General features: G+C 35.1%; 11 protein-coding genes and 6 pseudogenes across 13 annotated transcripts; 7 read left to right on the top strand and 10 right to left on the bottom strand.

The window, feature by feature from the left end:
- LOC120150582 overlaps positions 1–4416 on the bottom strand; it is an 8587-nt pseudogene extending 4171 nt beyond the window's left edge.
- An 884-nt stretch (positions 4417–5300) lies between these two features.
- Positions 5301–10882, bottom strand: LOC120150537 (calcium-transporting ATPase 1, endoplasmic reticulum-type-like). Its single transcript, XM_039163212.1, has 9 exons — positions 10827–10882; positions 8628–10142; positions 8240–8303; positions 8020–8141; positions 7531–7812; positions 7073–7450; positions 6531–6640; positions 6070–6298; positions 5301–5980 (listed from the first exon to the last, which is right to left on the bottom strand). Exons 2-9 carry the CDS (start codon positions 10038–10040, stop codon positions 5396–5398), a joined length of 3183 nt encoding a protein of 1060 aa, XP_039019143.1. The 5' UTR covers positions 10041–10142; positions 10827–10882; the 3' UTR covers positions 5301–5395.
- Positions 10883–31862: 20980 nt separating this feature from the next.
- LOC120150539 (protein OCTOPUS-like) lies at positions 31863–33774 on the top strand. Its single transcript, XM_039163214.1, has one exon. It carries the CDS (start codon positions 31900–31902, stop codon positions 33622–33624), a length of 1725 nt encoding a protein of 574 aa, XP_039019145.1. The 5' UTR covers positions 31863–31899; the 3' UTR covers positions 33625–33774.
- Positions 33775–34522: 748 nt separating this feature from the next.
- LOC120150580 lies at positions 34523–36979 on the bottom strand. Its single transcript, XM_039163239.1, has one exon. The coding sequence runs from the start codon at positions 36977–36979 to the stop codon at positions 36368–36370; it is 612 nt and encodes a 203-aa protein (XP_039019170.1). The 3' UTR covers positions 34523–36367.
- A 4825-nt stretch (positions 36980–41804) lies between these two features.
- LOC120150546 (ras-related protein Rab11C-like) lies at positions 41805–45046 on the top strand. Its single transcript, XM_039163219.1, has 2 exons — positions 41805–41990; positions 44463–45046. The coding sequence occupies exons 1-2, from the start codon at positions 41826–41828 to the stop codon at positions 44949–44951; spliced, it is 654 nt and encodes a 217-aa protein (XP_039019150.1). The 5' UTR covers positions 41805–41825; the 3' UTR covers positions 44952–45046.
- A 6392-nt stretch (positions 45047–51438) lies between these two features.
- On the top strand, positions 51439–55358 carry LOC120150542 (serine/threonine-protein phosphatase PP1-like). Its single transcript, XM_039163215.1, has 4 exons — positions 51439–51847; positions 53577–54136; positions 54215–54433; positions 55171–55358. The coding sequence occupies exons 1-3, from the start codon at positions 51655–51657 to the stop codon at positions 54386–54388; spliced, it is 927 nt and encodes a 308-aa protein (XP_039019146.1). The 5' UTR covers positions 51439–51654; the 3' UTR covers positions 54389–54433; positions 55171–55358.
- Positions 55359–55577: 219 nt separating this feature from the next.
- Positions 55578–56205, bottom strand: LOC120150579 (annotated as a pseudogene).
- A 202-nt stretch (positions 56206–56407) lies between these two features.
- Positions 56408–75362, top strand: LOC120150544 (annotated as a pseudogene).
- LOC120150540 lies at positions 56458–58205 on the bottom strand (annotated as a pseudogene).
- Positions 59775–61931, bottom strand: LOC120150548. 2 transcript variants are annotated; one of them, XM_039163221.1, is made up of 2 exons: positions 61839–61931; positions 59775–60137 (listed from the first exon to the last, which is right to left on the bottom strand). In XM_039163221.1, the coding sequence occupies exon 2, from the start codon at positions 60116–60118 to the stop codon at positions 59882–59884; it is 237 nt and encodes a 78-aa protein (XP_039019152.1). In that variant the 5' UTR covers positions 60119–60137; positions 61839–61931; the 3' UTR covers positions 59775–59881. The 2 variants fall into 2 exon arrangements, with proteins under 2 accessions (XP_039019152.1, XP_039019153.1); XM_039163222.1 differs by having other exon boundaries at positions 59775–60129; positions 61839–61911.
- Positions 66931–68169, top strand: LOC120150541 (annotated as a pseudogene).
- On the bottom strand, positions 71042–75341 carry LOC120150538 (protein TOC75-3, chloroplastic-like). Its single transcript, XM_039163213.1, has 7 exons — positions 74141–75341; positions 73334–73555; positions 73102–73209; positions 72799–72990; positions 72462–72710; positions 71517–71771; positions 71042–71410 (listed from the first exon to the last, which is right to left on the bottom strand). The coding sequence occupies exons 1-7, from the start codon at positions 75278–75280 to the stop codon at positions 71171–71173; spliced, it is 2406 nt and encodes an 801-aa protein (XP_039019144.1). The 5' UTR covers positions 75281–75341; the 3' UTR covers positions 71042–71170.
- A 6128-nt stretch (positions 75363–81490) lies between the features above and the next one.
- LOC120150274 (mRNA-decapping enzyme-like protein) lies at positions 81491–84942 on the top strand. Its single transcript, XM_039162966.1, has 8 exons — positions 81491–81761; positions 81851–81891; positions 81992–82041; positions 82313–82457; positions 82947–83003; positions 83681–83807; positions 84241–84693; positions 84855–84942. The coding sequence occupies exons 1-8, from the start codon at positions 81612–81614 to the stop codon at positions 84909–84911; spliced, it is 1080 nt and encodes a 359-aa protein (XP_039018897.1). The 5' UTR covers positions 81491–81611; the 3' UTR covers positions 84912–84942.
- A 4653-nt stretch (positions 84943–89595) lies between these two features.
- LOC120150238 (uncharacterized protein At5g41620-like) lies at positions 89596–91918 on the top strand. 2 transcript variants are annotated; one of them, XM_039162926.1, is made up of 4 exons: positions 89598–90124; positions 90240–90345; positions 90501–91618; positions 91660–91916. In XM_039162926.1, exons 1-4 carry the CDS (start codon positions 90075–90077, stop codon positions 91667–91669), a joined length of 1284 nt encoding a protein of 427 aa, XP_039018857.1. In that variant the 5' UTR covers positions 89598–90074; the 3' UTR covers positions 91670–91916. The 2 variants fall into 2 exon arrangements, with proteins under 2 accessions (XP_039018856.1, XP_039018857.1); XM_039162925.1 differs by having other exon boundaries at positions 89596–90124; positions 90501–91918.
- A 3384-nt stretch (positions 91919–95302) lies between these two features.
- Positions 95303–98369, bottom strand: LOC120150234 (bifunctional nitrilase/nitrile hydratase NIT4A). The gene is made up of 4 exons (XM_039162921.1): positions 97961–98369; positions 97274–97567; positions 96302–96583; positions 95303–95583 (listed from the first exon to the last, which is right to left on the bottom strand). Exons 1-4 carry the CDS (start codon positions 98328–98330, stop codon positions 95426–95428), a joined length of 1104 nt encoding a protein of 367 aa, XP_039018852.1. The 5' UTR covers positions 98331–98369; the 3' UTR covers positions 95303–95425.
- A 2069-nt stretch (positions 98370–100438) lies between these two features.
- Positions 100439–104223, bottom strand: LOC120150240 (mitochondrial fission protein ELM1-like). The gene is made up of 10 exons (XM_039162928.1): positions 103905–104223; positions 103460–103683; positions 103076–103172; positions 102474–102623; positions 102225–102351; positions 101611–101723; positions 101452–101515; positions 101287–101380; positions 101077–101185; positions 100439–100850 (listed from the first exon to the last, which is right to left on the bottom strand). Exons 1-10 carry the CDS (start codon positions 104085–104087, stop codon positions 100749–100751), a joined length of 1263 nt encoding a protein of 420 aa, XP_039018859.1. The 5' UTR covers positions 104088–104223; the 3' UTR covers positions 100439–100748.
- A 1011-nt stretch (positions 104224–105234) lies between these two features.
- Positions 105235–118670, bottom strand: LOC120150578 (annotated as a pseudogene).
- Positions 118671–134081: the final 15411 nt, after the last annotated feature.

Below are 134081 nucleotides of genomic sequence, written 5' to 3'. Positions count from 1 at the left end.
AGCTGCAAACCTCTTACAAAGGATCCGAGCAAGTGAAGAAGGTTCGTCTCCAAACATTAAGAGGTGAATTCGAATCCTTACACATGAAAGCATCTGAGTCTATTTCAGATTATTTCTCAAGAGTAGTAGCTGTTTCTAATCAATTAAAAAGAAATGGTGAAAAGTTAGAAGATGTGAGGATAATAAAGAAGATACTCCGTTCGTTGGATCCCAAATTTGAGCACATCGTCGTGACGATTGAAGAAACTAAAGACTTGGAAGAAATGACGATTGAGCGACTCTAAGGATCATTGCAAGCATATGAAGAGAAGCACAAGAAGAAGCATGAGTTTACTGAGCAACTCCTCAAGCTGCAACTCAAGGATATGCATGAAAGCCAACACAATGATAGAAACCAACATGGCCAAGGCAGAGGTAGAGGCCATGGACGAGGTGGAAGTCGAGGTCATGGACGAGGCTGGAATTACAACAACAACAATTCCAACAACAACAATTCCAACAACAACTATGAGAAAGGAGAAAGCTCAACACGAGGCCGTGGAAGAATCAATCCGAACTCAAGGCATGACAAATCTCAAGTTCGATGTTATAATTGTCAAAAATTTGGGCATTATGCTTTAGAATGTAGAGCTCCCAACAACAAAATTGAGGAAAAGACTAACTACGTGGAGGAAAAGACAGATGTCAAAGAAACTCTTCTTCTAGTACGAAAGGAAAATGATGGTGGCCAAGCAAATTCCTGGTATCTTGACAGTGGTGAAAGCAATCACATGTGTGGAAGGAAAGACATGTTTGTGGAGCTAGACGAGTCAGTAAGCGAAAATGTTTCGTTTGGAGATGATTCCACAAAAGCAGTGAAAGGGAGAGGTAACATTCTTATCCGTTTGAAAGATGGGAGACATCAATTTATTTCAAATGTCTACTATGTGCCGAATATGAAAAATAACATCTTAAGTTTAGGGCAACTGGTAGAGAAAAGTTATGATATTCATATGAATAATTATAATCTTTCTATAAAAGATGATAAGAATAACGTCATTGCTAAAATGCCGATGTCAAAGAATATAATGTTCTTGATCAACATACAAAATGATGTTGCAAAGTGCCTGAAAGCTTGCTATAAAGATGCATCATGGCTTTAGCATCTTCGATTTGGGCATCTCAATTTTGGAGGTCTAGAGCTGCTATCTAAGAAGGAGATGGTGAAGGGACTACCTCGTATCAACCATCCTGACCAGCTTTGTGAAGGGTGTCTAGCTGGGAAACAATTCAGGAAAAGCTTTCCAAAGGAGTCAGAGACAAGAGCCAAGAAGCCACTCGAGCTCATCCATACCGATGCGTGTGGACCGATCAAGCCGAGCTCTCTCGGTAACAGTAACTATTTTCTTCTCTTCATTGATGATTTTTCAAGAAAAACCTGGGTATATTTCTTGAAACAGAAGTCAGAAGTTTTCGAAGTCTTCAAGAAGTTCAAAGCAGCAGTGGAAAGAGAAAGCGATAGAAAGATCAAAGCCATGAGATCCAACCGAGGTGGAGAATTTACTTCCAAGGAGTTTCAAGAGTTCTGTGAAGCAAATGGAATTCGTCGACCAATGATAGTTCCTAGATCCCCCCAGCAAAATGGTGTGGCAGAAAGAAAGAATAGAATAATCCTCGACATGGCACGAAGCATGCTCAAAAGCAAGAAACTACCCAAAGAATTTTGGGCGGAAGCAGTATCGTGTGCAGTCTACTTGTCAAACCGATCTCCAACAAGAAGTGTATGGGAAAAGACACCGCAAGAGGCAAGGAGTGGAAGAAAGCCTGGCATTTCCCACTTGAGAACCTTTGGAAGTATAGCCCATGTTCACGTACCAGACGAGAGAAGAACGAAGCTTGTTGATAAAAGTGAGAGTTTTATCTTCATCGGCTATGATGCTAATTCGAAGGGCTACAAGTTGTACAATCCAGACAATAAGAAGTTTGTGATTAGTCGAGATGTGGTCTTCAACGAAGAAGGAGAATGGGATTTTAACTCTCATACAGATGACTTCAATTTCTTTCCTCAGTTTGAAGAAGATGAGCAGACAATGAAGGAACAACTAGATGAATCTCAACAAGAGCTTGCAACTCCACCCACTTCACCAACATCAACCACTCAAGGAGACTCATCACATTCGTCATCGTCAAGTGGGAGTCAAAGTGAAAGAGTTGTACAACGCACAAGAAGCCTTAGAGATCTCTATGAGGTAACTAAACGACAAGATAATCTTACATTATTTTGTCTGTTTGCCGATTGTGAACCAGTGAGCTTTCAAGAAGCGATACAAGAAAATAAATGGAGAGATGCGATGGACAAAGAAATCAAGGCCATCGAGAAGAATGACACATGGGAAATTACCTCACTTCCCAAGGGACATAAGGCGATAGGTGTGAAATGGGTGTACAAAACAAAGCAAAACGCCAAATGAGAGATTGAAAGGCACAAGGCGAGGCTAGTTGCTAAAGGCTATAGACAAAAGGCTGGAATTGACTATGATGAGGTATTTGCTCCTGTTGCTCGATTGGAGACTATTAGACTAATCATTTCTTTGGCAGCTCAAAACAAGTGGAAGATACAGCAGATGGACGTAAAGTCTGCCTTCTTAAATGGAGTTCTTGAAGAGGAAGTTTACATTCAGCAACTATTAGGCTACGAAGTCAAAGGGCACGAAGACAAGGTGTTGAAGTTGAAAAAGGCTCCTTACGGGCTAAAACAAGCACCAAGAGCATGGAATAGTCGAATCGACAAGTACTTCCAAGATAATGGCTTCAATAAATGTCCCTACGAGCACGCTCTATATATCAAGATCAAAGATGGAGATATTTTGATCGTGTGCCTTTACGTGGATGATTTGATCTTCACCGGAAGCAACCCGAACATGTTTAAAGAATTCAAGGATGTGATGATGAAGGAATTCGAGATGACAGATATGAGACTCATGGCATACTACCTTGGCATTGAAGTTAAGCAACAAAAAGATGGAATTTTTATTTCACATGAAAGCTATGCAAATGAGATACTGAAGAAGTTCAAGATGGAGAACTGTAAGCAAATAAGCACACCGACAGAATACGGGATCAAGATGTCCAAACATGAAGAAGGCGAAAGTGTAGATCCAACATTCTTCAAAAGTTTGGTGTGAAGTCTACGCTATCTAACTTGCACGAGGCCCAATATTCTTCACGCAGTTGGATTGGTTAGTCGCTACATGGAATCTCCAACAACCACCCATTTTAAAGCTGCAAAGAGAATTCTTCGCTATCTGAAAGGTACAATTGACTTCGGCTTGTTCTATTCAGTTTCTAATGATTACAAGCTTGTTGGATATAGCGACAGTGATTGGGGTGGAGACATGGATAATCGAAGGAGCATTACTGGATTCGTATTTTTCATGGGAGATACTGCTTTCACATGGATGTCAAAGAAACAACCGATTTTCACATTGTCCACTTGTGAAGCGGAATATGTTGCTGCTACCTCATGCGTTTGTCATGCAATTTGGCTTAGAAATCTATTGAAGGAGATAGGTTTGATACAAGAAGAGCCTACCAAGGTTTGTGTGGACAACAAGTCAGTCATTGCCTTAGCAAAGAATCCAGTATTCCATGATCGAAGCAAGCACATCGACATTCGGTACCACTATATAAGGGAGTGTGTTGCGAGAAACGATGTGGAAGTTGAATACGTGAAGTCACAAGATCAAGTTGCCGATATTTTTACCAAGCCACTGAAAAGTGAAGACTTCATAAGATTAAGGAACTTACTAGGGGTCACAAGATCGAGTTTAAGGGGGGGTGTTGGATCATAAACTTGATCCATTATGGGAGCCTAAACCCAAACCCAAACTAAATTGATGTCATTGCTTACATCATTTAAGTAAAGATGTCATTGCTTACATCATTTAAGTAATGATGTCATTGTTACATCAATTTAGTTAGGTGAGAGTTAGGTATTTGTTGAATTTGTAATGGTTTAAATTAGTTTATTTGTGTAGTGTAGGATTGTTCTTGAATAGTATAAATACCCCTCCCCATTTTAGTTTTAAGCATCAAGAAAAATTAAGAGCTTCTAAGTGAGTGAAGAAGCAAAGTCTTATAAGAGTGAGTTGTAGTTCTTGTTTTTGAGTGAGAGTGCTCTTGTAATATTTGTTTGAGTTTCAATAAAAGTTGTTTGTGTGAGTGTTTTATTTCCAACACCATCATCTTGAGGAACGTCGGCATTTTATCGACAACAATGCTCTCAAGCATCCATTTCCTTGAATTCTCATAACATGTATCTCTGGATTCATTTCTTTCTCCCTTTGCCTTCATAATCGTTTCTCCTCTTATTATTCTACAACTGATAATGAATATCAGGAACCCGAAAATGAAATGATGGTGATAAGAGTGATTCGGAGTTGACAAAGAGACCTTAGACGAGTTCGTCATCTTCTTTTATCTGAAAATAAAGATTGTTAAAGAACCTGTTGAGACAGACTACGACAATATGTTACGATGGCTTGAAATTATTCTATCACCTGTAATTTTATTCTTTTTGTTAGCAAATAATAAACTATGAGCTCCAAACTTGAAACGTTCTTGTCCTTCTATGGTTTTCTTGTTATTGGTGATATGCACAATTTTTTTATTGATATAGGGCAATAAAAGTACAAAACAACACTTGCAATTAAATAATTTTTAATATTCAAACATGAGATCTCTAAGGATGACAATCATCTCTTTAACCACTGAAATAACTTGATTCATGCTTGATAAGTACTATTTTAGAAACCAACAATCTCTTCCATGAACATATTGATTGCTTAGGGTTTGCTCTCGAAATAACTTTATGAATGATCGAACCCCTATAAAATTATATTTTATAAAATATTTTTGGAAAATGCCTTTAAAAAGATGATTTTAAAATTCAGAGAAAAAAATTAAGTTAAAAAATTAATTAAGCATATAGAAGATTAAAACACTATCACGACACAATAAATAGAACTATAATAAAATCGTGAGAATATGTTATCATTGACATAAAGATGTCAAAATCAATATATAGGTATGCGTCAAACATATCAAACTGACCCATTACAAGTATGTTTCTTGGATCATTATGTGATAATCACAACATTAAGTAACTACTTAATCAAATATTAAGAGTACTTTTGAACATTATATCTTTGCCAACAGGACTTTGCATGAATTGGCAGTCAGAAATGATTTTTGGGGTCATCTGAATTGAAGATTTGAATGTAAAATTAACACTATGTAATAGAGGGAAAAGAAATCGAATTTATGGAAAATTTAGTGAAGTTCAAACAAAGCAACTTCAAGAATCTATGTTGATCCCTTAAAATGTTATTACAATTTTTTTGTATAATGATGATAATTAGTCGGCTTTCTGCTTAGACGGTCTTGATACAGCACGGTAGCGCAACCCAGTTGTACACCTTCCGATGAATTTGAGAAGCTCATCGATTACAATTACGGGTAAAGTGACAGCAATTACGAGCAGCCATTCATTGGTGCTGAGGGGAACAATTCCAAATACTCGTGCAAGGAAAGGCACGTACAGAATCAAGAAGTGAAGACCAAATGAGATGGACATGGCTAAAAGGAGCCATGGATTGACCCAAGGAGGCATTGTCAACAGGCTTCCATCTTCTGATAGAGCGTTAAGGGAATTGAACATTTCAATGGCTACCAAGACGGAGAGGGAAAGTGTTGAGGCTTTGATTTTCCCAGATTGAAAGTAATCACATGGGTCTAAATCAAATTTAAACACTTGGGAACCTGCTGTGAATGGCGACACCGAGAATCCTTCCCAAGAATTGCATTTATCCCAGTTGGCAAGTTGGGAGTAGGTAACAAGACTATGGCCATCTCCACTTAAATCAATACCCAGGAAACTGTGGTGGGTGTACCATATGATGAAGACCCCGACTGTGGCTAACCCGACATAGAGTCCGATCACCTGCACCAATGTAGGAATTAAGTTAGGTTTTCATCTTTGCTAAAGTACGCATTACTTGGCCAACAACGAGAAAAAGATGAATCGGCTACCAGGTAGCGGAATAAGATCCAAGCCGAGATTAGTGAGTCATCGCTTCGTCTGGGAGGCTTCTTCATTATATCTTTGTCAGGGGGATTGAACCCTAAAGCAGTTGCTGGAGGTCCATCAGTAACAAGATTAACCCACAGAAGCTGAACAGGGATCATGCCTTCCGGAATCCCCAATGCAGCAGTCATAAATATAGAAGCAACCTCACCGATGTTGGAGGATATCATGTACCTGCGGTAAAAACGTAGAAGAATGTCATTCAATGTTGTGATTTAAAAATTAACCAAATTGACCAAAACTTTTGGAAGAGGAGGACTCAAATTAACAATGAATGAATATGCTTCAAGAGTTGGAATCTAGTATGAACGGGTGCAGCTATCAAAGGCAGACTCGGTGCAATTTGTTAAATTCACAAACATTGCCAGTTCATTCTATAGTCATACATCTAAGTTACAAGACTAACCTTATAAAAGCCTTCATATTATTGTAAATGGATCTGCCCTCACCAACTGCAGCAACTATAGTGTTGAAGTTATCATCTGCTAACACCATGTCAGAGGCTTCCTTTGCAACCTAGAAAGAATCAAGCAACGATGAAGAGAGGATCAAATAAGAACGTTAAACATTCATGAATAATTTGAACTAACATACTAACTGCCTGGTAATAGGCAAGGGTAGTCAAGATTCCCAAGTAAAATAGAGATGAAATCGTACCAAATATTTAGAACTAGTTGACTCAATCAATACCCATAAAATGTCAGGAAATAGCGGTACAGCCATATAGCTGTTCCAACATATATTTTGAATAAACAGCAGGCACAACCATGCATGCTGCACATGCATTCAGTTGTGCATCTGAATCATCATTCAGATGCTATTTTACAAGGAGAGCTGACGATATACAAATAGAAAACAGAGCCCGCAAGCATATAATGAGATAGCATATTATAATATGCAAGTAACCATTAGGACACCATGGATGTAATAGGGAAGGACATTGAATACCTCAGTCCCAGCAATGCCCATTGCCACTCCAATATCAGCCAACTTCAAGGCAGGAGCATCATTAACTCCATCCCCAGTCATTGCAACCACTTCACCATCCTCCTTCAGCAACCTCACTATTTCTTGTTTGTGCCTTGGCTCAGCTCGAGAAAATAAAAGACCTCCACCCTGCCTCAGATGATTTTTCTGATAAGGATGATCCATAAAGTCCTTTCCGGTTAAGCTTCTTGAACTGATATCTTCAGAAGGTCCAAATACGCCAATTTCACGACAAATAGCTTCTGCCGTGTTCTTGTTGTCTCCTGTAATGACCATAACACGAATCCCAGCTGCTTTGCAGTCTTCAATTGCTTGACGAACCTCTTTCCGAGGAGGATCCTTAATAGGTTTGTTCAAGTGCTTCAGAAAAATAGTGGACAGAAGAAAACAAAAATACAAATAAACCAGAAGAAGCTTACCCTTAGCCCAACTAAACCAACAAAAATAAGTTTGCTCTCGATTAAGGAATAATTGGATGGATTAAGCAAAAGCTGATGAGCTGGATGATCTTCATCACCATTATATGTTGCAAACTCAAAAAGCTCTTCCTTATATGCGAAACCAAGGCAACGCAATGCATCTGTTGACATTTCCCGAAGACTCTCCAAAATAAGATCCTTCGAATATTGGTCTAGTTCTATAATAGAGCCATCGCGTAACTGCATAAAAGAGCTCCTGTCCAATAAATTCTCAACAGCACCCTGAGCCATTAAGCATGTACAATTAGAATGGCATGCAAGTAAACTGGAAACCAGCAGCAAGCAACATGATAAAATCTTACTAGGGTGATAAAATCTTACTAGGGTGTTTACTGGAACCAAAAAAGAAAAGGGTATTGAAAGAGAATAAATTAACATAAATCAACAAATAGTCAGTCCATGTTACGAGGGAAGGAGAGATAACTAAACCTTTACTAGCAATGCCTTTCGACCTCCACTGGAATTCACAATAACTCCCATGGACTTCCGATCACGGTCAAACTCAAGAGTTGCAATCCTTTGCTCCATTTTGTTCCACAGTTGACAACAGCCTAAGTAGCATAACAGAAGAAAAGAGAAAGCTAAGTAGGATATAAAAATCATCACCTAACAAACAACAAAATTAGAGGAAAGAAATCAGTTAACATACGTTGATGGTCCTCATGACCCAAAGACGAGCCATCCTCAGGTAATCCCATTTTCTCAACCAGAACCTGAAATCAAATGGAACAAAATAGGAATCTCAGCAAGGGGAAAATATGCAACATGGACCTTTAGTATAAGTTGAATGTTTACATGCTGCAAATCTAGAAAAAACATCACAAGTTTAATGGGCAAACAAGGCCGTGTTTATAATATGGGTAGCTAATGCTGAGATTTAGGTCTCCCTGTTATATCACTTTAAAAGAACATAATTAAAATTCAAAATATGATACAAGAAAAAAAGGTTCAAACTAAGGTTTTTGCTTTGGATGTATATAGACAGATGCAACAGGCAGAAACTTAAAGGATTCAATTTCAGAAATGGGGTTTGCAACCTTTAGTGCAGCCTCTGTAGGCATTCCGGTGGCAACATAATGATTCCCAGATTGTTCAATACCAGCATCATTGCAGACAGCAGAAATCTTTGCAATCATTTGAAGATTGACATCCATTTCACCAACTGACCAGCCTCGAATTTTCCCATCAAAAGGATTATATGTAGTCCCTTCCACATCAAACGCTCGCAGCGTACCAGGCCTTGAACCTATAGCAATAAGCTTTGAAACAGCCATCTGATTGGTAGTCAAAGTCCCTGTCTTATCAGAACAGATAACAGTTGTGCAACCCAGAGTCTCAACACTAGGCAGCTTACGGACAAGTGCGTTCTTTTGAGCCATCTTTCGGGTTCCCAGTGCCAGACATGTTGTAATAACTGCTGGTAAACCTTCTGGAATTGCAGCAACAGCCAATGCAACAGCAATTTCAAAGTAATATGTGCACTTCTCAAATGAGAACTTGAAGTTTGTTGGCCAACCATCAACATATTCCCAGGAAAGAAAATACTTCACGTTAATAAGCCAAACTAGTGCACAAATCACTCCGATTATCATTGTCAGAACCTCTCCAAACTCATTCAACTTCTTCTTTAATGGGGTATCTTCCTCACTAAGTGATGCTTCATGAATCTGTGAATGCACCTTCCCAATCTCTGTAGTCATGCCTATATGGGTGACTAAGCAAATACAGTTTCCATTGACCACAGTTGTTCCAGCAAAAACCATACATTTCTTCCCTTGAATATCTGAATTCTCAGGAACAACCTTCACGGTCTTGCTCACAGCTTCACTTTCTCCAGTCAATGACCCCTGTTCAACTCTTACAGTTGAGCTTACCAAATTCAAAACCCGCATATCGGCAGGGACCTTATCACCAACTCTCAACTCCACAATATCACCCGGGACAAGCTCCTTTGCAGGCAAATTTGAGATCTTCTTACCATCTCGAACTACATTTGCCTGCTCCGATTGAATTTCCTTCAGAGCCTCCAAGGCTTTTTCTGCATTGCTTTCTTGCCATATTCCAACAATGGCATTCACTATCAAGATCAAGAATATAACAATTGGCTCCACAAAAGCTGTTATCTCCATCTCCCCTCCTTCATCGCCATCATACCAAGCTAAAATAAACGATATAATGGCAGCAAGCAATAATATCCTAACTAAAGTGTCATTAAATTGCTCCAAAATTAGTTGAAATATTGATGTGCCCTCATGCTTCTCCAACTCATTCCATCCGTAAATCTCCCTCCTTTTTTCAACTTCAGCAGTTGATAAACCTAATTCTTGGTTTGTTTGGAACTTCTCTTCGCATTGTTTTACGTCCCTTGCCCAAGCAGGAAAATTTTCAGCCTTCGAAGAAGCAGCACTGACATTTTCTCTCTTCCCGTAGTCTTCCCCTCCTCTCCCCATTGAAATTCAATACCAAAGAAACAATTCTTCAAGTAATTGAAGAAATGTCAAAATAGCTGAAGAAAAAAGTTGAAACTTTATTTCCTGTCTTCAGAACTGGACCTGAAAGCAAAGAGATTTACTAAAATATCATGATCTAAAAAGCAAAGTAATAACAAACCATTAATACTTAAAAACTAACAATATGTTTTGAGTTTTCACCCAATATAATAAAAAAACAATAGAAAAGAAAATAAATGATGCCGTTTTTCTTCCATTATCCATCATATTTACACATTAGAAACCCAAAGTAAAAGCTGGACCCAGTTGGACCCTGACTTTTAGTTTTAGTTTAAAAATAATCCAGAAATTCAAAAAAAGAGAGAGAAATAAGGGAAAATCAGAAAAAAAATCCAAAGATATTAACATGATCAATAAACAGGTATTAGTTTCATTTTCAGAAAGACTTGACATCCAATATTGATGGAACATACCCTAAATAGAAAAACCGATGCACAGAACAATTCCTGCACCTAGGTTCATCAATATAATGACTCATACATGGAGAAGTTGTAGTCACATTTGTTCAAAAACTTGACAGGTAGAAAGTAACAAAAAAAAAAAGAAATCATTATATGTTTCAGGTTTAGCACTAAAACGAAAAGAAATTGTTATTGAAAGCTACTTCATTATCACCAGATCGACAGATACAGATCCATCGAAGCCAAGCCAAGCCAAGCCAAGCCAAGCCAAGCCAAGCCAAACAAGACTAAGAGAATTAAAAATAAAAACACTCAAAGATCTAACCTTAATCTGAATGAAGAACTGCAGAAGAGAGCCGACTCATCTGACGGAGTAGTTGGTCAGTTAAAGGAACGAAATAAAAAGGAAAAAAATGGAAATGAATTAAATGCCCTAAGGGTCCCATTTTGGGCCTCTCACTTAATAACCAATTGGGCTAAAAGTCCAAATATTTTTTTATTTTTTGATATAATGTCAAAAAAGTCATTGATGTTTGATTAAATAATCACTTTTGTCCCTTTTTTATTTTGACTCTTAACATTTCACTTTAGGTAAAAAAAACTCATCTATGAATAGAAAACGTTAGTTAAAAACGGTTAACACTTTAAAATAATATTTGTCGTTTTAATAAACGTTGAATACTAATTTTAGTATCATGTCATTTTTTTTACAATCTAAAATTTTGAAAGTTTATTTTATAATTCTGGAATAAATACAATACAATATTTATTTAAAGACTTTTAATCATTTAACAATAAATATTTATACCTTATATACATAATGTTCAAACTCAAAATTTCAAAAAATAATAATAATTCATTCATCTCGAGTTTTAAAAGTTAATCAACATAAGAGAGATCAGTGATTCAATGGTCTACATGTGTTCTTAGAAGAAGCTAGATTTCACATTGTCTTAACTAATAGAATATTACCACGTGTTCATACACCACGTAAAGTGATTGGCTTTCCCATGAGACAATCAAATATGATCTTTTTGTTTTAATTTTTGCGGCCTCCCACACTGAATCTCCACTTTTGTAAAGCTACAAACTTTTCTTCAAGTAGTATATTTAATTAAAATTTTATATCAATTTGGTTTACTTGAAAAAATATATATTTATTGTTTCATTAATGAATAATTTCATAATATAATGATTATTATTTAATATACTGATAGTGAAATAAAAATTATAAATAAATTGGGGATGTTGTAATGTGTTATTTTAATATATTAAAAAAATAAGAGAAAATTTTAAAGAATGATCATAATAATAAAGAAAATATTTTTTAGATGAACTGAATTTGAGTAATTTTATTTATACATGTGTGTATTTAACCAGCTTTAATAGCAAAATAATATTATCTTATAATCAATATATTTAAAAAAGAAAAGGGATATAAAAGCATCATGTGAGGATTTTTTCATTCACATGTATAAAGTAATTATCTATATTATAAACTCTTTACTTAATGCTCTAAGAAGCTCCCTATTACTTGCTACCAAAGAAACAGTAGAAAACTTTCCGACCATTTGGACATAAAGATATTGCTGCAATTGACTATATTTACAAAATGAAAAGGTTTTTCTTCGTCTTCTTCTTCCATATTCCAACTTTTCCGGTACTCCAAAACCATCATGAATTTTGTTGAACATATATCAAAACTTGACTACTTGAACAAGTCAAGTTCTCTTTAATTCTATTTTCTTTACCCTTCAAATGGCTTATTGAATAGCATTTATGAACCCACTAAATAGCCTTGATGTCCAACTGCATCTGCAAGGTGTATGTGCGTTGTCAATAGTTAAGAAAGATTATGATCAGATACTACTTTATAATTATTTAAGACTATTCAAAACAAATAATAATAATAATAATAAGATTAGCTTATATATAAAGAACAGTTCACTAATGATGTTTCTGTGGCTAATCCAAATTTTATGATAAAGCAAGAACAGATTGGCCATAAGAAAAGAATAATGACAGATTCTGGAGGGGGGACTACTACTGGTGTGATAAATGCCACCAGCTATGACCTTACTCCACAATTATTGAGGGAGAGGGTTCATGACTTTTTAATCGTATGGGAAGAATCAGAATGCATCCTGCTTTTTACTTTTCACCATATCCAAATGAAAATTCCTGGGAAATATCTGCATGCTAGAAATGTTGAATTTACTGGTGTTGCAGTTGACGGGGACTAAGAAAAGTCATAGTTGAAGCTTCACCTGAATTCCCCAAGCCAAAGGGAATCAATTTCTCCTTTAATTTAAACCAATCATCAACTGTAACCTTATCTACTGCTTCTTATTTCTTTCTCTCACTTTTCTTAAGAAACAAACAAGTTGCAGATGAGAAGTCTACATATTTTGCTGCAGGTCACTCACTATGGTCTAGGGAACTTTTTCCATGCATTTCAACTTTAATCAGTTACAAGGAAATTGCTTAATTGAAATGAAAATGGAATATTGGCTATTTGTCTTTGACTTCCATTATTCATCAAACTGAACTGTTATATGGAGGGGAATCTGAACAAGTGGGTTGGGAATTGTCATGTTATCTGGCCTATTGGAAACTTGTCAGATGTTACCAGATGGTTCATAATGGAAAACAAAGGCCGAGCCAACTACCTTTTCTACGGTCCCCTCCTCGAGGGTGGACTCTTATTTCTAGTCGTGGTGGTGCTGGATTGTTTTTTTAACGAGCATAACTTGAATAATGGATAGAGTTTTGGGCTTTACACTTTGTAACTTTTGGGCCAAATTGAAATGCCCACATTGGCTACCGTCCCTTTTGTGTTCTTTTCTTTTCTTTGATTTCTACGAGAGCGTGTGTGCTTTAACACCCTTTTCCTTGCCACATGATGATCCCTTATTTAATTCGATATTATTGTATCTCTTCTAGATTTCATTCGTAAGTCCCACCTCTACTGTAAATCGTTCGTTGATCAAAGTTTCTAAAATTTTATGTCCTCCAATCAATTATAATCTTTTGACATGATCACTGACAGATTCACATTATCTGTTGAAAGTAGAATTTATTGTCTGACAACAATATCTATTTATCCTGCCAGCTTACAGATAAGTATCGTGACCCTAGGTTTGAAACTAATACTAAGTGTTAGTATATAAGCCACTGTGCATAGCTAGAGAAGAGATCCTAAACTCTCTCTATCCCTCAAATGTCATTAACCATAGTTTTACCAATAATAATTGGTGCGGTAAGTGTAGAGTACTTTTCGACCGAAAGAAATAGTCAAAACGAACTTGTAAGAGCAAAAAACCAACCTAACTTTCTATCCTCTTCACTTCCTAAAATTATTATGATGTGTCCCATTTTTTTGGTTAATACCAGCAAGTCATGTACAACCCGACGTATTATTAGATCTATCATGGTACTTACAACCAAACCGATCAACAATATCACTGGTAGTGGTATCGATAGTTAGCATATTCCAATAACCAAAGCTTCATGCGAGTTAACAATTTACAGAACGAGATGCAAAGCTTGCATACGTAGTTTCAAACCTCTCATGTGGTCCAACCGCAGTTATAGCAGCAGAGCCAATACCAACAAGAGTTGATCTAGGAAATTGTTCAAGAGTTGTTGGTCTCTTAGTGTCAAGGATGAGAAGAGGTACCAACAAGGGTAGACGACTGCCCGTCTGAACACTATAGAGGACAAAGTTCCTCCCTAGAGCCTGACAATAAGGGACAACATGAAGTGTATGCCTCAACATGTCTTCCTCACTCTGCCAATATCGTTTGGACACATATTCGCTTTATCCTCTTCTATGAAGGCTTCTACACTCGCCGTCGAAAGGATTCTCATCTATATGCTCTATAAAATGTCTTTCGAAAGACGCGTCCAACATGACATCCTTTTTATATGACAAAAGTGTCATTTTCATGAATAATCTATAGATGATGCTAATTTATAAATAATTAAAAATAATATGTATGTATGTATGCATGTATGCATAGGATTTCAAATATTATCATTTAGAGAATAGAAGAAAAAGTAAAATATAAATGAAACTGAATATATTTAATTGTAATTAAATAATAATAAAACACAAAATAAAATAAAAAAAGAGTTAATTAGGACTTTTTATTTATTTCCTTAATATTTTTTCTCACAAGTTGATCTTCACTCTAGTATTTCTTTGTTTTATCATTTTTGGGTCTCTAAGTGTTGCTTTTTATTTATTCCTTTGCCTACCTATTACTACAACTCAACTACCATATCAGTTTAAGGAATTTGCGAGTCGTATCTCCAATAACGTCTCGTGAGCATCCAACACAACTCTCCAATCGCAACCCAAACTTAATCCACCTCCTCAACCTCCCAATTCCATCGATCTAAATCCTACTATAATAGTCATGACCCATTTTCTTTTATCACCTTTGAGCTTCAACGTAAATTTCGTATTGTAAGAGTTCATAATTATGTCCAAGATTTTTTGTCGTTGGTGACGAAGAAAAATCTCTAATAGTATCTTCTCTCCTTCAAATGTTGCATATTTTTAAGGTTTTAAAGTAGGAAAAGAAGAATGAGAGTTTAGGTGACATCTGAATGATCGTATGCTACGATAATCTAGGTTTGTATAATATATTCCTAGACCAACTATTGACATGGACAATATATATAAGATTGACATAAAAGAGAATACATATGTTGATTGGAGGATGGAGTACAATGATTGGTTAGTGATGCAGATGTACTCTTGATCATCAATTTATTTTGAGTAATGATATGTCAATTCCGATGGATTACATGTCATGGTTTATACAATACGAAAAGTTAAATCAATTGTTTTATGATAAACAAGTTACATATATTCATCAATACAAGAAAAAAGCATCCATCAATGTAACATCACCGTCCCCCAACTAATCAGGAAAGAGTAAACCATTATGATTTGTCATCATAAACACCGCCTAGACCAGCACAACATACACCTTCAATGACACCAATGTGTAACCAATTGACGAAGATGTAATATTCAACATATATTGTTCCACCTCTCTCGAGTTTAACATAAGGTTATTATATGCCTCTAATATCATACTGATTTTTTGCTTCAAATACCCTATTGTTGATGGGTGATTATCCTCCCCTAGTACCACCACCTCCAACCCAACCAACAATATCATATTCTAGATTCTTATAGTTTACCTTTAATGATAAGATTGTTAATTAGATATTTTCATAATTGTTATTCTTCATATATCATCTTTCATCACACGAATGAAACACGTCGATGAATGAACTCGTCTGATGAATAGACATTGTTATCAATAGTGTTAGAGATATTATCGAAAATGTTGGAGCAAGTGGCAATGGTGATACTATTAAAAAGTGTTAATATATATAAATCATATGGGTAATTAACGATCACCACACTATAAAACTAGTTCACGTAGAAATTATCAATGATAAGATATTTTTAATTTTTATGAGAATATCAATTGCAATACCTAAATTTATAACTATTTATTGTTATGTTTAGGTTAGAAAGGATTAAGAATTTAGAAGAAGAAGGAAAAGGAATTCATAATTTTCATTAGATATTTTTCAAGATTTCCAGTACATTCCTTCTGTTTTTATGCTATACATTGTACTGTTGCCGTTACTCCTAACTGAATTAGATTTGCTTACCAACCCATCAGCCTTAATTACTTTAGTGGATCATCTTGCTGTGAGCCCATTTCCTCAACACCAATTCCACTGTCATTTTGAGTCTTTAATTTTGAAACCGGTTTCTTAATTCCCAATTCTTCAATTTCTACCTCCTTTAGCCCTAATTTCATCATGCTCAATCCCAATTCCCCTTTTATCTTCTATGTCTCTCTCCCAACCATGACATTACCCTCCCCAGCAGTAGATCCTTGACCCCAAGGATCGAAATCAGGAAATTGAGATTTCAAGGCAGAATAATCCTCCCAAGTGGCATTCTCCGGTGACAAATTCAACCATTGAATCAGCAGCTGAGTAACTGGTCGATTTTGACGTTTCACACTCCGTTTGGCAAGAACAATAGCCGGGTAAATCTTCAGTTGTCCATCATCTCCAACCTTCGGAGGATCGAGCGAGGTAAATACACTAGACCCGATTTTTTTCTTTAACAGACTCACGTTAAAAACTGGATGAATTTTGGATTGTGGTGGCAAACGAAGCCTGTAGGCTACTAATCCAATTCTTTCTATGACTTTGTAAGGACCAAAATACTTGGCCGAAAGCTTCAAGTTCTTCCTCAGGCCTAACGAAGTATGCCGATACGGTTGTAATTTCAGGTAAACATCATCTCCCACATTGAATTCTCGTTCAGTACGATGTCTTTCTGCATGTTGTTTCATCCGATTCTGAGCTAGTAGTAAATTCTCCTTTAAAATTTGATTCAATTCTGTTATATGCTGCATAATCTCCTGAACTGAGTGCACTTGAGTATTGGTCTGCTGTTGTAATAATGGGGCTTCATAGCCATATAAAGCTTGAAACGGTGTTGTTCCAATGGCAGTGTGGAAATTGGTGTTGTACCACTACTCTGCCTGAGGTAGCTACTTCGCCCATTCTTTCGGCTTTAAAAAACATAGGCTGCGTAGGTACTGCTCCAAGCACTGATTAACTCTTTCTATTTGGACATCTGTTTCTGGGTGGAAAGCAATACTGAATAGGGTAGATGTCCCTAATTGTTTAGAAATTCATTTCAAAATAAACTTGTAAAGATTTTGTCCTTGTCTGAAATTATAATTTGGGGTTGACCATGAAGTCGATAAATGTTATCTAGAAATTTTTGAGCCATGTCCACAGCATTATATGGATGTGAAAGTGGTATAAAGTGATTGTACTTAGTGAATTTATCAACAACCACTAGAATCGTATTGAACTTAGATGAAGTAGGAAGCCCTTCAATAAAATCCATAGTAATAACAGTCCAAGCATGAGTAGGAATAGGGAGAGGTTGCAACAGACCCGGTGGAGAAATATGCTCACTCTTCGTTCGTTGGCAGATATCACATTGTTGCACATAAGTAAGAATCATAGATTTAATCCCATGCTAATAAAAATAATTTTTGATACGATGGTAAGTAGCTTGACCCCCCGAATGTCCACCCAAAGGAGAATCATGAAAACTTCTAAGTAGTTCTTGCCTCAATGTACCAGCAGACCCAACATATATTTTCCCACAAAACCGGAGCACTCCTCGAACATATGACCATTGTTGAGGTCCTATAGTTCGTATTGACAAGTTTGTAATAACCGTGTTACCCAAAGTATCATCAACATATGTAGCTTCAATTTCATGCACCCAAGCAGGCGTAATTATAGTGGCAGTGAGAGTATTTAGTTCAGATTCCTCGTCATAACATCTCGATAAAGCATCAGCCACCTTGTTTGAACTTTCTTTCCTAAATTTAATTGTATAATCGAGTCTAAGCAGTTTAGTAAGACCTCGTTTCTGGATAGTTGTTGTCAATTTATGTTCCAATAAATGTTTGAGTGGCTCATGATCAGTTTTGATAATAAATGGTCGAGCTTCCAAATAATGTCTCCATTTTGTAACAACCATCAAGCCAAATATTCTTTCTCATAAATGGACATATCTACATGTCGAACTCCTAGTGTTTTACTTAGATAAGCTATAGGACGACCTTCCTCAGATAAAACCGTGCCAATACCATGAGAACTCGCGTCAGTTTCCAAACAAAAACTCTTTGAAAAATCTGGCAAAGCTAAGACAGGGGCTTTGCACATCGCATCCTTCAATAACTCAAAAGCTTCCTTAGTAACTGCAGACCATTTAAAACTGTCCTTTTTAAGCATATTGGTGAGAGGTCGACTCAGCTTACCATAGTTCTTAATAAATTTTCTGTAGTAGCCAGTCAGCCCCAAAAATCCACGCAAGGCTTTTAAATTTTTAGGAATCTGCCAATTTCTCATTGCCTCCACTTTAGAGGGATCTGTAGCAACTCCATTTGCAGAAATAATATGCCCCAAGTATTTAATCTGTTGTTGTCCAAAAAAAACATTTCTCCCTTCTTGCAAAAAGATGATTAGTTGTAAGAATTTGCAGAACCAATTCCAAATGATGTACATGGTCCTCCAACGAAGGACTATAAATCAAAATATTGTCAAAAAACACCAAAACGAATTTTCGCAAGTATTGTCCAAATATATCATTCATTAATGATGGAAATGTGGCTGGTGCATTTGTTAGACCGAATGGCATTACCTTAAACTCAAAGTGGTCGTGATGAGTCTGAAATGCTGTCTTGTGGACGTCATCCTTTATAATAAGAATCTGCCAATATCCCGACCGTAAATCAATTTTTGAAAAAAAAAATTGATCCTGCCAACTCATCCAAAAGATCCTCAACAATAGGAATTGGAAATTTATTCTTGACTGTCCATTGGTTGAGCTATCGGTAATCAACACAAAACCTCCAAGTACCATCCTTCTTCTTAACCAGCAAACATGGAGAAGCAAACGGACTCGTACTGGTCTAGATAATGGAAGCAGCCAAAAGTTCCCTAACCTGTTTTTCAACCTCAGATTTCTGCTGATAAGGGAAACGATACGATCTCAAATTAATTGGTGGAACATCAGCTTTAAGAACAATAGCATGATCATGGTTTCGAACCGGAGGTAGTCCTTTTGGTTCATCAAAGACGTACTGATAGGCTGCAAGTAAAGGCTTAAGTATTGATGGAACTTCCTGAGAAACAACTTCGGCACTTAACCAATAGAGTTTGCCAATGACCTCGTTTTGTTTTGAGGTCAGGTCAATTTTTGCAGCTTGTCTCCTGAAATCATTTTTACATAAGGAATCTGAATACCACCTTGAAATGCCATAAGATTTTCATCCTTCTTGAAAGTCAATGTCATTTCATTGAAATCCAAGGTAATAGGGTTACATTTCTTCATCCAATCAACCCCCAAAACCATATCACTTCCCCCCATTTGTAGTACTCTGAAATCATGAACAAAGCCATATCATTGCATATTACATTTAAATTTATTGCTCCTTGTTGTACTGTGAAGTCGTTCCCCACTAGCAATAGTGATGACTAAAGGATTAGTTTGTACTGCTTACATTCCTTCTTTTGCCCATCATGGAGTAATAAAGCTATGAGTACTCCCACTATCAACCAAGATATTTAATATTTTACTATTAACATTACCTTGAATTCTAATAGTGTTGTGACCAGCAGTACTATTTAAAGCATTAATGGAGATTTCTAAAGCTCCATCATGTTCACTCTCTTCTAATAGTTGTTGTTGTATGTGATTGTCCTGATTTAAAGGAGTAACATCAGAATCATGGACTTCCTCCTCTTCCATCATGTTAAATTTCTTCTGTTTACACTGGTGCCCAGGGCCAAACTTCTCTCCACATTTAAAACAGAGTCCATTAGTTCTTCGATATTCTACCAACTGTTATTTATCAGTGGTTTGAGGTTGAAAAAGCTGAGGGTTCGTTGTCGAAGGAACCCCTGGAACTCTCGTAGGTGGAAGAACAATAGTCGATTTAAAAACATGTCGCCCTTTTCTATTTTCAACTTCCATGGATAACTCATATATCTTAGCCTTTCTACCAGCTTCAGCCACTGATTTAGGCTCAAGAACTTTAACTTTGTGTTTGAGTTTCTCTTTTAACCCACTCAAAAAGCAGGAAACAAAGTACTCCTCCCCCAATCCATGATTAATTTAAAGAATAAAAGGTTGAAGTTCTTCAAACTTATCCTCATACTTTTCCACTGAAGACGTTTGAGTTAATTTTCATCTATAACATCAATATACCCTTTATCATAGAACCTGTGGGTAATGTCTGCCACAAATTCATGCCAAGAGACTCTGTTTTTCTTCATAATATAGCCATCAAACCAAGACTCATCCCTACATGTTAGATACATAGCAACCAATTCCAGTTTCTGACTGTCCGGTATAGAAAATATAGAAAATACTTTTCACACTTCCTCACCCAACTCCTTGGTTTACTGCCATAAAAAATGGAAGTTCTATTTTTAGTCTAGGAGTAAACATACCCATATTGTTGTTTGTAGGGCTTTTGTCCATTAAGTCAGAATATTTGAGGACATATGGATCCCCAAGTTTTTTTGGATTTCCCCCTAATTTCAATTTATGCACAGTAGAAGGTACCTTGGAGTGTTCTGCAGGAAATACAGGTTTTGAAGCTAAAATTCCAGGTACCGACGGTTGAAATGAGTATTTCTCCCAGTCATCAATAACGGTGACTTGTAAATGTGTCTTTCTGAGTCCTTGTGTCTGAGTTGTTTTCATATTGTTTTGATTTGTTGCAGGTGAAGATTGACCCGATTCATCTCCAGATTTCTGCATTAGACTCAAGAGTTGCTGCAAATAACCTTTAGTCTCATTCATTGTTTTCTCCAAAGATTGGAATCGCTGCTCCCATTCAAGCTTTTGATTGACCCACAAAACCGGAACTTCTGCATTGAGAGAGCCTTCAGGATCATCCATGGTATCTTTGGTTTGCTCGTTCTGTCCCATCTTCTGCGTCTTCTTAGTCTTTCCCAGCTTGAAAAAAAAATTGGATCAATTTTAGCTTAGCTCTGAATACCAATTGTTATGTTTAGGTTAGAAATGATTAAGAATTTAAAAGAAGAATGAAAATAAATTCAAAATTTTCATTAGATATTGTTGAGTTAATCGATTGACGGAATCGACCAAGAGGGGGGTGAATTGGCAATTAAAATTTTGGTGGAAGCTTTTGCAGAAAATTGAAAGTAATTACATAGCGATTTAGAGTGGTTCGACTTTCTCAACCAAAGTTTACGTCCACTACCTTAGCTATCCACACTAAGGATTTTCCACAAATTCACTAATTTGTGTTTCTTTTGAGGACAAAGAGTAACCTTACAAACCCTCAAGAATTATATCCCAAATTCTTGAGAAAACTCTCCCCCAAAGAGAACAATACAAATTTGCAAACTTACAAGGAAATCCTCACAAGGTAGATTGTTTGCACAATTCTAGAACAAAGAAAAGAACACTAAAAATGAATACAATTGAGCACAATAAGTGTTCTTGAAAGCAAAATGAATATTGAATGAAAAATAGGCTTGAAATGCTCAAACTTGAGGTTTGATACTTTCTCTTTGATTATCTCTTGATTCTAGTTGCTTGATGTTTCTTGTTATTGATCAATGGCTCCTAAACTTGCTTAAATACACCTTGAATCACTTCTGAACATTGGGGATGATTAGTGAAGATAATATAGCTGTTTTAGTGTGAAATCAATTAATAAAACAGCTTGGAGCGTGGGGGGATCGGTACCCCTCTTAGGGAATCGATTCCCTAAGTGTAAAATTCAAATATTTCGACCGTTACACAGGGGGAATCGATACCCCTGGGGGGGAATCGGTTCCCTCCGAGCACTCTGGAAATCTCGGAGCCAAACCATTCAGGGGGGAATCGATACCCCCTTGGGGGGAATCGGTTCCCTCTGGACAAACTGTAATTTTTTGCTTTGAAATGGTTCGAAATACTTTGTAAAATTATTTTGAAATTGTTTTAAGATTAAAACTTAATTTTACACTTGAGTAAGGATTAAAAATGATTTTTGAAAGATTTGAAGTAATGATTTGATATTCGAATAAATATATCGAATATACTTAAAAAATCATTTGGGAAATCTTAAAATCCATTTATCTTAATTTGTTATATCGAAATATCAAAATGTATTCAACAATCTCCCCCTTTTTGATATAACAAAACATTTTAGTAATTTTAAGATTTTTTTAAGATTTTAAAAACAAGTTTTGAATTACTCCCCCTTACTTTAACATTTCTCCCCTTTTAAAACATTTAACACTAAAACATTTAACTTCTCTCCCTTTTTGTTAAATCAAAAAGACTCGTAAAAGATTTTAAGGTTTTGAAATCATTTAGCCAATTGAATATAGTTTAAGCTGCTAAGATCGCAATCAAGAGAAACATTAGCCATTAGTTTCATAATCAATATTCATAAGTAATGTGACATGGCAAAATTGGTCATATTGCTAAAATGATGTAAATGATGCAATAAATTTAACTAAACCAAATATATAAATTCAAACATCCAAACAAATCCAAAGTCTAACAATCCTCAAAAGCAAACATTCCAAAATGTTGAAACAATAATCGTTTAGTTCAAAGTTTTAAACATAAGCACAGAATCAAATATCCGGATCGGGAGGAGGAAAACGAGCTCGCATAGCGGCCATCTCATGTGAGAGTGCATCAATACGTTCATTCATCGAAGCATTGTTTGTACGCATCTCTCGGAGAATTTCTAATTGTTGAGCTCCCATTGTGGATAAGTGGGACTCTATAGAAGTAAAGCGCGAATCCATGGTGGCATATCGGAAATCGAATGTCTCCATAAAGGATTGAAAATATGGAGGCATTTGATGCGTTTGTTGTGCTTGCTCCTCGGGCTGCTCAGGCTCATCTTCAGCTTCATCGATGTCTCGCATTAATTGTTCAAGCTTGGGATCGTCGTCAGCTTCTGGTTGTGCTCGTGAAGAACTAGCTCCCGGAGTATTTTCAGAAGATCGAACCCATTCACCGGTTTTCTTATCCTTTATCCATCCCGCTCTCGTTAAGGAAAGAAGATTAATTTGTTTCTTTAGAGGAAAGGAGGCATCTAGACCAACTCTAAGCCCAGCTTTAGAAAAAAGATTACTCAAAATGCAACCGTAAACTAGAGATGAACAGGGTTTCTTGTTTGGAACAAGATTTACGGTTTCAACAATTTTAGCAAAAATGATCTGAGGTAGGTTTATTTTAATATTGTTTTCAAAACAATGTAACCACTAAAGATCCAAGGCTCTAAGAGTAGAATAACGACCTCCGGATGGTCGAAACCACCAAGAAATCATTAGATGAAGAAAACGTTCATGAATGTCTAAGACACTTGCACTATCCCTTCTTTTATAACGAGAACCTAAGATTTTTTTTTTCATTTGAAATACCATCATTATCTAATCCGAATGCATTGGCTATGTAAGCCGAGTTAATATATAAAAATTATCCTAGGAGGTAGGAACGAACTCCTGTGGTTTCGGTTTCAGTTTAGTTTTTAACACAAACGGCATTAGAATAGAAGATACGAACAAGTTGATGGTAGACAATGGGTTCAAGTTCAAAGAGTTTGTCAAATTTCCACTCTTGTAAAAGAGGAAGATATTTAAAATTAATATCTAACATAGCTTGATGAGAAGGGATACGTTCTTCTCTAATTTTGTAAGAGTCAAAATATTGATAATACAAAAAACGATGATTTCTAGGACCAGGATGATTGAAGCATGAATTTTGGATAGTTATATTGGGATCAGGATTAGGAATTGGATTTTCAGGAATAGGAGGAGGATTTGGAGGTAGATTTGGTTGACGGTGTGAGCGACTAGATGATGACCTAGCACGTTTAAGATTGGACATGGTTTAGGAAATCGGAATAGAATGAATAACCTGCAATATAGAAAACAAATGTATGCAATTCAATCAATCCCAAAACTCAATTGAGTCCTCAATATTTCAAGGTTCTCTAAATTAATCCTAATGGGCAAAGTTTTTGAAAACTATTGAAAAATAAGGTTTTGAAAAACAATATATGTATAGTTTTCATAACAACAACATAATTCAATCAAAACACAATAATTTGAAAAACAAATTTTTTTTATTTCGAAAATTTCAAAATTTTTGAAAAATTCTTGTGTTTTTTATGAAATTAGTTGTAATATCTAGTTTCTAATCACTTAAACAATCAATACCCAATCACTATTTCTATCTAGAACTAATTAAAACTAGTCCTATGTTCAAAATCAATGAAATAGAGAGTTTAGAAAAATTTACCTTGAAAGATGAGTTTGAGTGGATTTTGATGTTGTTTGCACGATTTTAATGATGCTAGCAGGTTTAGAAGATGATATTTGAAGTGAATTCTGATTAAAACCGTTGATTTGAGGCAAAAATGGAGATTTGAGATAGTAGAGGGGAAGAACGACGGTAATGAGAGAAAGAAGAGGGTTCTAGGATTTTTGGGTGTTCTGCCCGATAAAACTAGAACCCCAGTGGGTATCGATTCCCCTGTGGGGGGGAATCGGTTCCCTCATGGGGGTATCGATTCCCTCTGCACCAAAATGCTAAAATCTGATTTTAAACACACAAAATGCTAAATTAATTTTCTCTAGTGGTATTGGTAACTCATATATTGAAAATTAATCATGTTCAAACAATCAAATTAATATTTAAACGATATTTGAACATAAAATTAATTTTTCATCAAGAATCATAAATTCTCCCTAACTAATAGCAAAGAATGTAATAAAAAATTAGCATTTTTCATTTAGTCTTAAAAAGTGCTAAAATTATTTTAAACACTAAGTGAAGATAGGTTGGTCAAACCTAATTCTCTCCTAAGTGTCCAAAATCTTTCCTTGTCTAAAGGTTTTGTAAAGATATCCGCTAATTGGTGCAAAGTATCAATAAATTCTAGAACTACATCTTCCTTAGTGACATGGTCTCTAATGAAGTGATGTCTTATTTCAATGTGCTTAGTTCTAGAGTGTTGGATGGGATTTTTAGTGAGACAAATAACACTAGTATTGTCACACTTTATAGGAATGGTACCAACTTCAATTCCATAATCAAAAAGTTGTTGTTTCATCCATAAAACTTGTGCACAACAACTACCAGCTGAAATATATTCGGCTTCAGTGGTAGATAATGCAACACAATTTTGTTTCTTTGAAAACCAAGAAATCAACATATTTCCAAGGAATTGGCAAGTACCGGAGGTGCTTTTCCTAACTAATTTGCATCCTCCATAATCCGCATCAGAAAAAGCATGCAAGCTAAAGCTAGAGTCTCTAGAATACTAAAGTCCTAAACTAGGAGTGTCCTTAAGGTATCTAAAGATTCTCTTAACAGCTAGTAAATGTGATTCCTTAGGACATGATTGAAATCTAGCACATAAGCAAACACTAAACATAATGTCCGGTCTACTTGCAGTTAGATAAAGCAAAGAGCCAATCATTGACCTATATAATTTAACATCTACACATTTACCTCCTTCATCTAAGTCAATCTTTATTGAAGAGCTCATTGGAGTGTCATGAGGTTTTCTATTTTCCAGTCCAAACTTCTTGAGCATATCTTTGACGTATTTAGCTTGATTGATGAAGATGTCATCTTTTCTTTGCTTGATTTGGAGTCCCAAGAAAAATGAGAGCTCCCACATCATGCTCATCTCAAACTCACTTTGCATTAGCTTAGAAAATTCTTGGCAAAAAACATCATTAGTAGAACCAAATATTATATCATCAACATAAATTTGAAATACTAATAAATATTTACCTTTATGCTTTAAAAACAATGTAGTGTCAACCTTCCCTTTTGAAAAACCTTTTTCAATTAAAAAATTTGACAATCTTTCATACCAAGCTCTATGAGCTTGTTTTAAACCATAAAGAGCTTTTGTCAATTTAAGAACATGATCCGGAAATTTTCAATCTTCAAAACCTGGAGGTTATTCCACATACACTTCTTCCTTTATAAAACCATTTAAAAATGTATTTTTTACATCCATTTGATATAATTTAAATTCATGAAAACATGCAAATGCTAATAACATTCTAATTGCTTCCATCCTAGCTACGGGAGCGTATGTTTCATCATAGTCTATGCCCTCTTCTTGAGTATACCCTTGAGCAACAAGTCTAGCCTTGTTTCTCACTATATTACCACTCTCATCAAGCTTATTCCTAAATACCCATCTAGTACCTACAGTAAATTTATTACTAAGCCTTTCAACTAATGCCCATACTTTACTTCTTTCAAATTGATTTAATTCTTCTTGCATAGCCATAATCCAATGTTCATCATTTAATGCTTCTTTAATATTCTTAGGCTCTATGCATGAAATAAATGCAACATAATTACAAATATTTCTAAGAGAAGATCGAGTTGTTACCCCTTTGGATGGATCACCTATAATCTCACCATCCTTGACATAGTTGTACTCTCTTGGATAAGATACTTCCCTTTCTTCAATGGTTAGATTCTCAAGAGGATCATGAGTTTCCTCATTTTTCATTTCTTTCTTTGATAATGGTTCTCCAACGTCATGTCTAACGTCATTTGTATTTATAACACCTACATCATCATTCACACAAGAGACCTTCCTCGGAAGGGGATTATCATCGAAAACAACATGTATAGATTCTTCTACAACTAAATTTCTTTTATTAAATACTCGATAAGCTTTAGAATTTAAGGAATAACCCAGAAAAATTCCTTCATCACTTTTAGCATCAAATTTGCCAAGGTTTTCTTTACCGTTGTTTAAAACAAAACATTTACATCCAAAAGGATGAAAATAGCTAATGTTAGGCTTTTTATTTTTGAAAAATTCATATGGAGTTTTCTTTAAAATTGGCCTAATCATTACTCGGTTTACAACATAACAAGCGGTATTTGTAGCTTCCGCCCAAAAATATTTTGGCAAATTATTTTCATAAAGCATGGTTCTAGCCATTTCTTCTAAAGTTCTATTTTTCCTCTCAACAACTCCATTTTATTGAGGGGTTCTAGGTGCTGAAAAATTATGGCTAATACCATTAGAATTACAAAACTCAATAAATCCAAGATTTTCAAATTCAGTGTCATGATCACTCCTAACACTAGTTATAGAGTAACCTTTTTCATTTTGGATTATTTTTGAAAATGTGATGAAATGTTCTAATGCTTCATCTTTAGTACTTAAAAATAGAACCCAAGTATATCTAGAATAGTCATCTACCAAGACAAATGCATATTGTTTTCCACCCAAGCTAGTAGTCCTAGTTGGCCCAAAAAGATATATATGGATCAATTGTAATACTCTACTAGTTGATACGTCATTAATGGATTTAAAAGAAACTCGCTTTTGTTTTCCTTTAGCACAAGCATCACAGATTTTATCATTATCAAATTTAAGCTTAGGCAACCCTTGAACTAAATCACCTTGAATTAGCCGTTGCAAAACACTCATACTAGCATGTCCTAGTCTCCTATGCCATAACCAACTATCATGTTCATCCTTAGCAACTAGGCACAAATTAGTCATATCAATAGAATCTAAATGCACCATGTATATGTTTCCTATTCTATGACCAACAAGCATAATCTGATTAGATGCAATGTCAATGACTTTACAACCATTAATATCAAACATGACATTGAATCCCTTATCACAAAATTGACTAATACTTAATAGATTATGCTTTAATCCATTCATATATAAACCATTCTTAATTTGTATGGAAGAGATATTACCAATAGTACCAATACCTTCAATGTGACCTTTTGAATCATCACCAAAAGTCACTTCTCCTCCATTTTTGGTGTTAAGCTTAATGAACCGGCTTTTGTCTCCGGTCATGTGTCTTGAGCATCCACTATCAAGGTACCATGAGTTTGAATTTGTTTCCCGTACCTTGTAGCAATGCTCCTTTTCCTACAAATATAGATTAATTTCTAATTTTTGGTACCCAAATTCTTTTGGGTCCATATTCATTAGTTTCCAAAATCCTAGTCCCCTTAGGTTTTCATTTGTGTAGGATATCCTTATCTTTAGTAGTAATGAGCTCTTTAGGAACCCATATACTTCTAACGATTTTTCCATTAGAGGTTCTTTGGGGACCTCTATGATTGTAGTTTTTAAAACTTTTTCTAACAAAGTTGGATTTTGAATTTTCTCCATTTTCAAAACGTTTTGTTCCAACTTTATCAAAAGAAGCTTTGAGATCATCAATTTTCTTTTGATGATCATCATTGACCTTTGAAAGTAAATTTTGCAAATCTAAATTTTTATTTTCAAACTCTTCTAGTTTGATTTGTAAATCTTTGGTTTTACTTTCAAGATCGTTGTTGGTTTTGGATATGAGTTTATTTTCATTTTTCAATTTTGAAACATCATTTTTATATTTTAAAAACAATTTCTCATAATCCGAAGCCAACCCATTATATTCCTCTAATAGCTCATCATAGGATAAATCATCAAAATTAGATGAGCTAGAAGTTACCTTAGAATCTTCCCCGAATGCCATCAAGCACAAGTTTGCTACTTCTTGTTCCTCTTCATCGGAACCTTCTTCATCGCTCCATGTAGCCACATGAGCCTTGTGTTTATTCTTCGATTGACCCTTCCTCTTCAATTGTGGGCAATCATATTTGACATGCCTTGGCTTTTTTCATTCATAGCAAATGATCGGGTCCTTATCTTTTGGTTCATTTTTTAGGCCTTCATTTCGTTTGAATTTTCTTCCTCGGTAAGGTCTCATCATTTTTCTGAACTGTTTGGCAAACAATGACATTTCCTCGTCATCGTCATCTTCATCCGAATCACTCTCATCTTTTGTGGATTTGAGAGCAACTCCAATATTTTTCTTTTTCTTCTTCTCCTTCTCCTTTGGTGTCTCTTCAATTTTATCAAGGTCCACCTCATCTTCAAGCATCATTTCATGAGTGAGAAGTGAACCGATTAGCTCTTCAAGAGTTAAGGACGTTAGGTCCTTAGACTCAATGCTTGTTGTCTTCTTTGATTGCCACAATTTTGGGAGGGAGTAGACTAACTTCCTCACAAGATTTTCATTTGAAATGATCTCTCCATATGATTTGAGACCATTGACAATCGTTGAAAATCTATCTGTCATAGCTTTGATATCTTCATTTGGTTTCATCCTGAAATTTTCATAGCTATGCGTTAGAATATTAATTTTAGATTTTTTTACCTCATCGATACCTTCATGAGTGACTTGAAGTTTGTCCCATATTTCTTTGGCAGTTGTACAAGATGAAACTCTCCCGTATTCATATGGTCGAAGAGCAAAAAATATGATATGGATGGCTTTGGAGTTGAGCTGGAACATTTTTGTATCTCCTTCACTCCACAATCTTGGATGAGTGAGAGGCTTGATGTATCCTTCTACTACGACATTCCATGCTCCCATGTCACTTGCTTGAATGAAGTACATCATTCTATTCTTCTAATAGGCATAGTTAGCTCCATTGAAGAAAGGAGGCTTGTTGACGGGCATCGAATCGAGACCGGAGTCGAAGTTTGAAGCGGAGGCCATTGATGACTTTGATTATCGATATAACTCTTCCCGAATCGACTCAAGAGGCGATTAAACCTTCAAATGAGTTAGGCTCTGATATCAATTGTTGAGTTAATCGATTGACGGAATCGCCCAAGAGGGGGTGAATTGGCAATTAAAATTTTGGTGGAAGCTTTTGCAGAAAATTGAAAGTAATTGCATAGCGATTTAGAGTGGTTCGACTTTCTCAACCAAAGTTTACGTCCACTATCTTAGCTATCCACACTAAGGATTTTCTACAAATTCACTAATTTGTCTTTCTTTTGAGGACAAAGAGTAACCTTATAAACCCTCAAGAATTATATCCCAAATTCTTGAGAAAACTCTCTCCCAAAGAGAACAATACAAATTTGCAAACTTACAAGGAAATCCTTACAAGGTAGATTGTTTGCACAATTCTAGAACAAAGAAAAGAACACTAAAAAATGAATACAATTGAGCACAATAAGTGTTCTTGAAAGCAAAATGAATATTGAATGAAAAATAGGCTTGAAATGCTCAAACTTGAGGTTTGATGCTTTCTCTTTGATTCTCTCTTGATTCTAGTTGCTTGATGTTTCTTGTTATTGATCAATGGCTCCTAAGCTTGCTTAAATACACCTTGAATCACTTCTGAACGTTGGGGATGATTAGTGAAGATAATATAGTCGTTTTAGTGTGAAATCAATTAATAAAACAGCTTGGAGCGTGGGGGGAATCGGTACCCCTCTTAGGGAATCGATTCCCTAAGTGTAAAATTCAAATATTTCGACCGTTACATAGGGGGAATCGATACCCCTGGGGGGGAATCGGTTCCCTCCGAGCATTCTGGAAATCTCGGAGCCAAACCATTCAGGGGGGAATCAGTACCCCCTTGGGGGAGAATCGGTTCCCTCTGGACAAACTGTAATTTTTGGCTTTGAAATGGTTCGAAATACTTTGTAAAATTATTTTGAAATTGTTTTAAGATTAAAACTTAATTTTACACTTGAGTAAGGATTAAAAATGATTTTTGAAAGATTTGAAGTAATGATTTGATATTCGAATAAATATATCGAATATACTTAAAAAATCATTTGGGAAATCTTAAAATCCATTTATCTCAATTTGTTATATCGAAATATCAAAATGTATTCAACATATATTTTTCAAGATTTCCAGTACATTCCTTCTGTTTTTATGTTGTACACTGTACTGTTGCCGTTACTCCTAACTGAATTAGATTTGCTTACCAACCCATCAGCCTTAATTACTTTAGTAGATCATCTTGTTGTGAGCCCACTTCCTCAACACCAATTCCACTGTCGTTTTGAGTCTCTAATTTTGAAACCGATTTCTTACTTCCCAAATCTTCAATTTCTACCTCCTTTAGCCCTAATTTCATCGCGCTTAACCCCAATTCCCCTTTTATCTTCGATGTCTCTCTCCCAACCATGACATATTTGTAATATCATTTACATCTAAAATATTATTATACTTTTTCATTCAACTTAAATAATTATTTGACATTTTTAAAGTTTAAAATTTTCAAAAATTTATACATAAAAAGACATGATGATTTTTTATGAATATTATAATAAAATTTTAATTCTTTAATATTTAGATGATTTAATTTAAAGTCTACATTTTTCATCGTAGTTAGATGGGATTTTAGGGGCGGAGAAAGGTAAAAGGTGGCTTATAAAGGATGGGCAGGGGTGGACAAAAAAGTGTGTTTCATCTTTAAATTCAAAATTAAAATTCTTAAATGATACGTTTAGTCAATCACATCTTTCATTTAAATTAAGATATATATTAATAAGGATGTCACATTAAACAAAAATATATTCTATAAAATACGAACGTATTTAACAAGATATACTTTTATTTTACATGATAAAAATATATATAATTTTCATAAATATGTTTAGAAAGATGTTATTTTCAATAATAATAGAAGAAAATACATATTATATGCAAAATAAAACCGATTTTGTAAGCATAGGATTCCAAATATTGTCATTTAAAAAAACCCGTAAATATTGTCATTTGGGGAGTAGAAGAAAAAGTGAAACAGATACATATTTAATTGTAATTAGACAACAATAAAACACAAAATAGAAGGGGTTAAGCAGGGTTTTTCGTTACTTTTTTTTAATATTTTCTCTCACATATTATCTTCAATCCAGTATTTTATTTTCTTCTTGTAGTCTCTGAGCACTGCCTCTCGTCTATCCATGACTTTGCAGCCCTACCATCACCGGCGTCGGAGTCGTCGTCCGTCTACCTGCCACCGCCACCGCCACCCACCTACCACACCCGTTACAGGCTTCTGTGCGTCATGTCTCCGGGAACGCCTCGCGGGCATCCAACACGACTCTCCTACCACAACCCCAACTTCCTCCACCTCCTCAATCTCCCAGCTCCGCCGATCTAAATCCTGCTCCGGCGGCCATTACCCATCTTCCTCTGCCGCATCCGAGCTTCGCCGTAAGTCTTGTGACGTAAGACCTCATAATACTCTCCACGATCTTTTCGCCGTCGACGACGAAATACAAATCCTCAATGTCGACCTCCCTCCTTCAAATGTTGCATCTTTTCAAGGCTTTGAAGGGGGAGAAGAAGAAGGAGAGTTAAAAACGATGAAGGAATTCATAGATCTCGAATGTGGAAGGAAAAAAGCCTCGGGGAAATCTTTATGGGAAGCAGCTTCCCTTTTTAGCAAGAAATTGAGGAAATGGAAGAGAAACCAGAGCAAAAAGGAAAAAAACGATGGTTTGGTTCATGAGAAGGCAAGCGGAAGGGGATTAAGGGAGACCCAATCGGAGATCGGGGAATATGGGTTGTTTGGGAGAAGATCTTGTGATACTGATCCTAGATTATCAGTTGATTTTGGGCTTTTCTCTGTTGATGATTCAAGGTTTTCCATTGACGAGCCTAGGGCTTCTTGGGACGGTTGTTTGATTGGGAAACAGAACCCAAAGGTTAACGAGGAACCCAGTGTTGGGGAAGAGAGATTGAGTGTTGTAAAAGAGGAAGAAAGGGTTAGCCCTGGTGGGTCAGCTCAAACAAGAGATTATTATGCGGATTCTTTGACTCGGAGGAGAAGTTTTGACCGTTCATTGCGGAGTAGGAAGATAAGTTTAGGAGAAGCCGAGGATTTTAAGTCTTCGATTTCGAATGCTAAAGTGTCACCCGAGACTGTTGGGTTGTTTCATGGGGCGAAACTGTTGGTTACCGAGAAGGAATTGAGGGATTCGAATTGGTATTCTAATGTGGAATCTTGTTATAAGGATGTTGAACTTGCTACTAAAGGAGTGGTTGGTCAAAAAACGCTTAATTCGAGAAAGGCAAGGGGTTGGAAGAATGTATGGAGTATCTGGGGTTTGTTACAGAGGCGAAAACAAAGCGAATTTGGAGATGAAGTTAAGAATTTTGGAGGAGACGTAGGGAATGGGAGGCTAGCGGAGTCGGTGCAGAAGCTTAGAAGGGTGGTTAATGGAGATGAAGATAGAGGTATTGGAGGAAATGCAGGTGAAGGGACACATGTGGATTCATTGCAAAAGCTTAGGAGGTTTGCCGATGGAGGTCAAAGTAAAGCTATAGGAGGAAATGTGGATGGGACACTAGCGGAGTCGTTGCAGAAGTTAAGAAGAGTGGCCAATGGAGTTGAAAATGGTAATGTTGTAAGGGAGAAGCTTCTGCGGAGTTATAGTGTTAGTGCTCGGAATTCAGTTGATGGTTCGTCTTTCTATAGGATGAGTATGACCGATGCTAAAGGCAATGGTCCAAAGAGAAGGGATAATCATACGTTGCAGCCAAATAGGAGTGTGAGGTATTCTCCTAACAACCTTGATAATGGCCTATTGCGGTTCTACTTGACTCCATTGAGGACTTGCAGGAGAAGCAAATCTGGAAGTAGGCTAAGAAACTTGAACTCTATAGGTGGCAGTATACTTTAGTGGCGCTTAAATTTATTACCATAAGATTCCGTGTTGTAAAAATATTTGTGTTTCTCCATGTTCTATAGATAAAAAAGCAAATCGAATGGTAATCTTTGTTGTACTAAGAATTTGTTTTTTTCTAATAATGCAGCAATGGAAAATATGGAACAGTATCTTGATATTGTGTTAGTATGGTTAGAATTGTTGCTGAATTGGCTTAACTTTAACAAGAAATGAAACCACTTTGCTCAGAATTTCTGTTTTCCCCTTATTTGTGAAACTTTTAATCAAGTTGACTATGAGCGGACCCTGAATGTGTTAAAATTAGGATTTGTTTCTACAATGACATTGAGGTCTTTTGTGTTGTCTTGGGCTTGCAGTTGTTTAGTTATGCATCCTTTAGTCTACTTTTCTTTTGCTTTCCTATACTGGTCTGTGCTAGCGGAGCTGTCATACTTAACTATAGCAAAAAGATGGAGTTACTGTAGTATGTTTATCATGACTTGATATCATTTGGAAATAGTTTGTGATCAGTAGTTTCTTGAACAAGTTTTGAGACTTGTCTTTTTAAACTTTATTTGATGGAGTGCTGATTCATCTTCTGTAAAGAATTCTAGAAGTAGATCCTCTAAAATGGAACTTGTTAATCTCCTCTATCAGGCCAAAGACATCTTGAATAGTGTATCTATCTCTTAATCTGGAAAAACTAAGCAATCATATCATCTTAAACAAACTACGGCAATATATAGATATGGTTAGTATCCATCTCTTATAGTCTTGAAAAACTAAGAATTCTAAGAATCTTGTTCCTCATATATATACTTTCATACGAGAAATTCTGATATCTGCAATATTCTTCTTTTGATATGCAGAGAAATTCTTTCCTATGAAGCTGCCATTTTGGTGGCGCTGAACAATTGCAACCCTCTTTTTCTTTTTTTGTAAAGAAGGTATGATTAATTCGGAAATTATACACGGGAAGGGTTATATGTATCTCGTTAAAAACTTTCCTAACCTAATAGGAGGAAAAGAGTACACACATACCGCTTAAAGAAACAAAACAATACAACCAATAAGAGAAATCAACAATCAAACATAAACACCTTATACTACTGTACCCGACTCATCATAATAAAGTAATGACTCAACACCGGCAGGCGGAACCTCCAAATAGTGCACCTCAAAATCCTCCCCAGTAGACATTTTAGTCACAAAATCGGCCACTCGGTTACCTGCCCGAGAAACATGCATAAAATGAACCATCCAATTCCTTTGTACAAGAACATCAATGTGGAGAAGGATGGACAGCGTCCCTTGAGGCGGGTGGCTTGAAGAAGCCGGTACGCTTGGTGACAGTCAGTTTCTACTTCAACGTGCCAATATCCTCGCTCCCACCAATAATGATCTCCCATAACTCAATTTCCACTATCGAGCAAACACCGATAAATTTAAGAAACCCCAACAACCAATGCCCATAGCTGTCTCGCAGAACCCCACCACACGTGGCATTACCATTGGCTGAGTTTCTACCGCCATTCGTATTTATTTTAACTCAACCACTCCGAGGGCGCTGCCATGGGGTTCGATCAGCACCAACAATATTTCCAGCCGGCCGCGTAGATGAGACACACCTCACTTCCATTCCAGCTTCACAACAAATCTGCTGCAACCTCCTACTTTTGGCCAAAATAGATTCTGAGTTATCCATCGAAGTCGAAAACACCCTTCTTTTCAGAATGTCTTTATCTAGCACAAGAACCATCAACAGCAACAACAACAATAACATCCTTTTCAGAATTTGTTGTTTTCCATAAATATTTGCTTTCAGTGCTTTGAAAATGAAGGCGTTCCCTTTGTCTTTTACTAACCTTCCTGCCAATCCTAGAATCAAGGAGTTACCTTTTGAGATGTCAAACTTCCTTTTTAAAATATTTTCCATGAGAGAAATCAAGTTTTCAAATCTCTTCATCTACTTCTTTGAGAACATTGTGGACTCGCTTGTAGCAACATGGTAAGGATATCTAGGGGGAAAAAACATAAGCATCTTTACCTCTTCATCAACTTCAATAGCTCTATCATTCGGCACATGGGCCTGTTGTGCTTCAGGAGTCAGCAGAAGCTCTTGAAAGGTTATTGATAATGCGCACATACCCTGCAACACTACTCGAATTCAGGTCTTCTAAAAAAGCAACATTTCCTTTTACCATTAGAGGCCACTTAATGGGTTCGATATATTGAAAAGGTTGAATTTGAAGAAAGGGGGGAAATGTGAAGTTCATGGCCTCTTTTATCAAGGGTCGAGGTGTTGACTCAAGGCATGTTATTTAAGTGCATCTGCATGAAATTTATGAATCCATTGAAATGGATTCAATGGTAAACAAGAATATTATTCTCTTTAAATGACTCGGGTTCGAACAGTCTGTCTATAATGTACGTGGGCTTGAAGAGGAGGACTGAACAAAAAGAGAAGCTGGAAACTCCTACATTGCATTTGGTATAGGAAAACCAAGTGAACAATATCCCAATTGCAGCAGTAAGAATATTTAAAATTGAAAATCTACCAAACTATGCATCTAAAGTAAACCACTAGATCATCTCAAGATTTGTGCACTATGAAATAAATTAGTACTAGGATACCTATCAGACACCTTTTAGTTTAGAATAAAACTGAGGTAAATGAATTCCCTTTTTCAATTACATATCTAAATTTAGAAGTGTAATGCTTGATAAGTCAAATAAAGAGCAAAAAATTCTATATTTTCTAACGAGTGAAGGCATAAAGAACAATAAGTCTATAGAAAACAAGAGCGGAAGGGACCAAAACTACCAGAGGACCAATGGCAAAAAAACTGTAAAGACTCCCACAACTCAAAGTCCCCAGCTTAATCTGAACCAGAGCCACCAAAGCCATCATCAAAAACCCACATCCGAAAACCGAACCAACACCTGAAACCAACATCCCGACCCTCAAAGCCATCAAGTTCACATCTACAAGACCGGCGCCAACTCCACGAGCTGCCGAGTCATTGCTATCTTTTCTTATCTTGATGGCTTGTTTGATGGCTGATGCAATTAGGCTAGAGAAGAGGAAAGAGCTGAAGGAGTAGACGTGGCATGCGATGAGGTTCTCGGCAAGGTCGGATCGGGCGGCACAGGAGGCAGAGGAGTTGGCGTCTATGAGGGTGGGAGTAGGGTACCATGCAATGCCAAGGAATAAGGCGAAGGTGAAGAGCGAGTTGACGTTCACTATACCGTCTAGTGCCATTACATGGATGGTGGTGACGCTAATCTTGCGGCTGAGGCGGACGGTGGATGTGGACGGAGATGGGGCAGAGGAAGGTGGAGGAGAAAAGAGAGATTTCAGGGTATACATTATATTGGTTTAGGAATTGAAGGTTGCTTTGGTGATTCAAATAAGAACTGAAAGAAAAGTGAAGGAAACTTTTGGGACTTGTTTTGCGTGGATTTCCCTCCACGTCAAGAGTTGGTTGGAAAATAAAGAGGCATAATGATAAAATTAACCATTAGGTTGCATTTGGTTCACGAAATGTAAGATTACCAGTGAGAATGTAAGATTACCAGTGAGAATGTAAGATTATCAGTGGGAATGTAAGATTACCAGGGAATAGGATTACTGGGAATGTTGTATTTTGTGTTTGGTTGGTTTAGCAGGAATGTAAGATTACCGTGTTTGATTAAAGGAATAAAAGATTATTGGAATGTATATTTGACCAAATTGTCCTTATTATATATTTGTTTTTTAACAAGTTGAAAAATATTTATATATTTTCTTTAAAAATTTAAATTCATAAATTATATATATATATATATATATATATATATATATATATATATATATATTTTATAAAATTGAAAATATAAAAAGGTTTAATCTAAGGGTAAAATTTTATTTTAACCCATAAACTTTATATAAAATTTTAATTATAGATTTTTTTGTAAATCTAAAATAGTTTAAAGATAAATTTATAATTTAACATTCGTAGAATTTTTATCATTCAATGACATAATAATGATATTTTTGAAAAAAAAAATTAAGGGCATTTTAGTCCAAAACGTCGGTAATCCAACAATACCTTAGGAAAGGGAGGTAATGACATTCTCGGTAATATACCCCAAAAAATCTACTATTGGTAATATAAGATTACCGGGAATGACATTCCCGACTAACCAAACGAGGGAATGTGGATTTTATTCCCATGGAAATCACACGTTCTCCCAACCAAACACACCCTTAATGTTTGAGAAATAATTATTTTGATTTTTTAAGTATATTAATCTCTAATGTTTCATTTTATGACAAAATATCTCATAGTTTAATAAAAGCTATTAATTGACTAATAATCTACGTTGATATGATATGTTCACATAAACAGGAATGCTAGCATGGTATGTTCAATTTAATTTATATTATAATTAATATGTTTTCATAAATATATAATTAATTTACTCTAAATATATATGTGGGTCAAAATATAACAAGTAAATTGTCTTGGTGATTAGGCATTAAACCTTCCCCCACTACGTTAGGGATCAATTGATTATTATTAATTTAATAAAAAATAATTAATTAATTTAAATTATTTTTTACTAATATCACATGTCATATCAATTTCTAATCAACGTCAACATGTCACATTAACAGAAAACGTTGATTATTAATCAATAAAATGTTTTCATCCAACTAGAAGATATTTTATCTCAAAATAAAATATTGAAGATCAAAACACTTTTAAAATATAGATGTTACAGTGGCTATTTTATTAAACATTAGTGCTAATTTTATTATTATACAAAATAAATATATAAGAAAATAAACAATATCCTTGGAAGAGAAACGACTTCATTACCAGATAAATACCCATAACCCTCCTGACTCGAAGCTTAGAATTTGGTAAGGTAATAAGGTATCACCACGGTATAATTGCAATAAAATATATATTACTATTTTTCAGAAATTTATTATAATTTTGAGTGAAATTTAGTGAATGCTATGCAAGATGTTTGCATCAATGATTTCCACCAATGGGTTGAATTCAAATTCATCATAGGCACCGTTAGTAGTTGTGTATGACGTCCATGCTGGTTTAAGAATACAAAGAAAGAATGTAATAAAGTTGAAATAAGAGATGGTAAATATATGAAACTTTAAATTCAAATAAATATTGATTTCACAGTATACGAGGTCTTCAAATTTTTCTTAAAAAATCAATGTATTATTAAACTATTATTTCTCAACCTGATCTTCAAATTCAAGATAATATAATTTTAATATTTAAAAATAAATTAAAAATCATTAAATAATATTACATTTTTAATAATTTACGTCTTCAAAATTTTAAGGGCTAAATTTATAAAACATTAAACCTAAAAAAACTTTAGAAAATTACGTAACATTTTTTCTATAACTGCTCAATCAATAAATAATAATAAAATAAATAAAAATTAATAAAGATATTAAAATATTCAACTAAAGATAATATTAAAATTTAAAATATCGAATAATACAAAATTACAAACTTATTTTCTTGTACGAAAAGAGTATTACATAATTAAAAATAAACAAGCATCAAGGGACATGAATAAACTATGAGCTAATTGCATTATATATCCTTAAATTATAAATTTTATTTTAAATTAGTCTTTAAACTTTTGAATATTTTAATTTTATCCTCAATTTATGACTCTCATTTTAAATTAGTCCTTAAACTTTTAAACATTGTAATTTCATCCATAAACTATCAACCTATTTCTAATTTGGTCCCCAAACTTTTGAAACTTCCAATTTCATCCTCAAATTAACCCACATATGTAATTAGTTTCAACCCTAGTTTAACATAAAATTTGTTCCTTTTTTCAAAATATAATGATATAACTTGACATAACAATTTTATTAACAAGAGATGTGATTAATATTTATGTATAGTTTGAGATAAAATAAGAATATTCAAAAAGTCTAAGAACTAATATAGATTAAGGTTATAGTTTCAGGATGAAATTGAAATGTCTAAAAATTTAAAGACTAATTTAAAATGATATTAACAATTTAGGAAAAAATTGATACATTTAAAAGTTTAAAAATTAATTTAAAATAAAAATTATATTTTATAGACATATAATACAATTATCTCGTAAATTATCAATCGGACAATACTTGTACCAAAAAATTACCTGCAGAAACATTGGGAACTATAGTGTGCACCGCACGGGATTGAACCTCGAGAAAAGAAAAATGCAGGGACGATATATAGGCTATTTGTCCAAACTGACACGGTTTCCCTTAATATTTACTTTTTTAGCACCGTTTGATATATATTTTCCGAAGTGGCACCCTTTCGGCTGAGCTGGCGAAAGGCGCATCCCCGGAGATGCGTTTTACCCGGGTTTTCGTTGAGTTGGATGTCACGTGTGGAAGGCGCATCCCCGGGGACGCGCCTTCACGGGATTCTGAGGACTCGACTGCCACGTGTAACCGAAATGCCATGTCCGTTGCAAGAGATTGAAGCTAACTCTTTCAGAGTTAATCTGCAAGAGAGGTGATGCGATTGTGGTTTCTTTCAAGCACTCAAATATACATGCTCTCATGTCATTGCAGCTTGCTCACATTCGCAATTGGACTACAAAAATTATGTTGATCCCGTATATCAACTTTCACAAGTATTCAAGGTATATGAATTTGAGTTTCTGCCCATAGGAAACGAAAGAGACCCAAATGAGATTCAAACTTGGCTTACAATTGTACCAGATCCATTGCTATTGAGGGACTCATGTCGTTCAAAATCTACTAGAATACATTGTGATATGGATATTCGGGAGAAGTCAACAGAACAAAAACGATGTGGGCATTGTAGAAACATCGGGCACAATAGAAAAAATTGTTCAGCTCTTTTATCATCATATAACCGTTAACTCTTATGTAATTAATATTTTATTTAAATGAATGTTTTTGTTTCTAATAATTTAATGTTATTGCATTTTATATAATTTCTCAATGTATGTACACCTAAATATTTTTTTTTAATTTTTAAATACATAAATATTTTCAATATATTTATTTAATATAATAATTAATATATTTATTCAATATATTTTCATGTTCTGATTGGAGGATTAAATTTATTAAATTAAATTTTCAATAAGACTAAAATCATTTAATATGTAAGTCTTGAATATTAAATGTGTAATTATACTAATTTATTAACTTATGCATCAATATTTTCGTTAAATATTGATAAGAGATTACTAGATTGATAACATTTAAATATTTAACTCATAAAATTAATAGATCAATAATCAAAAAAAAAAATAATAATACAAACATATGTGTAATAGTATAATTTCATACATTTTTCCTATAACTACAATAAAATCAAAACTGGTTTTCATATATTATTCTATCATATTAATGTAGATAATTCACTCCACCTTTAACACACACTAACAAAATACATTTGATAATTCTTACATTATAATCGAAACACTTTACATAATATATTACTAATTTATAATAATAATAATAAAAATAAAATATTTATTTATATTTATTATTAAACAAAATACCAGCGTGGCAGCCGAGTCATCAGAACCCCGTGAAGGCGCGTCCCACACGTGGCATCCAACTCAGCGAAAACCCAGGTAAAGCGCGTTCCCAGGGATGCACATTTCGCCAGCTCAACCGAAAGAGTGCCACTTCAAGAAATATATATCAAACGGTGCTAAAAAGATAAATATTAAAGAAAATCGTGTCAGTTTGATCAAATAACCCGATATATATATACCCCTCTGTCACTGAAAATAAAATCACTCTGCCAGCTTGCTCTTATTCATCTTTGACCCACCGTATGCTCTTTAAATATTCATTCCCTCATAAAAATTAAAAAGGGACGAAAACTGTAATAAAAATAATAATATTCTTTTCAAAAATCAAAATAAAAGCCAGACTCCAGTCGTCCGTTTTTCGTTTCATCTCATTCTGCAATTCTTCTTTTTCTTACCTAAAAATTTTCAGTGTAGTTTTTCTGAACTTATCATATTTTCACTTTGAGAAAATTTTCTCCGCCATCTATCCATTTCTGGTAAGTTCAAATGGGTTTAGATCTCTCGCTTTATTTATTTTTTGGTTTAATGTTTTTTTGGGTGATCTTGCAGGTTTGAGAGAGAAGATACGGTAGAGAGAAACAGAGAGTGAGTAAAGAGTGTAAATGGCGCATAGAGTAGATTCCGAGTATGATTACCTTTACAAGATCGTGTTAATTGGCGACTCCGGAGTTGGAAAATCAAATATTCTCTCCAGATTCACCAGAAATGAGTTTTGTTTGGATTCTAAATCAACTATTGGCGTCGAGTTCGCCACCAGAACTCTCCAGGTGTTTGATTCATCTTCATATATGATTTTCTTTTTCTGGTTGGCAATCATTAGTTCTTTAAGTTTCTAAATTTTGACATTGTAATTCCTCTTGCCTTTGATAGCTTGAAGTGTGTTTGACATTTCATCTGATTTAGTTTTTGAAAAATTTACATGAAGGATCAGAACGCATCCTCTCTCTATATATATTGTAAAAAAATTTAAAATTTATTCAGATTTCGATGTGTGAAAATTGATTTCAATAATTAATTTGAACTCAATGATCCTAAATATGTATAGAATTAAAAAAAATTACATTATATAATTGGATTTTGTAGGGGTGGATGTTCAATCTAGTTGAGTTAAATTTGTTTGAATTATTCGAATTGACGATTTCTATTTTATAACTTAAACTTGATTTTAAAAAAATCGAGTCGAGTTTATAAAATTCAAGTCTAGTTGAGTTTTTGAGTTTTTTTTAAATTTAATTGTTAATATTTATAAAATTATAATATTATGTTATTCAAATTTAAATAGTTTTTTATAATCATATATATATATATATATATCTTCATATTTTTCTCATATGTGATATACATATACCATACAGAGTTGAAGGACTCGATTCTAATATTATGATATTATGTGATTCCAATTTAAATGATTTTTTATAATCATATACAATATATATACATTTCTTCATATTTTTCTCATATGTGATATACATATACCATACAGAGTTCAAGGATTCAATTTAAACTTGAAAATCAATCCACTAATTAGTAAAAACTTTGAGTTATTTGAGTTACTATTTGAGTTGTATTGTATAACTCAACTTACTCAATGATCCTAAATATGTATAGAATTAAAAAAAATTACATTATATAATTGGATTTTGTAGGGGTGGATGTTCAATCTAGTTGAGTTAAATTTTTTTGAATTATTCGAATTGACGATTTCTATTTTATAACTTAAACTTGATTTTAAAAAAATCGAGTCGAGTTTATAAAATTCAAGTCTAGTTGAGTTTTCGAGTTTTTTTTAAAATTTAATTGTTAATATTTATAAAATTATAATATTATGTTATTCAAATTTAAATAGTTTTTTATAATCATATATATATATATATATATTTCTTCATATTTTTCTCATATGTGATATACATATACCATACAGAGTTGAATGACTCGATTATAATATTATGATATTATGTGATTCCAATTTAAATGATTTTTTATAATCATATACAATATATATACATTTCTTCATATTTTTCTCATATGTGATATACATATACCATACAGAGTTCAAGGACTCAATTTAAACTTGAAAATCAATCCACTAATTAGTAAAAACTTTGAGTTATTTGAGTTACTATTTGAGTTGTATTGTATAACTCAACTTAAACTATTAATTTTTTTGAGTCGTGTCGAGTTTATGAAATTACAACACGAAATTAATTCGAGTCGAAAAAATCGATTTTTGGAATCGGGTTTTGCTTACGTGTAAGAAATGTTGAGGAGTGCGTTATTTCAAAGTTGTTTTTTTTTCTCTTTTGATGTCTATTTTATTTATTAAAGTACTAAAAGTTGGAAAGACTAGAGGGGTTCTTTGTTAGTGAGGACATGTCTGTTTTCATTTTCTCTCTGTGTTTCCATGTTATTTTATTAAATTGAGAATTAAAATTTCTCTCTGAAAATGAAAATTAAGTTATTAAATTAATCCTAGCTGTTATTATGCTGTTTTATTCCCATTTTCAGTATTGGAGAGTATATTGTTGTATTTTATTGGCCCATGACTTAGTGATAGCTGTACATTTGATTCTGATAAAGACAATCAATTTCTTGTATTGGTAAGCCTGTCATCTTGGATTTTTTAAAACATTCTTTTGATTCTCTGTTAATTGTTTATGTTGTTCAGATTCTCTGATTTTCTTAAACATCCATGTTTGATATTTATATTTGGCACATATTTGAATATGGTTAATAGTGTTATGGAGGTAGGAGAATATACAAAATTTTCAAAAAGTTAAGCATACTAAAAAGTTTGACATCCGCTCAAATTTAGATAACCTAGAACAATGGAATGAAATTTGGTTATTTTCTAGGGTGGGTATATATATATACCTATAACATAAATTTTTCGTATAAGGTGAACACAAATAAAATTTTAGGGATATCTTTAGTAAAATGAATAACTAACTAAAAGAAATTCGGATTGTGCGCACCTTAAAATTCACTTACATCCGTCACTAAGTTTCATAGATTAATGGTAATTCAGGGATTAATGGTGCTAGGTATGTTGTTGCATTGCTGGGAATTCAAATCCATGTATAGTTTATGTATTTTTTTATATGTTTTATTGATGACTTAATTTCGTTCATTTGAAATTTTTAGTATAACTTTTTAAATTTATATCTCTGACATAAATTTATTGGTCTGTCTCTGAATGGTATGTAATTTGCGGTTAACTTATGGTTTTTTTTTTAATATAGGTGGAGGGGAAGATTGTGAAGGCACAGATTTGGGATACGGCAGGTCAGGAGAGATATCGAGCCATTACTAGTGCTTACTATAGAGGAGCTGTTGGTGCACTTCTTGTCTACGACATAACCAAGAGGCAAACCTTTGATAATGTTCAAAGGTGGCTGCGTGAATTGAGGGACCATGCTGATTCCAACATCGTTGTCATGATGGCTGGAAATAAATCCGACTTGAATCATCTCCGAGCGGTTTCTGAGGACGATGGTCATGCTTTGGCAGAGAAGGAAGGTCTTTCGTTTCTCGAGACCTCAGCACTTGAAGCAACCAACGTTGAAAAGGCATTCCAAACTATATTGAATGAGATCTACCATGTTACAAGAAAAAAAGCATTGGCTGCCAAGGATGCAGTCGCGGCTAACGCCACAGTTCCCGGCCAAGGAACCACCATTAGTATCGCTGGTGCATCAGGAAACACCAAGAAAGGATGCTGTTCCACATAAAAGGATGATTGGATATATTTGTTGGCAAGCATGCCTACCCTTTTCTTTATTATTTATTTCTTTTCCCCTGTTTTTTATTCTTTATTTATCCTTTTTCCAAATGTTTAGTTGAGAGAGCCATTTAGAATAATTATTTGTATGAATTTGGTTTCATTTTTTTTTCACAAGTCGCTAGCTTGTAATAAAAGTGTCTCCTAGACTTGCTCTCCCTATATTTAGGTTTGTGGTTGTGAGAATTGAACGGCTCAAATATTAGACCATGTCTGAATTCAGCAGCTTCTATTATATACTTGTATAAAACAATCCGTAGTTGGTGGCCGTTTGACCAGTACAGAAAAGGGCAGATGGTATTGAATGCACTGCCCGTTAGAGTGAGCTGTCGATCTAATTAAATTAAACCAAATTAAAAGATTTTGAGTTATTTGAGTTATCGTATTCTATTTTTTTTTATTTTGCTAAAACAGTAAAGTAATAGAAAAAGATTAACTAGATCTTAGCAGGTCTTTCTGCAGAATATCATGCATCTCCCTTGGTGGCTCCAGAAACTCCATAACTCCAATAGCTTTTCCACGGCTCCATCTGGCTAAATAATCTGCAGCAGCATTTTGTTCCCGGAAAACATACCGACACTCCGTAATCCAATCGCCATCTCGAAGCTCATTGATAGCATCCACCAAAGCACTCCCCAATAACGCCTCGGAATTACAGTGCCAAATTTTTGTAGCTTCCATATTATCCGTTTCCAACTCCCTCGCCGCTGCCATACTATCATTTGTTCGAACAGCCCCATCGGAATTTGCTTTAACCCATCCAGTCTTGGGCAAAGTCCACAATAAATTGTTTCGAAGTAGTCTGGATTCCACCCTAACATTCGGGACAATGGCCGAGGAAAACTCATGCGCTAGCCGGTTGCAGTGAGTGAGAAAATCTTCTCTTTGAACGTAGTTGGGGTCCATAATCAAACTACATCTAAGCTGCCAACAGATGACAGCAAATTTAATGTTCCAATTCTCCTCATTTCCAATGAACGACCCAGGCGAATAAAGGTTAAGCTCAAACCATTTCACGTATGGCAGTGATAAAAAATCCTGCAGTCTATCCGGACGAACCACTCTGAACCAAACACACCTTGCCATACTGCAGTATCTCAGAACATGGTCGACATTTTCAGGTTCTCTACAGCAGACAGGAAACTCCGTTGTATTTGAAAAATGACGACGTGAACGTTTAACATTTATTAGCAAACGGTCTTGGATCGATAGCCACAGGAAAACTTTAACTCTCTGTGGAACCTTCAGACGCCATAGCCGTCTCCAATTTATAGCAGTATCCTCTCCTCTTGTTGCACAAGGAAACTGTATGCTGACTTGGTTGAGAATCGTCTGTCGGATTCCCATCGCCAGCCAGGGGAGTCAGGGCCTAAGCGAGCCTGAGGCGGTTGCATAGCCGCAATGCGTTCAACCAAATGTGTCGGAAGCATCGTCTAAATTTTCTCCCAATCCCAAGAACCTGATGGTAATGTCATCGCACAAACAGGCATAGGAGGAGGAGACTCAGATCCTATGTAGGAGAAGACAAGTCGACTTTCGGTATCTAACCAAGATCATACCAAAAGTCAGTATCTCTACCATCCCAAATATTCCAAGAAATGCTCTCGAGAGGCTCATCCCAAATACATCGCATCCCTTTCCACAACCGGGAACCATTCTTATTACTAAGCATGAATGGAAATGGGTCCTCCCAATTATATTTGCCTCGGACAGCTGGAACCCAAAGTTTGTTAGGTTGCGATTTGAGTTGAAATCCAACCTTTAACATGAAAGCCTTATTCTGTTGGTATAAGTTACGTAAACCCAATCCTCCTCTATCCATAGGTTTCTGCAAAATATCCCATTTGACAAGGGGAATTCCAGTTTTTCCATTGTTCGCTCCCCACACAAATCTCCGAATAATTTTCTCCATTTCCTCACAAATTCCTTTTGAGAGCCAAGTCGATTGCATAACATACGTCGGGATGGTCTGTAGAACCGCCTTAGCAAGCGTAATACGGCCGGCCAAAGAAAAAGTTCTCGCTGTCCACCCTGAGAGACGCTGGTTCATTCTCTCCAAAAGATAGCAATAAGTGGCCTTAGTGATTCTTCCATGTAACAAGTGAACACCAAGATATCTCCCTAAATCGTTAACCTCCTCAAAACCGAAACTCCGTGCAATTTGATTCCTTTTATCCGCCAGACAGTTCTTTGAAAAATAAATTTTCGTTTTAGCCATACTAATGCGGTGCCCAGACTCCATACAAAATCGATCAAGCACATCTTTAACAATACCCACTTGGTCCATAGTTGCTTCGGAAAATAAAACAAGATCATCCGCGAAAAAGAGAGAGGATAAATCTGGGCCATTTCGAGAAAGACGAACCTGCTACCAATCACCCGAGACAACCTTATTCTCAATCGCCTGAGATAATCTCTCCATACAAAGAACGAAAAAATAAGGTAATAATGGATCTCTTTGACGAATTCCCCTCGTGGGTTTAAATGTATCCGTCAACTCACCATTCCAAAGCACCTGAGTGGACACTGATCTTACACACTGCATTACGCGAGCAATGAATCTTTCTGGTAAACCAGCAGCGTCTAACGTATCCGCAATGTAATTCCACTCCAATCGATTGTATATCTTTTCCAAGCCTACATTAATGGCCATCCATCCCTTCGTCCAGATTTTTTAACCATCGTGTGTATCACCTCCTGAGCTAAGATGATATTGTCTGTAATTTGTTGCCCAGGGACGAAACTTGCTCGAGTCTGTGCCACCCATTTCGAAAGGAACGGTTTTGACCGATTGACAAGCAGCTTAGTAATAAATTTATACAAGACATTACATAAGCTAATTGGCCGGAATTGACAAATTGAAGTTGGGTTGCTTATTTTTAGGAATCAGAACCAACAAGGTACCGTCATCAAAGAATTGTTTCACAAAGTTAAATACCTAGCTCCCCACAAGATTCCAATTCTTCTGGTAAAAAGCCACATGAAGACCATCAATATCCGGTGTTTTTAATGGTGCCATTCTAAACACTACAATACGAACTTCCTCCATTGTGATATCAGATAAAGTGTTTTATTTTATAATTCAAATCTTATTTGAAATTTATTTGAGTTGAAATTCTGTTTAAAATTAATTATAAATATTTATAATATTATGATATTATTTGATTTCAATTTAAATGATTTTTTATAATTATATACAATATATATATATATATACTTTTATATTTTTTTCCATATGTGATATACATATATCATAAAGAGCAAGAGTTTTGACTCATTTAAAAATCAATTTATTAAGTATTAAAATTTTGAGTTATTCGAGTTACTATTTGAATTTTATTTTATAATTCGATTCAAAATTTAAATTTTTTTTGAGTCAAATTGTATTTATGAAATTATAATTAGATCAAGTAGAAGAAATCAATTTTTTTATTCGACTTTTATTCTCTTTACTGTCCATTGCCCTTGACAGTTGGGGTACTGAGGAATAAAACCAAAGCCGCTAATAAGTGATAACCACGCACATCATGTTAGACAATAATTATCGTCAACGGACTTGGACAAAGACACATAATTTGCGGCGACCAGTTTCAAGAAACTACACAAGCAGTGATTTAGTTAGAACATTAGCTGCTTAATATTCGACTGGAACGTAGTTAACTTGTAACAGCTTAGATAGTAGATACTCTCGAACAAAATAAAAGCCAAAATCAACAGACTTGGTCTTTGCATTTTAGCTGATATGGGAGTAAAACTTGATGATATTTCCAAAATATGGTGGGATAACACCTCCACATTACATGCATCAGCCAAGCTTCTATGTTTTGCTTCGACTGTAGAGCGTGAAACTGCCTCGAGCTCCAGGATAACAGGTGTTCTCCATAGAAAACACAGTAGCTAGAAACTGATCGACGGTCATCAAGATCTCCATCCCAGTCTGCACCGGAGACGGATACAAGTCAAACCGAGACTGCCCATCGGAGCTGATGTAGCACTCAACTTTGGTACAAGAACTTGTGTGACTCTGGAAGCTGGTATACAAGATAGTAGAGGGAGTGAAGGTGACTCAAAAGAAGGATTATTTGGTAATGACAGCAAAAGGGGAAATCTGCTCATAAAAAAGGTGTCGTGACACAAACACGCATCCATCGGTTGCAACTGATAACCATGGTGAGAGGGTAAATATCCTATAAAGTCACACGACTGAGAATGATAATCTAGCTTGTGTTTGATGTAAGGACGAAGATAATGATAGCACCGACTCTCGAATACCCTGAAAAAAAATCATAAACACTTTTTCTTCCATATAGTTTTTGGAACGTTTCGTAGGTAGGATGTTAATGATATTTATAGCACTCAATACAGCGTACGACTAGTACTACTTCATAGGCATAGAGGACCGCACAAGCAACGTGAGAGTAGTCTCGATAATTTGACGGTGTCTGCCTTCAACAACATCGTTCTACTGAGGTGTGTGGGCATGTTAAACGGTGTCGGATACCACTTAGTGCAAGCTTTTGTTTGAGGGCTAGGAAATTACCTATCCATCTGTTTGGCTGTCCCTTGTTCCCATATGTTTCCAAGGAGATATACCCCGAAGTATTCCGTTATACAGAAACAAGCATCGACATTGGCTTGTTGATTCGCCGGTTGTTTGAACTGATGTGATGAGAAAGAGCCTTTAAAAATTCTGGTCGAAACGATGACGACTTGCCATGTCACTGCTGCGAACAAGTCACAAATTTCCATTACTTGCACATGCTTCTTTGTCTGATTTGAATATCAATAATTGCAAAATATTAATACTTAAAAGGAAGTTAAAAATACGCGAGAATTTATGAAAAAACTGAGTTTTCAAATTGAAGGAGATTTTTGGGATGTTGTTGTCGAGTTCACAAGGCTAGATGGATATTAGGTTATAGGGCTCGATTATGGGACGACCACTTATAAGATGTTTTGAAGGTAACTTTAATATTGATTGGTATTGAAATATCTAGATATTATATTTTGTCGGAGATGTAAGAACCAATATATAAAATATGGTAGTATGGGTAATTGCGAGATATTAAGCGAGACTTGTGTATTTTGTGTTTGTTTGATTCTAGTTTAGGAGATGTTCCGTAAAATGTAAGGGTTTATAGTTAGGGATGGGCATGAGTCCGGTTTCGGTTAACTGATTCGATCCGAAAATATATATTCTCCACCCGACCCGAATCTGACCCGAATTTTTGAGATAAAATCCGAACCTGATCCGGTCCAACCTGAAATAATAATAAAAATATTATTTTTATTCAATAAAAACAATGATTTAATGGGAAAAATAATATATAGAGGGATATTATTGTAATTATTCCTAAATATATAAGATAAAATTATATTTTTTTCGGGTTAGATATTTTTCACCCTAAACCCGAATCCGACCCGAACATCACCTTTAAAAATATTCGACCCAACCATACCCAAACATAAAATTTAATAAAACCCCGATCTGATCCGATCGAAATCCATCGGGTCGGCTTCCATACCCATCCCTATTTATAGCTGTGCTTTAGTAAGGAGAGTTTTTAGAATTGTTTTTGATCCGTAGTTTAGGATACGTTCAATAAAATGTTACTGTTTAGTTAAGAATGTGGATTTTTAAATAAGATAAAATATTTCCTATGTAAAAAAAAAAGACAGAACAGATCATTTAGCTATTCGAAGTCGATTCAGTTAATATTCAGTTAACACTCAAAATAAAGGATATGAATCGAGTTATTAACAAATCGAAGCGAGTTACTTGATCTCAAGTCAAAAAACTCGAAAGCAACTCGAAAAAAATAATATATTAAATTTTAATTTTAAAATTAAATTATTAATATTGTAAACATTTATATGTTATTTTTTTAAAATACAATATAATATTTTCATGTACGGTTGAGGTTTGAGTTCAAGTTTAAGCTTCAATCAAGTTAAGTCTGAGAATATTTCGAGTTCAGAATTTTTTAAGCACAGTCAAACTTTAATTTTTCATTTTAAGTTGATCTTTAATTTTTTATTTCAAATATGAGTTGACAATTTTAAACTCACAAACTTTAAAATCGAGTCAAACTCATTTTAAATTTTTTTTTAAACCGAGTCACAATCAGTGACACTTGACAAAAAATCCATCTGCGCTGCAATGGGAAAAAATTAAGGATTTAATATCTAGTAGAGAGAGATAACAAAAAATACTGGTCGTACTAGAAATAAAAAAGGGGGGAGAGAGAGGGGGGGTGTTTTCGAACTTTTATCACAAAACAAATGGCGTTTGCAAAGCCTTCATATAAAAACAACGAAAAAGAGCGTATTTATCGGCCGGAGAATTTTGCTTTCATAGATATAGAAGAATAGGTTTCTCCGTCACATCGGAGTTGCAGCCACCATTAGCCACCGTCTTGATTTTAAAAAAATATATTTTTATTTTTTATATATTGAAATGTTATTTTTATCCCACACAGGAAAATATTAATTAATTAAAAGTAAAGAAAAGAAAAGTCAGGCCACATTGTTCTCCGCGTCTTTTCTTTTCAAAATATCCCCCAAGGAAGACTCAGTTCAAAAAGCTGAGAAGAGAAAAAGCAAAGAATTAGGCTTTCTTTGTTAGAGAGATTATTCTTTAAATTGCTCATTTTATGGGATCTGCTTCGATTGACCCTGCTCTTTTGGATGATATCATATGCCGTTTATTGGAGTTTAAGCTTGCGAGGCCAGGGAAGCAAGTCCAGCTGATGGAAGGTGAGATCCGTCAGCTTTGCACCGTTGCAAGAGAAATCTTTCTTCAACAGCCTAATCTTCTTGAACTTGAAGCTCCCATCAAGATATGTGGTACGATTTTGTTACATTTTTTTGTTTTCGAATTGAATGATGATCGAAATTCATGTTTTAGGTCTTTTGATATTTAGTTTTTGGCTTCACGTGTTTGAATTTTGATTGTATGAAATAAATTTGAAAATTTGAAGAATCCTTCCCCCGTTTTTAGAAAATTGATTGGGTAATGGAAACGGTGAAATTTTTTAACCATTGGAGCTGCTGCATTGAAGGTTTTTGCCTACATTTCATTAATTTAAAATTAATTTTTATGTCTTCGTTCTTGGTATGATTAGTTTCTAATCCTGTTTTCCTGTTTGAATTTTTTTTTGTCTGGAATAGATTGCAAATGAGGTTGAATATGTACTTTATCAGCTATGGATTACCTCTGCCATGCATATATCCTTAGTTAGATGAGATTGATTGTCCATGTGAAAATTTACCGTCTCGATGAATTGCTTCTTTTAGATTTTATAGCGTATTAATGCTTGAGGGGGAGGGCTAGGGCTACAATCTAGATAAAACGATGCCTTATATGGGTTTGCTGCTTTTCTTCGTCTTACTTGATGATGTGCCGGCTGGAAAGTCCTCTAGTTGGAGAAAAGTCAGCTAATGTAAACGATGGATGGGGAAAACATGATATATATGTTAACCATCACGGACTACTCAATGGATTGCGGGAAACCATTTCTTGGTGGCTTTTTCCATGATGAGCTAAGGGAATATTGAATAAATGATAGAGCCACATGATTAGTAAGGAGCCATAGCATTAAGGAAGTGTTCACTATAAATAAAGCAAGCAAAAGAATCGCATTATGTAGAAATTCTTTATCTTAGACTTAGACAATCATAATGTATAAGAAAAGAAAATGAGGTAAAAGTTATGTTATCATTGCTGGAATCTATGGAGGGTTTGAGAAAATCGTTGCAAAAAACTCTTCAACAAACATGATAAAATTGATGATATCAGGTTGTCCTTTTTAGGAGGATAGAATTAGAACGGATTGATCATCAACATATGCCCTTTAAATGAGTTAAAATAACTACATGGAAATAAACATCTTAGGTTATCACCTTTCTATTTTTTGGAGATTGCAACTTGCAAGTCTATGCAATGATAGGAACCTTTTGCTCACAAGCTTTAGATTTTTCTGCTTTGGTCTATTGCATTTCATTTCTCTATGATATATCCATGGGGTTTTTCTGATGGCTTCTACAGGAAACTAATGTTGGTGCCTGATTGACCAAACTCAAAGTTCTTATATATTGTGTCATAACCATTTTTTTTAAATCAATGGTAATGAATCATTTACACCATTGTGACATATTCCCTAATAAGTACATATAGGACAAAATGATTGCTCGTCTTTTTTATTTCAATAGTAACTTTTGAAGGATAGTACCAAAAGCAGATGAAATAATACTTGTTTGGTTTTACTTGGTGATTCCATCATGAAGAGATATGGCCAAGTAGCTTAAAGAAGTATAAGAAATATGCTGCCTATTAGTTCCACAATTTAGAGTTGTTATTTGAACTAACTTCACTTTCAATTTATGTGAAGGTGGCATCAATTTCAAAATGTTAGAAGTAAAGAAACTAGAACGCAAGCTTAATATTTGACATGCTACTTTGAACATCAGTTCTGGAATTATATCTTCCTAATTCTGATAATTTGTGTTAACTTCTTAATAGAAATTTTAACTCTGTTTTTTTTTTCTTTTCTAAAAAAACAATTCCTTCTTTCAGGGGACATTCATGGGCAGTATGCTGATCTTCTGCGGCTTTTTGAATATGGGGGTTTTCCTCCAAATGCTAATTATTTATTCCTCGGAGACTATGTTGATCGTGGAAAGCAGAGTCTAGAAACAATATGCCTTTTGCTAGCCTATAAGATTAAATATCCCGAGAACTTCTTTCTTTTGAGAGGGAATCATGAATGTGCCTCTATTAATCGGATTTATGGATTTTACGATGAATGCAAACGAAGGTTCAACGTGAGACTTTGGAAAACCTTTACTGATTCTTTTAACTGTCTTCCAGTGGCTGCTGTAATAGATGATAAAATATTGTGCATGCATGGTGGTCTTTCCCCTGATCTAACAAACTTAGATCAAATTAGGAGTATAACCCGACCAATTGATGTTCCCGATTCTGGTTTGCTTTGTGATTTACTTTGGTCAGATCCTGGTAGGGATATCAAAGGCTGGGGTATGAATGATAGAGGAGTCTCGTTCACGTATGGTGCAGATAGAGTCTCCGACTTCTTAATGAAAAATGATATGGACCTTGTTTGCCGTGCCCATCAGGTTAGGGTGTTTACTCTTTACTTCATTATTTGTGCAACTGAGTGTAAGCTAAGTAGCTGATCCTATTTCTTCGTTCAGGTTGTTGAAGATGGATACGAGTTCTTTGCTGACAGGCAGCTTGTTACTATATTTTCCGCTCCCAACTATTGCGGAGAATTTGATAATGCTGGTGCGATGATGAGTGTTGATGAAAGCCTAATGTGTTCATTTCAAATTCTTAAGCCTGTGGATAAAAGGTCCAGGTTCATTTGAGGGACATAACGACTGCTGTCTCTGTTCCTACGAAGAATAGCTGATGTAAGTTAATTTTTTTATTACAAAATCCTGGTTATCGTATTGTGGCAGTGATTATAAAAATCCTTGAAGTTAATGTTCTATTTTCTAGATTTTAAAAGTTATTTTCTTATGTTTGTGTTTGCTGCTTGTCAGTGTTTGTAGCAAGTCATCTCTGTTTTATTTAATTTTGGTCTCTTTGCTCCAATTTTTAAGAAGCAATCTGTTGGGTTATACAACAAATCTTAGGAGAACTGTTAACATGCTGATTTGGTTTAGAATAATTTATTATATTATTGACATGCTCGGAGCTCTCAAGACTAATTATATCTGCTCATCTTGTTGTTTAGTAAGTGAATTCTATCTTCATTTAGGTAATTTGTTAATTATGTATGTGATTCCTACTCAAATAGAACTTGTCAGTAGTCACATAGCTATTGTGTATTTTGATTTGTTGTTATTAGCTATAATTTCTTGTGTTCTATATACATGTTCCCCCCCCCCCCGGGAATTCTTATGGAATTCTATACATATCCATGTTTTAACAAGCATGGAATGTTTAGGGGTCCGTTTGAAAACACATTCCGGAAAATGATTTTCTTAAAATGAATTACACTTTCTGGAAATAATTTTACAGTGTTGAACTAATCCAATTACATATATGAGTGGTTTGAAAGATTGCTTGCAAACGTTTCATTGTCTTTTTAGTTTGTGAACCTAATTTATAATTTAGTTTGCTGATATGGTCATATTTGTTGCAGTCTCACATGTGATTTAAGAAGAAATCTTCAAAGAATAGGTCATGTTGGTGTTGGAGATGCTTGAAGATCTGACCATTTCCTCTCCCATGTCAAAGGGTACAGCTTATCTGTTCAAACTATTTATAACCATATGAAATCAAAAGACAAGGCATGATTGACATATGGCATTTGTTTTCCTTCTCCCCTTCTATCAGACGTGAAATCTATTGCCAGTGCCATGGAGATTCCCTCTGTCGGTTTGTTTTTAACAAAAATGGTGCCAATTGTCCGTTTAGCGTCACCACATGAAACCTCTTAACAAAAGTGTTACATGATAATTAAAAAAAAATCACGTGTCTCCTCCTCCTCATCTTCCATTAACATGTATGGGTTATGTTTCAACTATTTTTTTGGTTTTGTTTTTATTCCTATTTTACTTGTTTAGCCGATCTACAAGCCTTATCAGACAGAGAATCTCATAGTAGGACACCGAGTAATTCAGCGCCAGTCCCAGCCTGATCGGGTGCTCTGGAGCTAGATCCAAAGTTTTCGACTTCAAAAAGTATTGAATTTAATCAAAACACTAATTCCAAATCAACATCCAAAATTCTACTCAAGCATTCAAGTGTTTAGTCAAAGCCAGACTCCATTATAAAAAGTTATAGATGTCGTGTAAGACAACATAGTATCCTCAGCAGCGGCTTTCCTCTCGTCATCGACCTTAAACTCTGCTAAATACCGCTGATAATCCCCTTTCATCTTCAAATAGAAAACCTTGGACAAACTGGCCGCAACAGTCGAGATCAGATTTGAGTCCAACAAAGTCAAGATACTAGCGCAAACATATGACAAGTCACCTTCCATCTTCGATCTATACTCCTTAACCAGCACAACATGTTCCTCGTTCTTACCACCTTTCTGCTCAATGGAAGAAATAATTCTCCACGCGGTGCGTAGCCGATCACATTTTTGTAGGCGACAGAGAGAAGATTTCACGGTGAGTTGGGTTGCAGGAGTTGAACCGGAGCAAGAAGAAGAAGAAGAAGAAGGCAACATGTGGTTTTTTTTTTAGTTGTCATGAAATACCTTCATTGAAGAAGAAGAGGCAACACGTAGATTTTTTTTTAATTGTCACGAAACATTTTTATTAAAAAGTTATTAAAGATTTAAGTGTCATGAGAGTGAAACCCCAAAGTTCTATATTATATTATATTTAACCGATAAGTGGAGAAAACAATGAATATTTTTTGTTAAAAAGATACTGTATATGGGAGTAAATAAAATTAAAAATATTGAAACTCGAAATGTCTACGTGGCTGTCCTTAAATCCACCACGACTACAATCACATTGTCGGTACTATGCCTGGCCAAGGCCAGCTTTGTGAGCAACATGAGGCGTCATTGCACGCCTTGTCCCAGATCCCTCCTCCTCCCATCGACTGAGACTTCAAACACATGCGAGCCACGCTGCATGCTGTATCATTTGACACCCATCCCATAAGCCGTCACTCGCTAGTATCAAGCATTCATCCTCCGCCCGTCCGATCCATGATCGTAACCTCCGGCTCACAGCTCACATAAGGTTTCAAGTAGTTATCCCCTGTCACACAATCTTTTTAAGTAACGCTGATATCATGTTAGAAAATTAATAAATTATGTATCTAATCACTCATTTATTTTTATAATTTCGTTTTAATTGTTTTACTACTTTTTAAGTTATACTTTAAATTATATTTTGATCATTTATCATTAAATAATATATAGAATAAACTAAAATATGGATATGATATTTTTTTTAATAATAATATAATATTATTTTATAGCACATATTAATATTATCGTTAATTTTGTAATTATAGATAATTACAACGAAACCAAAATTTAATATTAAATTTAACTTTAAACAAAATTGAGGGTTTAAAATAAAATTAAGAAGATAGACGGGTGACTAAAAAAAATACTAATTTAGTCTAAAAAAGTTTAGTGCAGATAGGATTGTTTATTTACCTATGCCTCTGGACGTTACGAGGACTCCAAGAACCCGAGGACCGTCCCAGCAAATAACCCGACCCCCGGCTTCTTGTATCCGGTTCAGCTCATCCGGACGATCAGGCTGTTAACTATTTCTTTTTGTTAACGGAATTTTCTCGGAAACCAAACAGAAACGGGCGATAACCAAATTTTTTGCTTTAAAAAGGGAGACTCAGAGAGTGAGAGCTAACTACAAAATGCTTACCTTGTGATCGGACGTTAAAACAACCGGCATGCCGTTACGACACAAAACAGCTCTGGAATCGCCGCAGTTAGAAACAACGATCTTATCAGGCGTTATCACGGTAACAACGGCGGTAGATCCGACGGCATCACTATCCGGAGACTGTAACTCGCATCGGCAGTTAGCTCCAACCGTATTCTTATTCAACTTGATCACTTCCCTATCCATGCGCGTGAAACTACGCTCCATCGCACCTTTCCACTCTTCGTCTTCATTCTCCAACTCTTCCTTCATTAGTTCATGTAAACGCTCTCTGCACCGCATCGCCACCTAATAAGCAATAACCGAAATGGCAAAAAAAAATCAATATCTTTAAGTCAAAGAAAACAAAGCTTATTTTCAATTTTAAAAAGTTTGAGATCCATACGTGAGAGCAACCGTGGCCATCGTAGACGCCAAAGTAGTGGAAGCTAATGGCGGCCGAGTCCTGCCCTTTGCAGTGAAACGACGGATGACTCTGAATCGATTGTGATTGCAGGCATTAAAGGCGATGGACGTGTGTGACTTTTAACTACCGTTCCTTTGGTTTTTGATCTTCCGTTTTTCTTGTCTATGTCCGAGATGGAAGAATTATCTCCAACTTTTTCACGATCTAGAGCACATGCGGCTGCGTAAGCTTGGAGCTTGCGGAGTTTCCGGCGATTCTCAGCCTCTATGGAGCGAAACCAACGAATTTAAACAGTTTAAATGTCATTCTACGTCTCCTAGCTTGACGAGAACTCGGTTGGCACGGTGCTGATTCTTCGCTTTCGCTCATCACTCCGCAGCAGATCTCAGCCATAACAACAACAACAACAACAACTAAACCCACCGAGCTATTAACATGTAAAGTTCCGGGTAACAAATCCTTCAATATCTTCCAACACGTATAGGTCAGCTTTGACAAAAAGTCAATACAACATGGAATTGCAAACCAAACAGAGGCACGAGGCAGTGGAGTCAAGTGTGGAAAAGTAACAAATCCTTCAATATCTTCCATATATTTGTTGTATTTTTTATAGATTATGAGTTTGAGTTCTAGGAGCTAAAATGAATTAGTGATTTTTACTTCACTGAAACATGCGTGCTGATTAGGGATGGGCATGGGATCCGAATCGGATGGGTTCCGATCCGACCCGACTTGATCTGATTGGATTTTTTTTAAAAAATCTGGTCGGGTTTTTTTAAGTGTGTTATTCGGGTTCGGGTTTAAGGTGAAAAATACTCGACCCGAAAAAAATATATAATTTTACCTTATATATTTATGAATAATTACAATAATAACCCCTCTATATACAATTTTTTTCAATTAAGTCAATGTTTTTATTGAATAAAAATATTTTTTTATTATTTCAGGTCGGGGTCGAGTCAGGTGAAACATTGTTTTGGTCGGATCGGGTCTCGGGTGGAGGATCCCTTGTTCTCGGGTCGGATGGACCAAAAACTCGACCCATGCCCACCTCAAGTGCTAATTACATTAGGACACGTGTCACTATACATGTTATCGTTAGAAAATAAAAAAAAAGTAATAAAATGATAACAATACTCGATTAAATGATAAGTTGATAATGATAGATAAACGATTAAAATAAAATATTTTAAAATTTAAAACAAATTTAAAATGAGATTATAGTTTATGACCTTCTTTACGTGTAAAATATTTAATTTATTTAAAAATATTTTTATCATTTACATCCAACCAGACCCTTAATGCAAAAAAGAGCAATCCACTTAGAGCCTTGATATAAAATAGAATAATCCAATAAACCTTTTCATTAAAATATTCATAATATTAATAATAGTATAGGATGCTATAAAATAAAATAATCAAATTAGAGTAATCAAGTAATAGGACAATGGAATATGGCTCAATAGCTTAATTTGTTTTTTTTAATAGTATAAGATGATTATAAGATACTATTTGTTCATAATCTTTTTTAATCATTGAGAACACACATACTCCGCATACGTAACTATTCGAATCCAAAACTTAAAAAAAAAATATTATTTTTAATCGTTGAGACCTATTGAACCGCTCAATAGGTTCAGTTGTTAAAACTAGACAATAACTATACAAATTCAGTCTTTTCCCAAACTAAAACCAAATAACTTACATGCACACCTATCTCGTTCACACCCCTATAACTAGCTTCTAAAAAAATTTAAAAAAGAACAGTTTAATTTCAATATATCAATACTCTCTACATTTTTTTGAATGTGTGAGAGTGTGTTTCCGCCATTAATTTTTGTCTCTTTCAATATTTCTCATAAAAAAGAAACAAAAAGTGGATTTGCTGAAGAACCAATCCAACAAATTAAAAGAAAAACATGAAATCGTCACTGCATAAACGATGAAAGAACATTCATGATCTTGTCCATCTTGCAAAACAGAAAGCTGTTTCAAGCATTTACAACAGTAACATAGTTCAACATACCTTCCAATTCCACGCTCAATTCATAACCTTTTATGACAAAAGTTTACTTTAACAAATGGACCAAATCCGGATCATCCAAGTCTACATCTAACCCACCATTCAAACGCATGTACTCAATGTAGTGATCTGGGGGTTTTACTGCTCGAGGGTTTCTCGGAGTAAAACCGTGTATCCTCTCTATATCCCGAGCAAGCCATCGAACATAGGCTTGGTCCAATGGTGGTACAATTTTCAAGATGATCTCTTCTCGTCGTTCTTGCTTTGCAGGCTTGTTTCCCATGATAAAAGAACCTTGCCAGCTTCAAACAGAAATCAGCCAGAACAAACTCGAACGTAAATTAGTAATTTAGTACAAAATGTGTTTGTGTTAACCTATTTGCCTCATATTTGTTAAACAGTATCGAACACAGAATGAATGCATGTCTTCATATCTACACTCTACAGCTCTACAGTGATACTAGAATAACAAGAGATTTCTTTATAGCTGAATGAATGACTGAAACTTGGGGGAAAAACAAGACAAAGCATATCAATGAATTACAAAGATAAGGTAATGCATTAATGTGGTAATTTTATATATTTGGAATAATAAATTAGTGCTCAGACCACAGAATAATCGGTTGATTATTACAAAAGCATGCTAGTCATATCATTAACCTCGATGGGGGGTAAATTTTTTAGATCCTTTCATACTGAAGTTCAGAGTGAAGATATCAATCGACATACAGGGAATTTGAAAGCAATTCAACTAACTACAAGGATTTGCACATAACTCTTCTCTCAGAGCATTCATGCAAAGAAACCATGTTGCCACTATTCCTTCTGTTGCATTAAAACAGCAGAAGTATAAGTCTTTTTTACACACAATCGGTAGAGTTTCTATACTCCAAAAATACCCTACAGGGTTATGAGCAACACGGTTAATCTATTCATAGAAATTAATCACTAATTCTGAACTAGCTGAGCTAGAATAACTTCCTAAAGGATCCTTTAACGCATTCATTCCCCCATTCTAATAAACCGATAGCTAGACTAGAACACATCAGAACTGATCAAAAAGCATTCAACTGCAGCTCTCCTTACAAGAAATGTTGAACATAAAAGCTTATGCTCTTACTTGATGACATACCGTACCTATCTGGCAAATCAGTCACCAAAAAGTTCCCAGTGTTTGCAATAAGGAAAGGCATGTAAGTTCAGTTGCAAAAGTTAGAAGTTTACTTCCCAAACTAACTGTGAGGATCAGAAGATGGAATGTGTCGATGACTGCATCGAAATTCTAGACTCTTAATATAGAACAGATTAAACAACATCTACCGATAGGAAACGTAAACATAGCTAGCAAAAGATACATGATAGAATCTCGCATATTACCCTATAGGCCAAATACAAATGTTCCTCGAACAAGAGCTAGTTTCAGTCTTTTAGAAACGGATGAATGATGGATATGCATCCCAACATGGGTATATTGAAATTTAATATGTCAAACACATGTGTTAGGTCATACATGTTTTAGTGAAGATTGAAGAATCCAAGTAACATAGCCAATACAATCCTTTGTTATTTAAACTGGGTGAACAACTAAGCAGTGATGCACTGAGGGGGGCCGGGGTTGTTACCCCTGAAAATTTCAAATTCCATACTTTCTGTATATCTTCTATAGATAATATGTTTTCGCCCCTAAAACTAATAATTTCGCCCCTTAACATAAGCAACTAAGAACATGCATGGATTCATCTTCATCATTCAAAGTCCAATAAATATTAACACCGTGCTCGGTAGAATACAATGCCCATCACTTGTCTTCCAGATTCTAGTGAAACCCCTCTCAATTACAAATGATAATAACATCAGAAGTGAAAGGATCAACAAGCAAAAATTTTGGACTGTTCTCAATAAACCCAACAATAAATCGATTACGGTGCAGAAGATGAAATGAGATGAGATGAAATGAAATGAAATGCTGAGTTTTGATCATTCGAGGAGATAAGATGACTTACCAATGGAGTTTCTATAATCTCAGTTGCAGCCACCTGTGGAATGAGATAAGGCGGAGATGAGGGCCGACATCGATGTGCACAAAATAAAAAAAAAAAATATCCTTTCGAAACGGCACCGTTTTGTTGTACAAAAGAATATTTGAGAAGCACGAATTTCAACTTCTCAATTATAAATGAACGGTTATTATTTCTTAAAGTTTTATAATGAGTATTAGAAATATTAAAAATACGAATATTTAATGTCAAATATCCCCTACAAGTAGTCATTAATGCCCATTAATATTAGGCTAATTTTACTTATATTTCTTATTATATGATCTTATAACAAAAAATAATATTATAATTGTAGATAAAAATAGTGACCAACTTTATTGTTAATATTAACAAGTATCTAGAGATAGTATTATATAGAGTAACGTCAATAAAGTGCTAATCATTAATAAATTCCTTTTTATGCCAAATTGATTGAAAAAAAATTAATTAAATAAAATTATTTATTTTAATAATTTATTTTTTAAATATATTTGATAAATGTTAATTGAAAAAAATTGAAAAATAGAAAGTAAATAGAAACATTCTAATCCTTTAATGAATAATTTTAAAATATTTTATTTTAATCATATTTCTTTTAAATATAATATTCTTTAAGTAAAACGTCAACTTAATTCTATAATTTAATATTTAATTAAAAACCTTTTTTCATTAATTTAAAAAATCTATTTTTCTATTAATTTAAAAACCCTTTAATGGCATTTGGTTGGCATGAATCCCTTAGAATTGGTGGGAATTGGAATCCAATTTCATCACTTTCTCATGTTTGGTTCAAGTTTTCCAATGGAATTGGAATCCCTCATTGCTTCAACTTTCCATCAAATGAGGGAAAGTGAATTTCATCCAAGAATGGATAGAATTCAATTCCCTTGTTGGAGGGAATTGAAATTTGACCATACTACCCTCATCAATCTTTTGGTAACTTATTCGAATAAAAATATTTTTTATTATTTCGGGTCGGGTTTCTAATTTATATATTCGGGTCGGGTGAAATTTTATTTTGGTCGGTCCGGGTCGGTTTTTTTAAGTGTGATATTCGGGTCGGGTCGAGTTCGGGTTTAGGGTGAAAAATACCCGACCCGAAAATATATATAATTTTACCTTATATATTTAGGAATAATTACAATAACACCCCTCTATATATAATTTTTTTCAATTAAGTCATTGTTTTTATTGAATAAAAATATTTTTTTATTATTTAGGGTCGGGTCGGATTTCTAATTCATATTTTTGGGTCGTGTCGGGTGAAACTTTATTTTTGTTCGGGTCGGGTCGGGTTTTTTAAGTGTGATATTCGGGTCGAGTCGGGTCATGTTTTTTTAAGTGTGATATTCGAGTCGGTTGGGTTTTTTAAGTGTGATATTCTGGTCGGGTCGGGTTTGGGTTTAGGGTGAAAAAATCGGACCCGACCCGAAAAAATATATATAATTTAACTTATATATTTATGAATAATTACAATAATACCCCTCTATATATAATTTTTTAAAATTAAGTCAATGTTTTTATTTAATAAAAATAATTTTTTTATTATTTTGTATCGTGTCGGGTCGAGTTTCTAATTCATATATTGAATAAAAATAGTTTTTGGTATATTTTTTTGGTAACTAATTAACATACTCCGATTGGAATGTATCGAAATATTGATCTATCTTTTGGTAACTTATTAATATATTTTGATTGCGATGATTTTAACTTATGATGTTTATTAGCATGATTTTTATAATTTATTGAAATGAATAATCAATCAATAAAATGAAATTTTAATATTTTTTTAATTTTTTATAATATATTACTACATGTAAATTGTAAAACAAACTAAAATAAAGCAAAAAAACAAGAAGGACAATTCTGTCATTTTATATTATTAAAATCAAATTCATCTGACATGTATGCGAACCAAACAAAATATGGAATTGTATTCCAATTCCTAACAGATTCCAATTCCTTCACAGATTCCAATTATCTCAGAAACATTCTAGCGAACCAAACGCCACCTTTCACCTTTGAGTACAAGGAAATTCACTGTGTAAAAAAATTTAAAGATTGCAATTGGCCAACGCTTGGATATAAAGATCTGGCCAAGGAATCGTATCAATTTTTTTCCCTGAAAAGATGAAGAAGTACGGTTTACAGCTTAGGGTTCCGTCGACCCAACAGAAAAAGCCGGAGACAAGACCACCGCTACCTCCTCCTCGCAGCTTCCAAGAAGACGACGACGACGACGTGGAGAGAGAGATTTCCCGCCAAGCTCACAAGAACAAAGCTCTCAAGGAAGTAAGATTCACATTAATTTCCTTTATTCCCTTCTTTCGAGGCTTTTTTTTTAAAAAAAATTAATTGGAATTTACCTTTTTTTTTTCGAAGGTAGAGGAGCAACATAAGAAAGCTTTAGAGGAAGATTCTTCGGTGTTTGATTACGATGGAGTTTACGACGAGATGAAAGAGAAGGTTGTTCGCCCCCGTGTTCAAGATCGCAAAAAGCGAAATGTATACTTTTTCTAATATATTTTAGGGTTTTCTTTTTATAGTTCCTAGGATTATTTGCTTGCTATTAGTTTAATTATTCCCCTTTGTTTGTCCACCCTCCCCCCCCCCCCCCAAACAAAAAAAAAATCAAAATAAATAAATATGTGTATACAATGCAGCAGGTATAAATTCACTTAACAACTGCTCAAAACTAACCTGGAATTAATCATCAATTTGACTGGTGATAATGTTGACTGTTTTGAGCAGCCAAAATATATTCATAATTTAATGAAAAAAGCGGAGCAACGGAAATGGGAACAGGAGATAGTATACGAGAGGAAGCTTGTGAAAGAGAGAAGTAAAGAGGATCACCTTTATGCGGACAAGGATAAGTTTGTGACTAGTGCCTACAAGAAAAAGCTTGCTGAGCAGACAAAATGGATGGAGGAAGAACGCATACGACAACTTCGAGAGGAGAAAGAGGATGTAAGTGTAGCTTTTTCTGTTGTTTGCTTTCCACTTCTTTGTTTATGGGTTTGGTTTTTACTTTTATTGTATGTTACAACATTTATGATCGAATGAATTGCTATTGATTCCGAGGGTGGTTAGCATGCTGTTGTTAATCTAAATATGTTGATTCGAGTGTCCCAAATAAACAAATTGATTTTTTCTTTGTCTGCTGGGACTGGAAATTTTGAAGCATTGTTTGAAAGTGAATTATATTGAAAAAACACAAGTGCAGATAGCATTAATGGTATCAAGAATCAAGATTATCATTTCGACTTGAAGTTCATATTGAAAAAAGACTGTTCACGTGTATCTATCAGTTGGGTTGCTTATCTTTTATGGGATTATAAATTTACATGTTATTAGAATTAGCTAAATGCAAGAAAATGAATTTGGGATACATAATCTACATTTAAAGTTTATTTGTTAAGTGGGAATAAATAGGGTGTTCTTTTTCGGTATTTAATTCCCCAATTTTCTTTCTGTCTCCTGTCTGTATGTGATTGGTTTACTTTAACTCTTAAATTTCCAATTCTGTTGTAATTTATCTGGTTGATGACCATTTTTTTAAAGGTTACCAAGAAGAGTGACTTGAGTGATTTTTACTTCAACCTTGGTAAAAATGTTGCGTATGGGGCAAATGAATCAAAATCAAGAAAGCTTGAATTAGGGAAACTTGAGGAGAGCGAGAAAGATGCATCCAATAGAGATCAGCCGTTGCCTGAACCAACTGCTCCCGAGTCTTCTGCTATGACTGACCAGACTCGAGATGAAACAGGTTCTCGAGAAATATTTGAGTCTCGAGATTCGAAGCCAATAACCAAAGATATACTTCCAGACACTACAATACAGGAGAACACTTCAGAGAAACAAGTCTGTTGATGAACCAAAAAGCAACCATCATAAAAGAGGTGAAGACGCAGTTGCAGCAGCTAGAGAACGTTTTCTGGCACGCAAAAGGGCAAAGGAGCAATGATATGCTACCTCTCTCTGACAACGGATTTACGATGTGTTATAATTATTTACGATGTTGCAAATTCTAGACTCAAGTTTTTGGGAAATTACTTTGCTGTCAGAACCCATGTTGATCATGAATTCACCATGCCAGGAGAAGCCACTGTTATGATATATACATTTTAGAAAACAATCATGTATTCGGAAGTTGGCATCTGATATCAATGTCCAAATATATGTTTGAAAACGGTTAACATAAGTTTTAAGTGAAAATGTAGATGTTAGATATAGATTTGTATCTGTATTCTTTGTCCATTTCCTCTTCTCCTGACCCTACCGCATTGCTACGTTTGGCGGTGGCCATGGTCTTCCTTTGCCATCTCAACTTGAGCTCAATCAATTCCCACAGCCAAATTTACCTCTACATAGGTTTATTCAAGGAAGGATAAAAGTAGGGTGTAATATTAGATTCTAATATAAGATCAGTGTTCGATTCAATAATATTATTTACAAGTTGTAAATTTACATTATAAACATGGTGTTGATCAAAGTGCGGGATTATTTTTAGGGTGCTTAAATGGGTTAAAATGATTATTTTATTAAGCTAAAAAGAAACAGTAATATATGACATTCCATGTCAGATAAGCTAACGGAACCTTACTGAAAACGTAACCTTACTGAAAATGAAGTAAAATTTTGGTGATTGTATTACAAATTTTAAAAATTGGGTGAACAAAATTTAAGAAACTTAAAAATTAGGTGATCATTTATGTAGTTTACCCTAAAATTAATCACAATATATTATAAAATCTAGTAGATAGAATATTTTAACGAAATACTACCGGCGAGGATCCAGCACGACCGGTTCCATCCAGACGACACACATTTGACTTACGTGTCAAAATATAAATGGAGAAATGTGGAGGGAGAGAGAGATTTAGCGGATCAAAAATATCTGGTTAAGTCGTCGAAATTGGCCCCATCGCTACTCCTATCTGGAATCAGATATTCCACTTTTCCTTTCTCTTTTTCTTCCATCCGAAAAGGAATTTTCTTTTTTCTTTCCTCCCAAACAGCCCTCACTTTCACGTTGTTATTTGGAAAATCTCTACAGTTTTTACTGTTTTCTTTCCAATCTCTGAAAAATCATTCAATTTTTAAATTTTAATTTCAAGGCCAAAAGAAATAAACATGGGTGAAGAAGTGAGGATGATCGACTTTGAAGCTAGCGCCGGAGACGATGAAGAAGCAACCACCAACGCCGTCACCACCTTCCTTGATAAAGATGACGATGTTGACGAAAGAGTCCTGGAATGGGAGATGGGATTACCTAACTGCAATGATTTAACTCCCTTAACTCGACCCTTAATCCCGCAGGAACTTGCCTCTGCTTTCAGTATCTCGCCGGAACCTCGCCGGACCGATGTTGATGTCAACCGCGCTTCTCAGAATACACTTTTTTCCCTCCGCTCTACCGGGTCCCACTCCTCAACCACCAATAATACTAACAGCAACTCCCCTTGTTTTAATGACACAATAATAGTCGAACCGGAAGGATACGGCTCGGGGTCGGGTTCCGGATCGGACCCGAAGAAGATGAGGAACGTGGTAATTGCAGAGGAAGCGGATTCAGCGGTTAGGACGACGGAGAATTCGGACGATCCATCGGGGAGAACCCTGAAACGGCCGCGTTTAGTGTGGACGCCGCAACTGCACAAGAGATTCGTTGATGTGGTGGCTCATTTAGGGATAAAATACGCGGTTCCCAAAACGATCATGCAGTTAATGAACGTCTAAGGTTTAACCCGCGAGAACGTCGCCAGTCATTTGCAAAAATATCGGCTATATTTGAAGAGAATGCAAGGCTTAAGCAACGAAGGCCCATCGGCTTCCGATCAGCTCTTTGCATCAACGCCAGTACCACAGAGTCTTCACGAGAGTGGAAGTGGCGGCGGCAGTGGTGGAGGAGGAAGTGATGGTGTTGGTGGGGGTAGTGTCAATGTTAATGGGCATTTGGGTATGGCTATACCGATGCCTTATGGGACACCAATGATGCCGGTACCGATGCCAATGTATGGACATATGGGGATGCATCAAGGATTGTATCATCATCAACCACAACAGCATCACCAGAATGGGTACGAAGCGAACTCCTATGGGATGATGCAGCAGAGAGATTGGTCTGGTGGGAATAAATATGGGTCAGTACTGCCGTATCCCCATCACATGGCTCCCGATGATAAATTAAATTAGTCAGATTTTTGTACTAAGGTCAGTCCTTTTCCTTCTTTTATAGTAATTTTTATAATGAGAATTTCCAGCTTTACTGATTTGTTTACTCATGACTGTTATCTACAATCTTTCCTTATTGTTTTTTGTGTTAAATGGTCTGAATTTTTGTTTCTGAAAATTGAACCGCAGCAAGATAAACTTGTATTGAGATATAAAGTGATGGAGCTTAGATTATTTTAGTATACCTGAATTGGATGTGAAAATATGATTTAAACAGGGTTATGAGGCAATAGTTTCATATTTGCACTCGTGAAAAGGAATCACTTCTGTTTTTAGGCTAATGACGTATATTTTACTTGATATGATTGTTGCCTTTTGTGCAATCTGCATATAATCGTGTTCAGTTTATTGTCTTAGGGATAGCACTGACTTGGTTGGTAAGCAATTCGTTTCCACAAGAATAGACGTTTTACTAGATAGTTTTGTCTGTAATGGAGCTTGTGAACGTAATAGTTTATGTAGGAGGTGTGAACTTAAGAAATTATATTAGAAATTTGGGGTATGAAATTACACAATTTCAGGAATGCAAAAATTAGATAATCAATAAAAAAAATATATACTAGAATTTGAAATTTCATACCCTAGCGCTCTCTCAGTCCATGTGACTCTATGCTACTACATTTGTATGTACTTTTGAACTCAACTGTCTGCTTCATGTGCCTACTGGCTACTGCATTGCATCACCAACAATGGCTTTAGATCTCAGATGAAGCAGTTTTCCTCTTTATTGTTCCTCATTATGATGGCGATAAAACTATGCATTTTCCAGTTATTTTTTTCTCAATGTTTTAAGGGCTTTGATTTGATATTTCACATGCTTGTTATTGTTATTATTGAATTTTAAGAAATTCAATTCTTGTCTTGTAGATTCAGAAAATCTTTATCAACTTGTGTCTGAAATAGAAGGGTTGTCATGATTTTGCAGAGAGACTTGAATGAACATGGGAAAGAGATAAACAAACCTCTCATTGGATTTCTTTCCTAGAAGTTGATTCCAAATCTCCATTCTTGTTATTTAATGAATAGTTACCACTAACTTGTGTATTATTATCGACTATATCAAAGTTGTTTTCTTTTCGGCTAAGAAACTAAAAGCTAAGCCAAAGTTCATCACTTATCATCAATCTCGCTTGTTATTGGATGGCTTATACTGAACTTTTTTGTTCTTTTTCCATTGGCTTCAACATTAGCAGCCATTTCAAAAAAAAAAAAAAAAAAAAAAAAACCTGACCTTTCTTTAAGGGCAATGGCCATATCAAGTTCTCGTGATAAGCCAAATATTGAAAATTTTAGGTTAAAAGCACGAAATTAGAAAGAAAAAAACTTAGGGTATATTATAGTTATATGTTTAGTACTTAAAATATAATTTTTGTTCTATTTTGTTACCCAAATTTTATTTTTCAAAAGTATATCTAATGTTTAGTTTAAGTTTTAATTTGATAATTCATTGTTAAAAAATTAATAGAATTGTTGACGTGATATTTTTCTTTATTTTTTTCAATAATAATGTGATGTTATCTTATGATGAAACGTTAATATCACCGTTAAAATTCTGATAGTGGAATATCAAAATGAAATTTAACAGTGATACTGACGTGTCACCATAAAATAATGCAACGTCATCATAGAAAAAAGAAAGTAAAAAAATGTTACGTCAACTGTTATGTTAAAATTTTAACGGTGTGTGATCAAAATGAAACAAAACATAACATTAGACATATATATTTTTAAAATATATAGATAACCAAAACAGAACAAATGTGATAATTGAGATACTAAATGTGTAATTTACCTTTTTTTCATTTGGTTACCAAGTCTCAACCTTGTCAAACTAAGTAATACAGCGCACCTAATCATTGAGGACAACAGAAGAGTCGGTAAAAAGAAAAAAAAAAAAGCAAGGTTTGATGACAAGGAAATGCAGTTTTGTTGTACCCTCGCATGTAGGGGTGTTATTTTTTTTGTTTTAACCGAATTAATCGAATTAGTACGGTTAATTTGGTCGGTCATCAAATTAGTTAGGTCGGAGACCGAATTAATTCAGTCGAGAAACGATTAACATTTTTTTCAATATTCGATTAACGGTTAATTCAGTCCGAAATCGATTAATTAATCGAATTAACTTAAATTATTAAATATGAAATATATTATATATATTAAATACATATTTTAAGCTCAAACTCATTAAGAATTAAGACTCATGTAGGGGTGTTATTTTTTGGTTTTAACCGAATTAATCGATCGAATCGAATTAATTTAGTTAATTCGATCGGGGAACGGTTAACATTTTTTCAATATTTGGTTAACGGTTAATTCGGTTTGAAATCGATTAATTAACCGAATTAACTGAAATTATTAAATATGAAATATATTATATATATTAAATACATATTTTAAGCTCAAACTCATTAAGAATTAAGACTCAATTATTTTTTAACCATACTAAACTCATTAAATTATCAATACCTAATTAAAATTTTAACCCAAATAAAAAAAATATTGTTATCATATTCAAATTAATCTAATTAAATAAATTATAAAAAAATCGGTTAATTCGGTTAACCGACCGAAATAACCGAACTTTGTTCGATTCGATTGATATTTTCAAAAAAAAAATTCGGTTAAATTAACGGTTAAAGAAAAAAATTCGATTAATTCGGTTAATGAAAATTCGGTTCGGTCGATGGTCAAATTAACCGTTTGAGCACCCCTACTCGCATGGCATCTCATACCAAGAAATGACAAGTTCATATTGATCTTGTGGTCATATACTAAGAAGATATAGATTTGGGATAGCAGAACAAATACTGCTTAGCCCGCTTTCATTAAACACCGACTGTTTCCCCGTGATCCTTCAATTTGCACATAATAGGATGAAGCTGGTACGCAAAATAATACAAAAAAAAAAACTATTTATTTGAAATAAGAAAAGCTTATTAAATAGTGTGCCTAATTCCATTTATCTCAAAATCTCTGGCAATATTCAGAACAGCTCCAACAATTACTAGAAACAGAAATGACTACCCTGTATTAAGCAGCAGCATTCGTCCCTAAATCACATTTTAGTATCTTTCACCAAATCGGAAGAAGACTGCACCAGTTCCGGTGTTATGATCAACAGCATACTCGGCTCTCACCAGACCAAGTTTGACACCGACCCCATACGATGAGCCGTGACCCATGCGCCTGTAGACCTCTGTCGGGTTGCCCTTCACATCTTTTGAACTTCCTAGATCATTCCCATGCTCTGCAAATGCATAAACATGTGTATTTCTCACTGGTATCCTAATCTCTGCTCCAAGCTGTAGGCAACATCAGAAAACAGATTTCAGATAAATAAATCATTTCATTAAATGTAAACTCTCCTACATTAAGAGATAAACAAAAGATCAATAGGTATATTCTAACCTCAACAATGTTTCTGGCTGCACCTAACTCACCCATGTTATAACCTCTCACAGAATAGGGACCTCCAAGCGTAAAAGCATCATAACTTGGAAGGTCACCCACACAACCTCCATAGTGGCCATGAAGGACTAGAACAGGTGGTGGGGGTTTGTCAGCACCTTCTTCTACTTGACTTAATTGGAGAAATCGTGTAAGCGTCAGTTGATGGCGGTTAAAGAATGGAAACTTGCTCCCGATACCAAGTCCTTGGTCCACCTGCGTTGCATGAAAAAAAAAATGCAAGCAATTAGCTAGGAAATAAATTGTCAAGTAGAGCTCTACAATAAACGCACTTATTAGTAAGCTTAAATTTATGTATTTGAACTATTTCAATGATGCACAAAACAAAATATTTCAATATCCAAAAGCCAGAATTTTTTTTTTTTGATAGGAATAGAAGGTCTCATTAAAAACCTCCTTCTTAATGGTCCTTTACCATAAGGCAAGAACCGACTAGCGGAAGGAGGAAAATAGTACCTCAATATATTGATTATAAATGCATTACATAATACTTAAAAACACTCCTAAAAGATACATAAAACTTGAACACACTCTGTAGAGACCCGTGCTGAAAAACCACTACCCAATTCCCTCCTTTGCTAGTTTATCAGCTTCACAATTACAGCTTCTCGGAATCCACCTCACAATGACCTCATTCTCAGAAACAATAGACACAATATCCAAAAGCCAGAATAATGCGGCTCTTATTCTGAATCTGATACATCTGCCTTCTTATTCCACAAGGAAGGCTAAAACTTTAAAAGGATAACTACAATGGCGTTGGCACCTCTATTAGAATAAATTACAAACATGTTGGCAAATCTTTCACCAACAATGCTATCATTTCTTTCCTGATTAGAACAGTATCAGCAAAGACAGATTCACAATGTAAATATATGGGCTAACCTGAAACACATTCCTCTCACCAACTATAGCACCATTTATAAACTTGGTATTATCACGTGTGATGTTTGCCTGTAGAAATGTCATTCGATCAACACCGGTACCGCTGAGAGTCGTAGGAGGTCCATCTGCACTGATGCCTCCACTCGGTAGCACCCTATGACCATTTGCAGAGATATGACTGCTTTCATCACGTGTGGTTATCTCTTCCATCACAAGTCCATATGTGAATTTACTTTGACGGGTGAAATTCTGCCACAAACATATTGATCACAATAGATTTGATGGTACATAGAGTCCTAATGTCACTTCCTGAATTTTTCTAAACATAGCAGAATACCTCTGTGATGTTCGCTTTAACACCAGCTCGGTCAACCCATATTGGCGGGACTTCATCGACTCCTGGTCCACCAGTGAAAACTGGACTCAGTTTCCGGCTGTTGAAGCAGCTTGCACGAAAAGTTCGATTGCGAGGATTATTGACACCATCTAAATATGGGTGCACATATTCTAGTTTGAAAGCCAGATCATCCTAACGAAAAGAAAAATATGAATATCTTACGATGCAAATGTACACTTACCACTAGAGAAAAGTTACTGCAAGAACTATGAGAGAGCAACATGTATATTTAGGAAAAAGCACCTGAGGATTAAAATAGTTACTAGTGGTCAATGAACCAAGAATAGATCTATTAAGCCCTTTGAGATTCCGATGCTCAAAAGAGACAGTTCCACCAGGTTGAATTGATGCCTGAACAGAAAAAAATAGCACAATATACAAACAATATAAATCACGACTTTTAAGTTTAAGCTGCAATCTGTCATGTAATCTAAAGAATAATTGCAAGGTATAATATATAATTAGATTTGCATACCAATGTGGGACGTCCCCCGCGTCCAGGTACAATACTCCACTCCGTACTAACTTCAGCTGATTTCTGATCCAGTTCTTTGAGCTTTATCTCAACAATGATGCCTCCCTCATTCTTCTCATCAGGTCGTGGGTTCACTTCGATATTTGAAAACAAAGCAAGTGAGTTTATGTTCCTCAGAGCTTGTTTCCCAGCTTCAATATTAAAAACATTGCCTTGTCGAAGCTGTAAATTAAATGCGGACATAATTCAACAACCAATCATCATCAATACTGAATAAATAGGCATAATTAGCAACTCTACAGCTAAAGGTACTAACAATCAGCCATTCATTGGAGACTGAAACCAGACATTAAAAGCAATCATTACACGTAGAATTGAAGACAAAAAAATTATTTTATCAGCTAATCCATAGCTCATGAAAGCTTATTCAAAAGCAGTAAAGTCAATGCTTTACTTGAACTTCACACAATAGTTCTTCTCACTTCTACACATGATCTGAATCTGGATTATTCAAAGCTATTTCAGAATATAGAAAACAACCAAATAGAGCTTCAAGAATTTCATAATTGTAGTTGTACCAAAGATCAAATCACGCTTACTACCATCTAAGGTAAAAAAACATAACAGCAGATATCAGAATTTACAATGTGGTTCTTTCCTAACTATCAAGTTAACTTATCATATAGTACACTTCCCTAACCAGCATTGAAGGTCACAAACTATAACAACAACAACAAGAATCTGCAATATCTAAAAAATAACAATAAACATTCTCAACAGGGGGAAAGAAAGCCATCAATTGTATACCTGTCTAGGCAACTCTCTCCTCACTACAGGAAGCCGGGTATTCCCTTCAACAACATTTCCAAGCTTATCCTGGAACTGAATTGAAAGCTGTGTAATATCACCTTCCACTACTTCACAAACGACTTCCTTAGTATTCAAGTTACCAAAATTGACAACCTGAGCACAAGCATACCCTTCATCATGGTACCATTTTTGAACCCTATCCCTTATCTTTTGCAATAACCTAGCACTCACTTTCCCTTGATCCCTCAACATCTGCAGCACTTCCCTATGTACTTGCATTGGCAACAAACAAGGCCTAGCTCTCTCGATCCTCCTCTTATAATCCTTCTCTTGGCTCATATAGTACTCCAATTTTTCCTTATCTGTCATATCAGGGTCCATTTCAATAGGCTTGGATTGAGTCATTAGCCCAACATTTATACACCTAAACCTATCAGCTGACTGCCAAGTACTTTCTGTAAACGAAATGGTTAATCCCAAAGTTCCATCTGGGTTAGTTTTGCCCTCCATATCAACTTTCTCAAACATTCCACATGTCGCTAAAGTTTCAAGCTCCTTCTGCAACTGGGTTTTGGTGTAGATCCCTCCTGGCCTCAACGAAACCATTTCAAAGAATGAATCTTCAGTCCCTACAGTGGTCCACCGCCGTCGGTCAAAGAATAAAATCTCCGAAAGCTTGTACTTTTTGAATCCACTTAGCTTGCTGAGTTGAACTACAATGTTGGCTGGTAATCCGTGAGAATCCCATTCTTGATTTTGGTCGTTATCATCCGCAATTGCTGGCGAAGGCGAAAAGAACTTCTCCCAGAAGTTACCGCTGCTTCCATCACCACCGTTGGAACTCCCACCTCCGCTCCCACCGCCACCCGAGAAGCCGCCGCTGTTGTCTCCGCCGCCTCCAGGGAGACTGTTGGAAATGGGGGAGATGGTGATGAAGAGAGTGGCAGCAGAAGCGGAGGCAAGAACAAGGGGCTTGGAGAGGGAGTGGAGGAGGGGAGTGCGCTTTTGGGGTTTGGGGTTCTGGGAAGGCAGGTTGAATTTGGTGGTGGAACGTGGGGAAGCACGTGAGGAAGAAGGGAGCAGTTGCCGGTGGGCGGAGGAGGGGAGCAGGTGGGGTGGGGCAGCCAAAGACTGCATTGTTTTGATCTCCTTTTGGGGAGAGGATAAGGGAACACTAATTTTGATAATTCTTGGGGATTACAGCTCGAGTGAGAGATTGGGGTTTATAAGGAGTTTAGGTTAAGGGGTACTTCTTCAAATGTAAAAAGAGTTTATTGCATTGACGTCTTTAGAGTTTAATTTTCATTTTAAAGCAGTCCTTCATCTTTTGAATATTTCAATTTTATCTCTAAATTATCAATATATATGAATTGTGTCCTTCTTTTAACAAAATCATTAAAATATTATATATCTGTTAAATTTCATATAAGCATTAATGGAATGTATAGTTAGTTATATGACACGTCATAAATTATCATTAAAGTGGAAAATAAAATTATAATTACAATTTTCATTTATAAAATAATAATTAATCTTAAAACATGAAAGTTTTAAAAACTCCAACACCCTATCAAAATGCGATATGTTGTTGAATAATTAATGTAAATGTTTTAATAGATGCATATTAGATATGAGAGACAACTTAATCTTTACTATGATTAAAAACATCAAATGCAAATTGATGAATAGATTCTATGTAAAAAAAGAAATGATGCAAATACGTTTTTCAGTCTATTATATCTAAGATTCAAAAAATTTGATAAGAACAAAGAATTTTAAGGACGCTATTAGTCGTAGCGGTCAACATTAAGAAAAAAATTATATGCCCATTAACCAATCTAAGATGTCATATTGGGCTTTCGAAGTGACCCAAAATAAAAATTCGAGAAAAATAATTTTTTGTAAAACAAATTCAAAAATCATAAAAACAAAATAAAAATATAAGTTCAGAAATCAATCAAACATTAAGACATAATTCAAAAGTAGACATTATAAAAAAAATAAGTTACATACTCTGGCATAACCTACATGTCCCCTAATTACATGCGTACCGTACTCCATAAGCAAAGTCGAAGGAACTCTCATTATTGAGGTTGATAACTATATCATGATCCATCATTTTTAACTGATATAATGAGTTTTGAGAAAAGTTCAGTAATCCAAACTACCAAATGGTGCTAAAGGTCGCGTGCATGGATTTGGCAAAACATAAAATTTTAATCGTGATCTAGACATCTACATGTTCCAATTATAGTTTGAGATTTTATTGATTGATCCTTCAAGTATCAATCCAGAAGAATCTTCGAGAGAGACAGATTAAGAAAATTAAAATGGAGACTTTAGTGTGTTTTAACATATACAGAGAGGAGTGTACGTATAGTTTAAAACAATACTAATTTATTTCACTAAAATCAATTTTAAAGAGACAATAAAGTTTAGTTTAAAAATCACATAATTATCCTAATTATCCTCCAACTGTCCATCGATACGCAGTTCCTAAAAATTACATTCATAAAAACTTATCCCAAGTCCATTGAGCGTATGAACCAACCTAAGGGAATAACTTATGTTCATAAGGACTTACCTTAGTCAAAGTGTAGGAGCCAACATAAAAAGGAGCATATTGGGTTCATAAGGACTTACCCTAGCCGAAACGTAAGAGTCTACCTAAGGGGGTGTCTTAGGTCCATAAGCACTTACCCTAAATTCATTGGGCGTAGGAATCTACCTAAGAAGTACCTTGGGTCCATAACGACTTATCCTAGGTCCATTAGGCATAGGAGCTTACCTAAGGGTTGCTTTAGGTCCATAAAAATTTATCAATTTAATCGGAACTGAAGCTACATAGATTTTATATTACATCACGGATAATATCCTAATAAAAATCAGTTTTAACAATAAACAGTAATAATAAAATTCATGAATCATATATACTATTATATTAGAAAACATAAACCATATATCGTGTTTTCGGAATATAAAGTAAACATTTTTTATTCTTCTTGTTTTTTTTAACAAATATTGTTTTTGGGGAAAAAATGACAGCAAATCTTGTTTCAAGTTCTAGTTAAAATAATCTAATATGTATATATATATAGGTTAGGTTTGACTTTGACTTAGCTAACATTTCAACGAAAATTTATCTGTTTCCTTTTGATTCTATTCCTCTACCAGTTAAACCATCAGCCTTTTCTGACGCGGTTGTGGCTGTCTCAGATTTCCAGTTTCATAAAATCTATGATGTAATGAATCTGTCAGTTCTAAAACAATAGTTTGGTTAGGTTATAGGACTATTTCGAAAAACATTAGCCTCACAAATAATTCAAGCCCTCAGTAATTTGCTGTAAGTGATCGTTGCCTATAGCTGTCGTTGATAACTACTTTTTAACCAACTGATAACCTCCATTTTTTTGGTTTCCAAAACAAGGCATTCATTCCCTTTCATGTCCTTTTTATGTCTGGAATTTCCATGCTTGTAGAGAGAAAGCGAAGGAGAAAATCGGTTTGGCAATGATTTCAACAATGGAGGGGTGTGGGAACATATTTGAGAAACGATTCATTGGGATAAGCAAAACCAAAGTAGGTAAGCCACCCACCAGGCTACAAAAACATGCCCCAGAATTTCTTAAGCTTGATCAAATGAAAGCCTCCGTTGCCATGACCGGTCCTTCCGAAGCGATTCCGCTACTCACACCGCTTGCTTTATCGCCTATTCCGTTCCCCGATACACATGAGTTCATGTTCCCCATACCAAAGGATATGAATGCTCCAACACCTACACCATTTGGGGTAGAGGCTTCAACTTTCTTAGCACCGTTTCAGAACAAATGTGTGCTTCTCAATGATGCAAAATGATGGACTTGTTCTTATGCGTTGTACAATCATATAAATGTTTATGTCTCGGTTCATGGTGCCTTTTTTCTCCCTTGTATACTTCTTTCCCACGAGGACAAAAGCTTCTAGGTTATTTTATTTTCATGTTCATTTGTCTAACCTCAGTTATGGGATTCTTTAATTTCCTACAATAACAAATTGTTTACTTGGCAAAGTCAATTATTCCCCAATTATGTGATTTTCAACCAAACTGTCTTCAAGTATAAATGAAATTACATAATCCATTGCACAAGTTTTTAAAAACTGCATGAAGCAGTCGATCCATTTTAAGGCCGAAAAAGCTCTTCCTTTATGTACAACACAAGGTGCTTAGGTAACATGCAATCCTCAGTTCATCCACCGATTAAAGTTACCATTTGGAGCCATTGTAGTCTCTATCCAGGAAATTACTACCCTGAGTTTAGTAGCATGTAATTAAAATGGGTGTATAACACATTACAAATTCAAATACTCCAACATAAACTCTGGTGCAAACTTGCTCTTTTGGTTTAATTATATAGAAAAAGTTCTCCTAATCTTCTTCTTAAAAGAAAAAAAATCCTCATAAATATTCATCAAATTATAACTCAGAGACGCGAATCAAGCTACCTCGGTGGTTAAATGGATAGTTGTAATCCCTAGGAGTCCCAAATTCGAGCACCAGAGACTACATGGGTGTTTTAAGCTTTCATTGTCAAATGATTGAGAATTTCTAAGACATATATTACCTTGTAATTACCCTAAATTAATGTATGACATTCACTATTTATTTGCAACTAATTCACTTTTTCTACTAAAACATCAAAGTTCCAACATTTTTTTTCCTAAATTGAAAAAAAAACCTTTTAAGTCAAACCCATTTTACTCCATATACAAATGTCAGCGTTCGAATCCTCAACCTTGCTTAATAAATTTTAACGTTGACCGTTAGATGGTTATGAAAAGGATTTTCAACTTAAATGACAACACATCAAATTTTAAAAATAAATAATAAAAAATCTTTAGAGGCATGTTGTTAAAAGCTCTCTCACTTTAGTCTCCTTCCTTCCCTGAATTATGGGTTCAATACTCATTTGGAGTAAAATTTTTTTTTCCTCCTAAATAGAAATTGATAAAAAAAATAATAGAATTATTAAACATAATATATGACATTTAATTATGTCAATGTCTATTAAAAAAATCAATATCTTTTTTATATTTATAACATTTAAAATCAGAGTATATTATATATTTGACCACTCATTTATTCATAATATTCTATTATGTTCATCCAACATTTTTTTAAAGTCATTCTTAATATTATGTTTTGGTAATTAATCGTTAAAAAAAATTAACAAACATGGTGCTGTGTACTAATATTATAAAAATTTTAGTTATAAAACTCACGCATTTTATCAAATGAGTTTTAATTCAAAATAACTCATCAAAATTTTTGATCAAATTCTAAAATTTTCATCTTCCTTCTCCCTCCGCAACAATTCTTCTCTTTCTCCCATCTCTTAGTTGATTTTTCATCTCCTCTATTAAATCCAGAAAAAAATATTTAGTTTAAGCTTGATTTTTAACCACGCTTGTAACAATTTATGATTCACCTAAAGATATAAAATATAAAATATTTTTTCTCTTCTAAATAAAAATAAAATTTAATTTAATGTGTTTTAAGATTTTTTATTTGTATTATCCAACAATAATTATAATAAAATATTGGAAACCGATAATATATTATTGTAAACCGTAATAAATGGAGTTATTACGATAAATTATAACAAATGCAATAGTATAAAATATTAAATTCAATATATTTTAATAATTATAAGATTTAAAAAATATAATATATTATTGTATTTCATAATAGGTTGGGAATATTTACTTTAAAACTTATCAAATTTAAACAAAGTTCACATTTACATTTCAATATAATATATTATAGGGTAAATTACATGGTTAGTACTTAAACTATCAGTTTTGATCTGTTTTAGCACCTAAACTTTCAATTTTTTTAAAACCATACCTAACATTTAGTTTTTGTTTCATTTTAATATCCGTCGTTAAAAACTTAACGCGTTTAGTACTTAAACTATCAATTTTGGTCCGTTTTAGCTCCTAAACTTTTCATTTTTTTCCAAAGCTTAAGTATAGTTTAGGTACTAAACGTGTTTTGACACCTAAACTTTTAATTGTTTCAACATTTAAGTTTTATTACTAAAAATGAAATAAAAACTAAACTTTAGGTATGATTTTGAAAAAAATTGAAAGTTTAAGTATTAAAACGGATCAAAACTGATAGTTTAAATACTAAATGCATAATTTACCTTATATTATACTAATTACGATAATAAACTATAAATATGATAATATTACGTGGATGTGTGTGAGTTGTCAATAATTAATAAATATTCTAAACAAATAATATCTTATAATCACTTTAGATTTTTTAAAAATGATAATATAAAACAATAAATTTAATATGTTATAATAACTATTATAATATATTAAACATAATAATATATATTATAAGAATTGAGTAACATTATTTAATAAAGGGTAAAATATATAAATAGTCTCTGAACTTTTAAGGCGCTTGTATTTTGATCACCCAACTTTTGAAACTTGCAGTGCAATCATCTAACTTTTAGGGGCGCTTGCATTTTTGTTACCCAACTTTTAATCGTTTGCAGTAAGGAGGTCCCTATCCCTGTCGTAACCATTTGCTGATGTGACACTTAACTGTCGTTAACCCCTCCCCCTAACTTCTTCTTTGTTTTCTTCTTCTCCCGTTCACCCCACCTCTAGTCAGCGGTGGGTCACATCGCCATCACTTTTATCACCGATGTCGTCTCCAGACCACACATCGACCCTTGATTTATACTCACTGTCCACTCTTTATCCCAAATCGTGAGAAAACTATTCGAACACCCATCTATGATCTCCATCGTCAGTCGTTGGTGATTGTCATCATCGGTACCAATAAGAGCGCCTCCCCATTTCGACCAAATTCTCTCTAGCCACTTGCTGGGACTTACCTTCGTTCGCTGTGGATAAGGCCTCAAATCTCGTTAAAAACCCTAAATCCTCTTTTCTATTTTGATCGATTTCTAGCCTATAAGGTTGTTCGTTCGCTACACCGCCACCACTGTTGAAGTCCTCACACCATTCCGAATAAAATCCAGTTGGTCGTGGCTCCTCATCGTCGCCCTTCCTCCGTATAAGCGAAGAAGAAGAAGACAGATGAAGAGGATGAAAAGAAGGAGAAATATAATGGGGTTAACGGGGTTGATGGTAATTAAGTGTCACGTCAACAAAATCTAATGGGGGAGTAATCTTACTGAAAAAGATTAAAAGGTCGATGGTTGTATTACAAATTTTAAAAGTTAAATGATCAAAATGTAATTACCCTAAAAGTTTGGGGGCTATTTATATACTTTACCCTTTAATAAATTATAAATTTAATGTTTACATTGTACACCCTCTCAACAACCGGAGTTTAGCTTCTCGATCATTCCCATTTCCTAAAACCTAAAGGATCAGAATTTGTGCAACTGTAGGCTTAGGTTTAGGGTTTTCTCCGTTCCAATTGAATTATTGAAAGAAGAAAATGTCGAAATTATTGCCTAATCTAGACCAGCAAAGCACCAAGCTACTCAATCTAACGGTCCTCCGTCGCATCGACCCTTTCATCGAGGAAATTCTCTTCACCGCTGCTCATGTCGCCTTCTACGACTTCAACATCGACCTTAGCCAATGGGTTCTTTCCTTTTTCTATGCTTTTCGTTTTTCTTCCTATTTTCTTCTTCTTTTCATTTACTTCTTTTTGGTTTGTTTCCCTTTTTGTAGAGCCGTAAGGACGTCGAAGGATCTCTTTTTGTTGTCAAGAGGTAACTTTGAAAGTTTTATTTTATTTTATTTCAATTTCATGCGAATTTTTTTTGTTTGAAAATTATAAATGTAAAGTATTACTTTCGATTCATAATTCAGGAATACGCAGCCTAGGTTTCAATTTATTGTGATGAATAGATGCAACACTGGTTAGTGCCACGCCATCCCTGTTTTTTTTCCATTTGTCAATATTTTTTTTACATTTGTCTTCTTGTAACAAGTCCCAAAAATGCTTGGTTTACTTATGCAATTTCAATTTTATTCTGACATTTTTGATGTTTTGATTCGCCTTTTGAGTTCTGCAGTAATGTTAGAGTTGTTTTGCTTTGGTAGGAGGGGAAATTAAGCTAAAAATTAGAATATCATAAGATGACTTTGTTCATTTAGTACTAAAAAACCGCAATGCACCTCTTTAAACAGATAATTTGGTGGAAAATCTCTTGGGAGATTTTGAGTATGAAGTTCAGGACAAATATCTACTTTACCGCAATGCTTCTCAGGAAATAAATGGTATTTGGTTCTATGATGCCCGTGAACTTGAAGAAGTTGCAAACCTTTTTGGTAGGTACAACTAATTTTTGTCTTTTGTTTTTCTTTTGGCTAGCAGACACTTCATATATGAGTATTCTGTCTTTGCCAAGTTCCCAATCATGGGTCATTTGATACTTGGCTGGTGTGCCTTTAGGCTGTGATAGTAATAAGAAGGGTTTTCTCTCCCTCTGTATTTGCATGTTTTACCACTTATAAACATTTTCGTAGGTACCATTTTGCATTACATATGATTATTTTGAATTTGAACCATGAGGGTTAATTTTTGTGACTTCCCCCCCTTCGGTGAATCTGCCTAATAAATTGTTTACTTCTCATTTCCTATTTTGAGTTATTAATAACCATTAGGCCACCCTTTGTTTAAGACTTTACATTACTGAAAGGCAGTGTATGGGAGTGCCATGGAATGTATAATCAGCATGGTTTGGCCCTTGTATTTTGAGTGAAACCATAAGGTTTGGCTTGCCATGTGCCTTGAGCTTTTATGTGCGTTTGGCATCTTCAGGATTCTTTCGGCATACTCAAAGGTTCCTCAGAAGTCAAAGGCAACAACGACAAAAAGGTAAGCATTATATTCCTCATTTCTTAACGTTGATGCATATGTTTCCTCATAAACTTGGAATTAGCATTTCGTTCTAAGATCAGCATATTCACATTACACCATCGAGTTGAATTTGCTCTTGATTTCTAGTATTCTAGGGTTTTTGTCTTCGATTTTTCCAATCAAGATTACAGTTTGCAAACACTATAAAAGTCCTTCAAAACTAAATAACCATCTTTTGTCTTATATGTTTCTGTAAGATATGTCAGTGTTTCCCTATGTTATGTTTCTGTAAATTGAGTTCCTGAGAGTATTATCATATTGGACTTTGTAATCCTTTTTTAATCTGCCAAAATAGGTGTATTATTGTGCTTTTGTTTCAGCCACCAGTATGCTGTGATAAAATAGTAGCAATATTTTTGTGATCCTGCCCAATTTTTACTATTTTCTGGTGTATTTTTTAGAGGAGATTTTTACTTTGAAATGTAGATTCAGTTGTAAAAATTTTAACTGATATGAATTATGAAATCAACAATTTTGATGCCGTTCTGTTTAATTTGTAAATTCCCAAGATATTTGAAATTTTCTTACTTTTCATCACCATTACTGGTAATACCTTGTGACTTTCCTATAAATATTTAAGGAAGTTTCCTCTTCTTTTGCAATTTTCGAAGTAATGACACTAACTACAAATGCAGTGAGTTTGAAGAACTGGAGGCTGCTCCAACAGTGGCAATTATGGACCGTCCTTTGGAGCCATCATTATCAACTGTATCCAATGCTGCTGATGCCTCTGATGATCATGCCTTTGTGAATTTCTTCAGTGTATGCAGTCTTTTCTAAACACTGTACCTTAATGAATTAATTTTCAATCCTATCTGAAGGCTCATTGTGCAGCTCTACAATGATAGATTGTCTTGAATTAATGATCAGAATTGTGATTTTACTTTCACAGCCAATACTTGGACGTTCTTATGCATTGTGGGATAGCACTTCGAATCTAATTGTTTGGTGAAGCATGTTTAGTATTAAGAAGAGGGGATGCATCAAATCGAGTTTATAATTTATAACTAACTCTTTAGTCCATTTTCTAATCTATATCTCTTTCTGCCATGTCCTAAGTTCTAAAAATTACATGTAAAAGATAGAAAAAATCAACATTTTAGGGCTATGTGGCAATATTATTGTTGAACAGTCAGATGTCAATGTGTTCAGCATTGGGACGATATTTCCTAAATCCTTTCTTATGTGGTTGCGGACAGTTAAGAGTGTTGGAAGTGGTTCGAATGTAGCAGTTTCTGGACAATCATACCAATCTTCTGTGGCTATGCCTGCCGCACTTTCTAACCCTGCCGTTGTTGCCTCCCCCACACAATCAGCCTTGCAACTATTGTCTCTATCATCTTCTACTACGTCGAAACCACTAAATACTCCTGAATGCAACAGCAATTATACAAATCTTGTAAAGCCCTCAACATTCTTTGGGCCTCCTTCCTCTTCTGCACAGATTTTGACACATGTCTCTGCATCTTTGCCTACTTCTCTACTTAACCCTCCTCCGAGTTTGCAACGTCCTTATGGTGCTCCGTTGCTCCAACCCTTTCCACCACCCACACCATCACCATCTCTTACTCCTGCTCTTCCCCTTCAGAACTATGGTCTGATTGTCAACAAAGAGAAAGTTCGAGATACACTTTTTGCTCTGGTTCAGGTTAGTTTTTTTTCTGCACATCAGCATTGTTTCGAGCTAAACACTAGGCTGATTTGAAAGATATGCTGATTACAAAAATTATTTTTCCTTAGACTAGAAATTGGTTATTGTTTTTAACTGTTATTTTGCCATGAATTTGACCAGCATTGTATCTATAACAGGACGATCAATTCATTGATATGGTCCACGGAGCACTGCTAAATGCACACATCTCTTAACCACCACATTCAAAGTACGGGTTTTATTCCTTTTCCTGTACTTCTTTTTGGGTCTTGTTTTGAATAGGCCTGTAAACGAACCGAACGCACACGAACGGAGGTATGTTCATGTTCGTTCATTTAATAAATAAATGAACATAAACGAACACGAACATAAACGAACAAAATATTTTTTGTTCATGTTCGTTTATTAAGGAATATAACTTGTTCATGTTCGTTCATTTAATAAATAAACGAACATAAACGAACACGAACATAAACAAACACAAACATAAATGAACACGAACATAAACGAACATAAACGTTGGAGACCCTACCCTAGGGGTATAAACGAGCCGAGTCGAGCTCGAGTATTGCTGAGCTCGACTCGAACTCGAAAACTTTCAAAGTCAGCTCGACTCGACTCGAAAACTCGCGAGCTTAAAATTATCAAGCTCAACTCGAACTCGAAATATAATATTGAAACTCGACTCGAACTCAAAAAAAATTTAAGATCTTGATTCAAGCTCGATTCTGAGCTCGATTTAAGCTCAATTCTGAGCTCGATTCAAGCTCGATTCCGAGCTCGACATTGCCCCAAGCGCAAAGATGCTTAAACCTATTCTCCCCCATCTTCTTTTATATAAGTTACCAATCCCGAGCTGCTTGTTTGCTACTGATGTCGGATTGCATAACGTTCCTCCACTTTCTTTCTTCTTATCTCCTTCAACAACAGTCGAGATGAACACAGATTGTGTTTCATGTGATTGCCGACCTTAATCCATAGGGATCAAACAAACATGTCATTAGCTTTGTGCTATGTAGAAGTTGAAAATTGGGAGATGAGAGAAGTATGTTGGTTTATTGTTCACACCAACTCATACATCAAAAACCATTCTTTCTCGGCTGGCTAAACTTTCATATCCGGATGGTGCACAAAATTTGTTTGATGAAGCGCGTTAAAGAACTTCTCAACCTATGTAATAAGGCCTCACCATTATTGGGTTCTTGAGTTCAAAGTAAGCTGACTTGAGTTGCTGGTTGATCACTATTTACTTGTAAATTCGAATACTCCATTATATATGAAAGAAAATAAGATTATTTGAGTAGAAGAAATGGTGCTTAATACTTAACATCCCTTCCAGAATCCATCACCTTTGGACTTGGTTTCGAAAGCAACCGGTTTCTGGGACTCCTCTTTGCTCATCGGATAACCAGCTGGTGGTGCAGTCACATAGGGTTCCGGCGCAGTAGATGTTGACGGTGCTGGGTATGCAACTTATGGATCGTTCAAAAAGAACTAAACCGTGTTAATATTGTTGGATTTTCCAAATAAAATTGGGTTAATTATGGAATTGGTCATCAGAATATCAGATTAATTAATATTTTTAAGATACTTACAAATTGGTCACCAAAATTGATTTAAGAAGATTGGGTTAAACATAAATGAATGAACATAACCGAACGAACATAAACGAACATAACCGAACAAACATAACCGAACGTTCACGAACGTAAATGAACGAACGAGACTTATGTTCATGTTCGTTCATTTAATTAAACGAACACAAAATCTTGTTCATGTTCGTTCATTTATTAAATAAACGCACATAAACGAACTTCTCGCCGCACGGTTCATGAACGGTTCGCTGAACGTTCAGTTCATTTACAGGCCTAGTTTTGAATGTCATTTTGGGCTGCTCCCTTTTGTTATTTTCTTTAGGTTTAATATAAAAATAAGAGTCTAAATTATATCCAAAGTTAACTTTAGGTGTCTAATGTTTTCTCCGTTACACTTTTAGGAACTGTAACGGTCGTTAAAAAAGATTTAATGACGTGTCACATTTATTTAGTTTTTTGAAATTTTTATTAAAAATCTTAAGAATATTATTAATTCTAAAAAATCATTTTTTTCCTGAAATTACAGGAAAAATCCCAAAATCTTTCATTCCAACCCCATTATCAGCCATCACCGGCCATTTTTACCATCATTGAATGATTATCGACCTGTCATCGGACCTCAATTGCTGATTATCCCTCCTGCCGTCATCCCAATTTGGACGAGGAGGGGAAATCATTGCGCATGGACGTGGGGAGGGGAGGAAATTTGGCGCATGAATTGGGGGATGGGGAGGGGGTTGCCATGAACAACGATGGGGTTGTGTGGGGGGGGGGGGTGAGTGGGGTTGCCATGAACGACGATGGGGGTGGAGGAATGAGGGTATTATTATTTAAAAAAAATCTTAAAAAATAATATTTTTTAAACAATAGAAATTTTAAAAAATATAAGTCTGACGTGTCATTTAATATTTTTTTCAACGGATGATATAGTGCAAGCATATAAAAGTGTAACGTCTGAAACGTACATTTATTTTTAACAAAAAAAATTTTAGACACCTAAAGTTAAATTTAGGTATATTTATTTTTAAATTAAGTCTTTTCTTTACTAAAAGGTAAAAAAAAACTGAATCTGTTTAGTATTTTGTCTTCCGCAATGGATTATACTATTAATAAATAGATAGTGTAATTGTGGTTTTCCCCTTGCAATGCGTTTGAGTACGTATAAGATATATTGAGTTGGTATAATAATATGCATGTTATTGTGAAAATTCATTTTATGTGTATGCATTATAGGGTGTAAATATAGGACTTACTCTTTGTTTGAAATCAACAATCCAGGTAAGTTTGGTAAGGGTCGGTGGTTTCAGATACTTGGATATTTGATTTCATCCGATAATTTTTATTTTGATTTGGACTTTTGGGACTTTCAAGATGAACTAAAATTTCTGCATATTATATGTGTATTTGATTCAGGGTCTCAATTTTCGAATTGGGTTTTTGGTTTGAAGATTGAAAGTTGAAGACTGTAAGTTTCGGAATTAATGCAATCGGATTTGGTTTATTTTTTTTTTTGTCAAAGATTGAGTAGTGGATCAATAATATTTTATTTGAAGCATACAAGCATCCGTTTCAACGATAATGGCCTTATTACCTGTTTCTCAAGCCCTTGATAAATTTCCTATAGCTTTGCGTCCAACACCAAACATCCTATTGACTTAGTAAATCTCGTAATCCAATTTCCGTTGGTGTTTAGTTTACACCACCCTACTGGTGGGGGATCTACCTGTAGGTCACACATAGACAACTACACGGTTGGTTGTCTTGGTCGTATGCAGTTCATAAGCATATCTGGCTTTGAAGACAAATATGCGGCTGCAATCAAGCACAATTTCAGCTTCCCTCTTCAAACATCCCTGCGATTCCATAAGCACGGACCAAACAATGAACCCCAATCGTCAGTCGTCACTATTAAATCTAGTCTCCATCCAATCCAGTGCAAAAAATTCATTAGTAAATTCTGATTTAATTATTTCTGACCACGCCAGGCGGGCAAGCATGCTTGCATTCTACGTTACCTACAATTCATATTTGCTTCAATTGCATGTATAGTATTTGGAAAATCTATATAAATGGAAAAAAAGAAGAAGAAATAACCAGCTTTTTCTAATGAATCTACCTGCACAAAATCTTTGTTTTCAGTTTGTCATTTTGCTTCGACCGGGGACGAGCTTGAAGTTAAAATATCGGAGAAGGTGGAACACTATAGTTACCCGGGACGAGATCTTACTCATTTCTTGAGGTGAGACGACAGAACACTTGATCTGTTCTAGTGTCATTTCTGTAAATAACGAACTAAATCTGATATAATTTTGTAACCTATTATAATTAGTTATATTTTCTTTTTATTCATAAAATTAGTTAGTATTATTAATTTAAAAAATTATATAACATTTGATATGTTTGATATTTATTTTTAATTATTTAGATGAAAATTAAATTATCCTTTGGAGTAGGTGATTAAAAGCTCTCAGCTAATACCTCCCTCTTTCCTAGGTTGTGGATTTAATATTCATTAGGAGCAAAATTTTCCTTCCTTTTCTCTTAAGTAGGAATTGTTCAAAAAAAAATATCATTTGGAGAAATTAAATATGTTCATGGATAATGTCGAGTTTTTGGTCTATCCGAATCAAATCTAAAAATTAAACTCTTTCACTCGTATTTGATCGTATCGGATTTAAGAGGGGTTCACCTGACCTGATGTATATATTTATATATATTACGTAAAATAATGATCTAATCAAAAAACAACATAGAAAGAGGTAATGTTGTAATTAACTCTAAATATATATAAAAGTAATTATAATATTATATAAGTCGGATTTTTTCACCATAAACTTGAACTTGACATGCTTTGCAAACACAAATACATCAACATGAACCTAAATTTTCAAAATAAAAAAATCAATTCAATTGAATTTAGTCAAATCAAAATTTATCATATTCGAATGAAATGCATATTTCTAAGAAGGATTGTCACCAAATTAGGAGGTTGTTATTCTTAAAACTTAGATTTAAGCACAACATCTACAAGAAAATTTAAATATTCATTACTATATAATTAAAAATCTTACTAACAAATGCAAAATTGTAATCAAGTTAATAAAAACAAATAAAACCATTATATACATATGGAGACGATAAGATAGAATCATAAACAACACTTGAAAAACAAACAGCTCTGATCATTCCCTTTTCTCTGATCTTTCCTTTTCCTTGTATTTATTTTTTACTGTTTTTTTCTTTCCTTCTTTCTGTAAAATCCTGAAGAAGAAGAAGAAGAAGAAGAAGAAGAAGAAGAAGAAGAAGAAGAAGAAGAAGAAGAAGAAGAAGAAGAAGAATCTTTGATTTGATTGACACTTTCTTTGATGAATTCAAGGCAACAAGTTCGGGAGAAAAGATGCCTACTCTTTAATCTGTCTTCTTCTTCCTCCTGAGATATTTCATATAACTTCCCATTCCTTGATACAATAAAAGAGATCTTCGAAAATCATTATTATCTTTCTCTCCAATCTTCAATGAGATATCGAATGATATCGGAAGCACATCAAAATTTTGAAATCTACAATGTCATGGCAACAACACCATGATAAGATAAAAAAACGAGATTGTTCGTCATCTCTGATCCAAAACTACAGATTGAAGCGTGCAGTCTTAGTCACCAAAGAGTGTTTCACAATCCAAAGAAGACTCCGTTTCTGCTAGAAAACTCGCTGCCACAAGGTAAGGAAGTATTGGAGAAGAAAGATAAGAGGAGAAAAGCGCCTAGAGTTCCAAAAATGCCTCATGCTTTGCCGCAAAATTTGCCTGATCCGTCTTGTAGTCCCTTTTCAGAGGTGGGGGTTTTAGTTATTCTCTTATGCTTTGCATCAGTTTGAAGTTCTGGAAAACATTTCTAGTGGAAATCTCATTTGTAGTTTTCTTTTCATTTTTTTCTGTTGAATTTCATAGAAAATGGATCGAGGCAGAGTCAAATCTCACAGGAGAAGAAGAGCTTCAAGTTACTGGCTATAAGTTTGGAAGCATGGACGCTGCTTGTAATGGTAGTTTCATGGAGGTGATAAAGAAATTTTCCAAAAACTATTTTGATTCTTGATTGTGTTGAGAATTTACTGCAATAAATTTTGGGGCTGAACCCTTATTTTACAGAAAAATGGAGGGGGGGGGGAATAAGTAAAAGATATTGATACTGATGTTATGCCATGAATGCAGATTGAAGCTCATTCTAGAGGTAAAAGTCATGGCGGATGCATAATTGGAATTAGAACTCGTTTAAAGGATGTCAGAAATGGCTTAGCTATTTCTAAAGAACTCGTTAATGTCTTGGATCGAGTTTGTGATTTCGAAGACCGACACTCGTCGATCATGTCATTAGTCTCGGCGTTACATGATGAACTTAACCGAGCTCGAATCAATGTTGATCGATTGATTCGAGATCAACGATCTAATCGCAATGGAATCGAGTATCTCATGAGGCATTTCGCCAAAGAAAAGGATGCATGGAAGAAGAGAGAGCGTGAGAGAATCCGCAATGCCATAGCGTGCATCGCGGAAGAGCTCGAAGTGGAGAAGAAACTCAGGAGGCAAACTGAGAGATTGAACAAGAAGCTCGGAAAGGAATTGGCTGATACAGCTGCATCACTATCCAAGGCAATGAAGGAGCTCGAAAGGGAGAAGAGAGCAAAACAGATTTTAGAGCAATTATGCGAAGAGTTGGCTCGAGGTATCGGAGAAGATCGAGCTACAATCGAAGAACTGAAACGAGAGTCGGCTGAAGAAAAGGAAGAAATGGAGAAGGAAAGGGAAATGCTTCGGTTTGCCGATGTGTTACGCGAGGAACGAGTCCAGATGAAGCTCTCCGAAGCTAAATATCATTTCGAGGAGAAGAATGCAGTCGTCGAAAAGTTGAGGAATGAACTTGAGACCTACCTAGGAACCAAACTTGACGAAGAAAATGGTGATGGTTCACTGAATATGCAGAGGATCAAACAGCTCGAAGTTTATTTGAAGAAGATCGATTTCGGTTCCGGTCAAATGGTTGAGAAAGTTGCCGATAAAGTCGATGTTATCGGTAGAGAAGAGTGCGAAGCAGATGATTCAGGTGATAATGATCTTCACTCCATTGAATTAAACATGGACGACAATGACATGAGCTACAAATGGAGTTATGTTAGCGGAAATTATGTTGAAGGTGGATCAAAGAAGATTCCAATTGAAAAGGAAAATAAGAGGAAATCACTTTCTGAGATGATTTCATGGGGAAGTATTTGCTTAGAAAAAGGAAGTTCAAACTCTAAAGATCTGGATTTTGGCCTTGAAACCCCAGAAAAGTTTGACCAACAAATACACCAACACGAACACGGTAACGAAGAGATCAGTAAAGAGTCTTAGAGATCACATATTATCTAGTAATAGGATAGCTCCCATCCAAAGCTTTCCAAGTCTGACCCGCCAACGGAGCCGGTCCATGCATTCCGAGGAGCCTAAGTTCGTTGGCAAAATAAGTGAAGGCCGAAGCTAAGAGAGAAGAGAACATGTTTATTTGTTTTTTCTTTTACCTCTCTTGAGTATTGCTATGTTGCATTTTCTTGAATTTGAGGGCTGTTCTTTTTGCTTACGTTTGAATCAATCGGCCAACTCCGAATTGTTGATAGGCTGACACTGTAAATTGAAGTTATGACTTTTGGATACAACGGAAGATGTTGTAATTAATGCATTTGAAGAATCCCATAACTTATAAAACATCAAAATAATTTTATTGTGTTTCTATCAAAGGTATTTTGCTTATTAGTTGCTAAAAATTATGATTTTTTAATATGATATCTTACATATTATTAAAATAAAATCTGTTGTCAATTGATCATATCACATAGTTTGTTAATTTATAGATAATCACAATAATCCTACTATCGATACTAATTTCAAGAGTTACTATAATATCTTTCGGTCAAGATTAAGAGAAGAGATAAAATCATCTCAATTTCATTCATCTCTTTCTACCTTCTTCTTATGAAGACAATATATTTTAATATCGACTAATAATCGTTCAATAATCGATTATAATTGTTTCTACATATTGAAAAAGATGAATTACCTACAATAATCAAAACTATTTTCTTTTCTACCAATATATTTCTAGATCGTGTAATAGTGTAACTGCATTGTTCTTAAATTCAAATCTAAGTGCCTTTCCATTTCAAAGGATATTGTTATACAATCACATACGCATAATTTTATGTTAAGGATAAACCTTTAAAATCTTAGAATATACAAATTTATAAAATTTCAGAAGATGAGAATAGATATTCAATGAAAAATACATAGAAAAAAATTTAAAATATATGATAATTTTAAATTTTCAAAGGGACGACTACTCTCACCCCATTCGCTCTATTTCTATTGTTAATAACACATCTAACAGACGTAGCTGCTTGAACCCATAACCTTTAGAGAAACAATATTCTTTTTACTATTAAATTTACTTGAGTTTTATATTTTATTTTAGGTTGTATAATATTTTGGATTTGTTATATTTTTGTTCAAATTATGACAACCGAAGTCTAACAATGATGACTGACCACAACTCAATTATGCAGTATAATAAAGACTTCAAAGGCAGAATAAGGGGGATGTTTCAAACCAGGATTAAGACTAACCATTTATATATGTATGAAATAAAAATTAATTAAATAACAATCCATTTTTTTATTTCTGAATTATTTCCGACATGTTACTTGGTATCTTATGTATTTGTTTTTATTATAAAGTCACCATCATCCATGTGACATTATCCTACCAAATTGTGTAAGAATGGAAATTCTCTCGAGAACATACATTTGACAAAACTCCAAACACATCACATGGCCTTGTAATTTGTATTATAAATTAGAGTAAACTACGTATTTAGTCACCCATCTATTCATGTGATTTCGTTTTGGTCACCTAACTATTCTTTTTCAAATCATACCTAACTTTACAATTTGGTCACTTGCCATTAAAAAGTTATCAAGGATACTGACATGTCACCATAATATAATGTCACATCAATATTAAAAAATTAAAAATTTCACGTCAGCAATTATGTTTATTTTTTTACGGTATGTGACTAAAACAGAATAACATGAATATGCGGTTAACTAAATACATAGTTTATCCTATTAACTAACAACAGCTCTTATCTATCGTTCTCCACCCCAGGTTCCAAGGGTCTTCTTGTTTTGAGTCTCGTCTTGAATTATTTGAACCATACAAGAATTTGCTATATTCACTCTCATCATTGAACTCATATTCAATTGACAGTTTTTTTCCTCTTTGTCTAAAATGTTATATATTTTTTAATTTTTGTAAATTTTAAATTATTCAAAATTGTGATTGATTATTTGCATTATAAATGATTTTAACAGTTAGTATAGTTATGACTTTAATTTTATGTTTGAGCTGAAAATTTAGAAAATGCATGTTAATCATAAAATTAATTAAAATGATTCGATTTAATCCCTATAATATTATGTGTATAATTGGAATTTGAAATGGTGTTCGTTTGAGCTGAGATTTCTCATGTTATCTCTCAGGATGATTAATTGTAATCTTTAGCATGTTTTGGTATGATGTATGTAAAAAAAGACAAAAATACTCTTAAAACATGTAACTTGATTTAGTGAATCTTTTTGCATGATCAAGTTTACTCTCGGTTAAGAATGTTGGTGTGGTCTTCCATTGTATGTTATGTGAAATAATTGGGTTGTATTCATGCATGGAATACATTTTTTAGTAATAAATTTGTATCAATCGTTTCAGTGACTAATGTGACATCCGGTATTCGAATCAAATTATCTCGATTAGGTATCGACCGACAACTGATATTTGATTGAACTCATCCATTCAAGTAAGGTAAATATTATGGCCCGTGCACTCGGTTGTAAAACTTTTGCTAGTAAGTGTCAAACTCCTTTCATGAATCCATTTTGAGACCCTAAAATCCTGCTTAAATCAAATGACCTTTGAATTGTAGCCTTTAAAGTCTCTAAATACACATCTACAACTCTGGAGTAATGTAAGCAGATTGGTTGAAATCATCAACCTTTATTCAACATACATGGGCTTTATAATAAACACGACTAATGACCATTGGGGATTATATTAATACTAATGTCGATTCTGATGATTGTCTCTGTCTCTAAAATTCCAAAATTGACATACTATGGGAAGATCACAACGGTTGTTTTGTTATGTTGAAATTCATTGCAAGATGAACGAACCCAAGTTAATCTGAGTATTGCACTCTACACTCAAACTAAAAAACAATCTGAAAAAGTTATTGTGAATGGAACAAAACCAATAATTCTAATAATGCCAATCTCATTGTATATTCTCAAAGGAATACTTGAAGAAGCTTTGCATCACTTGTTGTACACCACACTGTTGATTCGTAACAAAAACAAATTGACTTCTTAATTTATCAGTCCTTGTAAAATTCCTGAACGAATTGATCTCATAGCTTGTAGACTCTTTCTACCACCTAAACTAAAGTCGATGACTTCCGCATGTCGATGCTTCAACAGTACTGATTGGATCCTTTCTATGTGATTCCATTAGAATCTATTAAAATCTTACTTGATAAAGCTACAAGGAAGAATATGTCCAAACTTAGGCTTGTGAAGCAACAGAGCTATGAAATAAAAACACCCCATGGTAAAGCTTATTTGACGAAATCATTAGTATATATATATGGGAATTATTTTAATAATTAGGATTCAAACCCTAATGTTTTTTTATCGAACAAATGTTGCACTAGTCTTTTTGAGAATTGAATTGATAAATGTATACCACGAAAGTTATTGAGCAAGTGAATTAGTGCTAGAGTATGGTCCTTAAATGGTAAGTAATCTAAAGTTGGGGTACCGTAATAGCTAATGAATCACAGCATGAAACTTCCAATCCAAGAACATTGAAAAGAAAATGGAGTGAAATTCACAGGATGAAAGCTTTATACCATTACAGGGGATGAACATGATCACAGAGTAAGGGATCATCCGTTGAAAGTGATTCAATAGATACCAAGAAATTAATACAGTCATCAGACGGCTTTACAAATTGGATTCATCTGATTGTAAGGGACCAATGCATATACCTTATGATCACGAGGATTTATGAGTGTCTTCAGCTTTTTCAGATGCTGAAGCAAAAGTAACTGGCTTTGCTGGATGGTCCCTGACAATCAAGCTAAGCACTTCTGGTCTTGAATAATGACCTACCACATCGAAATCGAATTTTGCCCGTGCTATTTCTCCCATATCTGCAAGTCATTTGATCGTACATATATCATTCATTTCAGTCGGTAATCAATAAAGAAAGTTAATATCAAAGTTTACACCCAATCGAAACCTGTGGAGACGAAACATGTAAAGGAAGTATCATCGGAAACAGTTATCCCCTGCCTACAAGAACTTGGGCAGGCAAACAAAGAGAAAGAGACAAACACATGAAGACACAAAGATGGTATGTTTACTTGAATCCTGGGTCAAACTTCTTAGTTTCATGGTTTCCTTCTAGGACCATGACAAATGTTACAATTCACACCAACTTGCAACGTATTGTTTAGTTCGGCTCATTGAACCTTATGGATTTGTCCACAAAGGCACTTCACTAAACGCTGATATTCCCAATCAAACTCTAATGAACAATCAATCACATTTTATCTTAAAATACAGACAATGCATACAGGGCTGAATGGGAAATACGGCATCTCAAAATACACCTGACAGCCCATTCTCAACATTGTTTTGAAGGTCACATCCCAATGGACCCTCTGACACAGGAACAAGTGTCTCGAGAATTTTAAAGAAACATGGGATCATCCATAGTTCAAGTCCAAGAGAAAGAAAAGAGCATCTTGAACTATTAAGACATTTCTCGAATACATTGTCCTGAAACAACCAATTGAATGCAATCCAGCAATGTTGGCCAAGTTAGAAAAGTTGAGTAGATATTAAACCATGGATTACTGTACATACCTAGATCTGCCGATATAAGTGCCTCCCCATCATAATTGGGTCCTGCCAAAATAGCTCCAGATGGTGATATAATGACACTTCCACCGCCACAGACGATGGAATCTGGAGTGAGTTCCACTTCTGTCCCGGAAAACATATATTCTGGAGGAGGTGGGTAGTCTTTCCTCCGACAGAATTGATTGGCTGACAAAACAAAACACCCGCCTTCAAGAGCGATATGGGTCATAGATGCTTGCCACAGATCCCTGGAATCAGCAGTTGGTGCGCAATATATTTCAATACCTGCAGCAATCCAATGCAAACATTCAAAACCTAAAAAAAAGAGTTAAATAGCATTAAAACTTTGCAGGTTGACAATTCTTCGGTGCTGAATAAGACTGATTATAGGCTAACTTAGGCGTAACATGATCGAGTATTTACTATCCTCAAACTGGCACTCATGCATTCAGCAAGTGATATGCCTACTTACATTGATAATATTAGTATATCAAACATGATTTAAGTCATACAACCAACATGGCATAAACTCGTGAATACCACAAAATCTGTATAATACTAATTATTAGTATATCAAAATTTATAAAAGTAAACAACTTAACGACAACATACAAAATTTTTTCTATTGCTAGCATTAGCATAAACGGTGATTTAAGACATAGAATAAGCATACAAGAAGTTTTTGGCCCCAATGGTGTTCCACAATTTCAAGTTTAATCGGACTAGTATCACTTCTCATTCTAGCCTGTTTTGAACAACTGTTCATTTAATAAAAAGTTTATTCAAATTCAATTATGAAATATAAAACATTTTTCAAAAAAATTTAAACAATGAAATGTATTTCCAAGCCAAATAATAATAATTGTTTTTTCTAGTCTAACTTGGTCCCTGCTTGCAATCAAAATCAAAATAACATATGTAATGCCATAAGTACTTTCAGCATTAAAATGTAAGTGAAGGGTCCAAAAGTCCAACCTTTTGCATACATTGCTGTTCTAAGAAGTGGCATTTTATTTTCCCAGCAAATGGCTGCGCCAATCTTCCCAATCGGAGTATCGAAAACTGGAATTGTGGATCCATCACCGAACCCCCAAATTATACGCTCCAATGCAGTCGGCATAATCTTCCGGTGCTTCCCCAAGAACCGGCCCTGGGAATCGAAAAACACGACAGTACAATATAGAGTATATCCATCTCTCTCTATCACACCCATCACCAAGTAAACCTTGTACTTTCCAGCCATGACCGCCAAACGCTCGATTTCAGGACCTGCAACAATTAGCACAAACCATTAATGTGAAACAAGACTAATAACATCAACTTTGGATCATAAATAATAAGTTTCAGACAGAATTGATCAGCTAAAATAGTATTCATAACAATCAAACTTTACTCTCATTTTTTGGCATAATATCAAAAAATAAACTTTACTCCAGTGTTTCATTTTAGGAGAAAAAAGTACCGAATTTTGACTAAATAGTCAATTTAACCTTTTTTTATAGCATTTTAGCCTCAACATTTCATTTTAAGATAAAAAGATTAAAAAAAAACATTAGAGGTTTTTTTTTAAGAATGAAAACTTTACCCGAAATTAATTATCATCCAGTATCTGAAAAAATTATCAGAAAGAAAATTTTTAAAAGTGTTTGATGAGATTCATACCAGGAACATCAACGGCAGAAGCGTGGTATTTCCGGAACTCTTCCTTCCCTTTAGTAGTGCGGTTCCCGATCGTAACGCCGAAATTGGAGCCGCGAGGATATCCGCCGATAAAAGCTTCAGGAAACACCACTAGCTGAGACCCATAGCCGGCGGCTTCAGCCAACAACCTCTCGGCTTTGTCTAAAGTAGCAGGGGTGTCATAGAAAACGGTTGAGGCTTGGACCACGGTTGCTCGGACGGTGGGGGCGGAGGCGTCGCCACTCATGTCGACCTCGGCGAAGAGAGGTCCGTTGGGTTGTGGAGAGGGGACTAGTGACATATTGAGATTTGAGATGTCGTTCTGAATGTCTGCCACTGGAGAAGTTTGCATACGGACAGTGCAAGTGTTTTAACTGATGGAATGAACTGAGTTTTGGGTTACCAGAGATTTCTAGATTAGCAATTTTTTTTATTATTTTCAAATAATCTTCGGGTAAATTACACAAATTATCACCAAACTTTATTTTCTCTAATATTTTAGTCACTTAAATTTATATTTTTTTTCAATTTATTCACTGAACTTTTAAAATTGATTTTTTATCACTCCCCAATTATCTCTCAAACATTGTGATGATACGTCATTTTTATTAATTTTTAAGTTGTCACCTAGATTTCTAATTAATATTTTTTAATATAATTTTTAATATATTCTCGTTAAATTTGACATTCCACCGGTCACCCTCTATCACTTGTCATCTCTATCCATTTTATCACATTTTGTTTCAAAACAAATCTCTCAACCCACAACCAACATCACTAAATCAAGAATAACTCAATTGAACTTCACCACCACAAACCACCATTTCATTATTCTCACCCTCTCGACCACCTCCAATTCACTATCATTGAACCCCTTACACACTCGAGTATCATTTTAATCCCTTAAGAATCCCTCACTATCAAACTAAACACAAATCTTAACGTTATTCTACCATCATTAATAACAATAAAGAGAACTAAATAAAGCCGAGAATCAACTACAACTTTATCCTATCAAATCAAATTGTGAACCATTTTAATACCCCCAATGAGTTAATATATATCGCCTAAACTAAGATTCAACCCAAATCTTGAACTAAACATAATATTGTAGCCATCAATAACAGTAAAAGAGGAAAAATGAAGAAAAAAGAAAAAGAGATGGACAACAATGAGAATATCACCATAGCATGCTTTGACGTTAATTTAACGATGAAAGAAGACGTACGGAAACAAAGAAAGCTGAAGAGTTTCGACATAAATTCATCAACTTTGGGGTATTTTTTTGGGTTAAAAGAACATCTGATTTGTGTTCGGAAGGTGAAAGCTAGTTTATATAAAAAATTTGGGGTTAAATGGTCACCATCAACGATTGTAGACGATGATTGGGTATGAAAAATGATGTGATGGTCGATGGTGGCAACCGATCACATTATGTACAAATTACAAAGAAAACTAGAGGAATGAAAAAGAAAAGGATTTTATAGAGAATTCAAAATGATGTCGTTTTTGTGTGGATTTGAGTTTTTCAAAATGCAATCGTTTTGATGCTTGTGTCATGCATAACACCGTTAAACAGTTAACGACAGAATGACTAGAATACGAGTAAATCGAAAGTTCAGTGAATAGATAAGAAAAAATAAATTTTAGTGACCAAAATAGGAGAAAAAGAAAATTTAGTAATGATTTATGAAATTTACCCATATTTTTCTGATGCGAATGAAGGTTGCCTGATAAACATCAAAACCCAAATTGTAATTTTAGTGGTCATAAAATTCTTTCAAAAAAAAAAGGAAAAATTTGTCATAAAAAGTGGTTTAAAATTGCCCCCCAACAACTCAACCTTATCCCAATTCGAATCACCGTTTTAAAAAGAAACGGTTATAAAAAATAATATTTTATATTAAAAATAAGGGTAAATTACACGTTTAGCATCTAAATTATCAATTTTATTTCATTTTAATACCTAAATTTTTATTTTTTTTCAAAAACATACCTAACATTTATTTTTATTTTTTTGTTAAAAACTTAACGAACTACTACATGTGGTATTTTTATAGATAAATTATATTATTCATCACTTAACTATCTTCTCACTCCTATTTTAGTCACTAAAGTTTAAAAATATTCAATTTAACTACTCAACTTTCAAATTATTTATATTTTATTCGTCACTAATATTTTCAATATTATAATAATATATACACAATTGTATAATAATAATAATATATGATATTTTATTTTAATAATATATAATAAAATGTTAATATAATTAATATTATTTATTATTTTCAATAAAATAATATATAATAAGTTAAATTTAATGATCTACAATGCAAATTAAAGGATGGCCCTACCATTGCTTCATAGTTAATCTGTATAGCATCCATTCCTGTGATAAGAAGGCTGTTCCAAGGGCAAAAGCCAAAACAGAAATGGCACAAGGAAGAAGACAAATGAATAACAAAAGGGAGGGATGTTGTCAAATTTTTATTTCATCAGATCTGTTTTTCAGGTGTATAAATCAAACAATCCCATAAAAAAAAAACAAGGTAAATTTATGCTTGCCCCTCTCTTCATGCTTTACAATCCGGCCCTAAATAGCTAACACTTTCGTTCTACATGTAATGCATCTAAACATCCCTGATGGAGAAGAATAAATTTGAAGGTGGTACTTGTATATGCGATTCAACAAACCCAAATTTCATGGCTTCACAAGTTTCAATACTACGGAAATCAACAGTGTTTACAACAACTATCAATACCTTCATTATGATCTAACCCTCCACCCTCGCTCGGCAAGTGCTTCACGCACCTGACTTGCTGCTTCTGCTGTGTCGTTGAGAGGAGGATAGCTCCAACTTTCTGCAATCTAAAAGACATCCAAGGAAATAGTTCATATAATTAATCCCAAAGGATTTTCATTAGTTGATATACTCTAGTTATAATGGCGTAAAAATGGCAAATAGGTTAGGAATTAGGTTCAATTCAGTCTGGTGGTCATGTGTAAATGTAACTTTATCCGATCTTACGAGACTGTGGACAGTAACAGGATGGAATAAATGGAAATGAAAAGATGCCATTGACTATTTACTCACATCTTCAGAACCTGTAAATGGCCTAACCATTCCTCGCTCCCTCAAAGATTTATGGAAGTCCGATAGTTTCCTCTTACAACGCTCTCCCCCCATAATGTAAACAGGTTTCCTGCATGGAACCAAATGTGAAAGATACAGTTTTCCACTGAATAGAATGTACAGTCCAAAGGGTTCGACATGTTCTAAAATACAAGTAAAGGAAGATCATACCCCGTACTGCAAGCCTCACTTATCAGACTGACTGAATCTGCTGTGATGACAAAAGCATCCGCCCAAGCTAAATGCCCCATATGTGGATTTGGTTCTGAAAGTCATATAAAAACTCAGTAAAGATTATCCACATTTTAATTTTAAATTACATTTAACTGAACATACCTTGACCGTCCCAGATGTAAACTTTTGGATTATCAGCAAGTTCTTTCACAATGACTTTTGATACCTGTAGGCCAAATTGAAGGTCAAAACTACGTAGTATCTTAAATCATCACAGAAGAAAGTAAGAGAAATTATGAGTGAATTGTCATTTATTAAAACCTTTTCAGGTGTCCTACTGCAGAAAGATATTCGGACTGTCCCACAGCTTGAAAGGATACCAAGAAGATAGACAGTTAACTGCTTTGCAAGATCTGCATCATATCGACAGTGGCCTGTAAAGATGGCAGACAAAACATACATATCAATATTTATGCATAAGGTTAAAAGAAAGGAAGAGTGAACAAAGAATAAAAAAAATTTATTCTAGTTTCTAATAGCAAGAGATTAAGAGAAAAGGAGACCATGCATCAAATATTTTTTTTCTTTCTCAAGATCATAAAACAAAAACTACATCCTAATCCAAGTTCATGAAGTAAAAATGTTCAGCATCATGTAGTTATGCATATATAGAAAAGCAAAAAAAAAAGTAAAAATGAGGATGAAAAGACTAAGTTTGAATATTATTGTGAAGTAAATCACAAAAAAAAAACCTAACCCAGATCAAGATCAGTCTATATAATGTGCATCAGCTATAATCGGGCAAATACATTGTCCACATCCCTAAGAGAAAATAGCAGCTCCAAGCATAGTGGCATCAGAGCGAACGTCTACAATAAAGTGTAAATTCTACTGGGACATGAAAACATCAGTCTCAAAGCACAACGAAAAATTACGTGTAGGCCAGCCGACGTTAACCACCAGTAAGGGTTTTGGAAGAGGTGCAAACTCATCATGCCACGCTGCAGCTGTGTTGCGGAGTGTAGCAGAATCAATTTGATGAAGAGCTCCCAAAGTGAGTATCTGATGTAAAAAGTTGAAAATAAACCTACCTTTAGCAGTAGACACAAACTAATAATTTAAGCAAAGATAGGGTTCCCAATACTAAGCAAATAAAATTCCATAATATAGACTGAAATACATACCACATGCCTATCAGGAGGTTCACGAGGAGTAATCCACCTGTGAAGAAACCGAGGAACCTGTGCTTTTCCTTCAGGAGTTAAAGGATAGAAGTCATGCCGAGGGGTGATCACCAAATCAAACCTATTCAATTGTGACCTAGGATGTTGTATCTGCATTATAAAGGAATTGCAAAAAAAATGATACTTAGACATGCAACCACATAATGTTATCATACGCTGGAAACATGACAAATGAGTTAAATGACAACATGCAACAAAAGATCTTTCTTTAGGCTATAAGATTGAAAGAAGCTAACGATGGCACAAGAACAAGGAGAGTAGCATAGATAGTAGATACTACATATATACAAGATTAAAAGATAGCTTGGCAAATAAAAACTTCAAATGTGGCTTTTTCAACAAAGAAAAAAAAACATAGGGCAGAAGTTTCTAAAACACTATTCTTTTCAGTAATGCGATTTCCAATCTTCATTACTTCTAGTCAACTCATTCTATGTTCATCCTATAAAGCCTAGGAAGGTATAAACATAAAAGGAATATAATGGTGCACCACATGATTGTTAGGATAAAAAGTTGAAACAAAGTTAACGCCCATTACAAACCTGAACGACAAAAACATTCTCTGAGGCCAAACGTCTTATAGAACTTGCAACTGAAATGGTGTCTCTTCCGGATGCAACAACCAACAAAGGACCATCCCTGGGAAATTTTATCAAACAATTCATCAGTATCCACAAGGGATAATCAACATTCAACAAAAAAGCACCAGATTGTATACTGCAATAAGACGAATATGGATTCAAATTATCAAGAAGAATAATAAAACACCAGTATTTACTATCAAACCATTCAAAAGTACCCACACAAAATAAAACGTTCAACAGAAAAAAAACAGATTTTACACTGTAATTAGTTAAACTTGGATTCAAATTGCTATCCATTCCATATAAGCATTTTCAATAACCAAATGGTGAAAAACAAAGTACTTTTCAAAAGTCTGGCGTGCCATGTTTACGATCTGCTTAACATCAGCTTCTAAAATAGATGCCAAGCCAACACTTCCACCGCCATTTTCTAGAGGTAAAGGCGCATAATTCCTCCGTCGGCAATAAATTTGAATCAACCGGATGAGATAATCCAACTTTTTGTGAAGACTAACTGGGAGACAATGAAGCCAGTCGTGTATCCCTCCTCTTGGTCTCGTAACTCGCTGCGTATCAGTACAACGGATAATCAATTAATCAAATAGTAACAACTTTGAGATCAATTCTAAAATGAACATAAAAGCAACTATCTTTTTCCAGTAATTATTTAACAGTTTTATAGTAATCAAAAACAACAAGGTAACCCTAAAAATTAATATTAAAGCTATGACAATCAGATAAGGACCAGCAAAGAATTAAAAACTAAAAATTAATAAAATGGTCTTACATAAAGAACATGCTTGTCGTATAACCCGAGTGCTCTGACCAACCCAATACTCTGGTTCTCGGATCCGGGGGAGCCGTTTCCGATGATGACGGCGCGTCTGATTACGCTGTAAGAGCCGTCTTCGAAGATATCCGGCACTCCTACGGTGGTATTGGGAGGTTCCGGGAGGCGTATCGGTCTCATCGGAGTTTGGAGTCAAAAGTACAAATTATATATTGTAAAAGGCATATAAAGTAGAAATTGAATTATTGAAGAAGATGAAGAATATGGCTTATGTTGGCTGAGGCAACTGACAACAGCAAGTCTTGAGGTTGTTTCCTTTCCTTTCTATTCTTTTATTTTTTTTATTTTTACTTTACAAAAGGATTATCAATTTTTTTTATTTGAAAACAGCAATTTTCTTCTTTTTTTTCAGAAACAAATAAAGGTAAGCAATAGCCAAAAAGAAACATTTAAGACTTTGAATCGACACATATTCCAAGTTATAATTAGTTTAAAATCATTTAACTTTCTGACACCTTAACCAATAAGGATACATACTAATACACGTTTACTTAATAACATAAGTTGAGTAACATAATTTTAGCAATATATTTTCGGATCAGGGTTGGGTCGGTAAAAAAAATTGTCCCTCCTCGTCCTGTGCCCGTCTCTAATATTCTCTCTAAAAGTTTTGGTGTTCGAACAACTGCGTGTCTGCATTGTCAATATTTAAGAAAGATTCTGAATATGTAATCACCTAGGCTATTCAAAAAAAAAGTTTTTCTTAACTATCGATATTTGATTTATTGATCGATCGAATCAGATTGAGTATTATAAATATCCATTTATAACACATCTCTTCTAACTCAATCGCTCTATTCACAAAAACATGATTCAAACTTCTAATATTGCTTAAATAAACTAACCTCATCTTCCAAAACTTCTATCATCATACTTTGGCTGCAAAAATTGCTGCTTCAACCGCCCATCTTCCCACATGTATACAAGAATTCTTGTGTGGGGACCCTCACCTGTTTCAGCAAACGCATGGCTTCCCACTTTTCCCTATTCATGATATTGGCGGTGGAAATACATATATTTTCCTTGAAATGAAGTTCGCCAAAGATTTCATTGAATGTATTAAAAGTTTGTATTAATATCAGAAGCAGTGAAGGAATGACGAAAAATGTAAAAGTTAAGTGATCACATCATTAACATTACAATGTTATCAAGTATAGATGATGTTACACAAGGTTCAGCAAACCACTCTATCTGTCATCACACAGGGAATACACTCCCAATCTTGTTAGAGTATCAGTTAAAGCCTAACCGGTGTTATCAGTATCCTTCAACGCCCTGCTTTGACGCGTTTGCTGCTCCGATTGCGCATTTCTTTTCGTATTTGCTTGGGATGGTTCATTCCGGTGGTATCTTTTTCACTGATGAAGGTATCAACCGGAGCTGGTTTCTCTTCAGAATGTTCTTTATCAGAGATTTGTTTACGGACAGAGGGTATCAGACCCTGATCTCCATTCACTCTCTCTCGATTATCGTTTTCTCCATCTCGAATGCAGGAGACCGAAAGCCTCCGACCTCTATCATCATTGAAAGGCTCCGGATGGGATGCCTATGTAGGCTCTACCAATGAATCCTCTCTTTCTCGTATGGTTCTCAAGATAAGTGTCCTGAGAAAGTTCATAATCTGGACCGCATACATCAGTGCGGTCAAAGGATCATCCATCTACAACCGAAATAAGCCAAAGTCCATAAGAGACTGTCGTTGAACCAGAAAATGAGGGCTTTACTAATGAAGTACAGTGTTTGGGGTGCTAAATGTTGTAGACAGTCACAGGCACTCACCTGACTCATGTTTGGTGCGAAAATCACGGCAATATTACGTGCGTTCATCTTGTTGAGATGTTCATGCTCGACAACATCAGCCGTGAGATTGATGGCCCAATCAAGTAAAGCATATTCTGTGGGAGGTAGAAGTTTTGCAAGCTCAAAACACTGCTCTTCCGTCTGGCATTGCATTACTTGTTCTGGGTTTAAGGAATCCAAAACTCCACTAGGAAGTTCTCTGAACCAAGCCTAAGAGTAACAAACATCAAATTAGCGTATTGCATTTTGAAAAGAAAAAAAAGGTAAATTTCAAAGAAGATACGGTTGAAATCATGTTTCCAGGATGTATGTTGATAAGAACAAGCAAAACATGCATGCATATGAATAAAGAGAGTGAGCTCAACTTTCAAAGAGTTGCCTATTATGGTTGACAAGTAATTTTCACCGCTCGAAAATGCAAATTTGCCAGAATCATCCTAATGAACATTAACACTGATATTCACAGTGAAAAGGGATAACTCAGGTTGAAGTGTTATAGCAATGACTGCCCTATCCCTCCTTTGACGGAGGAAGGGAAACAGACCAATGTGATCATAGATAATTGTCCGACCAGAAACCGGAACTTAACTTGGTTGATGAACTGTCACTTTCAAGCCTTGGAAAGGGTGGTCATGTTCAAGAGATAGGGCTTTCCCAAATTATGTACCCCAAAGGCTAAGGGACATCCATAGTTACCAAAATGAATAATATAAATGCCATTGATGTACCTTAATTAGTCCAGCCAAACAGTGTGCATCAACCCGGTCTGGAACTACTCCATCATTTAATTGTTCTCTAACATACTCCTGACTATTTTCTCCATTGATTCTCAAAATCCCTTCTGCCTGCATGTGAAGTCATATAAATCTTTAAAAGATTCATTTAACTTGAACAAAACCAGAAACGTGAGAACAAATTGACATTGAGCAAAGTGGAAATGCATATTGAAGAGAAAGGATGAACAGATAAAGAAAAAACCTGCAGGCCTCCTTGACCGTTCAAACGCCATTGCATTTGCAAGAGTATCGTTGGCACACTGTTGCCTCTCGAGTCATAGGATAACTGCATCGATTCCGTTGAAACTCCAAAGACAGTTGCACTGCCAAAAACAGGAGAGAAAACAAACTATGACGTCGATTGTCAAATGTATGTCGATACATGCGAAGAATTTCATAGGAGTTTCATGCAGAAGACTAGGCAGTACCATTGCGAGTTTCGAAACAATAAAATCAAGTTTTTAAACATCGGCCATGAATGTATTTGCATGTGCCTAGCAAATCCATCTCAAACATTCATTTAGTCCTTTCTAACCATTCATGCCACATCTTTACCAGAGAATAGAAGAGTAATGGACCTCAATTGTAATGGCATTTCAGCACTGACAAAAAAAATCAGTGCAATTGGATAAGCAAGAAAAAATGGCCATGTTTTACCTAGAAATTAGAACTGAAACAACAATATCCAGCTTCTCATATAATTATGTTTCCTTCTAAATAGTTCAAAGAACTTGATAGGCTAATACAGCATCATAGGTAGAGAAGTTCCTGAATCTGATCTAATGTTATCAGAATTGCATTTAATAAATTATAATGGAGTCAACAAAAAGAAAAATGCACTTGTTCAACACATGAATTTCACCTCCATTTCATAATTTAGAGAAAGTAATACAACATCATCTTGAAAACAATAAAACTCGGAGCACATTACTTATGATTAGGGATGGGCATGGGTCGGGTTTTTGGTTCACCCGACCCGACCCGACCCGAGAATAAGGGGTCCTCCACCCGATACCCGACCGAAATAAAATTTCACCGACTCGAACCCGATCTGATACATAACTTAAAAACTCGACCCGACCCGAGTTAATTTTTTATTTAATAAAACAATTAGGCTTCAAATCGCGGTCGCGATCGCTATCGCGTTTTCGGTTATTTCGAATTTACCGTAATTGCAGCCGTCGCGGGCGCTATTGCGGTCGTCGCAGACACTATTGTGGCTGTCCGGGGTCTCTCTTTTCCGTTTCTCTCTATTCTTCACTTCTTCCTCTTCTTCTCCTCCACCTCCTCCGGGGTCACCGCCTGTTACATAACAAATCCATCCCCGTCACCATGAGCGCAGGTTAAGGATGTCCGGGGTGAACAGGATAAGACATTTTCAGAAGAAGTAGAATTGTTACCGCTTTGAGATAAAGGGAAACGAAGGACCTCTGTCATGGCAGGCAATGTCAATAGCTCCTTTATGAATATTCAAATTTAAAACACAAAAAACCCAGAAAAATAATTCTATTTCCTAGTAAAACCGGGATTGTTTTTGGAGAATTGAATCTGCAATTAGATTAATCAATGATGATGAAAATGAGTGCAGCTTGAAGCTTGAGGTTGAAAAGGCAAACGTTAATGGCTATCTGCATTATGGGGATATGGAAATGAAGCTCGTTTCTTGGCGTTTTCAGATCAATCATGGAATGGTGATGGAAAAACAAATGAAAATTCTTTTAAACAATACAGTTCAAAATGTAATATATTACGATCCCCCCCCCCCTTATTTTTATATCAATCGTGTTTTAGTAGTTGTTATGTAATCATGTTTATTATTATTGTATCTATTTTAGAACTCATCAGAAATTGGTGTTTTGAACAGAAAAAAAAGATCATAATTTGTTGTTTACAACTATTATTTCTTTGTATATGTTGTAATCCATATGATTTTAAGTTATTTCTTTGCTTAGACCAAAAAAAATTGAAAAATATTTAAAAAATAGAAAAAAGTATTATTTCGCTCGTTAAAAATCAGGATTAAAGAATATAGGGTAAATTATATGTTTAGTACATAAACTCTTACTTTTATCCCGTTTTAGTATCTAAACTTTTATATTTTCTAAAATCATACCTAATGTTTACTTTTTGTTTATTTTGTTTTGGTACCTGTTAAAAAATTTAATAACAAATAAAGATGAAGAAAAACTGAGCATTTATTTAAGAGAAAATAATCTCAGTGACCAAAAATCCCATATAATATACGATTTTAACCAACGTTTTCCGGATTTGTCAAAATGACCAACAAAATCGCAACGCGATCTCCATTATCGCAAATCAGTTTCAGATTCGCAACGCGATTATGACTATCGCAATGCGATTTTCTAATTTCGCGTTGCGATTTTCTCAATTCGCAATGCGAATAAGTAAATCGCAACGCGAATTTGGAAAATCGCAATGCGATATTGACTATCGCAACGCGATAATACAAAATCGCAACGCGATACTGACTTTCGCAATGCGATTCTGACTTTCACAACGAGATTCTGACTATCGCAACGAGATAATACAGAATCACAATGCGATTTTCAAAGTTCGCAACATGTTTTAGTTTCGCAACACAAATTTTTTGGTTATATATCTACGCAGCAGCAACAACTCATAACCTAAATCCCTAAATCACAACTCATTCCATCTCCATCTATCACTCTCTCCGGCGACATCCGTTCCTATATCCGTTCCTACATCCTTCCCCATCCGGCAATAGGTCTTAGTTTCGCAGCTCGTTTGTTTAGTAAATTAATTTACAACCATGAAATCATCTAATGTTGATCATGTTTGGATAGATTTGTGTTTTGGAGGGTCATGGGAGAATGTTCATGGTGTTTTACAATATATGCCTTTACCCATGAATCTTCAACTAAAACTGTCATTAAAAAAGTTAACTTATGAAACTCTAATGTTACGTGTTTCAAATAAATTGAATTTAGAGCCCCTAAGTGGATTTAGGCTATCTTATCAGAGAAATGGTAAAGTTTATTTGTTAACCGACAATGAAGATGTTGAACGATTCATTGCTTATATTAGTGTTTCAAGTGATGATGTTACATTGTATGTTGTTGAACCTAGAAGTAGTATTGTTGGGTCAGTAGCGGGTAGTAATCAACTAAGTTTTTCTCAAAACCCACAACCTTTCTCTAATCCAAATCCCAATTAACTTTCAGCACCAAATTCCGGTTTTCGTATTGACCAATTAGACGATGATGAGCCAACAGAAAAAATTGTGAGTACTAGTCAGTATTCGAAATTTGATATTGGTCAATACTCGGATTTTGATGATGTTTCAGAAGAAGAAACAGACCCTGCGTGTAATGATTTTGATATTGGTCAATACCCGAATTTTTATGATGAAACAACCGTTGCCGAGGAAGATGTTGATGATAATGAGGAGGAAGTTACGACTGTGAATGAACATGTTGAACATCCATTCTGTAATTCATATAATCCTGAAGAAGAAAAAGAAGAAGAAAAAGTCCCCGAAGAAAAGAAAATGCCACGGGAGTATAACTGGAATATGCCAGAATTACTTCAGATACCGGAAGAAGAGTTGGTAAAGAAAGCAGTTGATTGTTACACAAAAGTTATTCGTATCAAGAAAGATGATTGTTTTGATACAAAGGAAGACTTGAAGATAGCTTTGTATACGAAATGTGTGGAAGATGGCTATCAACTAAAAGTTAACAAATCAAGCAAAGATCGTTTCGAAACAAGGTGTATGATTGACAAAAACTGTACGTGGCGTATGATTGCAAAGAGGATAAAAGATTGCGAAATGTTTCAAGTTAGAACTTTTATTGATAAACATACATGTTCAAGAACCCAAGTTTTTCCTCACCATAGACAGGCAAACAAAAAGGTGTTGGGTGGTTTTCTGGCTGAGTTAATGTTTTTGAATGGCAGGGTATATCGGGGACATGAAATTATGACTAACATGAATGCTTGGTTCAAGGTTAGTATATCATATTCTCAAGCTTGGAGAGCCAAATGTTATGCCTTGGAATTGTTGAGGGGGTCGCCAGAAGCATCGTTTGCCCAACTGCCGGCTTATTGTCACAATTTAAAGCTGAAAAATCCTAGGTCGGTAACTCATATCAAAATAGATAGAGATGGACGCTTTGAGTTGCTATTTATCGCCATTGGTGTTGCGGTTAGTAAATCAATATAATTCTGTTGACTCTTTTTTGTTAGTTACATGCATTTCACATTTAAATGATTATATTTCTTGTGTATATTATTTTGTAGATTCGTTCGTTTATTACTTGCATGCTCCCAGTTATTATAGTTGACGGAGCACATTTGAAAGGTCGATACCTTGGAGTAAACTTATTAGCAGTAGCCATAGATGCTAACAATGGGATATTGCCAATAGCTTACGGGGTTGGCAAATCTGAAACCTCTGATTCATGGACATGGTTTATGGGGAATCTTAGGGATTGCATAGGTCCTATTAGCAATCTGACAATCATATCCGATAGGGCAAACTCAATTGACAACACTGTTAGAAGGTGTTTCCCAGATGCTTTTCATGGACTTTGTGGTATTCATTTGTATAGAAATCTAAAATCAAAGTCTGCTGGTATAAAAAAGCACAAATGAACATACTGGAAGGCTGTAAAAGCTTATCGGGAAGTGGATTTCAATAAGCATATAAACTGTTTAAGACGTGTTTTGCCTCAGTGTGCTCAAACACTAGAAGATGTCGAGTTTGAAAGATGGTCAAGAGTACATCAACTTGGAGCAAGATATGGTTTCATGACGTCTAATAGTGCAGAATCAATCAACGCTCTAAGTCGTCATTCTCGGAAATTACCCATTACTATGTTAATGGAGTTTTTTCGAGCCTCTATTCAACAGTGGTACTACAAGAAAAGAAACCATGCAGGTATTATTTCTTTGAATTCGTAACTTATCATATATTTTACTAAGTATTATTTATTTAAATTTACAGGAACATTGGAACATCGTGTTACACCATGGACTGAAAAAAATAACGAAACGTGTTGTGAAGTCAACGTCATGGAGAGTTGAACCATGTTCAAACACTTTGTTTGAAGTACTGGATAATAACTTAAATGGGCTTGTCGATCTAAATGCAAGGACGTGTAGTTGTATGAAATGGCAAACATCTGGTTATCCGTGTGGTCATGTTATAAAAGTTGCTCTTCATCTAAACCAAGATGATTCAAGCACATACGCTATGGATTGCTACACTACAGAAGTATATCGACAGACTTATGCCGAGATTGTCTACCCTATTCCACATCCTTCTGAGTGGGACATACCAGATGACTTACAAACAGTTTTGCCACCAGCCATGGACAGAAGGCTACCTGGCCGACCAAAAAATCATGATCGTATACCGTCTAAGGGTGAAGAGAAGAAGAGATCGACATGTAGTCGGTGCAAGGAAAGTGGTCATACAAGGTTGACATGTGGATCACCAGTGCCATCACAATCATCTTTTCCTCTACCAAAATATGGATCATCATCAAAATCCAAAGCTCATATGGTGTCAAGCAAAAGGCAATCAAAATCGCAATCATCTTCAAAATCCCAATCACAACCGGCTTCACCTTTTGGGACTGTTAACTTAGGTGATTTTTAAATGCAAACATTGTATTATGTGTATTTTATGTGTACACTTTTAACATTTTCAGTTAGATATGTATTAGTAACTTGAGTTTGAACATTGCTATGATATGTTCAGTTGTTATCACTTATTAGACATTCATTTGACTATCGCAACGCGAAAATGGCTATCGCAACGCGGAAATGGCTATCGCAATGCGAAATGAAAATCGCAATGCGAAAATGAAAATCACATTGCGATTTTCTCGTTGCGATTTTCATTTCACATTGCGATTCTCTCGTTGCGATAGTCAGTTTCGTGTTGCGATAGTCTGTTTTGCCTTCAACATAATGCAGATTGAAAATCAACAAATCAACTATTACATTTCAATCAATTAAACAAACACAAATAAGAATTATGTACACATCAATTAAACAAATCAACATTTACAAATCATTTTTTACAAATCAATTAAACAATCAAAAAATAATAATAATTCTTATTTCATCATCAATTATTGAATCAATGAATCAACTTTTGCACCTGTACATCCATTTCACGCAGTTCACTTAAGGATTAACCTGCAGAAACCAAACATTTGCTCAAACAAGACTTCCTACACATCTAAAACCTACAAACAACAAATTATTGAATTCTAGGTACTTAACCAAACATTTTCAAACCAAAAGGAGTATATATGTTAACAAAACTTGCATTTGACTTACCAATTAACAATGGATACTTTCATAATGTGGATGCAGGTAGGCATCGTCTCGAATATATCGCTCTAGCCATATAATGCTGAAACCACAAGCCTACTGCAGCTCTATCTCTATCGGTGGGAGGTAGAAACTCTGTGCTTCCCGTCGTCAAACGCGCCAAGGACATGCATACGAGAGGACCACAATCCCCTCTGGCTCCCGGCGATTGTTGTGGCGCGGTCTCGTCTCTGACAACTGTAACATTTAACTTCTTTGGCTTCTTGTGTCCAGAATGAGTCCAATAATTAATCCCATCCAATAATTTAGCCAAATGAGAGCTCCATCCCTTGATAATATCTCTCAAATCAGACAGTGATATGTAATTTACCATGCTGTCATATACTATTATCTTCAGGGATGGGAGCTGAAGTTGGACGAGAAGCCAATGACGACGTTCCAAAACAGGGATAAACATCTGCAATCATAAGTAATAATTTATTTATTTGCGCACTTATTTATGAACACCTTTAAAAAATTTAAAAAATAAATACTAACCTTATCGACCTCCCACTATGCAGGATAAAGTTTAGCTTGTCCACTGCCCAACGAAAATGATTCATCTCGTTGATTCTTCAAGTGAACTGCGTGAAAAGCCGCCGGCATTATTGTATATCGCGATTTTTTTTATTTTTCCTAAGTTTCCTTATTATTAGAAGACGTGAAACCCACGCATCGATATGCTGTTTTACAAAAAAAGACATATATTAGTGAATTACATTAATTTTTAAAAAAATTAATCAAAATCATATATAAGACAAATATAAGACTTACCTCCCCATCGAAATAGCCACTGTCTTCAACCCCTAATAACACACCCCACCAAGACCGATTAAGCAACAAATACATCTCATCATTGAGTATGCTTATGTCAGTGTAACACCCTTGGCTCCGCTGATATAGATAAAAATCAACTGCGGTCTTAGCCCAAAGGGTATTATCCAGAATTGTTTCCGGTAGTTGTCTCCTCTCCACTTCAGATACCGGAAGGGTACTAGCCGGTAACTCATACGAGATCCAACTCTCATCCATCATGTCCGGTAACGGTGGGGGTTTCTCAATAATTCGATATATTACCCCATGTGAATCGGGCTCTGAAATGGTGGGAGGGACCTCTTCAACGATGACAGTGGCCTCTTGAACGGTGGGGGGGACTCTTGAGGGATGATAGGGGTCTCTTGAACGATTGGAGGGGACTCTTGAGGGATGACAGGTGAGTCGGGCTTCTTCTTGCGGAATCTTCGCACCATTGGGGTGAACGGAGACGTAATAGCACGTGCACGCCGTCTGATGCGTGAACTCCGTCGTGCAAGAAAAACCCGACGTAAAGCATCCACCTTATCGGGCCGCTAAAAAAAAGTAATACATAAATCAGTAAATAAACAGACATGATATTAAACAAAGACAAATATGTTTCAAACTTGCATTGTATTCACTCAAGTCATTATTCTATCATAGTTCACAAAATGCATCAGATAACATTCCAGAAGTAAACACTTATATAAACATTTAAAAGGACAACATATATAAACATTCCAGAAGAAGAATAGTTTACTTTCGCAACACGAAACTTAAAATCGCAACGCGAAAATGACTATCGCAATGCGAAATGAAAATCGCAACAACAAAATCGCAATGCGAAATGAAAATTGCAACGCGAAACACAAATTGCATTGCGATTTTCATTTTCGCGTTGCGATTTTGTCGTTGCGATTTTCATTTCGCATTGCGATAGCCATTTCCGCGTTGCGATAGTCATTTTCGCGTTGCGATTTTAAGTTTCGTGTTGCGAAAGTAAACTATTCTTCTTCTGCAAATTGAAACTTGAATGAATTGTATTACTTCAACCAAAAGACAAAACCAAAAACAAATACTAACTTCACAGGGTTAAAGAATAAACAGTTTAGCAGTATTGGCAGTAACCGAATGAATTTACTAAGCAATCTAAGTGAAATGGTTAATCTAAGTAAAATTACGAGTAAATTTATCATCAAGTTAAATATGAAAAATCTTAAACTTACTTCGTTGCGTAGAGTATGAACCTCATTCTGCAACGATGCTACCATCTCACGTAGAGCGGCTACCTCACCACGTAAAGTAGACACCTCAACTTGCCATGCACCATCGTCTTTGCGTAAAGTACCGACCTCCTCACGTAAGGCATTGACCTCATCACGTAACTCCCCTAACTCATCCCGTGGAGGTGGAGAACAGGGAGATAAACGTCGTGGCATCTTTGACGGTCACCTATCTTGAGGTGATGGTGGAGAAGAGGCTCGATGATGTGACAGAATAGGTGATGGCTGTCGTTGTGGATGTGTATAGTCGGGTCGATCAGGTGATGGCTTTGGGTGAGGTGATAGCTCTGGGTGAGGTGATGGCTCCCAAAGTGGAGGCTGCTCATCATCCGTTCCATCAAAAAAACTCTTACTAGCTTGCCACCAATCAGTGGCAAGTTCAGCTTCCGTGGGTGTCAGCCTCTGTAATGAAGTGTTGGCCTCCTAACAATATAAAAGCTCAAACAAAGTTAAACGTGTACTAGTAATAACTTGTTTATAAACATATGGTAGTATTTATGTTAACTTACATTATTTATTGTCGTATACCGTAGTAAATCTTCTCATTGCAAGGTCCGTTTCCTCTTCCATGAAATAGCTCTGGGAATATCATTTGAAGTTTTTATTGCATATGTCTGCATGGCGGAAAAGGCCTCAAATATCCAAATCTACAAACAATATAATAACAAACATTAGTAATTGTTAAATAATTAATTATAATTTTGGAAACATTATATAAAAATTCTTACCTTAAAGGCCCAAATAAAGCCTGTCAAAGTGTATTTAGAACCATCGCCTTGCAAACTTTTTCGATCATCCAAGGCAGACGATAACTTATTCCATATAGCTTTCCATAAATACGAACCCCACGGAAACAGGTTCCACGCATTTATGTCTTCTACCAATTTAATTAGATCATTCAGAATAGGTTGTCTGGCCTCTCTGCCTAAAAAGTCGGCATGCAAAAGTATTAGAAGGCATACTCGGACAACATCGACGTCATCCATCCAAGTAAAACTATCTTTCTTATTCAATAATCTCGTCAAGTCTTCCACTTGTAGATTCGGCCTCTCCAGCTCAGGAAAAACCCGGGATAGCCATGATGGGCGGGTAATATGTCTAGTGTACCGACCTATATCATCGTGTCCGAAGCTTAGACCGGTGATTAAGCAAAACTCCTCCCGCCCAAAACACGTATACGCCGGTGGAAAATCAAACCATATCTCTTCATCACGACGTTGTATAGTATCTGGTAGATCGCTAGTCATGGTTTGAAGAAACAGGTGTGTCAACATCGCATCTCCACCGGGATGTTGTACTTTCAGCCATGGCCCGAAGCAAGTATCCTCAAACATTTTTCTTTGTGCAGGTGAAAGCTTCGACGCAATTGTTTTGGTCAGGCTTACTTTATTTCTTAAGGTCAATTGAGCCGAATAAAAGTTCTACAAAAACAATAAACATACTAAGTTAGAAATACCAAAAACTACACTGTGAAGATATACCAAAAACAATAATAAACATAAAGAGTAGTAGTTTATTCTTCAAACTTAAATTTGCAACACTGTGAATTTCGTATTTGTCTTTGTTTTTTGGTTCAAGTAATGCAATTCATTCAAGTTTCAATTTGCAGAAGAAGAATAGTTTCTGAAATCGCAACACGAAAATAAAAATCGCAACACGAAAATGACTATCGCAACGCGAATTTGACTATCGCAACGAGAGAATCGCAAAGCGAAACTAAAATCGCGTTGCGATTTTGTCGTTGCGATTTTCATTTCGCGTTGCGATTCTCGGTTGATTTAATAAGCAATCTAAGTGAAATGGTTAATCTATTATTGAAATTACCAGTAAACTTATCATCAATTTCAATATGAAAAACCTAATAATAATGCAAAAATTTCAAAATGAAAATAGTTAAAAAAAAACTAACCCTCGGTGGTTGATTTGGTTGATTTTCCATTTCTGATTGTGAGGGTGGCTCTGAGAGATGGAGATAGACGGATTTCGCCGGAGATGGGGACGGATTTCGTCGGAGATGGGGACGGATGTCGCCGTAGAGAGTGAGAGATGGAGATGGGACTGAGTTGTGATTTTAGGTTTTAGGTTATGAGTTGCGATTACGGGATATACTGTGGACGGTTCAGTGTTCCAATATATTAATATTCGTGTTTGGAATTTGTAAATAAAATACGCGTTGCGATACTAATGGCGCTTTGAAAATCGCATTGCGATTATGTATTATCTCGTTGCGAAAGTCAGTATCGCGTTGCGAAAGTCATTATCGCGTTGCGATTTTGTATTATCGCGTTGCGATAGTCAGTATCGCATTGCGATTTTCCAAATTCGCATTGTGATTTACTTATTCACATTGCAAATTGGGAAAATCGCAACGCGAAATTGGAAAATCGCATTGCGATAGTCATAATCGCGTTGCGAATCTGGAAATTGATTTGCGATAATGGAGATCGCGTTGCAAATTAGCGATCGCATTGCGATTTTGTTGGTCATTTTGGTAAATCCGAAAAAAGTTAGTTAAAATCATATATTATATGGGATTTTTGGTCACTGAGGTTATTTTCTATTTATTTAAATGGTAAACAAACGTATAACCATGCCTTAATGCACATCAAATATTTCTAAAAAAAATTGTTGACTTTGGCTATAAAATCTCAAGCAAACTATCAAAATCAGCAGGCAATTACATCCTCAATCTCACATTTACAGTGTTTTTGATGATTATTTAAAGAGCACTGAACTGAAAATGAACAATAAAAAGTAAAATTGCATTACAGCAGCACTCCTTCGCTGAGGATTCAGTCGTTGTCTACATCTGCCAACTCGAAAGTGTCGGAGTAAATCGTAAATGCTCCACCCCAATAAAGCATACAATTCCTGCAATAGTAAATGAACAATAACGGTTTCGAACAACACCTTTACTGCAGTTACGACAATAGCGAAATCTTACCTAAACAGTACAACCGGTTCATTCAATTCATGATCCTGCCACATCTGAAACACAGTTGGTGAAACACATATCAGATACGATATCATGTATGTGTATGTGTTTTGTGATTGTAAAGAACATACCACTTTCAGCCCAACCCGTTCCCAACATTGATTGCAATAGACATTCAACACCGGCGCACCGTTCCTATACACACGGTTATATCTGGAGCATCGAGCCGCACATTGACACTGTATATCAATGAAGCAGGAAGATTATTAAACTATACTGAACTATTGTTACTTTCATATGAATATAAATGAAATGAAAAAGATGTCTTACGGTTCACGGACGTTGCATACGACCACCTTTAGTACCTTTATATTCATAAAAAGTAATAAGAAAAGTTTCGAGGTGTCAAAATGTTCTTGCAAGACAACATCAGATATCAGTATCAGTTAAAGAAGTATTAAGCAGTGAACTCATACAAAGAAAGCAGAATCAAGAACTAAAGTTGGGGTAGTAAAAGATTCATATAAAGAATAATGAGAGAGTTGATATATACACATACAGTGTTGATGTTGTCATTGAGGATGTGGTTACTGCAACACATGCATGAGAAGAAACGATGGCTACTATTCCTTGGGAATCGAACTCTTGTGGGAGGTGGAGGTGAAGTTGAGTCACTCGACATATTGGAATCGAAAAAATGATTGCTTGTTTCAGCTGAGCCGGGAGGTGGAGTCGAGTCAGTCGACATACTGAACCAGGAAAAATGATGGTTTACTGCGATCTTAGACGCTTTCTGGTGTTAAAGTGGCTCTAAGTCAGTCTTAACCACGTCTACGTCTTTGTGATAAATCAACTCACTTAGCGATGAACAAACCCACTAGGGCAGAAGTAAACACACTTGAAGCTCTTCAAAGCCAATAAGAATGAACAGGGTCGTCTTGTAAATTTTGGTGGTCCTATGTCATAACGGTAAAATAGACCTTTTAAAACTAAAATATTAGATATATAAAGAAGTTCACTAATATTTTAAAATTTATTATAACTATAGGAAAACGTCAAATAGTGGTAAAAAAATATCTTCATGTAATAATGTGGGTCTTGGACTTGAAAATTCTTGGGTCAAACATCATAAATACATATATATACAAAAGACTTAAAAAATTTTAGAGGCCCTTACAAAAATTAGGCCCTGTGCGGTTGGGCAGCCCGCACAAGCTCAAAACCAGCCCTGAGAATGAACAATTTTGTGGAAAGTAAACACTGTCGAGATTATCTATCCACAAAGAGAGGCAACAAAACACAAAGGCTTAAGACCAAAAGAGAAACAAAGCTTGAAAAGTTAAGTCACTCGGAAACAAAGCTAAGAAGCTTGGAAACAAAGGAACAAAGTCACAAGAGATAAACTTAGATCTAACGGTCTAGATTGGATTACATCAATGGCTCAGATTGAAATGAAATTCTACTAGAATCTTATATTAAAATTTTAAATTCAAACAAAACATTATCTCTTCCAATTTAAGTATTTATCTCATTAAATTATGAGATAATTATTCCTTCTAGAATCTTCCAAGGAACGGGCCAAGTATGGTGGTTGAATATACTAATTTTTTTTATCCATATTATTATTATTAATATTATTATTATTATTATTATTATTACTATTATTATTATTATTATTAATATTATTATTACTATTATTATTATTATTATTATTATTATTATCATTATTACTATTATTATTAAATATATTAAATACATATATAAATTACAGGCCAATTACAACTGGACCGGCCCAGTTACAAACCAACTAGAACCAGTCCAAATTCAACCATAAACCCTCAATACTTGGGTTTCCAGTTAGGGTTTCCTAACCCTAATTTACCCAGCCGCCTCAGCTCACAGCCGTTGGATCTGGCACGATCCAACGGTCCAGATGGTTCCAGAGAGAAACCCTAGGGTTTGATACCCTAGGGCCACGCGACGCCGCCCCAGCTTCTACGCGGCTGCCGACAGTTTTCTCGCCGCCTCCGCCGCTGCCACGTCCAGAAGGAAGACTCCAGAAGATCAACGCCAGCCGTCCATGCAAGGCTACGGGGTGAGTCACCACTGGTAGTCCGGTGACTCACCGAGGCCCCCTCTTCGGACCGGTCTGAGACGAACACCGGTGGTGGCTATAAAAGCCACCACCCCATCTGCGAAGAAAAAAAAAAGAAGGACAGAGAGATATAGAACGAGACAGAGAGACAAAAAAAAAAGAATAGAGAGAGACATAGAAAAAAAAACAGAGAAAATACAAACTAATACCAACGATCTCAGCAGCAAGAAAACAAAAAAAAAAAAAAAAAAAAGGAAGAAGAGACTTACCGAGGAAGCCTCGACCACGGATCTCGCCGGATACAACAAAAACCGAAGGTATATTTGTAGATCTGCTCCGATTGGGAGTCGTTTAACGGAAAAAAGTATCGGGACCGTCATTAGGACGGTCCGATCTACATTTAGATGTAAAAAAAATTTTTCTGGCCACCGAAGACGGTGGTCGGCGGCGTTGGTTGACGGCGGATGAACGCCGGCTAACGGCTGCCGGCCGGCTGAGCTTCTCTCAGTTTAGAGAGAAGACAGAGAATTCTTCTCTCTGTTTGAGAGAAAGAAAAAAAAAGGAAGAAGAAATGAAATGGCTGGCCCTTCGGGCCAGCCGATTTGGACTCTTATAGTCCTTCCCGAACGACGTCGTTTCGGGAAGGACTATGCGCATAATTATGAAATAGTTAAACCCCGTCCGCAGTCCTTCGTATTTGTAAATTTTACATTTTAGTCACTAAATTAAATTTATAATATTTTTAATTCAGTCTTCGAATTTTAATTTCTTTTATTTTAGTCCTTCATATTAAAATAATATATTTAGGATAAATTACAGATTTAATCCCTTAATTTTAATAAATAATATTTTAATCCCTAGTTTATATTTTTAATTTATTTGATTCTAATATCCAAATTTTAGATAATTTTATTTTAGTCACCAAATAAATAAAATAAGGAAATAACATATTAAATCCCTATAATTTTGATTAATTATGAATTAGATTCTTAATTTTATTTTTATTATAATTTAGTCAGTTATTTTATATGTTTTCATTTATTTTATTGTTTTTAAATATATTGTTTTAGTAGTATTTGTATTTTTATTTTATTATATTGTTAAATATTTTTATAAATATATAATAAATAGTAATTTTTAAATATTTATTTTTAATATCGAAGAAAAGGACAGTCTTAATACAACTGGATGTCCTATTCTGATATTTTAAAATTAAAAAGTAAACCATATTATTTAAATTAATATTTATCAATATCAAAGAAAAAAGCTGTCTTAAGGCACCTAGAAATTCTTTTCGGATATTTTTAAATAAATAAATATTTTTTATATAATTTTGAAATAATAGGATTATAAATTAAATATATTTTTGAATTTTTAAATTTTAATAATAGAGACAATTTATAATTAAAAAGTACCAATTTTGGGCGTTGTAGGGGTGCTAATCCTTCCCTAAACGTAACCGACCACGAATCCCTTTTTATTATTAAAAAGAACGAATTTTTGGTTATAAAACGCAGATCAGTTTATCTTTTAAATATGGTTTTCTTAAAAACTCTTTTAAAAGATAATTTTTAGGTATTCGACCTACCTGATCCAAAAGGCCGATGGCGACTCACAAATTATTTTCAAAATTATTTATTCACATCAATTTCCCCGCCAAATTTAATATTTCGTACCCGGACGAAAACTGGTTACGACAGCTTGGCGACTCTGCTGGGGACCGGTCAAACTTTTAAAAATTTAATTATAAATTGTCTCTATTAGTTACAAATTAAAAATTTATATATTTAATTTTTAAATTCTTTCTTTTCATTCTTTTTATTTATTTATTATTTTTATAATATTTATATGTTTTATTTTATTTACAAGCATTTTATTTCAGTATTTATTTTTCTGTCAAAGGTTTGAACATTTCTCCTCACACACAACACTTGCATTGCATTACATAAAGCTCTATAATTGAGTTGTCCCTTTTAAGTGTAAGTGAAAGCGACGTCTTCGTGAGAATTTATTCTCCGTGTCAGACCTAGCAAGTAACTTTCGGGGTTCATATGCTCTATGTCTTCGTGAGAATTTATTCTCCGTGTCAGGCATAGAGAAATGTATCCCCTCGAATTGAACTCGATCCACTTTAGTCTGTGATGGAATAGGATTGAGGGTTAGCAGCCTAAGGGGGCACTAACAAGGACAATTCGGGTACCTTGATTCTTAGATCTGAAACCCTACATATAAAAAACCTTAGAAACTCTTCCAATCCGAAGTCATGCCAAAATTTTGTCCAAAATAGGTGTACACACAGGAGAAATGAATTCTGTCCTTTCTGTTAATTTATTTATTGTTTAAGTTACATGTTTATTTAAATTTTTTAAATTCAGAAAAGCATGTTTAAATAAAGAATATTTATGTAAATATTATTATTAAATTTCTTTATTATGTAAACTAATTGATTTTCTTTTTGTGTGTTCTTTATTTTTCTGTTTGCATTGCATCATACAGGATAAAAGACATTGATCCTTGTGTTAATTGTCTCATTGGAAAGCCTACATCTATGGATAAAAAGTGTTCAAGTCAAGTAATTCTAAACTCAGAAGTAAGACAGTGGGCTGAAGATTTACAAAGACAAGAAGGAGATAGTCTGCAGGATGATTATGTATCTGACTTGGCCAGTTATGCTTCAGTTTCACTAAAAAGAAATGATATGCAAGATTTGCGAAGCATTTGGGAAAGTTGGGATTCAAACAAAAAATTGCAGTTTTATCAGACTTACGGAGACATCCCATATTTGCTCTATGTTGAAGTTGATGATGAATTACTCAGAGCCCTAGTTCAATTCTGGAATCCAGGGTACAATTGCTTCACTTTCAATAAGGAGGACTTGGTCCCTACTATTGAAGAATATACAACTTTGTTACATCTTGAAAGTGCTTTGGAGAATCGAATATATTCAAAGTCAATTAAAACTCAGCCCTTTCGAGTTAAATTAGCAAAGATTGCTGGGGTACGAGAAGAATGGGTAGCATCCCGTACAAAACAAAAAGGCGAAAGCGAAGGCATTGCTTGGACCAACATCAGAGAGCTTATTCAGAGTCATCCAGACGCTAAAGTACGATTCGATCTATTTGCTCTGGGTATATGGTATGGTCATATTCCCAAAAGTATTGGGATATATTGAAGCTGCAGTGGTAGACTTGTTTGAACAGCTACCGAAGAAGATTAATCCTGTTTCTGCCATCCTAGCAGAGACCTTCAGATCGTTAAATGCTTGCAGAAGGTTAGGAGGTGGACGATTCTCAGGGTGTACCCAGTTGCTATATGTTTGGATCCGTAGTCATTTCTGGAGGACGGAAAAGGTTTCATACCGACGCTTCAATACGGATTACTCACCATTAAAAGAATTTCTAGAGCAGGAATGGCCTAAAGAAATTAAGAAAGATATGTGGATTAATGCCTTTCGAAATCTGCAAAGCAATGACGTTGTTTGGCGAGCCCCGTGGCAAATACAAAGGGAATTCTTTTACAGGTGTGGTGATTACAACTGGATAATGCTGCTCGGATTATGGGGAGGAATTGGATATGCACCACTGCTGGTTATAAGACAGTATGAAGGTCGTCAATTTGTACCTGTCACTGCTGGACTACAGTCATCTGTGTTCGCATTTCACAGCAAAAATTATAAAAGAAATATCATGGAAGCCGTTACAGCTTGGAAAACAACTTTTTGTATTCGAGCTAAAGCAGTAAAAGAAATGCTAACTCCTGATTATGAAGATTGGAGATCTGTCAGAAAAAACGAAAATATTCCTCTACCAGATCAAAATGAGGATATCTCTATGGAAGATCGCATTAAGGTGGTTCCATCAGAGATTGAAATCTTGAGAGCTGAGTTTGAAGCAGAAAGAGATAGCTGGTCGAAAGAGTTAGAGCAAATGAGACAAGACAAAGCTATGTTGGGGGTTGACATTGACTTTCATTCATCACAATGTGCAATGTTGAGAAAAGATAAAGAAAAAGGTGAGGATGAGTACAGAGCCTTACAGAAAAATTACCAGGAGTTATATAAATCCCGAAAAGCATCAGGACCCAACCAATCGACGGTACAGATGACCAGAGAATTGAACATTGAGAAAAGACGAGTTGAAGATCTGAAAGGAAAGAATAGCCGTCTACTCAAAAGTCTGGAAAAAGGAAAGCAAAAAATGGAAGATTTCGAGGTTGACAGAAGAGAGCGAATTATAAAACACAAGGCTGAACACCGCGAGATCATGAATGAAATGCAAAGAGAAAGGGATCGAGCCAAAGATTTAGAAGAGATGAAGAATGACATCTTTGATAAATTTGAAGGCGAGAAAAATAGCATGTTCAAGGGATTTGAATCTGAAATGAACCAGTTGATTGCTGAGCTTGAAGTCAGAGGCCAAAAGATGGAAGAATCCAATGTTGAAAAGGAAAAATGGGAGCTGGAAAGGAAAAATTTCAACACCAGACTTGAGGTAGAGCAGGAAGTAGCTAGCAATTGGATGCAAAGATGCAGAAACAAAGATGTTCAAATCCAGAAGCTTAATCAAAGAACGCAAGAAGCACGAACAAAACTTGAAGAGGATCTGGATCAGTCTAGAAACAAAAACTCAGAGTTTAATGCTTACATTTTGCAACTGGAAGAATCATTGTTTCAAGAAAAGGTTAATCTAGGACCTAATGATCTCAAAGAAAGTAATGAGGAAAATGCTTCACTGCGAAGACGCATTAGAGATCTTGAAAAAATTCTGCACAATTGTCAAGTCAGAATCACTGAGTTAGAGCAAACTCTTGAAGGAACAACTGAACAATGGCAAAAGTCAACTGAGTTCTATGTCGAAAGAAGTGAAGAAAGAAGCAATATGGTGTTCGAGGCCATGGTACAAATGAGCGAGGTTGCCAGATATGTTGGGGAACTAGCTGTTGAAGCCAAAATAATTGAGCATCATGTTGACCCAGTTTCTAAGTGCGGAAAGAAGGTGTCATGGTTAATGAAAGAAATTATAGAGCTTAATAGGAAAGCTACGCCTTATCTGTAGTTATGAACTATTATAAAGAAACTTTTGTATGCCGATGAAAGTTGTTCTATGACAGTTAACTTTTTGGGATCAATGTTTTTACATACATGCATTTTGCATACATTCATCATTCATTTCATAATTTTCGCTATGAATTATTTTATTTATTAAGTTAAAATTCATTAATTAAAATTTGAAAAAAAATAATAATATTAAAAGATTTTTCAATCGCAGTTACTCTGGCCAAAAGAGAAATACTACATCACTACAGTACTAGACAAGCTACTAAGAGAATTATGGAGGATAAAATACAGCGTATTGAGGAACAGCATCATAAAGAACAAGAAGAAATGAGAATGAAGTTGGAAAAAATTGAAGCCAGTATTGCAAATTCACAAGACAGTATGATGAAGAAGATAGAGGACATGCTTAAAAGGCAGGCTATCAGTGGAAAAATGCATGAAAATCCTGTATCTTTCGACCAAGAACCCATATATCCTCTAGGTTTTTCACCATAACCAATTTATCACTCTGGTACTACCCCTATACAAATCAATGCTCGTACATCTGCATTACAAGAAGCTAAACCACATGAAGATCAACAAGTGGATCCCGCATCTTCAAGCAAAAATCCGCTTATATCAGATGTGAAAGTAGGGGATCTTAATACTGATCAGTTGATCCCAGATTTGAATGAGCTAAATGAGAAACAAAAAGTAAATGAAGAACTGACCAGACAGATCAAGAGCTTAGAAGAGCGAATGAAATCCGTGGAAATAACTGAATCATTCTATGGATTTGATGCTAGTGAGTTGAGTTTGGTTCCAGACCTAATCCTCCCTATCAAGTTCAAAGCTCCCGAATTTGATAAATATAACGGTACTACATGCCCTTCATCCCACATTACTATGTTTTGTCGAAGAATGGCAGGATATGTGAAGGACGAAAAATTGTTAATTCACTGCTTCCAGGATAGTTTGACAGGACCGGCTTTAAAATGGTATACTCAATTGACCAAAGCCAACATTAGATCTTGGAAAGATTTGGCTAAAGCATTTTTAGAGCAGTACCGCCATGTAACAGACATGGTCCCTGATAGATGGACTCTTCAAAACTTGGAGAAAAAGAATAATGAAACATTCAGACAGTATGCCCAGAGATGGCGTGACACTGCGGCCCAAGTTCAACCACCTTTGTCAGAAAAAGAGGCCACAGTGATGTTTGTCCATACATTGAAGGCTCCTTATTTAAACCATCTAATGGGGAATGCAACCAGAAATTTTGCAGATTTGGTCATTTCTGGAGAATTAATTGAAAATGTCTTGAAAAGTGGCAAGATTGAATCAAATGATGGGTCTAGTTCCAAAAGACCTACGTACCGGAAAAAGGAAAATGAAGTCAACAATGCAAATTCTTACAACAAGGATTCATCGAAAAGTGTTACAATAACCCAGCCAAGGGTTAAGAAAGAGGAAACAAACACTAATCGAGCAGAGTCCAGAGGATCTCGAAAGGAAAATGAAAGGTTATCTTTTACACCTTTACCAGTACCATATGCAGAGATCTATGATTCGCTGTTAAAAGCAGATGTTATAAGGCCCTATCCTTTGGTTCCCATGCAACCACCATTCCCTCCTTGGTATGATACAAAGGCACACTGTGTTTACCATGAAGGAATTACAGGACATTCTATTGAAAACTGTCTAGCATTCAAAAGGGTGGTTCAAAATTTGATTAACACTGGGAAGTTGGAATTCAATACACCATCCGCATCAAGTCATCCATTGCCAAATCATGGAGATAAAAACGTGAATGCAATTTAGGAAGAGAACAGAAAGAAAGCAAAGACTGACATTTCTGAAATTAAATCTCCATTTGTTTGGATATTCCAACAGCTTTCTTTAGCCGGTATAATTCCACAACAATTCAGGACAAAGCAGAATGAAGGCAAGAATTATTGTGAATATCATCAGGAGAAAGGGCATAAAATTCAACTATGTCCTGAGTTTAGAAACTTGGTGCAAAAATTGATGAACAACAGAGAAATAGAATTCTTTGAAGAAGAACCCGAGAAAAAAGAACATGATGTTTGCTCATCAGAGGATTCTAAACCAAATCAAAGAATAAATGATCCTGTGATCATTAATGTGAAATCATCCACGGTGATTCCGGCACCAATAAGGCCAAAAGTAGTTATTACCACTCCTCTACCATTTCCATACAAAGATACCCGCAGGGTACCTTGGAATTATACTACCAATGTTTCAATGGTAGGAGGATCTGATTCTCTAGATAAAACAGAAGAGAAAATACAGAGTTTGAGTACTACATTGACGTCTGAAGCAGTGAGCGAGGTCGGTTTCTTTACAAGAAGTGGGAGATGTTACTCTCCCGAAACATCCAATGCTTCAGAACAAGTGAAAGCAAAAGGAAAAGCCGTGGCAATACCTCAGAAGGTATTTGAAGATGAATCCCTTCCAGCATTCAATGAGCCTGTGACAGAAAAACAAGCTCAAGAATTTTTGAAATTCCTAAAACATAGTGAGTATAGTGTGGTTGAACAACTACACAAACAACAAGCGAGAATTTCTATTCTTGATCTATTGATGAATTCAGAAGCACATAGAAATGATTTGATGAAAATCCTCAATCAGACATTTATCCCCGAAGATATATCCCTCAATAAACTTGACAGAATTGTGGGACATATAGCCGCTGACAATTACATAACGTTCACAGATGATGAAATACCGGAAGGCGGAATGGGGTCAGTAAAAGCTTTGAACATCACGACACATTGTCATGGTCATGTGTTGCCAGGAGTATTGATTGACAATGGATCCGCTCTCAACTTGATGCCCCTAGTTACACTTCAAAGAATGCCTCTGGATCAATCACACATGAAGAGTTATCAGAATGTAGTACGAGCATTTGATGGTACTCAAAAAGAAGTACTTGGGAAAATGGAAATACCGTTGTTAATTGGCCCAGTCGTGTACAATATTGACTTTGTGGTTATAGACATCCACCCCACATATAATTGTCTATTAGGGAGGCCATGGATTCATTCAGCAGGAGCCGTTCCTTCTTCATTACATCAGAAATTGAAATTTGTTGTTGATGGACAACTAATATGCGTCAGTGCTGAAGAAGAAATCATTGCGTCTGTAACAAGCGATGTTCCATATATCGACACCAATGATGAGGCTCTTGAATGCTCTTTTCGAGCTCTTGAATTTGTAAATGCAACCTTTATAGCGGAAGGAAGCAAAATTCCATATCCCAAATTGTCTGATTGCACCAAGATGACGGTACAACAAACTTTAGGCATCGGAGCTAAAGCTGGGAGAGGTCTAGGAAAGAATCTTCAAGGAATTTCAGTTCCTATCAGTATAAAGATGAAAAAAGACCGTTTTGGGCTGGGATTTAAGCCCAATCTTCAGCAAAAGAACAAAGAGATGAAAAGAAGATGTGAAGACAGAAAGGCAAAATTGAAAGGGGGAGAAATCCTTTGGAAACACATGTCTTTCCCACAGTTAAAGACCATATTCAGATCAGGGGGAACAATTAATGTGGAACAGCAGCTTGTTGAAGCCTTTAAAGAAGAAAAGTTGACGAAAGATCAAGACATAGTTGAAGAAGCTATGAATGGATTATTTATCAACATGATCATGAATGACAACAAGACTGGCGAGTACTTGGATAGGATTCGACCATGTCTTCCTGGAGAAACACTCACCAATTGGACCACTGAAGATCTTCCTATAGTTTTTAATATTAATGCAGAGTAATATTCAGAACTAATCTTTATGTTTAGCTCAAAAATATGAAAACTTTTTGTTATCTTGTAAAAGAAATTATGTTAAATATAAGAAATTTTCTTTAAAATTTTCAGATGGCAATCATTCTTTACATTTTCTTACATTTTTACATTTATTTATTTTCATAAATTTACTATATTCTTTCGGAAATGTTCCGACTTAAATTTGCAGGTGTCAACGTGTTAATAGCATGTTTATTCCTAGATTTAATCCAGTGATAAATTTAGAGCAGCCTATATGTCTGGAAGAAATCAATGGTTGTGAAGATGAACTGGAATGTGATGTTCCTACTGAACTATTAAGATTGGTAGAAAAAGAGGACAAACAAATTCTACCACACAAGGAAGAGGTTGAGACTGTGAATTTGGGAACAGATGAAGAAATAAAAGAGGTGAAAATTGGTACCACTCTGACAGTCCAGATAAAACAAGAATTGATAAATCTCCTTCAAGAGTTCAAAGATATCTTTGCATGGTCTTATCAAGATATGCCTGGTTTGAGCACAGATATAGTGATACACAAGCTTCCAATCAATCCAGAATATAAACCAATCCAACAAAAGCTCAGAAGAATGAGGCCAGAAATGTTGTTGCAAATCAAAGAAGAAGTGATGAAACAAATCAATGCAGGTTTCCTACAGGCATCTAAATACCCAGAATGGGTAGCCAACATTGTTCCCGTACCTAAGAAAAATGGAAAAGTTCGAATGTGCGTGGATTACAGAGATCTTAACAAAGCTAGTCCGAAAGATAGTTTTCCATTACCCCACATAGACACATTGGTGGACAATACTGCAGGGCATGCATGGTTTTCATTTATGGATGGCTTTTCAGGATATAATCAGATAAAAATGAATCCTGAAGACATGGAGAAAACAACATTTATAACCATATGGGGCACATTCTGTTATAAAGTGATGCCATTTGGATTGAAAAATGCAGGGGCAACATATCAAAGAGCCATGGTAACTTTGTTTCATGACATGATGCACAAAGAGATTGAAGTATATGTAGATGACATGATTGCCAAATCCAGAACGAAGAAGAACATATTCAAAATCTGAGGAAGCTTTTCCAGAGATTGAGGAAGTATCAATTAAAGCTTAACCCTGCTAAATGCACTTTTGGGGTAACTTCTGGGAAACTTTTGGGATTTGTAGTCAGCAAAAAAGGAATTGAGATTGATCCAGATAAAGTAAAAGCAATTCAAGATCTTCCACCACCCAACACAAAAAAAGAAGTTCGAGGCTTTTTGGGAAGATTAAATTATATATCTCGGTTCATTTCTCAATTGACTGACAAATGTGATCCAGTGTTCAAATTACTTCGAAAGAACAATACTGAAGTCTGGAATGAAGAATGTCAAGAAACTTTGGATATTATTAAGAAATATTTATCCAATGCCCCCATTTTAGTATCACCAATGCCTGATAGACCATTAATTCTCTACTTGACGGTCTTCGAAAATTCGATGGGATGTGTACTAGGACAGCATGATAAATCTGGAAGAAAAGAAAAAGCTATTTATTATCTGAGCAAGAAATTTACTGATTGTGAAATTCGATATCCACCAATACAAAAATTATGTTGTGCCTTGGTGTGGACTACTCGAAGACTCAGACAATATATGTTATACCATACTACTTGGTTGATATCAAAACTTGATCCTTTGAAATTCTTAATGGAATCACCAGCTTTGACAGGCAGAATGGCTAGATGGCAGATGTTATTATCTGAGTTTGATATTGTATATGTCAACCAAAAAGCGATAAAAGGAAGTGTCATAGCTGATTTCCTGGCCAGTCGTGTATCAAATGATTATCAGCCTTTGAACTTCAATTTTCCTGATGAAGATTTGTTATGCATATCCATGAATGAAGAAGTCAAAACAAATGATGAATTTGCAACTTGGAAGCTTTACTTTGATGGAGCATCTAATGCTTTGGGACGAGGAATTGGGGCAGTGTTAATTTCTCCAGAAAATGTTTATTATCCCTTTACAAGTAGACTGGAGTTCTTTTGCACCAATAACATGGCGGAATATGAAGCTTGTGTCATGGGATTGAAAGCAGCTATAGAAAGAAAAATCAAATTTCTCAATATATATGGAGATTCATCGTTAGTGGTGTATCAATTGCGAGGAGAATGGGAAACAAAAGATCCCAAATTATTGGAATACCGAAATTTTACACTCGAATTAGTGAAAGAATTTGAGAGAGTTACCTTCAATTATCTCCCTCGAGAAGAAAATCAAATGGCAGATGCTTTGGCTACATTAGCTGCTATGTTTCAGGCAAATAAGAAAGTTGATATGATGCCAATCAAAATGCAAGTGCATGAAATTCCTGCACATTGTTATAGTGTGGAAGAAGAGGTAGATGGTAAACCATGGTATAATGATATCCTGCAATATATCAAAAATCAAAGTTATCCACCAAATGCATCAGAAATTGATAAAAGAACCTTGAGAAGAATGGCTGCTGGATATTTTCTTGATGGAGAGATTATGTATAGAAGAAGCAGTGATCAAATGCTGTTGAGATGTTTAAATACCAGTGAAGCTCGAAATGTCATTGAAGAAGTACACAGTGGAATATGTGGAACACATGCAAATGGTATTTCCATGGCCAGAAAAATAATGAGATATGGATACTATTGGGCTACTATGTACACAGATTGCATTGATTATGCAAGGAAATGTCATAAATGCCAGATATATGCAGACAAGATTCATGTACCCCCATCTCCTTTACATGTAATGACAGCACCCTAGCCATTTTCTATGTGGGGAATAGATGTCATTGGAGCAATCACACCAAAGGCATCGAATGGACATTGTTTCATCCTTGTGGCAATTGATTATTTTACCAAATGGGTTGAAGCTGCTTCATATACCAATATTAAGAGGTCCACAGTCTGCAAATTCATAAAGAAAGAGATAGTTTGCCGGTATGGCCTACCAGAAAGGATCATTACAGATAATGCTCTGAACCTGAACAACAAAATGATGACCGAACTTTGTGCACAGTTTAAAATCAAACATGCAAATTCAGTGGCATATCGTCCAAAGATGAATGGGGCAGTTGAAGCAGCAAATAAGAACATCAAGAGAATCATTACAAAGACTACTGAAACTTACAAAGATTGGCACGAGAAGTTACATTTTGCTCTATACGCATACCGAACTACTGTTCGAACATCTACTGGGGCAACACCGTTTTCTTTAGTCTACGGGATGGAAGCAGTCTTACCAATTGAAGTTGAGATTCCATCGCTTCGAATATTGAGAGAAACAAAATTGGATGAATCTGAATGGATCCAAGCTAGAGTTGATCAATTGAACCTTATTGAGGAGAAAAGATTGAAAGCTATTTGCCATGGACAGATGTATCAGAAACGGATGATGAAGTCTCATGACAAAAAAGTACATCCAAGAGAATTCCAAGAGGGTGATCTAGTATTAAAAAAGATCTTGCCTATACATAAAGATTTCCGTGGGAAATGGATGCCTAATTGGGAAGGACCATACGTTGTGAAAAAGGCCTTTTCCGGAGGAGCGTTGATCTTGGCAGAAATGGATGGAAAAATTCTGAGAAATCCAATAAACTCGGATTCTGTCAAGAAATATTATGCTTGAAGAAAAAAGAAAAGAAAAAGAAAAGAAAGAAAAGAAAAAAGAAAAGAAAAAAAATAGAAAATGAAAAAAAGAGAAGAAAAAGAAAGGGGGTCAAGGTGAAAACCCGCAAAGGGCATCTTGTAACCAAATGAAGGATTTGAGTTGAAAACCTGAAAAGGCGGCTCAAATGCAGGTTGATATTAGGCATCTGGCAATTGAACCCTCTTAAGATTTTGACAGTTTGGGAGAAACTTCACATCTACAAGCATTTTGACAACGTTTGAGATCTTCCAGACAAAAGCTTACATCATTACTCTAAATTGTGTCAACTTGATTAATTTAGAAATACTTATGCTTATAATTTGTTGAGACATTTGAATTTTTATTCTTATGCTTGTCATAACTTTGAATACAATTATATCTATTTCAAGTTCAGTTTATTTGAGATTCAATTTATTTTTGGAAATTCAATTTATTCTTTTCTATTGAATTAACATAATTTTGAAATAATTTAAAGATTTCTGAATATCACTTTATGTTAATACTTTTAAATACATGGAATACAAAGTAGGCAAATCATCACTAGCTTAAAGCCATGAACATCAAGATTGTTACAAGTGGTGCTACCGACAACAAGGTCGAATCCGCCAAATCTACTCATCAATTGCTCCAACCGATCACCATTCAGTTCTTGCACATCTGTTTTCAAAAATATACTAAAACAGTAGAAGATGATCTTTGCAGCACTTATTCCAGCAAAAAGAAACAAGTCATTGATACCACTGGGAAACATGTTTCTATACAGATACTTGTATATGGTTTTTAAGGAAACCTAGAAGCATTTCCACCTTATCAGGTTCAAGTGGAGTAACTTTATTCCTTCCAACCCATAATAGATTCCATTTTCAGCACTTATCAAGAACATACTTCTGGACAATCGAAGATGGCTCATTGTCATACCTTCAAGAACCTTACAAGATCCTTTCTGTCAATTTGGCACTTCATGTACATGTTTATAAACAATTCAACTTTGTTCTTGGATCCCATGAAAGCCATCATTTCTTTGTCAATGGAAAAGCATCAACACATGGAGGAAGCAGAATAAGAGAAAATCTATTCTTAATTGGCAGAATTATGAATATAGCCCTTTTCAGTGTAATAGCATGGAAATACTTCGAATCTACAAATTCTGGCTCTACATCAAATAAATGTTGTGATATCTTAGTCCAATCATTGAATTTAGAAGATGAATTTGCTCAATAGCATCTTCTGGAAGTGTTCTTTGAGTTATCTGATCTGGTTGGACATAATCAATCATTGAATTTAGAAGATGAATGTGCTCATAGCATCTTCTGGAAGTGTTCTTTGAGTTATCAGATATGGTTAGACAGAACCAATCATTGAATTTAGAAGATGAATTTGCCAATAGCATCTTCTGGAAGTGTTCTTTGAGTTATCTGATCTGGTTAGACAGAACCAATCATTGAATTTAGAAGATGAATGTGCTCATAGCATCTTCTGGAAGTGTTCTTTGAGTTATCAGATCTGGTTAGACAGAACCAATCATTGAATTTAGAAGATGAATTTGCCAATAG

Source organism: Hibiscus syriacus, unplaced genomic scaffold (genome assembly GCF_006381635.1).
Source record: "Hibiscus syriacus cultivar Baekdansim isolate YM2019G1 unplaced genomic scaffold, ASM638163v2 tig00111022_pilon, whole genome shotgun sequence".
Taxonomy (NCBI): Eukaryota; Viridiplantae; Streptophyta; class Magnoliopsida; order Malvales; family Malvaceae; genus Hibiscus; species Hibiscus syriacus.
This window is presented reverse-complemented; position numbering and strand designations above follow the sequence as displayed.

Bases quoted from the DNA above. Each gene is read 5' to 3' on its own strand.
- LOC120150537 (XM_039163212.1), bottom strand. From the start codon at position 10,040: ATGGGGAGAGGAGGGGAAGACTACGGGAAGAGAGAAAATGTCAGTGCT. The intron at 7,451-7,530 runs GTAAGCTTCTTC...AAACCTATTAAG, and splicing joins TTGGTTTAGTTGGGCTAAGG to GATCCTCCTCGGAAAGAGGT. The intron at 6,641-7,072 runs GTATTCAATGTC...GATTCTTTCTAG, and splicing joins TGGGCATTGCTGGGACTGAG to GTTGCAAAGGAAGCCTCTGA.
- LOC120150539 (XM_039163214.1), top strand. From the start codon at position 31,900: ATGACTTTGCAGCCCTACCATCACCGGCGTCGGAGTCGTCGTCCGTCT.
- LOC120150580 (XM_039163239.1), bottom strand. From the start codon at position 36,979: ATGTATACCCTGAAATCTCTCTTTTCTCCTCCACCTTCCTCTGCCCCA.
- LOC120150546 (XM_039163219.1), top strand. From the start codon at position 41,826: ATGGCGCATAGAGTAGATTCCGAGTATGATTACCTTTACAAGATCGTG. The intron at 41,991-44,462 runs GTGTTTGATTCA...TTTTTAATATAG, and splicing joins TCGCCACCAGAACTCTCCAG to GTGGAGGGGAAGATTGTGAA.
- LOC120150542 (XM_039163215.1), top strand. From the start codon at position 51,655: ATGGGATCTGCTTCGATTGACCCTGCTCTTTTGGATGATATCATATGC. The intron at 51,848-53,576 runs GTACGATTTTGT...TCCTTCTTTCAG, and splicing joins AGCTCCCATCAAGATATGTG to GGGACATTCATGGGCAGTAT. The intron at 54,137-54,214 runs GTTAGGGTGTTT...TTCTTCGTTCAG, and splicing joins TTGTTTGCCGTGCCCATCAG to GTTGTTGAAGATGGATACGA.
- LOC120150548 (XM_039163221.1), bottom strand. From the start codon at position 60,118: ATGGGAAACAAGCCTGCAAAGCAAGAACGACGAGAAGAGATCATCTTG.
- LOC120150538 (XM_039163213.1), bottom strand. From the start codon at position 75,280: ATGCAGTCTTTGGCTGCCCCACCCCACCTGCTCCCCTCCTCCGCCCAC. The intron at 73,556-74,140 runs GTATACAATTGA...TTTAATTTACAG, and splicing joins GGAGAGAGTTGCCTAGACAG to CTTCGACAAGGCAATGTTTT. The intron at 72,711-72,798 runs GTATTCTGCTAT...TGTTTGTGGCAG, and splicing joins TTAAAGCGAACATCACAGAG to AATTTCACCCGTCAAAGTAA.
- LOC120150274 (XM_039162966.1), top strand. From the start codon at position 81,612: ATGTCGAAATTATTGCCTAATCTAGACCAGCAAAGCACCAAGCTACTC. The intron at 81,892-81,991 runs GTAACTTTGAAA...TTCATAATTCAG, and splicing joins TCTCTTTTTGTTGTCAAGAG to GAATACGCAGCCTAGGTTTC. The intron at 82,042-82,312 runs GTTAGTGCCACG...CTCTTTAAACAG, and splicing joins GATGAATAGATGCAACACTG to ATAATTTGGTGGAAAATCTC.
- LOC120150238 (XM_039162925.1), top strand. From the start codon at position 90,075: ATGCTTTGCCGCAAAATTTGCCTGATCCGTCTTGTAGTCCCTTTTCAG. The intron at 90,125-90,239 runs GTGGGGGTTTTA...TGAATTTCATAG, and splicing joins CTTGTAGTCCCTTTTCAGAG to AAAATGGATCGAGGCAGAGT. The intron at 90,346-90,500 runs GTGATAAAGAAA...CCATGAATGCAG, and splicing joins GTAATGGTAGTTTCATGGAG to ATTGAAGCTCATTCTAGAGG.
- LOC120150234 (XM_039162921.1), bottom strand. From the start codon at position 98,330: ATGCAAACTTCTCCAGTGGCAGACATTCAGAACGACATCTCAAATCTC. The intron at 97,568-97,960 runs GTATGAATCTCA...TAATTGTTGCAG, and splicing joins TTCTGCCGTTGATGTTCCTG to GTCCTGAAATCGAGCGTTTG. The intron at 95,584-96,301 runs GTATGTACAGTA...AATGACTTGCAG, and splicing joins ACTTATATCGGCAGATCTAG to ATATGGGAGAAATAGCACGG.
- LOC120150240 (XM_039162928.1), bottom strand. From the start codon at position 104,087: ATGAGACCGATACGCCTCCCGGAACCTCCCAATACCACCGTAGGAGTG. The intron at 102,352-102,473 runs GTATGTATTTCA...TTTTTACATCAG, and splicing joins AACCTCCTGATAGGCATGTG to ATACTCACTTTGGGAGCTCT. The intron at 100,851-101,076 runs GTGAGTAAATAG...GATGTCTTTTAG, and splicing joins CATTTACAGGTTCTGAAGAT to ATTGCAGAAAGTTGGAGCTA.